Below are 144179 nucleotides of genomic sequence, written 5' to 3' on the forward strand. Positions count from 1 at the left end.
TATATGAGAGAGAGACTTCTGGGAGACTAATGGATAAGGGAACGGAGTTGAACATCAGAATATAGATTACAAAAGGGGACAGTTGAGGAAGGCTGATTCAGTTTGTTTAATTTCTGGTAATCTAAAGCAATTCAAAAGGGTTTGCACAATTAGGAAAAGTGATTGTTACTTTTCAAGAAGTCCCAAGGAATTGGAACTCCAAGAAGAGGCTTGTTAATTCAGCTGCTAAAGACATCATATTGGAGCAAATTTCCACTTTCTATTTTGCGTCCTGAGCATGTCACCTTTGTTCTCATGTTATTTCCTCTCAAGGTACTAGGTTAATTTGCTTGACCTCTCATAGCAAAGTACCGTTGACTAGGGACCAGATTCTTCACGATTCTAGATGGTAGAAGTCAAATAACAAGTTGTGCATAGGGTAAGACAGAACCTGCTCCTTGCTGCTCTCCTAGCATCTGGTGGTTTCCTGCCCATTTTGGTGTTCCTTGGCTTGTAGAAACACCAATTATACTGGAATATGAACCCACTCTACTCCAATATAGCCCCATTTTAACTAATTATATAACTGCAATGATTCTATTTCCAAATAAGGTCACAATCTGAAGTACTAGGGGTTAGGACTCCAACATATCTTTTGGGAATGGAATGCAATTTGATCCATAACAGTAGCAAAACAGTTGTTCCAGATATCACATTGAGATATAATGCTTCAAAGAAATAGTGGGTTTCTCTTCCTCACTCCTCTTAAGAATCTTCTCACACATACCGTCTTTGTCTTAGTGGTCAGAACAGTGTCATATGACTATTTCTAACCAGTCGCTGAGGATGGCTCCATTGGAGGGCATCAGCCTCCAGTGCTAAAAATAGCTTGGCATTCGAGCATCGATCTCAGACAGGGCTGCTGGGTGGATCCCAGGTGGAGTACACGTGAGTCTGTCTCACTATCTCCCTTCCCCTTACCCTCCCCCCCCAAATATTATTCACTGAAATCAAAGTCAAATAATCAGTTACTACTTCCTCGGTAAAGTATTGCCTGACTGGCTTTCACTCCAACCTAATGAGAATTCTCCCACTTTTGCCCAATTACTGTTTGTGTCTGTCTGTCTGTCTGCCTGACTGACAGACTGCCTGCTGGCTTGTGTCCTCTAACTTAACACCTCGGTTAGTTATCATTGGTTTTTCAAAGACAAGATCAACATCAGCTTCCTGTGGGCAGATATGAGCTCTGATTTGTTTTTGTATCTTGTAGGCCTGGCTTCAGTAAACATCAAATATATGTTTTATTGACCTAATTAATGAATTCATTCATTCATAGGACAACAAGCTTACACTTTTTTTCTCATTCCACTCAATGATCCCCTACAAAGATTTATCTTATTTTTTAAATTAAGTAAAGTTTGTATAGTTAATTTTTAAAGAATCACCTGGAAGAAAGTGAAATGTAATTATTCCAACACTAACCTGAATATTATGCTTAAGCATTAGTAAGATATGTGCCCAAAAAAGCCAAATGTCTATAAAAATCAAATAATAACTTGACAACCAGATGATGGTTGCTAAGAGACTGCATTTTCCTGTGAACACATGGTGTACGAAGTATGGCCTAGATAGATTCATATCCTACATAAAACATCTTCCTTGGAGTTATCTAAAAAGTTTGATTTGGTATAGTTTGTCAGGGCATATAAGCTACTCCCTTTACTATCTTGCTCCTGCTATTAAAAATCATTGGTCTATACATAGAAGATTATTACACCACCATTATCTGTTGAACCCCAGCTTGTTTAGAGTACAGACTGAAGCCCCTTTAGCTCCAAAGCATTTCAGTGGTGTTCTTAAATCACCCCTGAGGAGTAACCATCACTTATGATATACTAATAGAACTAAACAAAAATGTTAAATATCTACAATCTTTCTGTATTCCAAAGTGAAATAAGAATGAATTAAATAGAACCCTGGCTTGATAGCTCAGTTGGTTATAGCATCATCTCAAAGTACAGAGGCTGCCTGTTCAATCCCCAGTCAAGGCACATACAGGAACAGATCGATGTTCCTGTCTTTCTCCTACTCTCTCTCCCTTCCTCTCTAGCTAAAATCAATAAATAAAAATTTTAGCCCTGGCTGGTTGGCTCCGCAGTAGAGTATCTGCCCGGCATGTGGATGTCCCAGGTTCGATTCCTGTTCAGGGCACACAGGAGAAGTGCCCATCTGCTTCTCCATCCTTCCCCTCTCCTTTCTCTCTATCTCTCTCTTCTCCTCCTGCAGCCAAGGCTCCAAGGGAGCAAAAGTTGGTCTGGGCGCTGAGGATGGCCTCATGGCCTCGGTCCCAGGCACTAGAATGATTCTGGTTGCAATAGAGCAACGCCCCAGATGGGCTGAGCATTGCCCCCGGTTGGGCGCATGCAGGAGTCTCCCCCCTTTCTCATTTCAGAAAAATACACACACACACACACACACACAAATGTTAGGCTTTGGCCGGTCAGTTAAGAGCATCAAACTCAAACAACAAAGTTGTGGGTTCAATCCCCAGTCAGGGCACACACAGGAAGCTACCAAAAATGCATAACTAAGTGGAACAACAAATGTTTCCCTTCCCCCTTCCCTCTCTCTCCCTTCCTGTCTCTGCCTCTTTAAAAAGCAATAAAAAAATTAAGCCCTGGCAAATAGCTTGGCTGGTTGGAGCATGATCCCACAGCCCAGAGATTGCCGGTTTGATTTCCTAGTCAGCACATGCAGGAGCAGCTCGATGTTCCTGTGTCACTCCCCCACTGCCTTTCCGAAAAAAATAAAATAAAAAATAAATGAATTAGAGGTTTGCAAGTTTTGAAAGACTTGTTCACCATTAGTGGAACATAATGGAAATTTGTTATACTCTGCCCAAAATAGACAGTTAACCCAAAACTGGCAAATGGGAGATCCAAAAAATACTTAGGGATGGTGCAAACTTCAAAAGCTAGAGATTGTGTTTGAAATAAATGTCAATATTGAACTGCTGTGTTAGAAAGTTATTGCACGTAACAGAAACGCAAATCAAATTATCTAAGTCAAAAGAAGAAAGGACTTCCAGAGGCATTAGATTAACTTGAAAAACTCACGAAATTGAAGGAATTACAGAAAAATGAGAAACATACCAAGGATGTCAGAGGCTAGAACCACTGACAACTGAGTAAGTCTTTCTCCACTTTAGTCTCCAGCCATACTACCTACTTCTCTCTGAGCATCAGTCTCACTTCCTCAGCTTTCTCCTCGTGCCAGAGATGTGACTACCAGCAGCTCTGGAGTCATGGCCAAAAGGCAAAAACTCTGGCTTCTCACCTCCAATGTGGGAAGTTCAGTGGTAAGATTATGATTGGACCAGCCTGGGTGGCTTCTTCTGCTCACGGCACAGGGGTGGAGTCGGTGCTGTGGTTGACAGGCCCTCCGGAACCCCTGGAGGGGAGAGCGGCCAGTTGCATGAGGAAGACTGAGGCTGTTTTAAGAAGGGCAGAAGTCAAGATGAGCAGGAAAAATGAACAGAAGTCCATTTCTCCAACCGTAATTTTAATATCATTTTCATCAGTTTGTCACTGCAAAGTTATAGGGCCACCTAACCTCTATTCTATACAATATTCACTATCCTAAAAGATTTAAAATTTTTTCACCTTAAAATGCCAAGGGATTAGTATGACCATAAAGTTGGTTATCTTCACGTGTTCTATAAAATGCTTACACAAAATTCTGAGGTTTATTTTTCACAAACCAAAAGACACCATATCAAAAAACAGCAAAGGTAGAGAAAGGAGAAAGAAGCATAAGTTGTACTTTACCAATAGTTTCTAAGATGTCTAAAATCAGTGTTTCCAAGTAAATACTCCCTCATTTAATTCAAGAAGAACAATATTAAAGATAACAAATATTAAAACCCCCAAAGGAAAACCATTGTCTATTCACAGGTATCTACTGAAAATATGTGGAAATTCCCACTCTGTGGTTATAAGCTGGAGTCCCTGGTTTTCTCACTCTGGTCAGCCTCCTAATAATTCACAATGCATTTTAAATGAAGGAACATGACACATCTGCATGAAAAAAATTATCATAAGGCACAAGCTTTTTATTTGGTATCATTTATAGAGGTATAGTCACTCTTCCCCATCTAGAAATCTATGGTATGTCCTTATTTTAAAAGTGTGATGTTTAAGGAAGTGTTGTCTCACAGATAGTTGGAATTTTTTAATCTTTTCAAAAGATATGTATATGCCAGCAGTATAATAAGTAAATTTCATAGCTGGTCTCTCAAAACATCCTAGATACTCCTCTCTGTTTAAATTGTTACTCAAACACATTAATTTAACTCAGCGATTTTCAACCTTTTCCATCTCATGGCACACATAAATTAATTACTAAAATTATGCAGCACACCAAAAATATACTTTTTGCCTTTCTGACAAAAAAAAAATAAAGGCATAATTTTGATTTATTCATATCATACAGCTATTGTTGTGTTGGCTGTGATCATTATTTTTATTTGACAATCTAAGGGTAAAGAGGTCAGTTCCCCTGACTAAATAATCAGGTATTGTCCCTGACTAGTTGGCTCTGTAGTAGAGCATTGGCCCAGCATGTGGATGTCCCAGGACAGTCAGGGCACACAGCAGAAGTGACTGTCTACATCTCCACCCTTTCCCCCTTGCTTCTCTCCCTCTTTCTCTCTCTCTCTCTTCACCTCCCACAGCCATGGCTCAATTGGAGTGAGTTGGCCCTAAACTCTGAGGATGGCTCCATGGCCTCTGCTTAAGGCACTAAGAAGAGCTTGGTTGCTGAGCAGATGTACAAAGCCCCAGATGGACAAAGCATCGCCCCTAGTGGGCTTGCCAGGTGGATCCTGGTCAAGGCACATATAGGAGTCTGCCTCTGCCTCCTCTCCATCACTGAATATAAATAAATGAATAAATAAATAAATAAATAAATAAATAATCAGGTATTGCATGTTTTAAAAACTCATGCATTACACCAGTGTGCTATGGCACACTGGTTAAAAAAAAAATCACTAATTTAACCCAGTTTCATCATTTGAACCTAAGAACACTTTATGCATGCTTTCTAATCATCTTCAGACCCTGGCAACTTTTAGCTTCCTTTTTAAAATCATACTAACTCTACTTGCATTTAGCAACTGCAGTGTCTTATTATCTTCACAGTATTCACATATAGTCACCTTCTCTTCCAGAATAAATATTTACTGCTGATCAGTCACAGTCACCACTAATAACAAATGCCCCACTCGAACTAGGATGAGGTGAGGTAGGTTCATCTATTTACAATGGGTCTACAGTCATGTGCAGCCTAACAACATTTTGGTCAATGACAGCCTACATATATGACAGGGGTCTCCTAAGAATATAATGAAGCTGAAAAATTCCTTTCACCTAGTGACATCATAGCCATGATAACATGGTAGTGCCTGGCCCTTCTGATTTGTGCAAGTATCAGACGTCTAACCTTTCTAAACCAGGGTTACAAATGAACTGATGGCCCAGGTTAAAAATGAACCGATGACAATTGCAAGATGCCCTTTAGTAATAACCCTATTACAAAACTTTAAAGAAAAGAAAGTTTGTTTCTTTCAAGCCCTGGAACGTATATCAGGGGGCACACAGAAGGTCAAGAGAGAGAATGTGCAGGGGTTCTGCTTTTATTGGGGTCAAGGGTGGGGGCCTCAGATTTCAGGGGGGTCATTCTTTACTGTGAATTTAAAATGTACGAGTGAGAATTTAAAGTGTAGAAAGAATTAAAAACAAGTAGCCCAAAAGCTCAATTATCAAAATCAACCAAAATCTCTAAAACAAAGGAGTCTCAGTGGGAGAGGCGGCCTGGCTCTTATCTAGCCATGTGGCTGGCAATGTGTTTATGTGAGATAGCCAACTTTAAAGTGGACGCCTCTTTGAAGTGGATGTCATGGCAATCAAAACTTAAATCAGGCACCTGTATTACAAAAAAAAAAAAAAGCTGTCTACACTTACACTATGATTATTCATTTGTGTGTGGTGATGCTGGTGTAAACAAACCTACTGTGCTGCTAGTCCCATAAAAGAAGAGTACGCACAATTACAGGTGTAGGCTATACAATCTAGGTTTGTGTAAATGAACTCTATGACGTTCACACAAAAGTGAAATCACCTAACGTTGCATTTGTTAAAACATGCCCCAAATATTAAGTGAACATGACTGCAATTACAAATGTGCAAGTGGGACTTAGGGCAACCATAGTGTGAACCTAGGGCGAACAGCAGCAAAGCTGCACTAACCAGAACTGCCAGGGCTCAGACAGAGTGATTGCCAAAAGCCAGGGTGGGAACCCACAGACCTGGGCTGGTCTAGTGTTTCTTAGTTGAGCTAGATACAGAATTTGAGAGTAAGCATGAATAAAATTTAATAGCAATTGAACAGAATAATTGTATGTCTTGTATCTAATAATAAAAATGGTTTGGACTATCTGTGTCTTCATTTTTTTTATTTTTACTTCATTTTTTAATAATTCTTTTGCCTTCTATTTATGAAAGTACCCATCTGTGACAGATTGGAAATAAGAGAAACAAACTAGCCCTTCCCTGCAGGTGGTCTAAGATGCTCTGCTTGGAAAAGGCTTTCTGGGGAGGAGATGCCCTGTCCTTGTGCAGCACAGACAGCCCAGGGGGACCAGTGAGAAGACAGTGCAGTCAAGGAAACGGAGACCCTATCTTCCCTCTCCTCTCTCCTCCAGTCTCCTATTGAAGTTCCCCATTTGGGCCCTGGCCGGTTGGCTCAGCGGTAGAGCGTCAGCCTGGCATGTGGGGGACCCGGGTTCGATTCCCGGCCAGGGCACATAGGAGAAGCGCCCATTTGCTTCTCCACCCCCCCTCCTTCCTCTCTGTCTCTCTCTTCCCCTCCCGCAGCCAAGGCTCCATTGGAGCAAAGATGGCCCGGGCGCTGGGGATGGCTCCTTGGCCTCTGCCCCAGGCGCTAGAGTGGCTCTGGTCGTGGCAGAGCAACGCCCCGGAGGGGCAGAGCATCGCCCCCTGGTGGGCAGAGCATCGCCTCTGGTGGGCGTGCCGGGTGGATCCCGGCCCGGCGCATGCAGGAGTTTGTCTGACTGTCTCTCCCCGTTTCCAGCTTCAGAAAAACACACACACAAAAAAAAAGAAGTTCCCCATTTGGCTATAAACCCCTTGATGTCCTTACAGATCGGTCCTTCGGAACAAGGACCAGGAAACAGATGGGTGGAAAGTGGGCTTCTTTTCGGTACAATTGAAAAGCTCATGTCCCCAACATAGGAAATGCACAAAGTCCCATCATCACAGTCATGTCATTTTTTTGCTCATATTCCCTGTGCCCCTTATCACTTAATTGCCTCTCAGCTCCAGATTCACCTTCAACACACGCTCTGCCCCGACGAACAGGTTTCCATCAGCATCTCTCCGGTATAGTCAGCACCTTACTGAGCTTTCTCTGTACAGAGCCCTGGGAAACGCTGCAGGAGGGAGGGGCTCTGCTGCTGTTTGTGGCTGCTGCTTGGGCTCAACGGCGTTGGGGGAGGGACGTCAGTCATACTCTGCCCCGACCGCTCACCCAGAGCGTGTGCCTCTTTGCAAGCTCTCAGCCCAAGCCTGGCCTGGTTAGAAATAGAACCCACTTCACAGGGTTGTCTATATTGACATGCAGCTCTTACAAGGTGAACCCAAAATAATTTTGGTCTACCTCCTCACCTGCTTGGGACATGGGGACGGGGTAGCCCTTCACCCCCTGGATAAAACTTGGGCTGGCACAATGACTGTTCTGATTCTGACTCTGAGGGAACATAAAGTTTTACAATCACTTTAAGACAAACATAGGCTCGGGTCAATTATTGAAAGTATCCAGTCCAATATATTGATCAGTACTTCAATCTTTGTTCAAACATAAGACTTCTGGAAGGAATCCTTCTCTTTCATCTCTCTTATTGCTGCTGTTTGTTAACTGTGGTGGTAAGCCCCTCCAGGGTGAAGTGCTTGGATGGAGGAGGTAATAGAGAAAAGTTCTCACTTGACTGATACAGTCAAAATATGGCCTCACGCTGTCTGGCTGGCAGGCACTCAAAGCTAACTCTTTCCTTCATAGGGTATGTCAATGTCTAATCATTCTATGTTGTACACCTGAAATTAATATAATATTGTATGTTAACTCTAATTGGAAAATAAATTAATTTTTTAAAAGCTAATCCTTTCTTTTATGGACACTTTTAGGAGTTTTCAGGGGAGCTCCTTCCCAGTGGTGTAGTCTAATTCTCCAGTTTTCCCAGCTGACTCAGTACTTGGTTTTCCAGAAGTCCACTCAGTACTGACCTTCTCTGTCCTCAAGATCAAACCCCTTTTACACAGATTTTAAAATTGTTCCAGACCAGCTCTCTCGCCCCAACTGGCTCACACTAGGCCAAATATTCATGTATCCTTTGTCCCAAGAAACTCTAGGACAGAGGTGAAGCCAGACGCAGGAACCATTTTCTCATGCAACCTCCAAAGCCACTTGCCAGCATCCTCTTAGCCCCACTGTTTTCTGGGAGGAAGACCCGTCACTGTACCATCTGGATGACAGTGAGGCCCCTACCACACGCTGTATGGGCCACTGGTAGAGCTCGCCACAGGCTCAGAAGTGAGACAGGTTTTGTCAACTTCTCTCAGGAGGGAAGCATTTCTGATTTGAATTCTTTCGGAGAGACTTTCCCCTGTAACTGATAATTTTACATTTTTCTTTTTCTTTGCCATGACTCTTGATTAGACATTCCTTTAGTGACCACAAGCATGGTCATAAATTATCCACATGTTCCCTTAATGGTGTTTTACCAGATTGTCTAGATAGTTTTGGGGATAACACGCACACACTGAACTAAGAATTCAACTATTATATAAAAGTTGAAACATGCAAGCCCTACCCATTAAAATAGTTCTTTGGTAATCTTGTTGTGTGCATCCAGACTAAATGATGTTGATATTTGATGTCACCAGTAGTCACCATTTTAATTACATACAAAAACCAGATAACAATAACATTTCTGATTCACTTGCTTATGCTAAATAGCTGTAATGACCCATGACGGGGGAGAAAAAATAAGTTTTAAAATTTTATTTTTGACCCTGATCGGTTTGTTCAGTGCTAGAGCATCAGCCTGGCATATAGATATCCCAGGTTTGATTCCTGGTCAGGGCACACAGGAGAAGTGACCATCTGCTCTCCGTCCCTCCATTCTCTCACTTCTCTATCTCTCTCTCTCTCTCTTCCTCTCTCACAGCCATGGCTCCATTGGAGCGAGTTGGCCCAGGTCACTGAGGATGGCTCCATGGCCACACCTCAGAAGTTAAAATAAAATAGCTCAGTTGCTCAGTAGGGTAAAGGGCTTGCCAGGTGGATCCCTGTAGAGGTGCATGCAGGAGTCTGTCTCTCTGCCTCCCTGCTTCTCACTTAATTAAAAAAAATTTTATTATTATTTTTTTTGCCAATTTCTGATAGTTTCATAGTTCTGGATATAAGCTTGGTAATCAAAAGAGTTTTAAAGAGAAAGCTCAAAGTCCATGGAAAAAGAGGTTGGGTTTTGGGATTTTTTTCCTGCTTTCTTGAAAATTAGACAATTCTGTGAACCCACAGGATGTTTAAAAATGTATCATACAACAGAGAAAATACAAAGATAAGTATAACTTGTGTTGGTATGACTGGTTGTGTGGGCCAATCTAATTAAAATGGTCAAGGCAAAACAAAATTCAAGTAAAAAGAGTCATGAGAATTCCTAAAAGAAACAGTTCCCTGAACTGGCTGTGTCAGAACTATCTGGAATGATAATTCCCCCACGTGAGCCAGACATAAACCTGTCTATACCTGAGATGGCCACTGGCCTATGCAATGTCCATTCTTTGCTTCTTCTTATTAACAGAACACAGATTTTATTGGTGCAGTGCATTCAAATAAAATCAACATTTCTCAGCTTCTCTTGCAAGTTGATATGGCCATGTGACTAATTCTAGTCAGTGAATATAACTAGAAATATTGTATAATACTTCTGAGAAACCTCCTTTAAGAGGGATGAAGAAATGGGTGTGAAATTCTGGTTTTTCTAATGAATCCCCTTCCTTGTAATATGAATGACAAGGCTGGATCCCTCCAGCAAACATCTTAGAACATGAAGAAATCTTGAAGTCAAAAGCCACAGAGACATGTCAAAGGAGCCTGGGATCCCAATGACCATGAAACTGCCTGCCAGCCCTGCTCTGCTTCTGCCACACTTTTTTATAGGAAGGAAAGTAAATCTGACACGTTTAAGTGCTTGTTATTACACACCATCAAATCCTAAATACAGTGATACTGGCATTTTCTTGGCCTTCCCAGATTCCAACAGATTATTTTAATTTTCACACACCTCAACAATGCCACCTGGTTGCCAGTGATTGTAGCATGTCATTTAGAAATGTTAAAATGTGGGGGGAAATGCCTGTCTTAAAATGAATAAAACAGGTATTTGGAGTTTTGGGTTTATCATGCTGCCTTAGCTTCCCTAAAATTTTACTAGTAACATCACTGATTATGAAACATACAGAAGTTGAGAACCTCCAATACAGAAAGTTCAATGGCCATAGACAGTGCTTTGTGCATATTTGAAACAGGAAAGAAGTTAAGGAAAATCCAATTGTTGTAAGGTATCAAAAGTTACAGAATTAATATTAATATTTTAGGAAGCTTAAAGAACATTTTATTAATTTGGGCTAGGCATGCAGAGATTTTGAAAATGATCTTTGTACTTGTATGATTAGCATCAAAACCAAGATGTACCAGCTAGAAGCAGTGAACATTGGGACTTGGACGTGAGCTGCAAAGTATAGAATTGTGACAACAATTCCAGTGCCATGCGGACTTTTCCTGGATGTGGATTTTTTCTGGACTCCTGCACCTTATGATAGCTCCTAATGGACTGAACTGGGGTTGGGTTGCATTTGCAGGGATTTGGAATGATGTTGGTGCCAACTTGGACTTGGTGAACATGTTAAGGACACTACTCTTTTATGGATTCTTGTTGTATTGGCCAAGAGTTTGCTTAAAGGCTTTAATCACAGTAAATATATATATATCTAGATAAAGAAGATGTGGCACATATACACTATGGTATACTACTCAGCTATAAGAAATGATGACATCGGATCATCTACAACAAAATGGTGAGATCTTGATAACATTATACAGAGTGAAATAAGTAAATCAGAAAAAACCGAGAACTACATGATTCCATACATTGGTGGGACATAAAAATGAGACTAAGAGATATGGACAAGAGTGTGGTGGTTATGGGGGGGGGGGGGAGGAGAGAGAGAGGGAGGGGGAGGGGAGGAGCACAAAGAAAACTAGATAGAAGGTGACGGAGGACAATCTGACTTTGGGTGATGGGTATGTGACATAATTGAATGACAAGATAACCTGGACATATTTTCTTTGAATATATGTACCCTGATTTATTGATGTCACCCCATTAAAATTAATAAAACTTTATGTATAAAAATTAAAAAAATAATAAAAAAAAAACCACGATGGCCGATGGTATTGTATTGTAAATGCAGGGGGAAGGAGAGTTGGATTCTCTGACCTCCCCCCACGCCTGTGAGGAATACTAGCCAGGTGCAGGAAGAGAAAAGATTAAATTAAACCTTTTCTTATATTGATGGGCCATTTACAGGCCTTTGTCCCCATGGAAACTACCCTTCCCCTCCTGAAAGAGTGTAGTTAATGTATATATCTCTGAACAAAGGAATGGCAGGTGAACACTAGAAAATATAGGAATATCTTTTAATATTTTTACTAGTGACATTTTTACTATTGTGTTACCTTGTAAGTTTTAATGTGTAGAAACATTTTTATGAATCCTATAGACAAATGTTATGAACTTTCTAATGAATTGTGTTCCATCCCCCCCTTCATCCTTTTCCCAAACCTGTGTAGATAAAAACAAAGGTTATAAGCTTATGCCATGATGTCAGGCTTTTTCCCTGCCCATGTATAATTAAGGGTATATAACCAGCCCCTAGAATATTAATCAGACACACAATTTGGGAGTGCTGCCCCATGTAAGATATATGCAGCTGGCATATTTAATAAATTTCCTCCTTTAATAGAACTTTTCAAATTTTATCTGGACTTGATGTCTCTATGAAAACCGCGGAATTAAAGATTGGGTACTTTACAACATAATCTACCCAAGGTGTTTCCACCAACAGCTGGGAGACGGCAAGTTCAGTGAGACAGTAGGTATAGCAACATCAGTGTTAGAGAAATTATTTATTACAGGGTTAAAACCTCTTGTATACAATAAAACTTAACTAAACAACACATCTGGAAATCATGGTAGCCTATTGATAAAAATCAAAGACCCAAAGGATGACAATGCCCATCAGAGGATCAAAAAGAGATTGGCAGGTAATGTTCTCGGCACAGGCTATCAGTAATTGGCTCTGTTAAAACACCTGTGTTAATTATCTAATAATCTTATAACACAGTTTTGGTTGTTCTCAATTAATTACTTTTTAAAAAAATTTAAGCTCCTAGCCCTGGCTGGATGGTTTGGTTGATTGGAGCATTGTCCCGATATGCAAAAGTTATGGGTTCGATCCCCAGTCAGGGCACATACAAGAACAGATAGATTTTTCTCTCTCTCCGCCCCCCTTCCTCTCTCTCTAAAATCAACAAATAAACATTTTTTAAAAAATAAAAAATAAATTTAATCTCCTAAAGAGACTTCTTTAGATATTATAGGTTGAAAATACCCAATCCAGTAAGGCTTTACTAAACATCTAGAGATCATGATAAAACGCTATTTGGGAACTGTTATATCAGTGGACTCCCTTGTTGGCTACACTAAACAACTGCCACAGAAATGAACATTCTTTGGGGGCAGGGCCAGACTCACACACTGAGCAAACACAGATCATCCTGACTTAACTAGCAATGAACCAGTGTTGCAAACACACAGAGTAACTTATTATTATGTAGGTAATAATAAGTAATATAATAAGTAAAGAAAAGAAAATAATATTCTAATAAAAAGGAATCAGAATAAATATTTGAGTTAAAACAAGGAGGTGGTCCTGGAACCTTCTGATGAGTTATTATTGATATTAGATATTTTCTACCAGGAAAAATGAAATACTAGCTAGCTTATAGACATCATTTAAGGTAGACTGAAACCTTCTGTACTTCCTCACTCTTCCCTTGTATTAGAATTAGGCATCTATGCCCTTTGCCACATGACCTCGCAGGACCTCCTTCTACAGTGGCCCAGCTAGAAGACTCCCAGACTGAAGCTGACTCACCCAGCAAAAGCCTGGGTTACATTAGCTGAACTCTAGTCAACAGACCTGTGAGCATGAGAATAACCTGATATGAGTCTCCAATTCTTTAAGTAGTAATAGAGGTCTTTCATGTTCTGAATGCTTGTATTCCCCTAATCCATATGTTGAAATCCTAACCCCAAAGATGATGGTATTAGGTGGAGGCTTTGGAAAGTGCTTAGGTCATTAGGGTGGAGCCCTCATGAATAGGATTTAGTGGTCTTATAAAAGAGGAGCCAGAGAGCTCCCTTGAAACTTCCACCTGTGGGGACACAGCTAAAAGACATTGTCTCTGAACCAGAAAACAGGCTCGTACCTAGTGACTTGATCTTGAATTTGCACCCTCCTGAGCTGTGAGAAATGAATGTCTGTTGTTTATAAAGCTACTCAGTCTGTGGTATTTTCTTATAGCAGCCCGAACAGACTAAGAATAGATCTGATACACTACTCAAAAAATGCCAGCTATTACTAGGCATTTTAAGAAATTTTATAATGGAAAAATAAGTGTATAATCCAATATATAATGCATCATAATCATTTTTTGTTAGTCATAGCATCTTTAAAGTCTAAAGCTTTGAGAATGTTCAACTAGGATAAAAAGTGTTTCAGTATAAGTTATGTTAACTGATAGGGTTATACTTTGTCAAAGAGTTATCTAAGACAATACCAATTTAATTATGGCTTTCCATTTCTTTTTGTTTGGGGGGCCTTCATGCCATATTACCTATATTAACTCATAGTTGAGGAAAATGGCCAAAAGGTCAACACATAGAAAAATACCATGAAGCACCTAAAGAGTCCACATATACATACAATGACCTATGCCAAATGAAAGTTTATTTTAATATCATGTTGTAAATAGTTTCTTAACCCAGATATATAATCTATGCTTTAAAAAGGTAAAGATTATGTCTTAGAAACTGTGTAAACAGGTGACATTACAAAAATAGATTCTATGCTTACCGGTTTAAATGAGCAACTATTAATCTTTAGTTTTTTATTTGCTAAATATCCTTGAAAGAAACATATCACCAATTTCCTACTTATCTCTCTCCCCCATAATACCAAATAGATGAAAGTCACTCAAAAAGATACATGCTAAAATTAATAATAAATCATACAATACATGGTTTTGAAGGTGTTTTCTATTCAGTCAAACAATAATTTTTTAATTCTCAGTCATAAAGTGAAACGTACATTCACATACATGTTAAATATCCATCAGATCTGCATTATTGTTATGCAACACTATATTATACTCTGTGGGAAGTGTAATTCCTGAGATCATTAATGGCTTTTGTAAATCATTTCTTCATCCTCAAATCATCTTTCCGTAAGTAACTTAGGAGTGTGAACTGAGGTTAGGATGTTCAATTTCAGACCAACTTTCTACATCTGCTAAATGAGAAAACGGGTTCCATTTTTTTACAGAAGGTAGAATAATAATAACCATGGTGTGCAGAACTTTTTTTCCAAAGTATACCACACAGGAAAAATGTAGACCGTACACAAAGTAAGTCTTTTCTGAATGACTTTCAATCCCATAAGGGTCATCTATTTCCAGATAATCAGTCCTTGACTTACAGCAGTCCAGCTTTTGTTCTGCATTTATTTAAAATACCATTTGCTAAATAATTGTATTCATCTTCAGAATAAAATTACTTAAAATTACATTCAGTTTCTTGCTGCAAACCAACACAGTCTTCACCTTCACAAAGCAAACCCATTTTACACAAAAACTAAGTTGTCAGTCATCAACTTCACAGACTGGTCTGCCATTTATTTGCTACAACCACAACCTAAGTCTTACAAAGCAATTCCTACTTTTGGTGAAATCTGGTAGAGTTTACACTTAGCGATATAGTATCAGGTAAAGTCTAAACTTACTAGGACTAACAAAGCTTTATTGATTTCATAACTTTTATTGGACGGTTTTCCAAAAAATTCTAAAAATGCCTAGCTAAAATATAAAACAACAAAAGCTGTGAGCAATCTTTCTTTTCTGGGTTTATTAACGCTTTGAGTAGGACAAACGTTCATGTACGTCCTCACTGGAAAAGTTAACAAAAAAACTCACTATGCAAAGGGTTAAGGCCTTGGAATCACTGGTATCTGTGTCGGATACATTTTGATTCTCTTTTGCATTTTGATGTTCTTGCTGATGAAAGCACTAGAACAAATTAATTAAAAGAAAACCACTCTGAAACTACTTGAACTTTTGATCCTACCTTTGAGGTTTAAAAACTGATACAACCTCGCTTGTATTTTTCTCTGGGTTTTGGTGTCTAAGTGATTATAGACTGCATGTTTCTTGATTTGTGATGATTTTCTAATATGTATGATACTAGAAAAAGTGGATATGTACCAAAGATCTTGTCTATGAGGCTTTTCAGACTGGAGTGGATCCCATATTTTTGAAACATTTTTTAATAACAAATAATGGCCTACTTCACAGATCTGAAAGCAATAACCAGTTTTCTTGACCTACAGCTGAAAAAAAGAAAAAGATCTTTTAACTAAACAGGATCAGCTTAAAATCCCTTTGGAGATGTTTTTATTTATACATTGTTTTAAATGCTTTCATTAACAACACCATCTTATATTTCCTATTACTCCAAGTCAATTTCTCCTGCATACAGAGTAATGAGTAGAATGGCTGTGAATCCAGTTAGCATTCCAGCATTCTGAATCATGAAGAAGGTGAAATCCGTTTTCCTTCCAGTTACCTTTTCTCTCAGCATATCGTTCATCTCTGGAAACTAGAAGCAAGACAGATTGTTAGATAACTGTTGCCATCTTGTGGTGAAACGTAAAACAGTCATTTATAGATTTCTGTGGGGATAGTGGAATAAGTCATTTATTTCAGGTGTTTAAATGTTTTAGCATAGATGGTATAATAGGAATATCTAGCCCAATTAGATATCAACAAGAATTAAAGTACTAAAATAGTGTTCCTTAAGTGAGTTCATCAATGAAATGGAATTTACCTCATTTTATGTTCACTCTCTTTCCCTCCCCCTTTCTTCCTCTCTCTCTCTCTCTCTCTCTCTCTCTTTCTCTTCCATCCACACCAGGACCTCAAATGTATCCAACCTCCTTGCTTTCTCAAATCTTTACATCCACCAAAATTCTATCCGAACTCTTTTGCCTCCAATTTTTCAATGAGCTAAATCCTTCAGGTTTCAACTTAAATCCTATTTTCCTAGAAAGGCTTCTCTCAGGCCCCTCTAACTTACATTAGATTCTCTTAATTTAATCTCTTATTATATATATTTCTTTACCTTTTATTTCACAGATTTTTTTATTTGAAATCATTTAATCATGTGTGTGATTTTGTTTGTGTGCTGAATCCCACTCTTTGTAAACGGAAAGCCGGTGAATGAGGAGATTGTACCTCTTTTGTTCACTCCAGTGCCTTATCAGTTTCCAGGCCTGGTACAGAAATATCAATCCACGATAGCTAAATAAATAATTTTTCTTAGCAGCTGTACATTTAATTACTGTTCTTTCCTATTTGTGTCCTTCTGCTTGCTCTACCCCTAACAAAATTAGAAGGTTTTTAAATAAATTATGCACTGATCTAGGATTGAAGCCTATAACAGTCTCATTACAGTGAAAGCAATTAAAACCCCAAGTTCTGTACTTAAGGTCTACCCTTTCCCAGCAGGTAACTTCTACTGAAAAGGCTTCATGCGGGGATCTGCAAATGCCACCTTTAAAAACATATTCCAAAATGCTGCTGTGTATGCAGTGGTGCATTGTACCAGCACTCAAGAGGGCTCCACACTCAATCAAGTGCCTGATTTAAGAAAATTGTTACAAGGATAAAATGGGTGAAACCATTTTGAAAAGAGTGAAACTGCTGTAAGTATATGCAGCATCCTTTATCAGTATTATTTCTGCAAACTAATCACTCTAATAGATTCTGTTCTTGTATCAGAGAAAGGAGAAGTGATGATCTAGCATAAACAACAGAGTAGGAGACATTAATTTTGTAAAGAAAAATATAAATGCAGTGTTGGCTCTAACAGATAAAAATCCTTGCTCTTACAAGATTCTTCACAGCACAATGAACAGAGCTAGACAGTTATCATTTGGAGATAAGAATGCAGATGAAGGAAATTAAATTATTAAATTATGTCTGTCATACATATTCAGTTCCAAATGCAAAAGAAATAGTCCTTGACTTAGCACCTTTTCATTTTCTATAAAGCTGTCCATGATTCACTTGAAAATGCACAGGACCATTTGTATTCCCTCTCTTACAAACACATACGAATACATAGACACAGCCATAGACATAAACATAGTTATAAATATATACTAACCCAAGAACATACTGTCCAATTATAATTTACCAGTTTTAGTTTAACCCTAGACAGTAAGAAGCTCTTCCTGTTTAGAACTCTGAAATAACAAAATGCTATTTACAGAACAAGTTATTCCTCTTGTAATATGACATCTTCACAAAAGAGAAGGAAAAAGTCCTAAAGGACATATTATAATAAAGTACAAGGTTTATCCACCACAAGAAAATAATTTGGGAACTATCTCTACTTCAGCAAAAATAATTCATTTCCTCATCTATGAATAGATTAAAAATCAATGAGAATTGCTTTCAAATTACCATCAGTACAAACTACTCAAAAAGAGTTATCCATTAAACCAGGAATGTCTTCAATTACAACAAAAAGAACTTCCTTTTACTCTTAGAAAGATGGTAACCCAGATGTTTATCTATAAATTTTTACTAATACAAGATAAAACTTTTAAATTTCTTACCATATCCGCTAGAGAAATATAGAGGAACATGCCTCCAGCAAGTGCAAATATAATATTTGGAGCAAAGTTGTTGCCCACCAAAATACCAAAAGCTAGCCCAATGTAGCAGGAACATGCAGAAAGGAAATTGAATAACAAGGCTTGTCGAGTGCTCATTCCTGCGTTGAGTAGGATCACAAAGTCCCCTAAAAGAAGAAAAAAAATATCAAATGAAGTGTTTTTACAATTTTTGGATGAGATGAAAGATAACCATCAATGTCTGGCAAGGGCTTCTTTACTTTGATGCCATCAGCAGGATTTGTGTGTCACCTGAAATGTTTCACGCCACTGAAACTCAGACCTCAGTGACTTTCACAGTGTGAGTGGAGCCCCTTACCTAGCTCGTGAGGAAACTCTTCACACAGGATTGCTATAGAAGTGCTGAGTCCCTGCAGAAGCGACAAGGTGCAGGAAGCCCCAATCGCTAAGCCATCGATAAAATTGTGGAGGGCGTCACTCAGCGTTATCATCCAGGCAATTGTTCCTATTTCTGACAGTTTGGGCCCCTTCAAACAGGTACATGAGCTTGACTCCTTCTTTTCATTCTGTAAAATGGCAGAAAACCAATCACCAGAATAATCAACATTTCTTGAAAGTCTAAGAAATACAGAAAAATAAGAGATGTGTTATGTCTTATGGGAGATAAAGGTCACAACAGGAATTCTTGCACAGTGAATGGGACCCATAATCATACGTAACAGAGAAGAGAGAACATAGGGTAGGGAAAAAGCAAATAAATAGATCAACAGACCTTGAACAAGCCACGTAAAGACATTTTATTTTACTTTGATTTGTATGAACAAATTCCTACTACTGCCTTCCTGCAATGTAACAGGTATTAACCTACGAATTTGATTTATTCACCTACTTTAAAATAAATTAAAAAAACAAACATTTTTCAAAGACTAATTTTAAAGTCTTTTCTAGGTTACAATTTAAATGTGAAACCCATATTTAAGGCATGATGACATCAAAGAACATTTACTCTAGTCCTTCTGACGCCACTATGTGATTGTGAGCCAGTTATCTGGGCCTCAGTTTCTTCGACTATAAAATGAGGAGAATGTATTAAATGATTCATTTTTCCATGACTTATTAAATTTCCACAGTCTTCCAGGTGCTATGCTGGGTGCTTAGGCTGTAACAATGTGGTCCCACAGCTCTGATTTCAATGATTCTCTTAACAAATTTCATGAAGTGTGATTGAAGCAGGCTTGCCGTTACACTAACATTTCTTTCTATTTTCAAACAATAATCAAAATAAAAAATCTTACAATGGACCTTTGTAAGAATATAAATTTTCATGAAATTTATAAGATTGTATAACATCAAATGACAAACACCAACTCAAACATGTTCCAGAAACTGTAAAAAGAGAGAGAGAGAGAGAGAGAGAGAGAGATAATAAAATATAAATACATTTTTAAGTAAGAAACCAATTAACAATTAACTAGAGAACATTTTATTCCTAACCCCCCTCCCCTCAACTCTACCTCAGCAGCTAATCAACATATTTACTGAACATCTGCAATTTGTAAAATAGTATACTGATGTTATAGGAGATCCAGGGAAGCAGAAAACACAGCTTCTATTCTCAAGAATAGTGGCTCAGTTGGGTTGGCATGCAGATGTCCCATGTTCAATTTCTAGTCAGGGCACACAGGAGAGGCAACTATCTGCTTCTCTCCCCATCCCTCTCTCCCTTCTCTCTCTCTTCCTCTCCCATAGCCACTGGCTTGATTGGTTTGAGCATGGCCCTGGGTGCTGAAGATAGCTCAGTTGGTCCCAGTGTATCAGCCTCAGACACTAAAAAATAGCTTGGTACTCGAGCACTGGCCCCAGACAAGAGTTGCTGGGTAGATCCCAGCTAGAGCACATGTGCGAATCTACCTCACTATCTCCTCTCCTCTCCTCTCATGAAAGGAAGGAAGGAAGGAAGGAAGGAAGGAAGGAAGGAAGGAAGGAAGGAAGGAAGGAAGGAAGGAAGGAAGGAAGAAAGAAAGAAAGAAAGAAAGAAAGAAAGAAAGAAAGAAAGAAAGAAAGAAAGAAAGAAAGAAAGAAAGAAAGAAAGAAAGAAGGAAAGAGGGAAAGGGAAGAAGGGAAGAGGGAGAGAGAGAAAGGAAGAGAGAAAGAAAGAAAGAAAGAAAGAAAGAAAGGAGGGAGGGAGGGAGGGAGGGAGGAAGGGAGGGAGGGGAAATGTATTTACCTTAGATAAACAAGATGTAAAGGACATGACTGACTTTTTAGAAATGAGCACTATATATCCAGCTGAGAGGGGACTTCCTTCAGAGCGATCATCTGAGAGATTTCACATTTACTCCAACATCATTTCATTACTCAAAACACTTTGGGGACTGTTCTTTCCAAAATGACTTTAGATCTTACAATACATCTTTTCACTGTTTCATTAGTGGCAAATCTTCATCTTTGGGGGATAATTTTTGTTTGTGCACAACACCAGCAAAGTCATTTAGAGCCAATAAATTCTTAAATTTATATGGAAGGAGGGGAAATTGTTAGTGTTAATAATAGTAGAGATAGTAGTAGGAGTCATAACAGCAGTAGAAATAGTCATAACAAAGCCATATAGTCTTATTATATGATGAGCACTGTTCGAAGCACTTAGATATTTAATTCCTTTAGAACAATTTTATGAGTTAAGCACAACTGTTATCATCATTTTGTAGCTGAGAAAACTAAAACACAGAAAGGTTAGTTAACTTAACCTAGGGATACAAAGGAAGAAAGTGGGCTTTATTTTTAGTAACTATTTCACTACTCCAACAGTATGGTGGGCACAAGGCAGGAACCTATTGTTTGTAATAGGATCTGAAAGTAGTGCAAAGGAGAACACCTGCTCCCCTCAAAAACTCTTCTAGACACTTGAAGCAATATTGGAATTACATTAATCTGCTTTTGTTTTAAAAGGCAAATCTCACCAGCATAAAAATTCCATCTGGTCTTGAAATGTGGTCTTTTTACTTTATAGTGTTAAAAGATAAACTGAGACTAAACAAAAAATTTTCAAGAGTTTATTTGAGCAAAAATAGAATTAAATATGGCTGTGCCAAACAGGAAGTGGTTAGGAGCACTCCACCAGCAGGCGCTAGGGGAGAGACTTTTATAGAAGAGGCGAAAGTGAAGCAAAGAAATTATTGATTGACGATAGCTTAAGCCTACTTGACTGTTTGTGACTGATTGCTCCACAAACAGGAGCTCAGGGAGAGACTTTTTCTAGAGAATAGGCAAATCAAAGCAAGGAAATTATTGATTAGCGATAGCTTACAGCCTAGTTAGCTGTTTGTGACTGATTGCCCTTAGGTTTCTATTTTGTACCCTGTAGACATTTACAGCTTAGATTTGGGTTTGCTTCCATAGGCCACCATAACATTAGCACCACCTCAGCCAAATGGCCGCCTCTTTGTTTAATGAATTAAATCATTGATATATCTTAAATGCACGAAAATATAAACAATTATGAACTAGTATATGGCTTGGAATAAATACACCAGAGCAGGAAGAGATTATGGCCAACCCAAAAACAAAGGTGGTCATAAAAAAACCATAGAGACAGAGACCTTGGCTTTGTTAAAACTTATTGCCAAGATACACTTAATAAGACCAGTGGTTTTCATTTTCCAATTTGTTTTACCTTATCACATATTTAGAATTTTTTTGCTATTTTAATTATTTTCTTCTTTTTAATTATAGTTTGTAATTTCTTTATTTGCCTGTGAAGGTTTAGAAAAAAGATTAGAAAGCCAAGTCTTGACTACCTGATATTATATACTATATAAAAATTCTGTATACAAACTCCTTTAATTCTGAAAAGAAAATTAAATTAATATATCAGACACGATAATCTTAACTACAGTTATTATTGACTATTTATTATGCTTCTTTTTAGCTCTCTAAGCTCAAGTCTCGAGTGGCACTGTTGGGTAGGTAAAAAGTAATACATTTTTAATAGCTTTGGAACAAATAAAAGCAAGCACTCACAAAAAGTTTTTCTTAATTTGCCTGGAACTAAGTTACTGAGTAGAGAACAGTAAATTCAAGTACTTCTAATTATTATTATTCTTTTTCCCTTTCTTTTTATTTTTCTTTGCTGTTGTTATTGTTTGCTGCTTGCTTCTTTGTTTATCTTGTACAGTAAGCATGAGGCTATTATTAACCTCAACCATAATGAGGCAACTCAATCTAGTGAAAAAGACCATAGGTCTAAAATCCAGAACTGATTTCTAGCTTGGCTTGATGAAAATTACTGTGTAATCATTAGCAAAGCTCTTAACGTCCTCACCTTAGTTATTAATGAAAATGAAAGTCAAGGCAAACAACAGAACAATCAGAATGGGGAGAGAATACCATAAACCAAAGTTGTAAGCGTAGAGGAGAGACTAAGTAGAAAACTAACATAAGTATGGAGAGAGAAACAAAAAATGAAAGAAAGAGAAAGTACTAAGAAAAAAATGAAGAAAGCAAGTGAGCTTATTGCAGAACAGTTAACATTTACAAAAGAGGATGAAGATCAAAAAGAGAAAGAGGGCGTGAGGAGGAAGAGGAAAAAGTGGAGGACAGAAGAAGAGTGGCATGAGGTGAGAGGAGGAGGAAGAGAAATAGGAGATGGAGAAAGATTAAAAAGATGAAGAAAAATAGAATAAAAAGAAGAACATAGAGAAGAATGACAAGGAGGCAAGGAAGAGGAGGGAGAAGAAGACGAGGAAAGAAAAAGAAAGGCTGTGGCTATCCTTCAGTAGAATATAGATCATAGAAATGTGGCTTACACCTGCTATGAAATAGTAAGGGGACTAGTAGAGATTATGAATATCTATATATTTACATGTGTAAAGATATCTAAAAAATAGTGTTGAGGTTAAAATATCATAAAATAGCATGTCTATATGTTGGAGGAAAGCCAAAGCACCTCCTGTTGGGACTTTCTGATGGGACTTTCTGTTCCCATCATGAGGAAGTGAAGGTCAAGACCAAGCATATGTGACTGAAAGCAGTCGCGTCCAGGGAAGGCCCAAGGACATGGATGCTTGGCCCTGCTGGAGTTTTCTGCAGGTCAGGAATCAGACAGCAGCTGGTGTGGTGTTATGTCTCAGAAAAGACAAGAGAAATCTAATCATTTTTGCAAAACTAAATAATAAAATTGTACACTGTATTCTGTTTGTTAGTTTCTTACACATGATGTCATGTTTCTGCTAAATAAATTAGATAACTAATCTCCCTAAGACACCTCAATCCTAGAGAGATTGGGGTCCTCCACTTGCAGTATTGTTGCTGCCTCATTCCTCTGCGACTCCTTTTCATAAAACCTTGAATATTAACAACAAATGGTGCCTGAACAGTGATGTGAGGAGAAAATAAGTCTTCAAGACTGCTATTGGTTTTCAACCCAAGGAATAAGAGGGATTCGTGCAGACAGGTAAGTCCCTCCTCTGGGATAGTGGAGCAATGGGGAATTCTCCATCAAGTGACTACGAAGTCCATGCTTATTCGCAGTTGCTTAAGAGATTGTTACATAGTTCCAAAGTCAAAATTAAGAGAGAAACTTTAGAGGAACTATGGTATTTAGTTAGAAGGCATTGTTATTGGTTTACCCCCACAGGAAAAATATTTACTTAATTTACAACAGTGGAGATTAGTAATGAAGTCTCTCTGGAGAGCTCATCAGAGTGGAGAAATCATTCCTTTAAAAGGCTAGTCAAGTAAAGCAGAGGGAGTGGAGAAGGAACAAAGAAATCTGTAATTGGGCACTTTTTTGTAATAATAATTATTTTATAACTTCATAATGGTCTAAGTGAAAATATATTTGGAATGATACATACAAAAATGCTAAGCATGGTTCTCCCTGAGAGATAGTACTGTGGATAATTCTTGTATTTTTTTTTAATCTTTTATGAGTGTCCTGAATTTTTTCTGCACTAATTACATATTATTATAAAGCCTAATCAGAAAACAAGACATTAAAGTCATGGGGTGAGACCAGCAAGAGGAAAATGAATTTGTGATGACTCAGAAGTTTTTATCATCAACAGACAAGGTAAAGCTGGAGAAGCAAGCTTCCTGCAGGTTTGATCTGGATTGAAAATATAGTATCAGGTCTACCGGAAAGTTCTATCCGTTTCTATCACAAGTTTCGACATGTAAGCACATGTTTATTTGGCACATGTGTGCCTCTCTATTTTTATCACTTAATGTATACATACTGACGTAGCAAATTAACTAAAACAAAGTTGATTCATGTTAGTCTTATGTGTGAAGCCATAGTGTACCCATGGCTACTGATAAAGTTCATTTACGCCACTGTAATTTTTACGAATTTCAACAAGGAAGAAATGCTACAGAAGTATGTAGAAAGTGTTTGGTAAAGGTATAATACCGACTATCACTTGTTTTTGTCCTTACAAAATTTTTATTTATTTTTTTTGTATTTTTCTGAAGCTGGAAACGGAGAGACAGTCAGACTCCCACATGTGCCCGACCGGGATCTACCCAGCACACCCACCAGGGGCGATGCTCTGCCCACCAGGGGGCGATGCTCTGCCCCTCCGGGGCATCGCTCTGCCGTGACCAGAGCCACTCTAGCACCTGGGGCAGAGGCCAAGGAGCCATCCCCAGCGCCCGAGCCATCTTCGCTCCAATGGAGCCCTGGCTGAGGGAGGGGAAGAGAGAGACAGAGAGGAAGGAGGGGGGGGGGTGGAGAAGCAAATGGGCGCTTCTCCTATGTGCCCTGGCCGGGAATCGAACCCAGATCCCCCACATGCCAGGTCGACGCTCTACCACTGAGCCAACAGGCCAGGGCCACAAAATTTTTTGAAGGGCAAAAAATTCAAAAATGAAGAAGATATCAAACAAGCACTGGTTTAATTTTTCACATCAAAAGATAAAACTTTTTCAAAAATGGGATATACAAATTGCCCTCACGCTGGCAAGAAATCATTAATAATAATGGCAATTATATTATTTAATAAAGTTTATTGATGGTAAGAAAAATTTGTATTTTGTTTTATTCCAAAAACGGACAGAACTTTCCGGTAGACCTTATATATTGTCCCACTAAAATAAAATGTTTTGTAGGGTCAATTGCTGCATGAGCACAGTCAGACCTCATTCTGCATTGGGGAAGGGGAGGGCAAAGTGAGCCATGATTAATGAAAATGTTTTTATGCTTTACTGTCTATATCAGCGGTTCTCAACCTGTGGGTCGCGATCCCTAAAGCCATCAGAAAATACATAATGCATATCAGGTATTTACATTCCAAATCATAACTGTAGCAAAATTACAGTTATGAAGTAGCCACCAAAATTATTTTTTGGTTTGGGGTCACCGCAACATGAGGAACTGTATTGTGGGGTCATGGCATTAGAAAGTTTGAGAACCACTGGTCTATATGTTTTATCACTAAGATGGTAAAAAGCAAACAACCAAATACTAAATTCCAAACCCCATACTCCATGATGAAAGAATTTTGCAGAGTTAAGAGCTCTGAAAATGAGAAAACCAAGCCAAAAGTGAAAGTAGCAACCCACCAAAAAACACAATGAATATGGCAAGATGAAGTATAAATGACAACAAAAGATGAAAACTATATTCAAAAAACATGGTTAATGCTTGTAAAGGATAAATTTATGTAAAATAAATACAAATAATAAAATGTCATTTTAGAAGCTGAAAATGGATGAGATTTAATGAAAGGAGCACTGAGTGCAAGATAAGTTAATGATTAAAGGGCATGTATGTGCCTTGGCATCAAATGTGTGTGAGTTTGAGTATTGGTTCTTCTATTTAATAGCTCTATGTCTTTCAGAAGGTTACATGGGTCCTAGTTAATGCGCTAAGACAAGAAAAGGAAATAAAAGGTAATACATATTCGGAAGGAAGATATATAATAGCCTTTGTTGACAGATGACTACCTATGTAAAAAATCCAAAAGAATTGACAAAAAGAAAACAACAATATCTTGGAATCCATAAAAAATTATAGCAAGGTATGGGTATGGAATATTTCTTTAGATACTGTAACAAAGGCACACTCCGTGAAAAAAATAATTGGTCACCTGGACTTCATTAAAATTGAAAACTTCTGCTTTGTAAAATACAATGTCAACAGAATGAGAAAGCAAACACAGACTGGGAGAAAATATTTGCAAAAGGCACATCTGATAAAGGACTACTAAACAAAATATACCAAGAACTTATAAAGTTAAACAGTAAGAAAACAAGCTGATTAAAAAAGTAGGCCAAAAAAATTAACAGACACCTCACCAAAGAAGATATACAGATGACAAATAAGCATATGAAAATAAACTCCACGTTATATGTCATCAGGGAAATGCAAATTAAAACAATGTGATAATGCTATATACCAATTAGAATGGCTAAAATGAGGCACAGTGACAACACAAAATACTGGTGAGGACACGGAGCAACAGGAACTCTCATTAACCGCTGGTGGGGATGCAAAATGGTACAGACACTTTGAAAGACAGTTTGGCAATTTTTAAAATGTACTCTTACCATATGATCCAGGAATTATACTCTTTGGTATTAACCAAAGAAGTTGAAAACTTTTATGCACACAGATGCTTACAACAGCTTTATTCCTAATTGCCAAAATTTTGAAGAAACCAAGATATCTTTCAGTAGGTAAATAGATAAATAAATTCTGGTATAACCAGATAAAGGAATATTAACATCACCCCCCAAGAAAATAAGCAATCAAGCCATGAAAAAACATGGAGAAATCTTATGTGCATATTACTAAGTGAAAGAAACCAATCTGGAAAAGCTACAGACTGTGTGATTCCAAATATAAGACATGCTGAAAAGGGCAAAACTATGGAGAGACAGCAAATAGATCCAAGGTTTTGGAGACAGAAAGAGATAAAGAGGTGGAGCACAGAGAATTTTTAAGGTAGTAAAAATACTCAATATGACACTACAATGATGTATACATATCATTATAAATTTGGCCAACCCCGTATTATTTACAACACCAAGAATGAACTATAAAATATGGCCTTTGGGTGATTATGATGTGTCACTATAGGTTTAATAAATCTGACAAATATACTAACCTGGTGGAGGATGTTGATGGTGGGGGAGGATATTCATGTGTAGGAGCAGGAGGTGTGGGAAATCTTTCCTCTCAATTTTGCTGTGAACCTAAAATAAGGTTCTTTAAAAAAAAGTTACTTGGAATCTGACTTCAGATTCCTTATCTGGAGAATGGTGAAAATAATACTACCAACTTCAGAGAATTGTGATGATTAAATGAGATGTATATAAAATGTTAAGTGCTCCATGAATGATAACTACTGTATCATACAGATCATTTTATCTCACAAAGGACAGATGAACACAGCATTATTATAAGGAAGAAAAACAAAACTGCCTAAGAGAAGAGTATGCTAAACAAAAGATTTCTCATGTACAATTTTTTAATATATTCCAGAGCATACTGATTAAGATTACTGAAGAAAAAAAGGGAGGAAATAAAATCTACAGGAAAAAAAAAATTCAGAAACGTAAGAGTTTGCAAAGATTTGTTAAAAAGAGAACTTTTATCAAGGATTCTTGAGCTTGGGCATAAATGTGCTCTTAAAGAAAGCTATTGACTTTACTGAAGTTCAAGGTGGGTGAAAAGGCAGTGGACTAATTAGCCAGAAAATAAAGTGTGAAATTTGAGTTAATAAGTTTACTACATGAATGGGAAAGCTGAATGGATATAGGAGGGAAGAAAACTTAAAGATGTAAAGTGATATCTCTACACTCAGCACTTAGCATCTTCATTTTTTTTTTTTTTTTTTGACCTTTACAACATCCTCATAAGTAAAACAGAACAGATACCGGTATGTTAATTCTAGAGATAAGGAAGATGACAATCCAAGAATATAAATGAATGTAAATGATTTGCTCAAAGTTACACAGAAGGTGTGGGGATTAGGCTATTTGCTTACTGAGCACCTTTTTTATAGCAGGCAGAATCTGTGCAAAGAACTAACTAGAGAAGTATAAATAAAAGAAACCCTATCTTGTTGGAATTCACTGTCCAAAAGAAACATCGTGGATTCAAACTTCAGGCCTGTGAGAAATAGTTTTCATCTGCCTTTCCAGCACGACTCTCCACCTTCCCGCCCAGCTCTCTGGCCTGAGACTGCCCTGAATGGGGCACTGTTACAGGCTCCCTGTCCTCTGGTGTCCATTTGAGATTGACCACGGGGAGCCCTAGAGGAAGTTCAAGGGTAGAAAGGAGGGAGAAGTCATAGTATGTACTCCTCTGATACCCCTTTGTGTGGTCACCTCAGGTGCTGTCCATGACCTTCAGCTGAAAGGCCTGGCTCTTCTCGAGACAACTCCCTTCCTGGGTAGTGGTAACTGCTCTCTGCTCTCCACCTTTTGGGCCCAGTGGTGGTCACCACGTCTTCATACTGGTCCCTGGTTTGTGCGTTACCCTGTGGTTCTCTTACACCACACTCACATCTATAAACAAACCTTCCTGAAATTATTCTAATGTGAGTGTCCCATCTGTTTCCTATCAGGATGCCAACAGATATAGTCATTGGTGCTGGAAGTGGCCATAAGAAACAGATCCAAAAAATGGTATTGAATTAAGTTTTTCAGCCCTGGACAGATAGTTCCGTTGGCTGGAGTTTTGTCCTGAAGCTCAAAAGTTGTGGGTTCGATCCTCGGTCAGGGCACATACAGAAACAGCTCAATGTTCCTGTCTCACTGTCTCTCTCCCTGCTTCTCTCTTTAAAAGATAGATAGATAGATAGATAGATAGATAGATAGATAGATAGATAGATAGATAGATAGATAGATAGAATTAGGTTTTTCATATATTCAAAGTATAGGGAAATGGGAAATTGATTACCCGCAGGTGGGCTGTGTTTTTTAGTGAAGCCCAGAGTATGAAAGGGCGCTGCAAGGCGGAGGCTGCAGTGCTGGCTTTCCTGCTCTCGGTCCTTGTGACCCAGCAAACCCAGTGGAATCGGAAGAATCTGTGGCAGGCAGAGATGCTGAAAGGAACCTTCTGGCAATCCCCAAACAGAGAATCACAGTGCAGATCCTTTGGGTGTTAAGGTAAAGCCATGTTCTCTTTTGCCACTAACTGTTATTTTGCTCAAAAGCAGTTACTTGTTTCTGGGACCTTTTAAAGATTTATCTTGGGTCCATGAGACATGAAGTGGCTGTGAGGATTCATGCTCAACATGAATGGGATCTGATCCTGCAAGCCGTAAGATCAATGGTTCCCATCAGCATTCCATTATTAAATTGTATGTACGAGGATAGGCCACACACCGGTTTTGAAGACACAAACTGCAGCGGCAGGTGATGCAGACTCTCATGGTATCTAAACCTAATGTTTTATCTTTTTCTCCTGGAAACAACAAGGCTTCATGGGGAGCTCCCTGTAGCATTAGTGGGTAGATCTGAAAGGTGCCAGCACCAGCCAGCTAAACAATCTCACACCGAACTTAAAATATATTGATGAAGAAAAATCCACTAACAGGAAAATAATAATTTTCAGAAACCTTGAAAATTGTTTCTTTTCACTCCATCCCTTCTGTGGAGTGTAAGTGAAATTGTCTTGGTCTTTAGGAGTTGAAATGATTGCCTTTCATTTTCAGTTTCAGAACATATCATTTTTACTGCCTTGCAAAAGGTAGTTTAGGTGAAATCTGATGGGTTTTCAAGAAATAGGCTACTGTTATGTCAATGGGATTTAAAGTGTATACCAATTAAGTATTTACAGTTCTCTCAATAGATTGTTCACATCACTCAGAAAGGTTTCCCGACTGTTACTACAGATGAGGATAGCTTTAACAACCTGCTACATTTGGGAACCACGGTATCATTTCTTATTAAAAACCTGTATAAAATATTCCCCAGCCCACACAACACTCATTGTTACAGAGAAGCCTGAAAGGGCGTCCGGAGGAATCAGAAGATTGGTTAAGTCTTAAGGTAAACCATAGAAATGTTTCCTAGGCTCCTGGAAAGCCTTCCCAGAATACAGGAATCTCTGCCCTGCTGAGAGGGCAAGTGGTGAGGATTCCGGCGAGGGTGCTGGTGAGGATGTTGGTGAGGAAGCGGGGCATGGTAGGGTGGGGTGGGATGGGGCGGGGCGGGGTAGGGTGGGGCGGGGCAGCGGAGGAGCCTACACATGTAGCAGCTGCTGCTGTGCACTTACCACTTGACATGAATTGTGTCAAAAGCACTGAAATACAGAAAATCCTACTCAATGTACTACAAATGATTGATTAACTAGCTCTGCAAGAGATGAGGGAGTACTCATTGCTCGGCAGAGAAGAAGACCTGGAAGTGCAAGCCTCCTAAGCTTGGGGAAAGTAGTAACAGGCTAGGAATGATAGATGGATGACAAAGGATGAAAGTGCTAACTGCAGTCCCGGTGACAGAACAGGCAATTAGGACCATAGTGGAGTGTAAAGAAATAGGCAACTTCCGGTAGAAGAAAAAAAATGAGCTACAGAATGTTAGAAATAAAAATAAATAAATAAAAAGGCTCTTCTCTGTGAGAGAGCAACCAACACCCTGGGCTATACCTCACTAGTTCAGAAAAACAGACCATCTCTACTTTGTATGCTGAGAGTGAGGGGTGGGACCTACACAGGGGATACGAGCACCAGGACCTCACTGCCTCTTCAACATGTCAGTGTGACACTCTGACGATCTGATGACCAATTTAAGAGAAGAAGTTCTAGAGTGGGGAATTGAGTATCAGGGATACAGGATACACTTGTTAAGCACAGAACAGTAATAGTGACAATATTTGAAGAACAACTCATTTACAAGTCATTTAATCTTCCCAACAACCCTGTGTGATCATTATTCCCATTTTATAGATGAGGGAATGCAGGTAGAAAAAGGTTTGAGTAACTTGCTCAAAGCCATACCTCTAGAAAGGAGCAGAAACAGGATTTGAACCTCTATGCCAAACAAACTACACCTGTGATCTCTAGACGATGTGGAATTTAATTATCTTCACTCCTCACTGCTGTTCACCCAGCATCTAGCACTGCAGGCACTCAGAAAATTTGTTGTCTGGATAAACAAAGGTGAAGTAATAGTAAAAGCACATTTTTCTCTCATGACAAATTCACAAATTATTGTCACATGAAGCATCTATTCTAATCTTTTCAAAGAGAAAATATATAAACATTTAAATACAATGTGGGAAGGGTGTGCATAGACAAATGGTCATTAATCAATTCCAAATTGGTTGTTCAATATTAAAAACACCCCAAAAGTGCTTTTGCTGTTCTTTGTTTTCTTGAAAATTCTTTGTGACTAAAAGTCAATGGAGCCAAATCAAAAGCTCCTAGAGCACAAGAAAATAATTTTCCCATTTCAGCCCAGAACTTAACATTAGTAGGTGTTCATAAAATTTTTTTAAATAAGTGATGAGGAGAGGAGCTTGCTCTGCTGAACTGACTGGAGAAGTGAATGCCAAATTGCATTCTCATCAGCACATTTCAGAGAGCATCAACCTCTAGCCCAGTGGCCACTAAAGGTCAGGTTTTTATCAGCAGCCATCTTGGATCTTATTTAATGAGGCTGACATGTTTTGCAGAAGACTGTTGAAGGAGGAGGGCATAAAAATAAGAATAGAAACAACAAAGGCATCAAGCACTGCTGAGTGCTTATTGTTTGCAAAGTATTCTCCTAAATGCCATGACGATGTTTCCAACATCAGAATCACAGATGAAGTACTGAGGACACTAGAAGTAAGAACTTTACCATAACTACTCAGCTAGAAACAGAAGAGCCAGGACTTGAACCCAGATGATTTGCTCCTTAAGTCCATGCAATAATAAAAGGCAGAGAGACTACACTAAAGAACTGTGTTGTGGGTAAGAGATGCTGAGTTTGGCCCTGGCTGGTTGGCTCAGCAGTAGAGTGATGATCAGTGTGTGAAAGTCCTGGGTTCAACTCCCAGTCTGGGTACACAGGAGAAGCAACCATCTGCTTCTCCACGCTTCCCCCTTCTGTCTCTCTCTCTCTCTCTCTCTCTCTCTCTCTCTCTCTCTCTCTCTCTCCCTCCTGCAGCTATGGTTACGTTTGAGCAAGTTGGCCCCAGGTACTGAGGATGGCTCCATGGCTTCTCTTCAGGCACTAAAATTGCTCATTGCAATGGAGCAGTGGTCCCAGATGGGCAGAGCATTGCCCTTAGGGGGCTTGCTGGGTGGATCCAGGTTGGAGTGCATACAGGAGTCTGTCTCTGCCTCCTCTCCTCTCTCACTTAATAAAAAAAAGAAAGAAAGAAATGCTGAGTTCAGTATTTTATTGCTATAATAATGGACGATTTTATTGCTGTTGTCAGCCTCCATCCTGGAAGGCACCAAAGATTGAAGCACTTCTGTTTTGAGTAGAATACACTAAGTTGATATCCTGAGGTTTTCTAAAATAAGGAAATCTTACCCTTTTCGATAGCATGGCTGGACCTGGAGAGCATTATGCTAAGTGAAGTAAGCCAGTTAGAGAAAGACAAGCACCATATGATTTCACCTTAAATGTGGATCTAGTTAACAAAATAAAATAACTAACAAATAGAAACAGACTTAGAGATAGAAACCAGAGTGACAGCTGTCCAGAGGGAGGAGAGGTGAGACGGTGGGTGAAAAAGGTAAAAAGATTACTTCAAAAAATGTTTAAACTAATAGACATAGACAACATTATGGTGATGACCAGAGGGAAAGGGGGTGGGGGAAGTAGAATACCAGAGGGTAAAAGGGGGGTGAATGGTGATGTAAGGGCACTTGACTGGAATAACAACACACTATACAATACACAGATGATGTATTATAGAATTGTATACCTGAAACCTATATAACTGTATTAACCAATGTCACCTCAATAAATTCAAATTTAAATTGTAAAAATAGTACTTCTAATTATTGAGAAGGAAAAAAAACCATTTGGGGGCTTTCAAATCTACTCCATATAATCTGTTGTTTATAGCCCACAGCATTAATAGAAGAATAAGTTGTTGCTGGCATGTCCCATCACAGGCCTGCTGAGTCCATGCCAGGGGATGGAACTGCCCTTGAAACAGGGGCCAAAGTGAGCCTAGAGCTGGGTAGTCCCTGGACCAGTTTATATACCCTGTCCTAACAGGGGAGAAATGCATGTGTCCATCCTGATCTGTCTCCATCTGGGAATGCCATCCAATAGCTTCAGCAGTACCCAGGGCCGGACTGAGACTGACCGGAGTTCTGAATCAGACCTGGGCCCCAGCAGTGTGCAGACTTCTCTGCTGGGATGGTAGCTAACTCACTAATCTCCATCTGCCCTCCCATAATACTAATAGAACTATCTGTGACAACACACAAAGCCTGCAAAGGTATAGCAGCACTGGAAATTAAGAAAACCAATCAAGTAGTTATCAGTCTCTGAAGAATTATCCCCATATCTGACCCTTAGGGCCTCAGGCAGGACTGCTGACCCCAGATCCTGCTTTCAGGAGGTGGGGGATACAGTTCCCTCCATCCACACAGTCAGGCTGGCCTAAGCACCGCTCTGCGCAGATGCCCACAAGACCGCTGCACCCAGGAATGTAGGCTGTCAGGGGCCGATGGGCCTCAGGACATAGAGCCAACAGAATACAGTGGCAAAAACAAGAAAAAAGACAGGGAGCAGCAAGAGAAAATGCTGGCTCAGCTCAAGATCCACCATCCCAGCCCACTCCAGAGCCATACAAAGCAAAAGAAAAAAGAAAAGAAAAAGAAAAATATAGTTGTTTTCTTCACTGCCCCTTCATGCCTTTCTTACATTAAAGAAAATGTAACCCTAGAACCACAGACTTATTTGAGATTATTGATACTACTTAAGTGTTAGAACACAGTAACACTAATTTTGAGGGAAGAGTTCTATCTCCAATGTCATTTTATACCAGCATCCATTGTGCCCAACCTAGGCTGACTTTCTTCTCTCCTAAAAACCCACCAAAGTCTCTCCCACCCTAGAGACTCTGCACTGGCTCTCTCCTCAGCCATGACCTTCCTATCTGGTCTCTGCTTGGATAGTTGCTTCTTACAGTCCAGATCTTAGCTTAAATGTGTCCCCAACCACGCAAACTAAAGTAGCCACCCAGACATCATCACATCACACTTTAATTCCCTGCACAGCACTTATTCCCCTGTGGTGTTGAACTGTGTGTCCCACCAGAATGCAGAAAGTCTCAGAAAGCAGGAACTTCTTCTGTCTAATTTGCCACAGTATTCCCAGGGCATAGAACAGGACACATGACAAGTGGATGAATGACAGAATGAATAACTGAAACCATCCGCCTGCCCTTTACTGTAGCTTCACTGATTTGACCTATAAGCCAGAATGTCATTCAGAACATGAAATGTTACCAGAAAAGAAGACCCAATTTAAGATTGCCATTACTGTTTTACTATACAAGTTGCATAACTCTGAAATTTGATCAAAGTCACAAAAACTACAAAGAATCCAGAGACAATGTAATCTGTTTTGGCAAACGTGATTGATGCCTTCCCAGTAAAGAATTTTGGTGATGTACTTCCCAGACATAAAACAACCTTTAAATTTGGGTGGAGTTTTTTTGCAACCTAGAAAACTATTAATGATGATCTCTCACTTCAGTTTCTCTGATATATATTTTTATAACCTGGTAATAAATGAACTAGAAAGCAGCAGACCAGAGATCTGCTGATTTATTGACTTCCAAAGGTAATTTTTATTGGTGCTTTCACAGCTATTGAATTTCTTTTACTTTAATCTGCCTTCACTGAGTTGCTATAAACATTTAATAAAGTCATGTTCATTAAGCAACTTGGTATTCCTAAGTTGAAATTCAATAACAAAATGAGGTTTGTTCTTTTTTTACTTTTAATGCTCTGATACATGATAACAGAAATAAAAGCAATGATATCCCACCACTTTAAAAAATAATTAGGCTCTCTCTTTTCTGATAAGAATTCAAAATTTACAGTACATCTGAATAAATTGGGCCACTGGTTAACATAATAAACAAGTTAAAGATAGAAGAAATTCATCACTTAATTAAAATAAATAGTCATTAACTTAATTAGATTGAGATTCTCGGAAAGGGGTTGAAATCCCTTATCTAAAAAGCATGCATATAGTAAAATCAAATGCCACCACCCAATCAGTGGTCTGACGCTAGCCTAATGGTACACTTATTAACCGTGAGCACTTAATTTGGTCTTCAAACACCTTCAACTACTTTTTTATTTACTAAGATTATCAGTGAAATGTTGATAGTTATACTAGTAATGTTTGTGATCTGGACATTTGCCTCAGACAGAAAACTGAATAGATATGGATATAGAGACAGATGAATGGCTATAGATAAATGTGTGCGTGTCACATGACCTGCTAAAACTCTCCTACATACTACAGTAGTGTCAAACTCAAAAAGCATTTTAACAAGACCACAATTCATTTGCAAGATGCTTTAGCCTTGTGATCTTTCTAATTTAGGATCCGTATTTTGAAATATAATGAATAAACAGAACATGGAATACCAGAATATAGTATAAATTCTGCCTCCTCAAAGGCTTCTCCTGGGGATATAAAATTCATTTATTAAAATAAAACACTTCATGCTTTGGTAATTTTCCATCATGCGATATACTGAGTAAAAATTACTCACCAGGTCTTGAACCAGTATTCCCAAGCTGCAAGATGTAGCATGTAAAAAGTATAGCACCATATAAATATTTTCAAGTTAGTAAATGACAGAAATTTTTTAAAAGTCCAATATTTATGACATGGACATCCTTTATAATGCAACCTTTAAAAAAACTTTGAAAAAGCTGCTGTTAAAGAAAGAATATGAATATGAATATTCTGTCCAACACTCGAATATGTATTTAAATTTCTCCATTGTTTATGCTGGTTTGCTACTGGGCTTTCCACATAATAGAATTAAACAACTCTTTCTGATGCTCAGAATAATTTGCTTGACCCACTTAAATTTTTTCCTTATTCATCAAAGAAAAATGTGTTGGCATTCATTCTCAATTTTTTTTTATCAATCAGCATGCATGACAGAGCAACACAGCAATGCTTCATTATACTAATGGAGGGGATTAATTTGACAAAGAACGTAATTGAGTAAAATCTCACTAATTCCTCTAAATAGGGATAAGTCCTACTTGATTAGTGAAAGTAATTTGGTATAGAACATGTTTAGATAAATACACTTTTATTGCTTTTCCGAACTCACACTAACAAAGGGCTTCTGCAGCCAGGGTAAGGTATGGTAGAGGTCCTTAAGAAAACCTTCCACATTCCATAGACAAGATTGATGTAGCATATCAATTATGTAATAGCAACTTGGTGTTTCTTTAGATAACTTTAAAACTTTAGGTGCGTCTTGCCTACAATTTGCTTCAAAGCAAATAAAAAGATGCTTCTGAGATACTCTGCAGTCTAGCCTATAAGCAACATATGACAAATTGTAATTTATCAGCTATGACTGATTTAAAAAGTCAAAACTAACAAGGTTTCACTATGTAGGCAATCCTCAACTAAACTACAAGTTATATTTCAAAAGTTCACTTGTAAGTTAATTGTTAGAAATCAGAACTGATTAGAGCAATGCTCCCATTAGGAAGTGAGTATCCTGTATATGAAAAGAACTTGGGCTTGGGATGCAAGACCCCAGAAGGGGATCTCATCGTAGCTTTGCCATTTATTACCTGTGTGAACTTGAATGAGTTACTTAACTTAATGGGGTCTTAATTTACTATTATTACCCCTGGGCATTTATTTTCTTTTTTCAAGTTATCTCTCTACATCAGAAAGTATCATCTGGGAGATTGCAGAGGTGCTTCTGTGGGATCATAAATCCCTTTAAACAGTATGCAATAATTGGTGGGTCTGTATATCTTGTTGCAAAAACCAATGAGATTCATCAAACAGCTTCCTAAAGGGAGTAATGAAGAACTGGTGCTCTACAGGGCAATGTCCCAAAATTTCTCAAAATTAGAATAGTCCAAATGTTTAAAAGTAATCATTGGAATTATCCTCTGCACCTCGGTTAACATTCATTCAACATTAATTATCTAGCAATCCTTCAAGATGAGTTCAAACATCACCTCCTGAGGACAGCACCTGTGTCCACCTCACTTGCATCTCTTCCAACCCCAGTGTGTGCCACATCTTTCTCAACCCAGCAACATGTGTCTGCCTCTACTCTAAGTACTCTTCACACTATACAATTTTTACGTGTCTATAGGTACCTTTAAGGAATACCAAGTATATAGTAAATGCCTGTCAAGTAGATAAGAATTTTTTCCTCACAAAAAAAAAAAATGTACTTATGTTTGAATTTCATTCAAAGTGGCCATGTAAGTTGATGAGAAGCATACAAATCAGGAACCAACTTATCTTTGTTTTAATAATAAAACTTTGAGTAGACTGATCTAAATTTAAATAAATCCTAACCTCTCACTTTTCACACCTGTGAAATAAAGATAATCACACCTCCAATCAAGGTTGTACATGAATAATACTGAAAAGTACTGAGTATATATTCCCTGCACATAATAGGTTCCATCACCACACATCATCAACTACCACCATGACTACCGTTGCTATTAATTATTCAGACGTGACTGGTAATAGAAATATGACATGCTTATTAATGGGTTCCTGTACCTGGCACTGAGTATGGTTCAGAGACTAGAGAAAAGAAAATCTGTGCAGAGATAGCGTTCCAGGAGGTGGAATGAAAACAATGTTTCTAGAACTTCTCACATAGAAGCAGGCTACTTTCATATGTGACTACCTGGATTTCTGAACCCCCCAAAGTTTGCAGTCCTGCAAGTGTGGGACTTTGCCCAGATGGACTGTCACTCTCTATATCTGACATCTGTGCAGAACAGTGCCCAAATCTGTGAGCTCTAGGCTGCAAAAGTCAACATTCCACCCCTGAAAGTAAGAATACAGGCTTAGGGCTGAGAATTCTGCCCATTTAATAAGCTGATCTATTATTTTCATTCCTTACCCTGTGTTGGGGCAATGCCAACAAAGATATCTTATCAAAGAGGGTCCACTACACACTGAAGCCACAGAGTTTCCTCTACTCACAGCTCAAAACATGGCCCCATCCCATCCAATCCCATCCCATCCTATTCCCTGGCCATTTCTTCTTCTGTTCCTCTCTAATGCTCCTGAAGATGGCATTGCCAAGGGCATGGGACTTTGTCCCCCAAATCTCTTCTCATGAACCTTGGCACCAGGAAATTTGTTCTGAAGGGAAAGCAACTCAATATAAAAATTCAATCCAATTACCTTCATATCCTTTATTCACCCTTGCTGTTTGGTTTTATTCTCTGCAGACTAGCATGAAAGCCCTGTTCCCCTCATCTATTTTGGAAACCTTTAGTAATATAACTCTTGGCTCTACATTGCTTCTGCGCTGAAGTAATCCATCTATTTTTGAATCTTCAAAATATTTCCCACCATATCTTCATAGAAAACCCACTGCATAAAATGCTTTCCTCTTTCCAGTTGATGTGCTTATAAACTTGATTTATAATCCCACAGCTTGGTACTAAGTCTGCTACTCTCTCATGAGCTGCTCGACATGCTGCCATTGAAATAAAAAACTTGTGGCTTAGTCTCCAAACAGTGTTGGCCACTGTTACTCTCACGTAATCCCCACTGCTTTTCAGCAGTGTGTTACTGTTTGATAGTGTGGTAGTGATAGTAATCAGATTTAATTTTTACTGCATACCTATGCTTATTCATTGTTGTTGAAAGATTTTATTTAATCTAGTAGTAATCCTGACTGCTAGACATTTTTTGCCAATTCACAGATACATAAAACGAGTTTTAGGAATGTAAAGTAACCTGATTAGTTGTCAGAGTCAGAATTTAAACTAAGATCCATGACCCACGTTCTTTTGAAAAAGCAAAGTTCTCTGATTTCCATGTTACTAATCAATTAATGAATCTAATAAATAACACTGTAGTTCAGAAATGATGCAATTTTTGTGAGATAATATAATTATTTTTAATTTAGTTTCTCACCCTATTTTAAGACTCCCCAGTTGTGAGAAGTAGAAAAATCCATACCCGGCAAGAGGAAGAAAAAGAAAAAAAAAGACCAATAAAATTCAAAACCAAAGAAAACACTTAGTAAATTCTGAATAATAAAGAAACTTTCTTATTTAATTAACAGTATCATTTTTTATAAAGAATACTGAAGCAAGCAATCTACTACACTTAGAAACATCCCCATCAAAGTCAGAAATGTGACAAAATGTGGGCCATCCATTACCTTATGAGTCCTTGTCAGTGTAATGAGAGAAGAAAAATAAAGTTATAGCAATGGGAGGAGAAGAAAAAAATGTGCTTATTTGCTCTTTGATGTCTATATATATAAAATCCAAAAGACTAAGCAAATAAAATACTAGAAGTATTAGGAGAGTTCATCAATACCACAGGATACAAAATCAATATACTAAAATTTGTGAACTCCTACATATCAGTAATAACCAATTAGAAAATATAGTAGGAAAAAGATACCATTTAGAATACCTGGAAAGCTACAGAGTAATTAGGACTAGAGGAAACAGAACAGTTTAAAGACATTTTTATGGAAAATTACCAAAAAAAATAAAAGAAAATCTGAAATATTATAAAGATGTCAGCTATCCCTCAATTGATCTGTAAAGTCAATGCAATGTCAGTAAAACCCCCCAAAATAATACTTATATGGAAGAACAAAAATAATTTTCAATTATAATAAAAGTAAGAAGCCTTGTCTTAGGAGTTCAATGCTTACTAAAAATGATAATCATTAAGATAGTGTGGTTTAGAATAAGAATTTTTGTGCTACAGGGCAGGAAGAGAATAGGAAGCCTGATACACACACACATACACACACAAATTGATATACAGAAACTTGATATATGGCAGAGATGAATGATCTATATAATAAAAGAAACTAGGATAACTGGTTATCTATACAGAAAAAAAAAAAACCTGGATCTTTTTCTTATACTAAAAAATAATTCCATGTGGGAAATAAAACTTTAATTTTTTAATAAAATAGTATCTTCTCTACTTTGACAAAGGAAAGATTTTTTAAATACTCTCAGAGAGTAGAAAGCCTGAAGAAAAGTATTGATATATTGACTACATTAAAACTAAAACTTTTTAAAAATAAAATATATTATGATATAAACTAAGTGAAAAAAGAAGTCACAAACTCCAAGAATATGTTTTAATCCATTTCAAGAATCCTCCCTACCCTTGATGTCTCCTCTTCATAACTTTTGATCCACCGAGCTCCTCACTCTACTTACTATCCATAAATCCTCAATGGTCATTGATGTATTCTGACTTGAGTCCAACCTCTGTCTTTTGTAGTTATAGTCACATTGTTATAGTGTTCAGAAAGGTCTTCCTTACCATTTTAACAAGTGTCAGAATAACTTTTCTTTAATACAAATCAATTTTAAAAGGCAAACAACTAAAAATAATGTGAAATGAATGAAACGTAATCACAAAAATAAACTTCTGACAATTAAGCATATTGAGATGCTAAAGTTTGCTAGTAATCAGAAATATATAAAGACAAAACACAAAAAGATACCATTTCAAACTCATTAAAGTTGCAATAAGTTTTTAAAGTCTGAAATTTTCAAGTGTTGTCAAAGATGTAGAGGAAATGTAAATTTTGCTGTTGATGGAAGTGTGACCAAACATAACAGGGGGAGAGCAATTTATTGTTATTCAGTAAAATCACACATGTGCAGACTTTGTAATTTATTTCTTACAAGTCTAGCTATATAGCCCAACCTTTCTCACAGATTCTGCAAGACAAATCTTAATGCCTTAAGGTATCCATTATATATAGTAAATTAATTTATCTTTTGTGCACACAGAATGCACTATGCATTTTGTACCATCTTTGGAAAGAGTAAGAGAAAATAGTCACTTAAATTGTTTTCTGTGGGGCTTACTTGTCTCACAAAAATCCAGCTGAGAAAAGATCAATGGTTCTGAATCTGAAACAACCTACTTGCCACCCTCAGGCATTTAGAAATGTGAGGGTAATGGGAGTTATTTTTTGATTGTCATTAATGACCGCAGTGCTGCTAGTGACAAATAATACCCTGGGAGCAAGAAATGCTTAATAGACTACAATACAAAGGAAACTTTCATACAGAGAATTGTTCTGCTCAAAATGCCATTAGCGTCCACCTCAGCCCTAGACAAACTCTCATATACAGGTACAACTAGGCATAGATAAGAATGTACATTGCAACATTGTTACAGCAAAAAGCTGGAAAGAAAAAATTATCATTGGCAGAGTAAATGAATAAACTGGTAGTAGGATCATACAGTTAAAATGAATGAAATAGAAATAAAAGTATTCAAATCAAGTTGGAAACCAAGAAGTTTTTGGTGTCTTATCCTGATAATCCACAAAAGGTTTCTGTCCACTATGAGTATGACTTCTTTGAGTGGATATTTTTAAAGGTTCTTTGGCAAGCAGTATGTGGGAAAGGAAATTAAGATTTCTCTCCAATTTGTAGGGAGATTGAGAGGACATTTCTTGGAATGTTTTGTCTTTGAATCCTTTTCTTTCTTTTCTTTTTTACTTCAAGATATTCATTTATTCAACAGAAATTAGATTGGAGGAGAGGGCTATATAGAGAGGGAAAAGAAAACCCTATCTCAGTGTAATGAGATAAGAAAAATAAAGTTATAGCAATTGGAGGAGAAGAAAAAATGTGCTTATTTGCTCTTTGATGTCTATATATATAAAATCCAAAAGACTAAGCAAATAAAATACAAGAAGTATTAGGAGAATTCATCAATACCACAGGATACAAAATCAATATACTAAAATTTGTGTACTCCTACATATCAGTAATAACCAATTAGAAAATATAGTCTGGAATTTACACCCAGAAATTAAATTTAATAACATTTTAATTATGTTTGCATGAACCTGAGACAACATATCAATGGATTAAAATGATAAACTCTACAAAAATATTAGCCATTTAAATTAATCATTAGGCAATGAACTAAAATGTTCTCTTTTCATTTGGATATCAGAGACATCCCTTACTGACCCTTACTCAATACTTAATAAATTAAATAATACAGATTTGGGTACCTTTCAAAGAACTTTTATATACATTATCTTATTTGATTTTCCCAGCTAGCTTAGTAGTTGGTAGTAAGATATTTTTTCTTTATGAATTCTCATTGTCAGTGATGATGCTACCATCTCTGTGTGAGATCAGGAATGTCAGCCAGCCAAATGACTGGCTAATTTAATCCTCTGACTAGTGAGTTTTCCATGCTTGCTGACCCCCCGGAGTGAGTTTCTTTTCAAAAAATGTAATTAGTTCTAGTTACAGTTTTATTAACTTAAAATCATGTTTGTTTGATAGCCAAATTTTGGAAACAAGAACATACATTTGCCTTCTTTTAATGTTACCTTACACTTTTTTTATAACAAGAATATTTTTTAATTTTTTATTAATTTTAATTTATTGTGTTAACATGGATTCAAGTGTCCCACTGAATATAACACCCTCACCCCCGTGTCCCTATTTACACCCCTTTTGCTCCCCTCCCCCAACTCCTTCTCCCCTTCACTCTGGGATTTGCAATCCTGTTATCTGTATCGCTGTGTTATGCATATAAAATTTCACTAATCCCTTCACCTTCTCTGATCCCATCCCTTCATCCCCTTCCCTCTGACAGTTGTCCCTCTGCTCCCTGTGACCCCACTTGTGCCTCTATTCTGTTCCTCAGTTTGCTTTGTTCACTAGATTCCACATATAAGTAAAATCATGTATTTGTCTTTCTCTTCTTGCCTTATTTCACTTAGCATAATAGTCTCCAGGTCCATCCATGCTGTCACAAAAGGCAAGATTTCCTTCTTTTTCACGACTGCATAGTATTCCACTGTGTATATATACTGCTGCTTTTTAATCCACTCATCCACTGATGGACACTTGGGCTGTTTCCAGATCTTGGCTTATTGTAAACAATGCTGCAATAAACATGGGGGTGCATATCTTCTTTTGAATCAGTGATTTGGTATTCTTAGGATAAATTCCTAATAGTGGGATAGCTGGGTCAAAAGGCAAATCCATTTTTAGTTTTTTAAGAAAACGCCATACTGTTTTCCACAGTGGCTGCACAAGTCTGCATTCCCACCAGCAGTGCACGAGGGTTCCCTTTTCTCCACACCCTCGCCAGCACTTATTGTGTGTTGATTTGTTAATGAGCGCCATTCTGACAGATGTAAAGTGGTGTCTCATTTGGGGTTTTAATTTTCATTTCTCTGATGATTAGTGATATTGAACATTTTTTCATCTGCCTATTGGCCATCTGTATGTCCTCTTTGGAGAAGTGTCTATGCAGTTCTTTTGCACACTTTTTAATGGAATTGTTTACCTTCCTGGTGTTAAGTTTTAGAAATCCTTTATAAATTTTGGTTATTAATCCCTTATCAGACATATTGGTGAATATGTTCTCCAATTGCGTGGGTTGTCTTTTTATTTTGTTAATGGTGTCTTTTGCAATACAAAAGCTTTTTAGCTTGACATAGTCCCATTTGTTTATTTTGTCCTTTATTTCACTTGCCCGTGGAGTTATATCAGCAAAAATATTGTTAAAAGATATTGGAGAGTTTATTGCCTATGTTTCCTTCCAAGATGTTTATGGTTTCGCAACTTACATTTAAGTCTTTTATCCATTTTGAGTTTATTATTTATTGTAAATGGTGTAGTTGGTGGTCTAGTTTCATTTTTTTTGCATGTACCTGTCCAATTTTTCCAACACCATTTATTAAAGAGACTGTCTTTCCTCCATTGTATGCTCTCACCTCCTTTGTTGAATATCAATTGACCATAAAGGCGTGGGTTTATTTCTGGGTTCTCTGTTCTGTTCCATTGATCTGTATGCCTGTTCTTATACCAGTACCAAGCTATTTTGAGTACAATGGCCTTGTAGTATAACTTGATATTAGGAAGTGTGATACCTCCCACTTTATTCTTCATTTTCAAGATTGCTGAGGCTATTTGTGTTCTTTTTTGGTTCTGTATAAATTTTTGGAATATTTGTACTATATCTTTGAAGTATGCCATTGGTATTTTAATTGGTATTGCATTGAATTTATAAATTGCTTTGGGTAATATAGACATTTTAATGATGTTTATTCTTCCTATCCATGAACACGGTATATGCTTCCACATGTTTGTATCTTCTTTCATTTCTTTTATTAACGTTTTATAATTTTCTGAGTACAAGTTTTTTACCTCCTTGGTTAAATTCACTCCTAGGTACTTTTTTTTTTGTTGTTGTTGCAATAGTGAAGGGGATTGTTTCCCTGATTTCTCTTTCAGACTGTTTATTGTTGGTGTATAAAAATGTCACTGGTTTCTGAATATTGATTTTATATTCTGCCACCTTGCTGAATGCATTTATCAGGTCTAGTAGTTTTTTGACTGAGAATTTAGGGTTTTCCATGTACAGTATCATGTCATCAGCAAATAATGATAGTTTTACTTCTTCTTTTCCAACTCGGATGCTTTTAATTTCTTCTTGTTGTGTGATTATTGTGCCTAGGATTTCCAGAACTATGTTGATTAAGAGTGGTGAAAGGGGGCACCCCTATCTTGTTCCTGATCTTAAGGGGATTGCTTTTAATTTTTGTACATTGAATATGATATTGGCTGTGGGTTTTTCATAGATGACCTTTATTATGTTGAGTATGCTCCCTGTATTCCCACTTCACCCAGTTTTTTTGTTTGTTTGTTTTGGGTTTCTTTTTACATGAATTATTTTATTAGTAGAGTGCAGAAACAACTTTGAGAACTGGCTTAAAATCTCAACAATGGTTTATGCAGTAATCCCTGAGCTATTTGCTAAATATTTGAGCAAACAGAGCATTGTTTATTTACTTTTTTTTAATAGTGTTATTTAGACAATTAATTTTAATGGGGTGACATTGGTCAACTAGACCACACAGATTTAGAGAAAACATCTCCAGATCATTTTAACATTTGATTATGTTATATACCTACCGCCCAAAGTCAAATCATCCTCTGTCACCCTTCATATGGTTTTCTTTATGCCCCTCCCCTCCCACCACCCACTCCTTCACCTCCATTCCCCTCCCCCTGGTAACCACTGCACTCTTATCTATGTCCATGTTGCTCAGAGTTTTGATTATAAATGGATGCTGGATTTTATTAAATGCTTTTTAAGCATCTATTGATATAATCATGTGATTTTTATCCTTCCTTTTGTTTATGTGATGAATCACATTAATTGATTTGTGAATATTGTACCAGCCTTGCCTCCCCAGAATAAATCCCACTTGATCATGATGCATGATTTTTTTTTTCATGTATTGCTGGATCCAGTTTGCTAATATTTTGTTGAGAATTTTAGCATCTAAGTTCATCAAGGATATTGGCCTATAGTTTTTTTTTCTTTGTAGTGTCTTTACCACCTGGTTTTGGAATGAGGATAATGTTTGCCTCATAAAAGCAGCTTAGAAGTCATCCCTCCTCTTGAATTTCTTGAAATAGCTTGAGAAGGATAGGTTTTAGTTCCTCTTTGAATGTTTGCTAAAATTTGCCTCTGAAGCCATCCAGTCCAGGACTTTTGTTTGCTGAGAGTTTTTTGATAACTGTTTCAATTTCATTTGTTGTAATTTGTTTAGGTTTTCTGATTCTTCCAGATTGAGTTTTGGAAGATTGTATGTTTCTAAGAATTTATCCATTTCATGTAGGTTGTCCAATTTTTTGGCATATAGATCTTCAGAGTATTTTCTTACTATCCTTTGTATTTCTGCTGTGTCAGTTTTTACTTCTCCACTTTCATTTCTAATTTTATTTATTTGAGTCCTCTCTCTTTTTTTCTTTGTGAGTCTGGTTAAAGGTTCATCAATCTTGTTTACCTTTTCAAAGAACCAGCGCTTGGTTTCATTGATCTTCTGTATTGGTTTGTTGTTTTTTTTTAGCCTCTATATCAGCGGTTCTCAACCTGTGGGTCGCGACCCCAGTGGGGTCGCCTAAAGCCATCGGAAAATACATAATGCATATCAGGTATTTACATTCCGAATCATAACTGTAGCAAAATTACAGTTAAGAAGTAGCCACCAAAATTATTTTTTGGTTTGGGGTCACCGCAACATGAGGAACTGTATTGCGAGGTCACAGCATTAGAAAGGTTGAGAACCACTGCTCTATATCATTTATTTCTGCTCTGATTTTTCCTTCCTTTTACTTCCACTGGGCTTTATTTGTTGTTCTTTTTCTAGTTTTTTTAGATGCAGGGTTAAGTTATTTATTTGAGCTTTTTCTTGCTTCTTAAGGTAGGCTTGTAATGCTATGAACTTCCCTCTCAGGATTGTTTTTGCTGTGTCCCATAAATTTTGACTTCTTGTTTGTTCATTTTCATTTGTTTCAAGGAAATTTTTTATTTCTTCCTTGATCTTGTTGTTAACCCATTTGTTATTTAATAACCTGATATTTAGCCTCCAAGTGTTTGAATGTTTTTCAGTTTTCTATTGTAGCCAATTTCTAGTTTCGTGTCATTGTGATCAGAAAAGATGCTTGATATAATTTCAATCTTTTTAAATTTATTGAGACTTGTTTTATTTCCAAACATGTTGTCTATCCTAGAAAACGTGCCATGAGCCCTTGAAAAGAAAGCATATTCTGCTGCTTTGGGGTAAAAAGTTCTGAAGATGTCAATTAAATCCAGTTGATCTAGCATGTCATTTAAGGCTGCTGTTTCTTTGTTAATTTTCTGTCTGTAGGATCTATCCATTGATATTAGTGGGGTATTGAAATTCCCTACTATTATAGTATTGCTGTTGATCTCGCCCTTTATGTCCATCAAAATCTGCTTTATATATTTAGGTGTTCCTATATCAGGTGCATAGATATTTACAAGATTATATCCTTCCTTTATCATGATGTAGTGACTTTCTTTATCCCTTATTATAGCCTTTGTTTTAAAGGCTATTTTGTCAGATATAAGTATTGCTACCCCAGCTTTTTTTTTCATTTCCATTTGCGTGAAATATTTTTTTCCTTCCCTTCACTTTCAGTCTATGTATCTTTTGTTTTGAGGTGTGTCTCTTGTAGACAGCATATGTAAGGGTCCTGTTTTCTTATCCATGCAGCTACCCTATGTTTTTTGACTGGAGCATTTAATCCATTTACATTTAAGGTTATTATTGACAATGTACTTATTTATTGCCATTTTATTCTTTAAATCTACATTTTTCTTTTTCTCTATTTCTTTTTTTTTTTCCTTTGCTCTTTTTACAGCAGGCTCCTTAATATTCCTGGCAGTACTGTGTCTGGTTGTAATGAATTCTTTGAGTCTCTTTTTGTCTGGAAAGTGTTTTATTTCCCCTTCAGTTTTAAATGATAGCCTTGCTGAATAAAGTAGTCTTGGTTGTAGGTTCTTGTTTTGCATCACTTTGAGTATTTCTTGCCAATTCCTTCTGGCCTAAAGTGTTTCTGTTGAGAAATCAGATGTCATCTTTATGGGGGCTCCTCCTTAGGTAATTAACTGCTTTTCTCTTGCAGCTTTTAGTTTTTTTTTTGTTTGTTTGTTTTTTTTGTCTCTTAACTTTGGCATTTTAATTATGATGTGTCTTGGTGTAGGCCTCCTAGAGTTCCTCTTTAATGGGACTCTCTGTGCTTCTTGAACTTGTATGACTTTTTCCTTCATCAATTTAGGGAAATTTTCAGCTATAATTTCTTCAGACAGGTTCTCTATCCCTGTTTATTCTCTTCTCCTTCAGGAATCCCTATGATGCAGATGTCATTTCTCTTCGTGTTGCCATAGAGCTCTCTTAGAGTTTCCTCAGTATTTTTGAGCCTCTATTTATGTTTTTCTGTGCTTATGTTTATCTTGTCTTCTGAATCACTGATTCAATCCATTCAATCCTCTGCTTCATCCAGCCTACTGTCAATTCCTTCTAGTGCAGTCTTCCTTTCTGATACTGTATTTGTCGTTTCTGACTGGTTATTTTTTATGATTTCAATGTCCTTTTTGATGCTTGCTATCTCTTTATTTAGGTGCTCATTATATCCATAGATTGTTGCTCTAAGATCCTTGAGCATCCTAAAATCCTTATTTTAAACTCCACATCTGGTAGTTTGATTACTTCCATTTCATACAGTTCTTTTTCTGAGGATTTCTTGTTGATTCATTTAGGTTGTATTTCTTTGTCTACTCATTTTGTCTCTGTATAGACTCCTCCTTTGGGCATGCTGCTTGTGTAGCTAGCTGAGTCAAGGGTTGGTGCTCTCCGCTATGAGCTACCAGTTGTGTTGGCTCTAGATCTTCTTGGGTTGGCATTAGCTGTTGTTTGTAACCCGCTGTGGGTTTCTTGTCTACAGCTATTGTTCTTTTTTCTGTTTGTGTCTGCATTTTCTGTGGGTAGTATGGGTGGGGCTAAATTGTGTATAAGGATCAGCTTCCTCCTGCTTAGACCTGACAGCTGTTCTGTAAAAGTCCCAACCTCTGTAAGATTTGCCTCCACTTTTCAGCTGCTCCACCTCCCCTTGAAGCTGCCTGGTCTTCCCAGAGTCTTCTGTAGAAAGACTGTAGTATGGGCCCAGACTATCCTCACCCAACCAACCCCTTTACAGGTTGCAAGCTTGTTGGGTTAGGGCAGCTAAGGTTGGGAATACAATGTTAGTGGGACCCCCTACGTCAGGGGTCTCTTTAGTAGTAGCTTAGTACAGGGATTGTGGCCCCTACTCCAGAGCCTAATCCCTCAGCCACTGCTGGATACTCAAATTTTATTTCTCCCCAACAAGGTAAAAAGCAGGTTCAGATTGAGTGGGGCTGACAGTCCCTTCTGCAGAAGTTCTTACAGCTCATGAGATCCTGGTCTCAAGGAGGAAGACTGCAACAGTCTTCTCCTGGGGCTGACTGTGCCTCCCAGAAAGTGGTTAAGCCCCTCAACCAGATCCAACAATAGGTTCACAGGGACTCACACTTTGAATATCCATGCTCCAAGCCTCTCTCCCTTCCCCTTTTGGATTCTATCCCAGAAAGGTAGGATATCCATCACCCAGGCCAGCTGAATATCCAATGCACATGAGCCACTGTGCCGGGGCTGAACTCAGAGAGCAGAACTGACCTCAGCTGGGCTAGGTGTAAAGAGCCCTTCCTTAGGATACCACTCTAGCAAGGGTGGTTAGGTCCTCTCTGTAGCTGGCCACTGGATGTGCCAGCCCTGGCCTCCCTGGCAGGAATGTAGCACAGACCAGTGAGAGGCACTGCCTATGTCTGACCCTCAGCAACCTTCTTGGAGCTACAAGCAATCCAGAGTTTGTGACTGCCTCTGCTGGGACCAGATGCACATGATACCAGCTACACACCTAGGCTTGCTTTTGCCCACTCTGGGCCTGGGGGAAGGTCCACTTAAAATGAGTCCTTCCTTCTGAAGCCTCTGTCTGCTGGCTGCTTATTGGGCTCAGCTGCTGAAAAAAACCTCTGCTAGAGTCTAGGGCCTACAGCAGTGGTAGTCAACCCGGTCCCTACTGCCCACTAGTGGACATTCCAGCTTTCATGGTGGGCAGTAGCAGAGCAAACAAAGTATAAATAAAAAGATATATTTAAATATAGTAAGTTGTTTTATAAAGATTTATTCTGCCAAACAGTGAAAATCTGACATAAAGTACTTGGTAAGTAATTATTATTATATGCTTTAACTTGCTGTAACTCTGCTTTATAAATTTTATAAAGTAAAGTTATTTCCCTACTTTATAAATCACCATTACTGTGGAACCAGTGGGTGGTTAGAAAATTTTACTACTAACAGAGATACAAAAATGGGTGGTAGCTATAAAAGAGTTGACTACCCCGGCCTACAGTAATTCAGGGATTAGGATGGGTGGTGGGTGTGGCTCTGCCCCTAGGCCCCAGGTGTCAGTCTGTCCTGACATTTTTCCACAGACATCAGCAGGAAGACCAGAGGTGTGGTCTGTCTGCCCTCTGGACAATATCAATTGAGCCTCCCTCTAAGACTGGTGTAAGGACCAGTCTTAGACTCAGGAGCGTGGGGCTGAGTAGCTCCATTCTCAACACCAGAAAACTGAGTCACTGACTCACCCCCTGCTTCCTAGCTTCTCAGAATGACCCTTTTCCCTGACTGGAGCAGGAAAGACTCCCAAGGGTGGAGCAGTTGCACTTCCCCAGGCTGATGCCACTCTGAGGAGACTGCTTCAATCAAGAATGATGGCGACTGCAGTACTGGAGAATGACTCAGCACAGGGGTTCTGGTGGCCATCCCCTACAGTGTCTCTCTCTGGGTCTCCAACTTTACACTCTCCTCACATAACTCTATGCCTCTCAGCTCTCCCTCCTCTGGAGCCCCTGGTAAGTGGCTATGAATGAGATTTTTTTGTACGGGCCCTTTAAGACAGGGCCTATGTCTCCAAGAGTTCTGTCACTCTTCCAGAGAAACCCGGCTCTTTTCCCTTCCAAATGCTGTGTGGGAGCCTCTTCTAGGCTCTGGGGCTCTAGGCTGGGGCTTCAGGCCTGGGGCTTAGGACACTCCCCTCTCAGGGATACCCTCCCCTCAGTGAAAGTCCCTCCAGACCCTTAGCCACCCCTTGCTCCTGGGAGCAAGGCAGCCGTTTCCACGCCTCCACCCTTCCTGCCAATCTCAGTGTGGCTTCTTCTGTGGTCCTTGGTTATAGACTCCTCTTTGTTCAGTCCAAAGTTGGTTTTTCAAGATGATTGTTCTTAAATTAAATTGTAATCCAGTTTGGTCCTGGGAGGTGGCCATTGGAACATCTGCCTACTCTATTACCATCTTGCAATCCTCCACTGCCTTACATATTTTTAAAATAAAAATTTTTGTACAGTCGTACCCTAGATGGTCAGTAGGCATAAGGATGTACATGAACGTTCATACTACTCAAAGGGTTAAGGAGTTACAACAGATAACCCTAAGTCCTTGCTCACATTGGTTCTCAACTAAAATAGTTTTGCCAAATTTACATACCTGGGACATGATTTGATCTGTGAAATGGAGGATTTCCCTTTTTGGCAAGTTGCTCTATTTCAAATCACTCCATTTAAAATCTAATTTAATTTAGATTGCATATACTATCTCTATTAGTGACTTTGCACACTGGTACTCTATCTCATCTTTCATATGAGATTTCTTACATTTCTATTACTAAATTTTTCATCTTTATAATTAATCTATATAAAATTTCTATATCTAGATTTAAAAATTAATAGCACTAAGTAAAACCCTTAATTCAATTTTAAAAAATTTTACGCACCCCTATTTTCATAATATGACAATCAAATATCTTTCATACATAATTAATGTGTCATTATTTTAATAGCTTTTCAAATGAACCGAATGTATCAGAGTGTGACAGATAGGACTGGACTTATAAGTGCATAGCTGAACAACTTTGAGAGAGAATCTGCAGGAGAAAAATAAATGATATCATTCAAATGGAAAATTAAATTGGATTTGAACGTTTCATTCTATCAAGTGAGAGCAAATGTTTCAAGTTCCCTTGGTCTCTCTAAAAAAAGTCAATGGCAGGCTTGCAAGCATGGACCTTCAGAAGGGTGTCTTTATTACCAAATGGCCTTCAAGTTTTAAAAATCCTAGGAGCCTGACCAGGCAGTGGCACAGTGGATAAAGCATTGGACTGGGACACAGAGGACACAGGTTTGAAACCCCGAGGTCACCAGCTTGAGTACAAGTTCATCTGGTTTTAGCAAGGCTCACCAGCTTGGGCCCAGGGTCACTGGCTTGAGCAAGGGGTCACTCGGTCTGCTGTAGCCCTCCAGTCAAGGCACATATAAGAAAGCAATCAATGTACAACTGAGGTGCCGCAACAAAGAATTGATGCTTCTCATCTCTCTCCCTTCCTGTCTGTCTGTCCCTCTTTCTGTCCTTTCCACCAAAAAAAGAAAGAAAAAAAATCCTAGGAAAAGTACTCAAACTGTAAGAAAGATAAATAACAAAGATAAGAATGCATGGAATTTTGTAATAAATAATTTCATTTTTAAAATAAAATTATTTTTAATAAAATACTTAAAAATAAAGAATTAGAAGTTATTCCTAGGGTAATGAAAGTTAAAGTGACATGATTTGGTGGATTACTTTTATCAGAAACTAAGAAAAGAGAAGAAAATAATTGGTGAACAGAAGAGGGAGGGAAATATATAATTATCACATGCATACAATATGTCAGACACATCATTACATAGTTGACCCATAATAAATTATTTTAATTTTTATAAAAGTGCATTCATTAAAGATTTTTCCTTATCATTTAACAGATGAACAAACAAAGGTGCAGAGATGTTCATTCTCCCCACATCACACAACAAAAATTTTATTGCTAAACTGCAAACTCCCAAAACTCCAAAGCCTTTGCTTCCTCCTCTACTCTCAATTGCCCTGCAAAAAAGCACGCGTACACGCATGAGAGAGAGAGAGAGAGAGAGAGAGAGAGGGATTCTGAGAAAGCACCAGTAAACTAAAATGGCAGTGGAAGAAAGATAGTACTGCATCACAGAAACAAACTAATGAGCAATTCCAAGAGGGAGAGAGTGGCTCCCAGTGAAAAATTTGCCTTTATAGTCCTACTATTTAGTCAATAATATAAACTCAAGTATGTTCTATTCCAGTGATTTTCACCTGGTGTACTGCAAGAGTTTTTAAAACCTGAAATACCTAACTATTTCATCAAGGACACTGACCTCTTTTCTCTTAGATTATCAAACTTTTTAAAAACAGCCAACACAATAATAGCCATCCAGTGTGAAAAAATCAAAATTATACCTACTGTTTTAGTCAGATCAGCAAAATATACATTTTTTGGTGTGCCACAGAATTTTAGTAATTAGTTTATGAATGCCATGAGATGAAAAAGGTTAAAATATTATGTTTTGTACTACAGGAATGGCTCAGGGGGAAAAAATGAGTGTTAAGAATAGAGTATGCTGCTTAGATCAAAATTAATTTTATAAAATTGGTAGTTTTTTTTCAATTATACAAAATTTAATATTTGAGTATATGGTGAAGAAGAGAAAGGAGCACATAAATATCTACTCTTCAGCAAGTGGAAATAACAGGCAGTGTATTGCAGGGTAATAGTTAACCACATGGACATTGGAACCAGGATTTCTGAGTTTAAATCTTAACTCGGTACCTGTGTGACCTTGGCTAAGTTACTTAACCTCTCCATCCATCAATTTCCATACCTTTTAGATGGAGACAATAATTGGATTTACCTCATCTGCTTGTTATAGGAGTAAATGAGTTAATATATGTAAAGCAATTAAGACAATGTCTGACACATTGTCTTATTTCAGGATTAGCTAGTCTTTTAAGAGGTTGGACAGTAAACAGAATGTAGAGAAGGAGAAGGTATGAGAAATCTTGGAGAGTAACAATGGCAAGAAAACAAAAGAATAAGGCAGAAAAGACTAGAGCATGTTTGTAGATATGAGAGGAGAGATTCTGGAAAGATAAATGAAAACAGGATGAGGTCATGGGAAAGATGAGCACATTTGGAGGAACTGGCCTTAAACAAAAGAGCAGAGATGCAAGTTCTGGCCCAAAGGGGAAACTGGAGAGCAGATGAGGGCGCAGAACAGTTTTTCAGGAAATAATAGATGAAGTAAGACTCAAAGTGCCAATTCCAAATAATGATGTCAGTCTCTTCATCAGAGGAAGAAAGGTAGAAGTGAGACTTTTAGGGAGTAACAAACAATTTTTAGAAAAGTTATTCTTGAATATATGAGCTTGACCAGGTAGTAGCACAGTGCATAGAGCATCAGACTGGGACACGGAGGACCCTGGTTCAAGACCCCAAAGTCATTGGCTTGAGTGTGGGCTCATCCAGCTTGAGTGCAGGGTCGCTGGTTTGAGCATGGGACCATAGACATGACCCTGTGGTCACTGGGTTGAGCCCCAGGTCGCTGCCTTGAAGCCCAAGGTCGCTGGCTTGAGCCCAAGGTCGCTGGCTTGAGCAAGGGGTCACTCACTGTGCTGTAGCCCCAGGTCAAAGCATATATGAGAAAGCAATCAATGAACAACTAAGGAGACTAAGGGAGCCACAACGAAGAATTTTGATGCTTCTCATCTCTCTCCCTTCCTGCTTGTCTGTCCCTATCTGTCCCTCTCTGTCTCTGTCACACAAAAAAAGAAAAGAAAGAAAATATGAAACAATAGTCACTCACTAACGATGAATAAAAATGCAGCTAATTATCAGTGAAGTGCAGGCTAATTCAAGTGGACTCAAGTACTAATTTTTATGACTTTTACATCATATAGACTAGAGCCAGATTTTTATGACCTATGGCATGCAAGGAAGCATAGAGATGGATCTGATGAGAGCAAATTTCAATGCCAACCAAGCCATACCCAGAATTCTTCCTCCTGATTGTCTAGGGACATCACCTCTAATTCAACACGCTTTTCTGTAAGCAGTAGTCAAGCAAAACCAATGAAAACCATTTCTTATATCACTCTACTTTCTATTTAGTTTTCAATTTTAACTAATTGTTAATATAACCACATATAGGAAAGTAACTAATTTCTGTTTTTAAATATTGTGATGTTAAAAAAAAATCTATGTGATTTAAAATAGTAAATAGGTTTTTGGTGAAATATGGCAAACTGGCCATGCATATTTTCCCTAGCCTCCTGAAACTCCCTAAAATAAAAAACTAAGAAAGCCATAAAGTCCCAAGGACAGAAAGAATGGAAGATAAAACTATAGCACTGAGATATTTGTTTTGAAAGATGAAAAGAGGAGGGTGAATTCTTACTGACTTCACAGAGTTAAAAAAAATCAACAAGAAGCAAAGTGATGCTGGGCCAGAACTGCACACACATTGCAGTACCGAAGGTGCCAAGTCCCTCTGAAGCTGGCAGCTAAAGAGTGAAACTAAAATTGAGAATAGTTGTAAGTTTATTTAGAGAGAAATTAGAACCCAACATATTGCTCCCAAGCCAATGCAGCAAGGCAACCACTCCAACTGATAACTAGAGATTTACCCTGTGAGGACACTGACCTAGAGAGTCCCTCAACTCAAGGATAGAAAGCACAAATGAAGGTTGGAGTGAAGCGCCGACTGAAGCTTACGTCAGGGCTTATGTCAGATGTTCACCATGTTCCAGTCCTCTTCTCCTCCATTCCTACATCCCTGTGTGGGCAGCCAGGAACATCACCCCTCCCGCCTCCAGGCAGGAATAAAAGGAAACCAACTACCCAAGAGCAAAGACTGACGGGCAAGTGCCACACAAATATACAGGGCTTCTGATCAGTGTTTTGTATCTCATACTCTTAAAAAAAAAAGAGGAGGGGCTTTCCACTTTTCAATACAATTTTATATAACATTTCACTTTTATTATAGAAGACAAAAAGTCTGCTTGTTTTGTCCCATTAATGCATTCTTAGTACTTAGATAGTGCCAAGTATACATTATATACTCAGTAAATATTTGATGAAAGAATTAAATGTATTTAAAATCTGTTGGACTCTCATAGAGATCCAAGAACATCAAAAATGTTATGTTTATATCTGTAAAGTTTCTCTTCCAGTTATTGAAGTTACGTCTCCCTAACATCACCATACTTTGCAGGTCAATTCCTCAAGTTTAAACATAAAACTTTACAGTAGTCAATTTCTTAAAATGATTGATATTAATTACCCTTCTATTAAAGAAAATAGGTTTTTCATAACACTTTATATTTATTGGCATCTATTCTTAAATGAAAGCAGAAGAGGTTCTCCCAAAGAAATTCTCTCTAAAGAAAATAAAACAGATTAGAGTCCAGGAGAAATGATCCATGTGCGCCCTCAAGTGGCCACGTAGAGCTAACACTCCCCAAATACCTAACATTCCTAAGGACTCAACAACTAACAAGTACTTACAGGAGGAATATAAAAAACAAAACAAACAGAATAGAAACAGACTCATAGATGTCGTTGGGGGGCTGGGTGAAAAGGGTGAAGGGATTAAGAAATACAAATTGGCAGTTACAAAATTGTCATGGGGATGTAAAGTACAGCATAAGAAATGCAGTCGATAATATTGTAGTAACTAGTTATGATGCCAGGTGGGTACTTGAAATATCAGGGAACATTTTATAAAGTATATGATATGTCTAACCACTATGCTGAACACCTGAAACTAGTGTAAAATAACATTAAATGTTAAATTTAATTGAAAAAAACTTTTTAAAATAAACACAGTCCTTCCAAAACTGTAGATTTAGGGAAAGACACATCTGGCTGCACAGATACCGAAATGACTTCTCCACATGACTGTACAGCAGTTGGAGAAAGAAGTGAACAGAGCAGCAAGTGTCACAGGGTGAGATGTGAAGCATTACCTAGTGGCAACGACTGAGGGACAGGTGGAACAGAACCCTGTGCTCCCTTCTTTCCTCACAACTACCTTCATATTATCCCCCTGGTACCTCCACCTTCCCTGAAAATGTGCGTGTTCCTGCGTGCACATGCCACACACCGTGTGGACTGCAGTGCCTGACATTAATGTGTTTAGAGAAAGCGTTATAAGGAAGTTGCACATCACTTGTATATATATTTAGAAGTTATACTCAAGCTAACAAATTGTTAAATGAAATACCTCCTATCATCTTACTGTGATAAATATGCTTCTATGACAACAAAGTTTTTTAAAATTTGTATGAAGCTATAATTTTTATATGACTGGATATAAACAAAATACGACAGGCAACTAAATGTGAATATTATTGCATATCTGAGTGTTCTGTGATGAGCCAGAATTGCTTGGATGAATATGAATAGTGACATCCCTAAGTCATGCCTTTTCATTATTCTGTAACATTTCTTTTGTTCTTACATTCTAGCAAAATCAAGAATCATGCTGTTATAATCTAGATTGTGACACAATTTGTGTTCTTTTGAAAGTAATGTCAAATCAGACTACTTTTAATAAGTCACTCTTAGTTTCTAGTTATCTTCTTTTTTTAATTTTTTATTGAATTTATTGAGGTGACATTGGTTAATAAAATTATATCGGTTTCAGGTGCTCAATTCTACTACACGTCATCTGTACACTGCATCATGTGCTCACCACCCCAAGTCAAGTCTCCTTCCATCACCATTTACCCCCTCTACCCCCTCGCCCTCCCCCACTCCCCCTGCCTCCTGCAACCCCACACTGATGTCTGTGTCTGTGAGCTTTCTTCTTTGTTTGATTCCTTCACCTTTTCACCCAGCTCCCCAATCATCTCCTCTGACAGCTGTCGGTCTGTTTTGCATATCTATGAGTTTGTTTCTTTTTTTTTTTTTTTATTTTGTTCATTAGATTCCACATAGAAGTGAAATAATACACTTCTCCGTAAAAACTTAATCACATTGAAACATTAGCAAAAGGAATTGTCAACAAAAATCTTAAGGCAATTAGACTCAGAAATAAACCATAAATTTTATGTCATGTTCGATCATTGTAATCGGATCACCTAGGTTAAATTATTTATATCATATAAAACATTAAAAAATATTTTAATTTTATTACTAAAATTGCTATCACTTATATTATAATACAGACTGCCCCTTAGAGTGATAATCTAGACCTTTATGGTATTTCTTAAGTTCTATTTCTTTCCATTTCTTAATGCAATATAAAGAAAAAAACTGAAACTAACAGTATTTTGCTCAGTTTGCTTAAATCTCTCTTCATTCAAAACTATAGCTTCAACCAAAATGGCCAGAAATTAATTCCCCTAACGAATTAGTGTCAGGACTATTTACGTGGCTCAGGTCAAGGCCTGGTACATGGTCATTCTGAAACCCACATTATGTGCCTTCAGTTGGACTTCTTATTCTTAGAAATATATTTCCAAAATCCAAGCTTCATTCTACTCTCTGACTACATTGGTAGCTTACCTATGTATACAATTCCATAGTTGTTTCTATTCAGAATATTAAAGAAATTGTGCCACTGGACTCCAACATTGATGTCAGGAGGTTCAATGCCATTTAGCTTCCAACTCCTTTATATGTGACCCACTTGATTATCCTCAAAGCCTTTAGACCATTCTTTCCCCAGATATTTGCATGGCTGGCACTACTTTTTCATCATTCAGTTCTTCACTGCCTCTTAAGGGACCTTTCTTGAATAGTCAATTAAAGAAGCTCCCACATGTCACTCCCACATCACCAAGTTTTATTTTCATCAAAGTATTTATTGCTACCATGTATTTTCTTGTTTTACATTTTTCTATATAGTCTCTTTTTGCTAAATAAACTATAAATTCCAAAAGAATTTGTTTCCAAATCCCCAGTGGCTAGGATAGTGGGCAGGGATCAATAAATGTTTACTGAATCAATTAATGAAAGCCTGTACATTAGCTCTGTTACCAGAAGTAGAGAAAGAATGGCCTTTTGAGGGGTATTTCTAAATTATATAAAATAGGGTTAGGTCTAGGACCCCAACTCTGTCAAGGTGCTTATATTTACTACACACATGTTTTCTGGCCATAGTGAATCATAAACCAAGAACCCTAGGACTTTAAAGCTAAAATCATACTGAAGGCCTGACCTGTGGTGGCGCAGTGGATTAAGTGTCGACCTGGAACACTGAGGTCGCCAGTTCAAAACCCTGGGCTTGGCTGGTCAAGGCACATATGGGAGTTGATGCTTCCTGTTCATCCCACTTCTCTCTCTCCCTCTCTCTCCTCTCTCTCTAAAATTGAATTTAAAAATTTAAAAAAAGAATCATACTGAAAATATCAAAGGTAACACTATGTAAAGTATTTGATTGTCTAACCACTAAACTGTACACGTGAAACCAACACAAAATATAACTGAAAGAAAAAAAGGAAATTTTAAAAAATGAAATGACAAAAAAAAACCCTAAAATCAAACTTAAACAATTCATTTGTCCTCAGAAAACAATGCCTTTGGGCAAAATTATCTTCTTTCCCCTAAAAAATATTAACACTTATTAAGCTAAGAGTTAACATCATCATCTTGATTCTAGTAGAGCAGTGAAAGAAGAATGCAATTTGGCAAAGTATATAAGAGCTCTACCTTCAGCATCAGAGAGCCTCCATCTGAATCCAAGCTTCACCATGTAGGATCTGTGTGTCCTAACCTCCCTAAGCCACCGACTTAATTATGACACCTCTTGTCTCCTTGGCTATCCTGAGGATCAAATGAGATCATTCATCTAAAGTTTAGGTGTAGTCCTTGAGCAATTTATAAATGTTAGCTGCAATTATTATAAGAAATTACCTATGTGAACATTTCCATATGCTTCACAAAATCTTGGCTGAAAGCATCATTCATTACATTGCATGAAATAATTTCCCCTCTTGGCTTGCAGCAAACACACACTGCCTCTTCAAATGCACTTGGGATTTCCCTTTATGTGTTGGAGAAGTATTTAATCAACCATGTTTTCTTTTTTGAGGAAAATTCAGGTCATCTTCCATAATAACCTTTTCTAGATACCTTTTTTCTACCTTTTTTTTTCCCTTGGCTGGCTGTCTTTTTTATTGTATTTTGAGTTGTCCTCTTTTATATTGCTTTTAATTTTGTATTTTATGAATCTGTCATTTATGAGCTGAATGACCCTGGAGAGTTTATTAACATCTAGAGCTCCACTTTCTTATCTATCAAATGAGATTTGTTGTGGATACCAATGACACTATCATTCCAGCACCTTTTTTAATACTACTAACACTATCAGATCCATACTCCCTTGGGGTCATAAAAGAGGCCCAGCCTTCTAAGCAATTAGATTAGTCTAGAAGTGGACATCTAATTCAAGCTGGACCAAGAAGACCCTTACCAGGAATTCTGGATTTAAGACTGAAAAGATCAGGTCAATGTCCTTTCGTAGCTGAAATTATAAGCATAAATCTCAGGAGTTTCTAGTATCTACATTTCCCGCTTATCTAAGAATTGGCACTCAGTAAAGAAAAGAATGTAAGGAGGAGAAGATGGGGTCCTCATGGTTCTAATGGACCCTACATCCTTGCTTTTTCTGTAACTTAACTGGCCCATTAGACATTTGATGATTTTTCCAATAAATTCTCCTTTTCACATATATAATTTGCATTTAATTTCTATCACTTGAAACTGAAATATTTCTAATACAAAGAAAACAAACCTTACTTTAATAATTGTTATAAAAAGTAAATGAGATAAAATACTTAAGTGCCTAGCATGTAACCTGGCATATGATACTTGCTCAAGCAATGATACCTATTAACATTATTTAGAAGATGGTAATGCAAATTCTAAGTCAATTAATTAATGAACATAATTTTAATTGCTACAAATCTTTTTTCTTACAGTTGCAAAATTAGTCAAAAGAATTATTTAGTTTTGAATTGTGAAATAATTGCAAAATAAGAGAAATGCTCTGATTAATTTTGCTACATATTATTGTATAAAATCTAAATGACTCATATAGTTAAGAATCTGAGAGAATAGTGAAGCCTGAGACACAGTAACCTACAATTTCTTGCTTGCTCACTTGTTTAAAGTAACCATAGTGAAGGAAAGAGAAAAACAAATGCAGACTATATTATACTTATCCCACACATACAGGAGGAATAAGTCTGACCCATTTACAGTATTTTTCGCTCCATAAGACGCACTTTTTTCCCCCCAAAAGTGGAGGGGAAAATGCCAGTGCGTCTTATGGAGCAAAAAATACGGTATTTTATTAAATATTTTAACACACATTTTGGTTCAGAATATCTTTTTCTTATTTTCCTCCTTAAAACCCTAGGTGTGTCTTATAGTCAGGTGCATCTTATGGAGCGAAAAATACAGTAAATGTATAAAATACTGACTTGGTTGTATTCATAGCAATCTTCACATAGTGTAAAGAATGAAGTTAGTGAAATAGAATTAACATACCTGTAGAGATACCACACTGACACTATCAAAATGGATATGTCCATTAGGCTCTGTGACTGCTGGATTTGCATAGCATGTCACACCGTTGATGGCAGGTAACGTTTTAGGTTGAGTTTTTTCTTGAGAAGGACCAAAGTCATCATTTCTAAAGTGGGTATGATCATTCTACATGGAAAAATTAAAAAAGTAAAATGGGGTTATAAAAAGAAAAAACAATGACTCATACAGATAGGAAAATAGAGTTTAGTGCTTTTTATCTATGAAAGAAAAATGGTATTATGTCTATTCTGTGTGTGCTCTAATCTATTAAGATTTAGAAAATTTCTCTCCTTTTAAATGTATCTTCATTTGTTAGAGTCTGTTGTGTCTATTTTTTCATATTAGGGTACATATACCTTCATATTTTGTTAGATGTGAATGGGATATATCTGTTATTCAATGTTAAATTGTTATTACCTACACCAAAGTCTACAATATAAATCAAGTATTTTTCTTATACTTATCAGTATATTGACTCTTTTCTTTGTCTTCACATTCATGAATCTAATATATGTATAGTTCATGAAATTCTAAGAATAAAATTCCTCCCTTTATTTCCCTATATAAAGTAGCTTCAGCAAGTAAAATAGCAAGTTTTCAATAAAGTCCATTTACCTGACCATATGTCTTTAATAACATCTTAAGCATTCTTTCAAAAAAGAAAAATATGTAAAAGCCACCAAACACAGCAATCGCCTTCTCAACATAGTTATCAACTTTGGGATTGAATCCAAATGCCTGAAAATGAAAAAAAAAAAAAGGCAATTCAGTTAAAACCAAGTAATATAACTTGATTTCTAGAAAATAATACCAAAATTTCTCAGTATACGATTTTCACCCAAATTCTATATTCATCTTCACATCTAGGTAATATTGAGAACTCACCTGCCAAAATCACAAAACAAAAACTCTGAAATTCAAGTAATAAAACTGTAAAAGTTGTCTCAGATATCTCATAACCAGAGGATTCCCTGGTAAAAAAAAAAAAAAAAAAAAAAAAATCCCAGGTACCCTACTGGTTCCTACCTACAACACCTGCAGCAATCTATGCTCTAAAAGAAGAAACTTTAGTAGTAAAGAAGCAGCACTGAATCTCACATTTGTAAGATAATATTAGATCTAGGTAATGCAGATAAGTGAGACCATTTACTTTCTCTAAAAGTAATATATTTGCCTATTTTAACCATAGATAAATTTTTAAAGCAAATATGTCAAGCCATTTGGATTACTATTTTCCCAGGAGAGATCCTCTTAAATCTAGAGGATCTTGATAAATCCTACAGAGATTAAATACATGAAGAACTGGACCCAAGGATAAAGAAGATTTAAGATACCAGGCAGACTCACACAAAAATGAGAATTCATTGTTTAGAAGACATAGGATGTAGGACAAGAGCTGGAATATGAAATTATAAAAAATAAGAATATTCCTAACAAACAAGAAACACAAACTTAAAATAAAATAAGAGGAAAAAAGCAATATAGTATCCTAGCCATTGTAAATCTTCCCTCTGAACAGAATCCTAGACTAGAAGATGCCTGAGTTCTTGTTTTATGTCTGCCTCTAGGTAGTCATGGCCACAACTTGATTTGTAACTTTTCTATGCTTATATATACAGTGCAAAAATAGCACAAAAATACTTTAGATATGGCCTGACGAGGTGGTGGTACAGTGGATAGAGCATCAGACTGGGATGTGGAGGACCCAGGTTCGAGACCCCAAAGTCGCCAGCTGGAGCACGGGCTCCTCTGGTTTGAGCAAAAGCTTACCAGCTTAGACCCAAGGTTGCTGGCTTGAGCAAGGGGTTACTCAGTCTGCTGAAGGCCCACGGTCAAGGCACATATGAGAAAGCAATCAATGAACAACTAAGGTGTCACAACAAAAAACTAATGATTGATGCTTTTCATCTCTCTCTGTTCCTGTCTATCTGTCCCTATCTATCCCTCTCTCTGACTCTCTCTCTCTCTCTCTCTCTCTGTCTCTGTAAAAAAACAAAAAACAAAACAACAACAACAACAAAAACCCTTTATATATGTAACACAGAGGTCATGAAAATAAAATAAAGTAATAAAAGAGAGAATTTTGCCAAAAAAAGAAATAACTATCTATGGAAATTTGAGGTAATATTGCAAAATTGCAAAAGCAGATTCTTCAGTGGTCACGTAATTCTCTGATCACATCCATAATGCCTTAAATTACAGATAGGCAAAAGAACATTCACAAATGTTGAAGAAGTTTCTTATTTTTGTAAGTCATTTCTTATCTATTACTACATTTTGAATAAAATAGAAAACCTCAAAATCATAAATGAGGAATCCCCAATCCAAACACAATATCAGTTTTTTAAATTTAATTTCTCCCACTAATGAAATGATTTAATATATACAAATATATTAAATATATTAACATATATAATATTTCATATAAAATATTTTAATCAGAAAAGCTATAATATAATCCTAGTTTTGTTACTAGCTAATTGGGTGGCTATAATCAAGTCAATTAATCCCCCTGTATTTTTATTTTTTTCATCTCTACAATTGAGATGACCTTCCTAGTTCCTTTCTAGATATAATGATCATGATAAAAATAAATCTACAACTCTAAGAAGTAATATCCCCAATTTCATATATAGCTAAGCTTTAGTTATAATTTTCTAACAATTATGAGATGAGGGTAATACCCTGAACCACTATAGCTTGGGGCTCACTCGCCACCTTTACATGTGTACTGGGGGGTAGAGGGTTCGATACAGTCCATCTCTACAGATTTCCTCAGCTCTCCTTTGTGGCTTCCTCCTATTAAATCTCTTTCTCTCCTCCCCTCCCTTTTTTTCTCTCAATTATTCCTCTCTCTCTCTCTCTCTCTCTCTCTCTTCCTAATCTGGCCATAATACAGATTTTTAAATTAAACATATATATTATTTGTTGATTAACTGAAAAGCTCACTATGATCAATGTCAGACCAATCATACAGTTTATAAAAGGAAAAAAATCAAGATGCTGTTTCTTCATTGGCCTTCAATTGATTTTTCCACAGTCAAAAAATAAAAATACACCATGCCCTGATTTATCCTCCAGCCTTCAATAGGTGTAGTAAACTATATATATAAGGAAATCTTGTGGTACATCTTCAATGTAGCTGACATTGCATGTACCTTTAGAAAATAAATAAATAATAAAGGTATATAGAGAAATTAAACTTTCCAAGTGCAAGACAGAATAAAACTTTAAGGCCCTCAGAGGTGTCCCAGAGCTGTCTGAGCACGTCCCGTTGGCTGGCCTCCTGGAATATTAATTTCATCTCAGACACTGACATTCCTTGAAGCTTGAGACAAGCTTTTTCACTTGCTGTGATTCAGCACTCTCTTATCTAAAACACGTTACACCAGACCATAAAATTCTGTGAAAATCATGGAGTTTAAAAATGTACAAAGTGCTAAAACATTTTAAAAAAAACAATTATTCACAGAAACAGCCCTCTTACCTCTGGAATAAGTTGGAAAATTGCATTTGAAAATAGAGTCCCAATAGCCAGCCCCACAAAATAAGTCAAAATCTTGGGGAAATAAGATTTCTTTATCAACGGAGTCAAAATCAATCCGAGGAGAGATGCCAGATTAATAATTGTCACTGACAGTAATCCATATCCCCAAACTGTGAATCAGAAGAAGAGGAGAAATTAATCAGAGGAAAGGAGCCAAATGAAGTCATGCTCTACATTAAACTTGAAACAAACTTCTTATTTAAACTCTCTTGATAAAGATATCTTCTATTAAAAAACAAAATCATCTCAATGAAAATCATATAAGAAACTGAGACCACATAGCATAGTAAACATTAATAGAAGCACTGATTATACTTTCATCAGTCCTAAGTCATCATTACTGGACCAAAAATCTGTATAGCTTACAGAGAATTTGGATAATATCTAGAACAGTGACATGACAATCTGAGGCCCACAGGCTCCAAGCCACCTAGTTTTATCTATTGGTTCATGACCAAGTAAAACCTAGCCTTTCAGAGAAATGTAGCAGCAGTGTGAGTTTCAGGGAAAGGGTATGACAGACGGGTAGTGGTGGGTTAACTCCAAGGTGACTGTAGCTGCTGATGTTGAGCTTGTCATAATCACTTGTCTCCAAGTGCCTGTGGAGAGCACCTCCCTGGGGAAGACAGTACCTCAGCCCTCCAGCAGAGGTCTCAGCTGGGCTCAGCCCATTGCGGGAAGTGAACACACGGAGGGAGGAAGGAGCAGCTGCATTGCACTACTCAATCTCTCCGGCACAAACTGTGGCAAGAATGTCCTATACAGTAGAGACCCTAGTGGCAGAAGGAGGTGCTGCATCTCTCATCTCTCTATACTCAGGGCCTGGAACCCAATAGATGCTTTATAAATATTGCTTAGAATGAAAAGGATGAATGTTATCCTAAGGTCTACAGCTTAATGGCATGTGTGACCTATTGTCTTTGGGTCTCAATTTTCTCCAGTTATACTAAAGGGGTTAGTTTTTAAAGACACATGGGCATGCAAGTGAAACATACTGTTAGCCTAGGACAGTGGCAATGACAGTGCAAGCTGAATATGAATGGCTTCTGAACTGTGCGACACACAGCTTTGCCTGTGGCCCCCACGCACTGGGCACAAAGACAGCGTGAAAGATTAGAAAGCTGCCTCTATATCGCCACTTCTTTGTCCAGAAAACATTTTTAAATATTGGGCTACTTTTCTCATGGACACTGCCAGTGAGTACTGTAGTAACATTTCATGTTTAGTGAGTGACTTCATGAGGCACTGTGCTGAGTGGCTAAAATGTATGAGTTCATTAGATCCTCACAAAACCCTGCGCGGTAAGTACCATTGTTATCTCCTTCATACAGCTGAGGAACCCAAAGCATATAATTCAAATGAGCTGCCCAAGTCACACAGATTTCAAACCGAGACAGTCTGTCTCCGGGGCCCACATTTTTTACCAATATGCTTCATTACTGCTGTAGAGGTCATTTAATTTTTAAAAAGCCCATGGGACTCAATAAAACTAAACATTTTAGAATATGCTTTATGAATACAAGACTGTTTGCCATTATTCAAGTTCAAGTGATCCTATCTACAAATAAACAATTTTAGCAGATGTTTATGGAGCCTAGGATGTGAACCATGATTCCTGCCAACAAGCAGCTTGGATCTTTTGCTTGGGAAGCTGAGAAATGTGAGGACACACCCAAATACAAAGCAATGTAAGGTAGCTTGTACTGAGAACCAAACAAAAGGAACAAATAATAAATGTTACTATGTGTGTTGACACAAGAATCATCACAGCATTAATCATGACTTTATTTTTTTCACTTCCCTATCAGTTCAAGACTCTTGACCATGCTCTACAAAGTCATCTCATTGGATCTACAAAGGTCCATCTCATTCCACTTAGTATTTTGTCACCTAAAACACTACTTACTCTCCTCAGACTTTCCAAGTAAAGAAAGTTCTTAATCCCACATTTTCCTCCATGATATATACACATATTATATATCATATAGTTTCTCTTAAAATAACCTTCTATCCCATCACTAGCCTGCATGCATTTATTCATTCAACCAATATTTATAATCTCATTGGGTAGACAGGATGCATACAGATTAAAACTAAAATAAAAATGCAAAGAAGTTTTTGAATAACAAAGAGGAAAATCACATACACATATTAAACTCATCACCTTTCCCTGAGAAATCCTGCTCCACTATCCTTGTTCATGATCTCCATAAATAGCAGAAATATTAGGATCAATTTCAATTGCTCACTCTCCGCCAGTTGATTCCATACATGACTGGTGACCAAACTCTATCAATTCTGCTTGAGATATCTCTCACTCCAGCTTCCCCATCATCATTACCTATGCCTTGAGTTCAGGCCCTCACCATCTCTCACTCCCCCATCCATTACACTACGACAGTTTTCCATCTGGCCTTCCAACCCACCCCCCGACTTGACATAGCTACCAGACTTATTATTCCAAAACACAACTCTGATCATCTCATGCCCCCACTTGAAATTTCCCTTCATCAACTGACTTCCATATGGTCTCATCAGTGTAATTTACCCCCTCCTCAACATGGCCTTTGTGCAGACACAATGTTTTCCAAATACAGAATTACTTTTATTTGTGGTTTCTGTCTGGGAATATACTGTTGTCTTTATTGCCCGAGAAAGCACTCACACATGGGTCTATATGCCAACTCACAGACCTCCTCCAGGAAGCTTCCCTAATCCTTCCAGGCAGCTGTCCCTCACATGTCAAGCTTCCCATAACTTTTTGATTGAAGGTAATTGGACCAGTTACCATATCTTGTGTGCTACAGTAACTTTATCACTTCTATATTTGTCTATATAATATATATACACACATATTATGTGATGTTTTCAGGAGAGGTCTATGTTATATTCATCTTCAGTGCCTAGGATGTTGCTTAACAAGTAGCACACCTTCTTTGATGAATGAATTAATGAAGGCTATATTTCAAAGTACAGCCCAGAACTCCATCAAAAAAATGTTCAGCCCTGGCCAGTTGGCTCAGTGGTAGAGCATCGGCCTAGCGTGCAGGAGTCCCGGGCTCGATTCCCAGCCAGGGCACACAGGAGAAGCGCCCATCTGCTTCTCCACCCCTCCCCCTCTCCTTCCTCTCTGTCTCTCTCTCTTCCCCTCCCCCAGCCCGGGAGCAAAGTTGGCCCGGGCACTGAGGATGGCTCTATGGCCTCTGCCTCAGGCGCTAGAATGGCTCTGGTTGCAACAGAGGAATGCCCCAGATGGGCAGAGCATCGCCTCCTGGAGGGCATGCTGAGTGGATCCCAGTTGGGCGCATGCGGGAGTCTGTCTGACTGCCTCCTCGTTTCCAACTTCAGAAAAATACAAAAAAAAAAAATCTAGAAAGATTCACATAGGTGTCAACAACTGGTTACCGAATGTTGGGCTAATTAGGTGAAATGATTTTTCTATTTATTTGTATATTCACTAAAAATGTGTTAAATGCCTAATTAAGTCAAAACATTACTCAGATCATTTTCCCCCTAAACCTTACAGAATAAAAGAGAAACATGGGTAAAACACACACACACAAAAAAATGCCAATTCATCTGTTTATCCAATCCTTCTAACTATCCTTAATATTATCCATATTTATCAGAACGACTTGGGAAACTTTTGAAAGTGTGAATCATCACTCTTCTAGGCACACTGTTTGATTCCCCTTCTTTCATTGTTATGACACTGTTCGGGGAGGGGAGAGGGCATCCACCATCCTCTCACTCAACGGGAACACCAAAAAATGAATTAATATAAAAATATCCCTTGGACATTTCCATAAACAGACAGGACTTCCTCTCATGATCTGTTTCAGACTTTCTACTTCTTAGTGAACTTGGAAATTTTTAAATACATTTCCAAGGAACACTAGTAATGATACTTAACATTTATTGAACATTAACTATGCATGAAAATTCTTCTATAAATCTCACCTATATTAAGTTATTTAATTCTCCTATCTCAGTTTTTTTTTTATAGGAATAACATAAAAGCAGTTAACACAGTCCCTGGAATATATTTGTCTTCAATAAATATTATCATTATCTTCAAAAAGAATTAGTAAGTACACCATCATATAAACTTTAGCTCATTTACAGCATTGTTATATAGTGAAAGAACAACGAACTAGGAGTTAGGAGCTCTGGGCTTTTATCTTTCCGCAGGTATTATACCTAGAGAAAGCCATTTATCCTCTCTGGAGATTAAGACGTATGTCATCAGTTGTACTGTGGAGTTGGACTATGTAATATCCAAGGATGTTACAAGTAAAATTCTATTATTCTTACCTATTATTTGAATGAATGAAAAAATATTTTGTGACCACATTAAAAAAATAAGGGAATTTTATACCATTAAATTATTGCTAAAACTTAATTAATTTATCCCCTAGAGAATTTAATTTACCATCTGTTTACTGCACTCATCAATATGAGTTTATTAAAGCACCTGAAAGGCAATTTTAAAATCACAAAACATAGTTTTTGATCAATAAAATTGATATTTGACCACTGAAACATCAGTGCAAATGTGTTCGTAAAATCCTTGGATTACATTTATTCTGATTTTTCGTTCCTTTGAATGAACTCAGAATTGACTCTATATTAAATGAACAGTTATATTGAGTCCAGCGCATTTCAATAAATAATAATTTATTTTTGTTGGAAAAGAATGGGCTTACACAGGCCATGGAGTGATGTGGATCTTTAAAAACATGTATAAAAAGAGCAAAGACATATTTTTCCTACTCTGTGCAGGCACCGTTCTAGGCACTTGCATATGTAAACTTTTTCAATACCCCCCAACAGTTCTATAAGAAAGGCACTATTATTTTATAGATGCTGTAACTGAGGCACAAAGATATTAAATAAGCTGTTCAACTTCAACAGCTACACTAAAATAAAAACAATTAAGATATTATACCAAAAAGGCAATATATTATCAAATGAAGCATCCTATATTAGTAATAACAAGTACTCTACTAGTTCCCCTGATTCTCCAGAAATGTTTTTATGTCTCCTCCCACCCACCCCACCCATGCTAGCCCCATTTCAACTCCTAAGATAATGTGCACCCTCGGAGGTATCTTTCTCTTCGGGGGTCCTCTGATATTTGGGGCTTTTTGATCTCACAAATTAGAAGTATTGATTTTTTTCATTTTATGACTTTGCAGTGTTAACTGCAGAATTCTCTCACTTCCTGATTCCACTTGCCTGTTCCTACTTCCTGGTTCCTGAGATAAAATAAACCTAAGAATTGAAGTTAAACACACTTCTGAATATCAGTAATTAACCTGCACAGAGTACAGAATCAGCTTTTTCTGATGCCTTACATCCTGTACTCAGATTTATGTATGTTATATATATTTTATTTAATATATATATCACTTAACCACATGCAAGATGATTTTCCAAATGCTTTGCCAATATTAAGTTATTTAATTCTCATAGCAACCCTAGGAGAAAACTACTATTTCAGACAAGAAAACTGAGGCAGGAAGGCATAAAGTCAGTGCCCACCATAGCTAGAAAATTACAGAGCTGGGATTCGAGTCCAGGTGGGCTGACTTCACAATCTGTGTTTTTACTATGCTGTATTATTAGTAAATGTTGTATATAAGGAATTTATTGAATTCACTTTTAAATGTAAAATGCTAACTTTATTAGTTTTTTCTTTGTTTATTGTTTTTGTTTTTGTTTTCACAGAGACAGAGAGAGTCAGAGAGAGGGATAAATAGGGACAAACAGACAAGAACAGAGAAAGATGAGAAGCACCAATCATTAGTTTTTCGTTGCAACACCTTAGTTGTTCATTGATTGCTTTCTCATATGTGCCTTGACCATGGGGCTACAGCAGACCGAGTAATCCCTTGCTCAAGCCAGCGACCTTGGGTCCAAGCTGGTGAGCTTTGCTCAAACCAGATGAGCCCACACTCATGCTGGCAACCTCGGGGTCTCGAACCTGGGTCTTCCACATCCCAGTCCAACGCTCTATCCACTGCACCACTTCCTGAAGAGGCTAACTTTATTAGTTAACCAGACTTGTGGAAATACAAACATGCACCCAGGTTCGAAAACCCGAGGTCGCCTGCTTGAGCACAGGCTCACCACCTTGAGCATGGGGTTGCTGGCTTGAGCTTGGCATCATAAACATGATCCCATGGTCACTGGCTTAAGCATGGGGTCCATGGCTCAGCTGGAGCCCTCCAGTCAAGGCACATATGAGAAGTATTCAATGAACAACTAAGGTGCCACAACTATAAGTTAATACCTCTCATCTCTCTCCTTTCCTCTCTCATTCTCTCTCTGTCTCTCTTTTCCTTTTAAGAGAGATAGAGAGAGAGAGAGAACATGGGTTCTGAAGCCAAGACAGGTTTGAATCTGGTTTTATTATGTACAAGTTGTGTACTTCTGAGCAAATGACTTTAAAGTCTCTGTGCCTCAGTTTCCTTAACTATAGAAAAGCAGCTCTTACATTATGTGGTTGTATGAAGATTAAATTAGTTAACATGCATAAAGTATTTAGAACAACATAGTAAGTGCTACATAAGAGTTGACTTTTATCATTACTTTTGTCATTGTTATTGTTATTTTTGCTGTTCACAGGTAGGGATTGAGGTATCCATGTGTACAAGAGGAATCCAAAAGTAAGTGAAACAGGTGCTTCCTTTGTCAAGGCTTCCCTTTTACTCTCTATCTTTACCCTCCCTCTTTATTTTTTCTATTACACTCATGTTTTATATGTTCACTCAGACCAGTGGCTTCAACTGCTGTCTTAAAACAACGTACCTCCAGCCTCGCCCTATTCTCTGACCTCCAAATATGTGTATGCCACTGCCTACTGGACATCCCTGCTGACTGGTCTATATCAATGTCTCAAACTGCCCATGGCAAAATCATTCTCTTGATTCTCACTACTGACTTCCTCTAACAACAAACTGCTTCTCCCCCGTATTCTCTATACCAGGAAATGGCAGCAATCTATCCACATTCAAGGACTCAGCCCTTCACTCATTGTCTCCACCCCCACATCCAAACCAGAGGCAAACCGTCTTAGCATGATCTCTGAAGTCCATCCTGAATCTCATCACTTCTCCTCGCTCCTACTTCCCCCACCTTAGTTGAGTCTCCATCATCCTGAACACCAACCCCTGCAACAGCCTCTTGACCAATCATCTTCATGCTCCTATTTTCCCCTATTGCCATCTGTCCTTCAAACAGCAGGCAGAATCACCTTTTACAAATCCAAATAAAATCATGGCATTCTCCCGTTTAGAACTCTACAGTATCTTCATACCACAATCAGGACAAATTCCAATCAATTTACTGTACACTACAGGTTCCTGGCTCCCTTGCAATGTCACCTCCTTCCTTCCTTCCTCCTGCTCACTATGCTCCAGGCACACAGGCATCCTTGCTGCTCCTCACACAGTCCAAGCAATTCCCAAGCCTTTGCTGACTGTTCCCTCGGCTGGTAAAACTCTTCCTCCAGGAGATCTTGCCATGGTTCCTCCCCCATCCTTCGTCAGGGCTCTGTTCATGTAATCTCATCAGAAAGGCCTCCCTTTATCCATCTAAATTTACACTCACCCACCATCTTCTTCTATTATAACCTACTTTATTTGCTTATTTTTATAAATGTTTATCATATTTCTTTTCCACTATGTCATAAACCCTAAGAAGGCAGGAAGTTTTTCTTCTTGTTCTTGACTGAATCCTCAATACACAAAATAGTGCTTGGCATTATCATTCAGTGAAAAACAAATAGACAAAACAATGAGAATTAAAATACCATGTGAGGCAGAATAACAATTTGGGACCAAGAAATGGCACATAGCTAGCAAATAGCTATGTATCTGAATTGGTGTATCTCATTTGTGAAAGAACTCTTCATGTTTAAGTATGTGAACTATATTACATAGTAAGCAGGCACTTGTTTTCTTCTATTTTAAAATGTCTTTGCCGCAGATTATTTCTATAAAATAAAGTATCTATAGCAATACTAGCACTTAACACAGTCGCTTGCACTTTCTTTCATTTATAAAAATTTCAGTGGTAATAACTTAGTACCTTAAGATCTAATCTAGAGACACACTAGCTCTCTTATCCCTTTATTGACAATTACAGATAAACTAACAGTTTTTAAATAACATTATAAGCACAATGTAATGGAAATTAACTGATCAATTTTGAGCCAGATAGTTAATATGAATCTAATGTACATTGCCTAAAACACGTTTAAAATCAATAACTGGATTTTATAAAGTTTTTAAGTGGTACCAAGTGTAATTTTGAATTCACAAATAAAGGAGTATGACTTACGAAGCTTATAAGAGTTCTAATTATTCTTCTTCTAAGTACTTCTAGAATATAAGTACTTTACCAGGGGATTCTATGTAGATTAATAAAAGCAGTAAAGCAGAAAAAGAAGCATGCTAACTTCATTTCAGACTAGTCCATAGATTTTTTTTCCTATAATGGGAGAATAAGCTTCCAACATACCTTCAGAAAGACTTGGTTTTGTTTTGTGTTTGGACTGCTCTTCACAAGGGTGAAAGTTCAGTTGCTGCAAGACTGCTGGGCAGATGACAGAAAAGTTGAAGCTGTTTATCTGGGTAACATTTGAAAAGCCATGAAGAGAAAAGATCTCTTCAGCGGACAAACACTGAAATAGAAGAAACAAAGTAAACATACATGTGTTAATATCGTAAAAGCACTCAAGCAAAGACATTATAAAGAGACATGGAATATTTCACCTAAAAACTCAGCACTAACTCTTTTTAACAAAAACTCACTAAAAAAATGTGTAGACTCTTTAAACTGTAAAACAACTTACACCTCTTTAAACCTAGAAACTAAAAAAATAGCAAAAAACATTCTTGATCAACAGTCTGTCTATAGCAGTGGTAGTCAACCTGGTCCCTACCGCCCACTAGTGGGCATTCCAGCTTTCATGGTGGGCGGTAGCAGAGCAACCAAAGTATAAATAAAAAGATAGATTTAACTATAGTAAGTTGTTTTATAAAGATTTATTCTGCCAAACTTAGTGAAAATCCAACATAAAGTACTTGGTAATTATTATTATATGCTTTAACTTGCTATAACTCTGCTTTATAAATATTATGAAGTAAAGTTACTTCCCTACTTTATAAATTACCATTACTGTGGAACCGGCAGGTGGTTAGAAAATTTTACTACTAACAGAGATACAAAAGTGGGCGGTAGGTATAAAAAGATTGACTACCCCTAATCTATAGCAACCTAAAAGGTAAGGACTGGTCTGATGATTTCCAAGAACTTTAAAATAAAAGGGCTATAAGATGATTCAATATTCTCAATCTTCTCTCTCTGTTTTTATTTAATTTGAATCGATATTTTGTGTGAAATATTGGAGAGGCTTTTTATAACATTTGTTATAGACAAAAATACATATATATTATAGTTTCTAAAAGAGATCCATCCATTCTCCTAGACAGCAGTAATAATCCAACATGTCAAAGTTGTTTTAAAATATGTCTTTAGAACAAATAGTTATTTGCTAAAACATGTATTATGCTCAGTGATGGTAGGTAGCTTTTCTATATTATATAAAATTTTGAAATAGTGATGTGCTATTTAGAAATTCATTAACTATTAATGAGAAATATAATCCTCACAGAAAAGAGTTCTTTGCAAAACAAACAACTTTTTAAAGGTATCATTTTACTCTTGGGAAAAATTTAACTGTAAATTATTTTCTACATATTCACATTATAAAGAAGAATATAAAAGAAATTAAATGTGTTACTATTGCTAATGAATTTTATAAAAATTATAGAGTGTGAAAAACATCTATTCATTCAGATAGACAAGTCTGTCTTTAATAAGTACAATTGAGAACATTTCTTTGCATACTTCAGCCAATATTTAAACCCCACTGAGATCTTGCTTTGTGCAATGTATTGGGTCCACCTAAAATTCATATACTGAAGCCCCAACCCACAATGTGATGTTTTTTGAAGATGGAGCCTTTGGGAAATAATTAGGGTTAGATAAAGTCATGAGGTTGGAGCCTTGCTCCAATCAGCTTAGTGGACCTAAATGAAGAGACACCAGAAAACTTGCTTGAGCTCTCTCTCTCTCTCTCCACCATGTAAGGACAAAACAAGAAGACAGTCGTCTCCAATCCAAGGAGAGAGCTCTAACCAGATACCAACCATTGCCACCTCTACCAGTCTCCAGAACTGTGAGAAAAGAAACTTCTGTTGTTTAAGCTACCCAGTGTATAGTATTGTTATAGCAACCTATGCTGACTAATATGCTATGAATGATATTGAGAACTCAAAGTTTTTGTTGTTTGACCATAAGTGCTATAATTTTCTTCACAACAGAAACAATGAAACTAAAAATGTAAGATTTTTATAAAAGGAGATGACTACTGATTTTAAAGATGAAAAAAACATCTAATACACCAAGATGTGGGGTGTTGTCAAAAGCTAAATGTTCAATTGCTTTAACGAAAATACACATTTAGACCTCTTTTACTAAACACCTAAGTATGGTCTACAGTTGTTTCTTATTCAACTATGCTTTCCTTTCAGTTCAAGACAATGACAGCTGTGTGCCATCCCTAGAAGAGGAGACAGTACACTCAAAGCTTTGAACAGTCTTCCCTTTAGTGAGAATAGGGGATAATAAACTAATGAAGGAAGAAAATAGCTTTATAACCCACTGGGGGAGAGAAAGTAGATATAGTTTATTCATTACCATGAAACCACTCAGAAGCATAATTGCTAGGCTCAAAAATTACAGGGATCTTGTGGTCTCACTGCCCACTGCATGCTTCCCAGAATAAATGGGTGTGGAAGTACAAACACAAAGCAGCACTGTGCCCCAGCAAGGAAGTCTTAACCTACTTGGACTTCAGGTTCCTCCAACTGTAAAATAAGAGGAAAGAGGGAAGCTACTTCCTCTTTCCAAAAGCCTTCACAGAATTAATAATCTAAGATGTCCTAAAACTTGAGGACAGTTAAGCAATTCTTTTCAGACTCTAATTGTGACCTGTTAGTGCATCAGGAAGTCTACTTACAGTCAGCATTTTGTAAGAAAGTTAAAAATAATGTAATAGAAACTATAGAGTGTATCACACATAACTAAAATAAGTATTACTGAATCAAATTTTACTTTAGCTACACATTTACATACTATGCACAAGTGTTAGACATGGGATCACAATGCAAAATTTATTTTTTACAAGCTGGGTGAAAAGAGTGAAGGGATTAAGAAGTGCAAATTGGCAGTTACAAAATAGTCCTAAGAATGAGTGTAAAGTACAGTATAGGGAATATAGTCAATAATATCTTCATAACTATGTATGGTTTGGGGGTACTAGACTTATTAGGGGATCACTTTATAAATTATGTAAACGTCTAACCACTCTGCTGTACACCTGAACCTAACATACTATTGAATGTCAACTGTTAAGTGGAAATATTTTTAAATTTTTTTAATTTCAAAAAAACATTTTTTACTGTAAATGGCAGTCAGATGTTTGAAAGTCACTACCCTTAAGGATACCCAAATTGCCTATTGCACATCCTTAAAGTCACTCTCCTACATATAGTTAGGGAAAAAAAAGATGAAAAAATAAGTAATCAATATTATAAGATAGCTTAGAGTCTTGATCTGTGCAGCATCTGTGTAGAAATTTTGGTTGGGCAGGTACTCATAAATCATAAAATTTTGACAGCGGCAACTGCTCAATCTCAAGAAAGAGTAAGTAGGTGGAGAAATGACAAAACTTTAGACCTTGCCTTATGATACAAAAATGAGGATAGAATATTAAGAGAATACTAACAGTGTGACAAAACAAAAATAATGGCAGGCCTGATTTATTTTAAGAAGCTATCTACCAGCAAGTACAATGAAAGTAATTTTATACAGCAACCTAATTTGGTTTAATTTTATTTCATTTTATTTTATTCTTTTTATATTTTGAGTTCCTTCACCTATTTCTCCCATTCTTTACTCCCCACCTCTGGCAACCACCGATCTGCTCTTGTATCTAGGAGCTTGGGTTTGTTTTGTTTAATATTCTACATATAAGAAATATCATATGGTATTTGACTTTTTCTGTCTTATTTCACTGAGCATATTGCAGTCAAGATCCATCCATGATATCACAAATGATAAGACTTCAGTTTATTTATGGCTGAGTAATGATCCATTGTATGTATATATCACATATTCTTTATCCATTCATCCATCATTGGACACTTAGGTTGCTTCCATATCTTGTCTATTGTAAATAATACTACAATGAACATAGGGATGTTATATATCTTTAGAGTTAGCGTTTTTGTTTTCTTCAGATGAATATCCAGAAGTGGAATTCCTGGATGATATGCTAGTTATTTTTTCTTTTTTGAGGAATCTCCATACTGTTTTCATAGTGGCTGCATCAATTTACAGTTACATCAACAGTGTACAGTTTCCCTTTCATCCACATCTTCAGCAATGCTTTTATTTCTTGTTTTTGATAAAAAGCCATTACGTGAGGTATTTCATTGTGGTTTTGATTTGTATTTCCTGGTGATTAATGATTTGAACATCTTTTCATGTACCTGTTAGTCATCTGTATATCTTCTTTGGCGAATATCTATTCAAATCTTCTATCCATTTTTTAATTGGACTTTTTGGTTCTTTTTGCTGTTGAGTTGTATGGGTTTTTCCACCATTGAGTGAGTTGCCTTTTCATTTTGTTGATGGTTTCCTTTGCTATCCAGAAGCTGTTTGATTTGATAGTCCCTTTTTTTTGCTCATGTTACTTTTGCTTTTGATGTCCAATTTAAAAAATTATTGCCAAGACCTATGTCAAGGAGTTTTATGGTTTCAGCTCTTAATGTTCAAATATTTAATCCACTTTGAGTTAATATTTGTGTATGGTGTAAGACAGTGGTCAAATTTTACTTGTTTCCATGTAGCATTCCAGTTTTCCCAACACCATTTATTAAAGAACATTCTCCATTGTATATTCTTTTCCCATTGTATATTCTTGGCTCCTTTATCATAAGTTTATTGGCCATACAAATGTGAGTTTATTTCTGGGTTCTCTATTCTGTTTCATTGATCTATGTGCCTGTTTTTATGCCAGTACCATACTATTTTATTACTACAGCTTTGTAATACAGTCTGAAGTCAAGATACATTATGCCTCCAGCTATGTTCTGTTTTCTCAAAATTGCTTTGGCTGGTCAAGATTTTCTGTGGTGCTATACAAATTTTGGATGTTTTAAAATATTTCTGTGAAAATGCATTGGAATTTTAATAAGGAGTGCTTTAAATCTGTAGATTGCTTTGGGTAGTATGAACATTTTAACAATATTTATACTTCCAATTCATATGTAAGAAATATCTTTGTATTTATTTGTGTTTCCTTCAATTTCTTGCATTAATATCTGTAGTTTCCAATATATAGGTCTTTCACCTCCCTGGTTAAATTTATTCTTGGGTATTTTCTTCTTTTCGATGCAATTGTAAATAGAATTGTTATCTTAATTTCTCTGATAATTTGTTATTAGTGTGTAGAAATGCAACAGATTTTTGTGTACTGATTTTTATTACGCTTTGATTTAACAAAGTTGAACCTGTAACAAAGAAAGCAGTTGTCTAAGAAAGGGCAGAGTTTGTCCCAGAGCAGGGACAAACAGGATGAAAGCCTGAGTTGTAAGGGCAACAACAAAACCAGTAGAACCACTAAGGAAATTCAAACATCCTCTCAAGCACACACCTTCACCTCCAAAACAAACAATGAATTCATTTTTAAACTAGTAGGATCCACAGGACTCCTCAGAAAACAACTCCGGGTGATTAGCCAGAATAGTATGTGCCTTAAAAATAACATCATGAGCTTTCAACATCTCCTTCAAACCCACAGACAGAGCTTTTCTTCTATCTGTTTCCACAACACTGCTATTCTCAAGAGTGTTCCTTGATGTTTGCTGTGGCCTCTTGAGCTTTGTGCCATCAGAGGCAAACTCCAGCCTGCAGATGCCCTGGTGTTCAGTAGGTTGATGTAAAGCCAGTAGTTGCAGCCATCACAGCCGCCTGGCCCATGCAGGTTCCCATTTAATTTGGACAGATGGTAACGAATCAACAGCGCCAAGAACTGGTGGGCCATCCTTTATTCTAGACTCGTACCGGCCAACGAGTAAAAAACAAACACACGGGGCACCAAAACCCACTCACATGTTCTCCTGTTCCACAACCAGGAGAATCTTTCTGGTTTTCCCTAGAATCAAAAGCTCCCATCTCACTAGTTCAGTGGAGCTTATAAAACCCCTCACCTCTGTTCCCCTTCAGTTCCCCACCATCTTGCTTGCTTCCTCTCTGCCACCATGTGGCCTCTCTCCCTGCAACAATATGGTCTTCTCTCTGCCAAAATGGCCTCCTTTTAAAACTTTTAGCCTGCTTCTTGGCTATAAGTCCTTACTCGTCCTTGCTGTATTCAGAATTGAGCCCAGTTCTATACTGAGGTCCTTTCCCCCTTATTGCAATCGTTCTTGAACAAAATTTGGGTGTTTTTGTTTTTTTTTTGCTTTAACTACTGTTAGGCTCTGGTTTTCTTTAACAATACCAAGTATAATACCTCCTCCAGCACACATTAGCATAACCAAGCCCCTTCCCAAGCAGGAAGGTAATCAGCCGTGTCACATGGGCAGTGGCCATCTTTAACAATAAAAGTGAGAAAAACCAAATAACACAAATTTTACAAACGTATTTGCCCAACAGTTGACTTCTTCCTAAAGACGTTTTCTCTATTTTAAGTTACACTACTATTGGTTAGTCTCTTGCCACATTAATGTGATCTCAAATGGGCCTTATGTACACAACAAACCAAAGTAGATAGTAGAAGAGGTAAGGAGGTTTAAATGCTTATCATAAACAAGATCTCAAATTATATTCAAACTCATTTTAGCAAGTAGTTCCCTACACTTTACCTCTTCTGCTCTCCCTACTCCTTTTTCCTCACGTGTAATGACTAATCAAAGTTTTAAGATTTGGGATTGTTTTGTCTTTCTGTTTGTTTGTTATTGTTCTTTTTTATGCAGTCACATTTTTGTGGGAATGATGGAGGCTGGTAGAGGGAGAGGGAGCAGAGGTGAAGATTGAATGATTAAGGCAAGTTCCTCACTCAACATTTTACACAGTTGAAATCTACTTAAAATAAATGCCAAGCAGTTAAGCAAGGTTTAAAATTACATAGCTTAGATAACAACACAGACTCTCCCTACCTGAATAAACTTTAGTCAGGCTCTCTAAATCCTCTAAGCTTCAGCCTTGTCTGTGTCCTCGTGGGGCCTACATTGCCCAATTTTAACAAAAATCTTGCTAAGTCAGTTAAGAGAGAATCCCCCATCCTTGTTATCTGATCAGGCTGGACTGCCTTCAGCAAAAATCCTGTTCGGTCTGTTTAACCAAACCCCCCAAACTCTGATGTTTTCTCTTAGTTATTTTCCATGCACTGCCCCCACCCAGCTTCTTGGCTATAAATCTTTACTCGTCCTTGCTGTATTCAGAATTGATCCCAATTCTATACTGAGGTCCTTTTTCCCTTATTGCAATCGTTCTTAAATAAAATGTTTTTATTGCTTTAACTACTTTTAGGCTCTGGTTTTCTTTAACAATACCAAGTATAATAACCATGTAATTATATTACATATCAGATAAGTTCTTTCCTTCAACAACAACAAAAAAATCTTTTTTATTAATTGATTTTAGAGAGAGGAAAGGAGAGAGGGAGACAGAAATATCGATATGCTCCTGTATGTGCCCTGACCAGGAATCAAACCAGCAACCTCTGTGCTTCAGGACAATGCTCTAACCAACTGAGCTATCTGGCCACATATCAACAAATACTTATTGAATCATAAAAGTCAGGGTATAGTATTGGTGGGAGAAGTGGAAAGTGGCAGAAGCTGGAAAGCTGGAGGATGACAGCAAGAAAGAAATACAGTGATCCTCCCTTATCCACAGGTGGATACAGTCCAAGACCCACTATGGATGCCTGGAATCTCACACAATACCCAACATTATGGATACTATATTTTTCCCATACATGCACACCCATGACAAAATTTAATTTATAAACGAAGCACAGTAAGAGATTAACAACTAATAATAAAATAGAACAATTAATAACAGTAAACTACAATAAAAAATATGGGCATGTGGTCTCTTTCAGCAAACCAGCACAATTTTCTTTTTCCTTCTTCACAATTTCACAGATAGAAGATTTATATCTATAGATTTAAGCAACCTCAGCGTACAGTTTTTTTTCTTCCCTGGTTAAGTCAGAAACGTTTACCTTCTCATTTCAAGGAAGCACTTTACAGGTTTTCTCAGCACATCTGAAATGCCAGCATCATTATTACACTTGCACTTTGGGGCCTCTATTAAGTAAAACAAAAGTTACTTGAACACAGGCACTTTGATACCATAACAGTTGATGTCATAACCGAGAAGGCTAGTAAGTGACTAATGGTCAAGGAGTGTATACAGCATAGATATGCTGGACAAAATGAAGAGAACCCAAGTTTGCCACCCTCAAAACTGTGCCTTTTGGCACACTGATTTTAAACTGGTTATTAAGAAACAGAAGACTCAGAAAAAACATTTGACCCTTCCTTTTTCCTGCCAAAGAGATTCAGCTAGAAAGGCCTGCTCCAGTGAAGAAATCTTGGGATGTTCACCTTAGCCTAAACTAACTGAGCATGCCCCAGGGGGTGGGGTGGAAGGGACTGAGGAGGGCCTGATGGCTGGATAAGCCCGCATGTCCCGCTGTTTCTGGATTGCCAGGCAGGAATTTACCTACTACATGTTGCCAGACAGGAATTTGCCTACTACGTGTGCTCTGTACTTCCTCAATTACCTGCAAATCAACCCTTCCACTTTTATAATCTATGATCTAGTTCCTCTTTTTTCTCTTTGTCCAAAATGACATATATACCCAATTTTTCCTGTCCTTGGAATCTTATGCTTATGTGCATTCCCCATGGGTACACATTAAAAATTTATTTTCTCCTGTTAATCTGCTTTCTGTTGTTTGCATTATTAGCCCAGCTAGATGAAAGTAGAAGGTGGGAGCACAAGAATGCTTTTAGCATCCCCACAAAAGGGATGATTCATGTCCTGGGCGTGATGGAGTGGGATGGTGGCAATTTCATCACGCTACTCGGGATGGTGCCCAATCCAAAACTTATAAATTGTTTTTTTCTGGAATTTCCCATTTAATATTTTTGGACTACAGTTGACCATGGGTAACTGCCTCTGCAGATAAAGCAGGGACTACTGTAGTACAAAGATAAACATGTCATAATACCTTCCATCAAGAAACCTAAGTAACTGTGGCAGAAATAAATCGAATACACCAATATCTATAAAACCAGGGAGAAAGTGATAAATTTACAAGAGGCATAATGATAAAGAACTATGAGAGCTCGTATAACATGCAGAGGAAAGAATCAAAAACTACTCTGAGGCTAGAACTCTGGGAAAGTGGGAAGAGGATGTCATTACTGGTGTGACTATGGAACCCGGGAAGAAAAACACACAGAGGATGGTGGTCAGTTTGGCTTTAGACATTTTAAGGTGCAACATCTGTGAGAGACCAAATGGGAATGATGAGTGGCTTTCTGAGAAAGGCAGAGGCCGGACATAAAGACATGGCTCTAAACACTGTCTTATTTTCAGGGAAATAGGGTAGATTGTTGTACATGGAAACAGAGTCACAAGAAAGTCTTGATTTAATTCAGAGTTTGGCTGGTTATGCTGATGTTTGTGATGACATGACTACAGTGTGTTAATAAATGTTCATTTTTTGTTCAACAATAAATGTGAATTTTTGTTCATGGAAAAATAAGACATCCCCTGAAAATAAGACCTAGTGCATCTTTAGGAGCAAAAATTAATATAAGACACTATCTTATTTTTGAGGAAACACAGTAGTTACTTGAGCCAATGAATTCCCTTTTTTGACTTAAGCTAATTGATTAAAATTGTTTCTTTCACTTTCAAATGAAAGAATCCTGATTGATATACAATATAAAGTGATTATTTAAAAGATATTTTTTATATCTAATGAATGAATAGAACATCCAGAACCTATGAGAAAACAAAAAGATAAGTTTTCCTAATGTTTAAACCTTCTCCATTCTGCTTCCTTTTCTCAACACATAGGTTGTTTTCTCTAATTGGCTGTCTTGTCAAATGGCACCCATTAAATAATACAAAACAATAAGGCCATCTGATCCTGTGCCCATTATGCCAACACCTTCACACCACACCAGAAATGAAATATCATCCCATTCAAAAGTCACCCCAGAAGTGGTTTCAGATTCTGCTCTGCCATACACTGTGCTTCTGTGGAAGCCGAGCAGTTCATATTCCCAACAAGGACACTGCTGGGTGTGGTTATGTTCTCTCTTGTTGAGGGAAAGGTAAGGAGCAAATGCATCCCATAAAGCAGTTAGACTTGGTGACAAATGCATCCCATAAAGCAGTTAGACTTGGTGACAGTCAAAGTGAAATATAAGACCAAGTTCAGTCAGTTTTCTAGGCCATCAAGTAAATGAGCCACACACTTTAAATTATATTATAAAGCCTCTCGGTAGAGGTAGAAATAGGGTTTGAATCCAAGTCAGAAAGAGCCCATCCACCCTCTTTTCTTTAGTGACTTCTACCCTGCTCTGTCACAGCTGTTGTTTTTCAGCAAGAACTATAACTATCTTCTGGAATTTGCCATCCTCCCCCACTCCTCAGGTGAATGACAGGCCTCCCGTTCTTTGAAGACGAATCCATCCAAAGTCTTCATTATTTTGCTGTCATAGAAGCCTGTTCCGCTTCTCCTCACTCTCATTCATTTGTTCATTCAACAAACGCAGATTGTTCACATCTTTTCTGAGCTAGATATTCTGCGAGGTGCTGAGACTAAGACATGGTTCCATCTTTAATAAGTTCACCATTCAATAGATAAAACATAGAGAAACAAAACAGATCATTATAATGCAATTTAGTAAGAAAAATAATAAAGATATGTGCAAGGTATTGTGAGGGAAGAGGAAAAAAGGGAAGGCTTCCTAGAGGAGATACATGTGCTGAGTCTAAAATGTTGGCACAGTGCTTCTGATGGCTAGAGAGATAAGACATGAGCCACAGGAACCTAAGGCAGAAAATAGTAATGCAAGTAAGTATGTGATTAGTTGACAAATGGATTTTATAAACAGAAGTTATAAGAAGTGTTAGGGAAAACACATAAGAGCTATATCCTTAACATATAGAATTTCTTTAAATTCTCACATCAACCACTAAAGTAGGTTTTAGGAAAAATTGGGGATGAAGAAATCATGTCTTAGAAAGGTAAACTGTTCAAGATTAAACAACTTGTAAGTATTAAAGGCAGAATTCAAACCAGTGTCTTCTTACATCATCTGACTTCTAAGCCAATACTCTTGCTGCAATACTCCTACATTTTGGTAGGTTGAACAATGAGAGGAACACAAATAGTGAAAGAAGGAACCATTTAGACCCTGGCAAGGAATGTGTTTGTTACCCCTGATAGAAATTGAGTCATACAGTTAAAATACTCGTGGACCGTATTTATGATCCCATCCAAAGAGAAACCACAAAAACAATCAGACATCAGCCAATTCAAACAATTCAAATATCAGGCAAGTTTTCTCACCATGGTGACAATTAAAAAAATGCAAGATGACTCAATAAGCCCTTCTGTCCATCACCCAAATAGAAATATTGGGCTGACACAATAACCACATTCAAGCAGCAGACAGCCTGGCACAACCTTGCACAGCACCCTCTGCCATGTGCCCTTGGCTGCTGACATTGCCATAAAGTACCTCTGTAACAGGATCATCAAACCTAGAATAGCCTGGTGTGAGCCAGCTTGAATGCTTCGCTTCACTAATAGTGTTTTAAACCGAATATGCTTGAAGCTCAAGCAGAAAAGCCATCCTGTTGATTCACTCACCTGTGGTAGCATCACATAACCATACGACCATGAGACGAATACGACTGGTCATAGATTGTTAGGAATGTATTAAGAGTTCATGTATATATGTGGGAATGCATGTAAAAGGTAAAAATCCACAATAATGATTTAATGGGAAAGAAACCTCTGGAATCCTAGAGATCATACCTACCTTAGAAGTTACTAATGCTAATACTAATAACATAATACTGTGTGCCTGGCACACAGTAAGACTGAGTAAATACTTGTTAAGTGAATGAATGAGTAAATGAATAAATGAACCCCTCACTTGTCTTGAAAGTATTTTTCAAAATCAATTGCAAAGCCAGTTTAAGCTCATAGTAGTAACCTAAACAGATTTATATTTTTAAAAAAACACAAAAGAAGAGCAAAAAGTGAAGTACGTACACATAAGAGTGTTTCAAATATGAAATTGACCAAAGATCACAAGAGAACAACTTAAATATTTACATTTTAAAATGGTAGTTTGAGTTTAATAATTGGAGGCCACTTCTGGCCCTGAAACAAGTGAATAGTCCCATTTATTTATCGCTTCAGGGGTGAGTGTACAGTGTCATGAAGCTGGTGATTTAAATGCTTCGCACTTGCCACGGAGTATCCAAAGCAGGAGTGACTGAGGACTTCACTCCGAAATTGTTCTTCATACAAAATGAAACCACTTAACCTTAGGCACATGGAATAAAGAGTACAACTCCCAAATCTCCTTCACATTACGTACATATCTGTGCACTGAATCACCCTCTAACAAACTTCTTTTGAACTTTTTCCCTCTTAATTTCCTCTTCAAAGTTTACTCATTATTATTTTATAAGATAAAACATAATTTTACCAACCTCCTGCTGGAAAATAGGTAAGGTCAAAATTTTCATAATAATACTAAGGCTGCATTTTCCATTTTCACTCTCATCCATTTCTGAGTTAACTATGGATTTTTCCAGAAGCTACATGACATAAATCACAATAGATTAAATGCAAAAGCATATATGAGACCTTGTTTTCTACTAAGACACATATTAAAGGGGTTTTCAAAAATGTAAAACAATGCTATTTTTCTCACTAATTATTTTATCATGGAAAATGGTTTTTTTTCTTTTTAAAAAATGTTAACATGGCATAAGTTTATTAATGTTATGTTTAATAAATAAATATTTTTAAGTTTTCTCAGCATTAATTTTTATAATTATAAATATCAATAGATTTAAACAATATACACTAAGCCGGTTTGTGTCCTCAACAATTTTTTTTTGACAGAGACAGAAAGAGTCAGAGACAAAGACAGATAGGGAGACAAACAGGAAGGGAGAGAGATGAGAAGCATCAACTCTTTGTAGCGGCACCTCAGTTGTTCTTTGATTGCTTGTTCATTGATTGCTCTCTCCTATGTGCCCTGACCAGGGGGCTACAGCAGAGTGAATGACCTCCTGCTCAAGCCAGCAACCTTGGGCTTAAGCCAGCGACCTTAGGCTTCAAACCAGCGATCTTTGGGCTCAAGCCAGCAACCATGGGGTCATGTCTATGATCCCACACTCAAGCCAGCAATCCCGCATTCAAGCTGATGAGTCCGAGCTCAGTCAGGATGAGCCCACGCTCAAGCCGGCCACCTCTAAGAGTAAATACAAAAGGATTCTGAATCCCAAAGGTTTGGTCTAACACATAAGAATGACACACAAACGAGCCCTGTATACCACCTAACTGACAAGTTGGGAGCTCCAAATCAATCTAATTCACATCTCATCTAATTTATCATAGACACCCACAGGACTGGTTCTACAGAGACACTGCCATTGTCACTCTTACACTCAAATTGTGCACATGTGCACGCATACACACACAAACACACGCATTCTGCCAAGAGTGTAAATCCTAACACTGAAGAACCTTAATTATCTGTCTTCCCTTTACCATCCTCCAAAGCAGGGGTTGGGAACCTATGGCTCGCGAGCCAGATGTGGCTCTTTTGATGGCTGCATTTGGCTCGCAGACAAATCTTTAATAAAAAAATAATAATATTAAAAATATAAAACATTCTCATGTATAACAATCCATTCATTTCCTACCGCTCATGTTCATGGTTGCAGGTGGCTGGAGCCAACCACAGCTGTCCTCCAGGACAACACCAAATTTTTATTGGATAATGCGTAACATACACGGGTCATTGTACGGCTCTCATGGAATTACATCTTAAAATATGTGGTGTTCATGGCTCTCTCAGCCAAAAAGGTTCCTGACCCCTGCTCCAAAGCATACTTGAATTATCTTAACCAAACAATTCCAATAAGTCTTGTGTTTCACATTCACTGTAACTTTGCATGACCCTGACCATGACCCCGACCTAGAGTTCTGATGTGCTTCTCCTTAGTTTCCAGCTCCTATCTGTCATACATGGGCCCACACCTCCTATGCTTCCTGATACTATGTTCACCCCTTCCCCTCCAGACTCCTACACCAATAGTATTTACTTGTTTAGCACTTACTGGGTGCCTTCATGCAGTATCATCTGTTCATAAAAATGGATACCTTTTTATTACGATCAAGAACACCTAGAGCCTGACCAGGTGGTGGCGCAGTGGATAGAGCATCAGACTGGTATGCAGAGGACCCAAGTTCGAGACCGCGAGGTCACCAGCTTAAGCACGGGCTCATCTGGGTTGAGCAAAGCTCACCAGCTTGGACCCAAGGTCTGGCGCATATGAGAAAGCAATGAACAACTAAGGTGTCGCAACAAAAAACTAATGATTGATGCTTCTCATCTCTCTCTGTTCCTGTCTGTCTGTCCCTATCTATCCCTCTCTCTGACTCTCTCTCTGTCTCTGCAACAAAAAAAAAGCACCTAGAAAGGACGACATATTTTCTTTAAATCTTCCTGAATCTTTGGCAAAGCTTCAAACAGGATTACCAGGTTTTGATGGAGAAAGGATGGAGTTGATAAGTTTCGTTTGGGTCTGGTTTAGACCTGTTGAGTTGGGGAAAGAAGAGAATCAGACATCAACAGGCAATGGAATGTGTAAAGCTGAACCTCACAAGAGAAATCTGAGCCAAGCCAACCTATTTGGAAAACATCTACAGGGAGATGATAACTGCAGCCATAGGAGTGACCGGAGTTGTACACACAGAGTGTGTAAAATTAAAAGAAATAGGGCATGAGGTAGAACCCTAAAAAAATACCAATATTTGAAGGATGGGCAAAGGACCTTGAAACTGAGAAGCAGCAGCAGAGAGGTAAGAAAAACAAAGTAGTCACAGTTACAGGCAAGAAAACGGTGTTTTAAGTAGTATGTGTCCAACCATCAAAATTAACAGAGAGGTAAGTAAGGCCTTACAAATGCCCATTGTAGTTAGCAATATGTAGGGTTGGGGTGATGTCCTGTAGAGTAACTTCAAGGAAGTCTTGGGGACAGAGTCACACCATAATATGTCCAGAAGTGATTGGAAGGTGAGGAAATGTAATAAGAATTCATAAATTTCCACTTTCCCATTATATATAGAAAATGCAGGATACAGACCATGAGATATTCAGCAGATTTATAGTACAGGGACCCCACAGCCTCTGCCCAACATTAGCACAATGGAGAAGAACTGGGCATTCAAAACTGGAACCCCTGCTATCCTGGACAAGTGACTTTTGCCAAATGACTTAGGGTATTTATGCCTCAGTGTTTGTAGAAACTGGAATGTCCTAATGCTCTCATAATACTGTTCTGAATATCAAGTATCAATAATCAGGAAGTAACATTGTAAAGCTGAAAAATAATATAGGTATTTGAGCTAGCCCTCACTATTGCAGAGACAGCTTCAGCAGGGAAAATACCACTAATAATTTCGTCTTGTTTTATTGAAACAACAGGAACATAAGCAGAAGACATCTTCCTGCTTTAAATGATGGTACAGTTTTAGTGGCTTCAAGAAACTGGCATCAGTGCCTGACCAGGCAGTGACACAGTGAATAGAACGTTGGCCTGGGACACTGAGGACCCAGATTCAAAACCTTGAGGTCACCAGCTTGAGCGCAGGTTTGCCGGCTTGAGTATGGGATCATATGATCCCATGGTCCCTGGCTTGAGCCCCAGGTCACTAGCTTGAGCAAGGAAGGGGTCACTGGCTCAGCTGGAGCTCCAAGTCAGGGCAGATATGAGAAAGCAATCAATGAACAACTAAGGAGATACAACTATGAGTTGATGCTTCCCAACTCTCTCCATTCTTGTCTGTTCCTGTCTGTCCTTCTATCTCTCTCTTAAAAAAAAAGAAACTGGCATCAGTTCTACCTTGACATGTGGGCACTTGGACAACATAGGAGGCATTTGACTTTTTGGAAAATACACCAGCCCCTCCATGGGATGACAGTCTTCAGCATGAGCAGCAACAGTAGAAAGATAATAGGTTTAGTTTGGTTTGATTATTAAAATTTTTTTTATTAAATTTAATGCAGTGACATTGATAAATCAGGGTACATATGTTGAGAGAAAATATCTCTAGATTATTTTGACATTTGATTGTGCTGTATACCCCTCCCCCAAAGTTAAATTGTCTTCTGTCACCTTCTATCTGGTTTTCTTTGTGCCCCTCCCCTCCCCTAACCCCTCTCTCCTTCATCACCCCCTCCCCCCTCCCCCAACCTCCCGCCCCTGTTGCCATCACATTCTTGTTCATGTCTCTGAGTCTCATTTTTATGTCCCTTCTATGTATGGATTCATCTTAGTTTTTTTTTTTCTGATTTACTGATTTCACTCCGTATAATGTTGTCAAGGTCCATCCATGTTATTGTAAATGATCCAATGTCATCATTTCTTATGGCTGAGTAGTATTCCATAGTATATATGTACCAAAGCTTTTTAATCCACTCGTCCTCTGGCGGACACTTGGGCTGTTTCCAGATCTTCGCTATTGTGAACAATGCTGCCACAAACATGCGGGTGCATTTCTCCTTTTCGAGCCGTTCTATGGTGTCCTTGGGGTATATTCCTAAAAGTGGGATAGCTGGGTCAAAAGGCAGTTCGATTTTCAGATTTTTGAGGAATCTCCCTACTGTTTTCCACAGTGGCTGCACTAGTCTGCATTCCCACCAGCAGTGCAGGAGGGTTCCCTTTTCTCCACATCCTCGCCAGCACTTATTCTGTGTTGTTTTGTTGATAAGCGCCATTCTGACTGGTGTGAGGTGATATCTCATTGTGGTTTTAATTTGCATTTCTCTAATGATTAGTGATGTTGAGCATTTTTTCATATGCCTATTGGTCATCTGTATGTCCTCTTTGGAGAAGTGTCTATTCATCTCTTTTGCCCATTTTTGGATTGGGTTGTTTGTCTTCCTGGTGTTGAGTATAAAAAATTTATAAAGAACTTGATTATTTAAATTTTTTTAATTTTATATTTCAATTACAATTTACATTCAATGTTATTTTGTATTAGTTGCAGGTGCAGGTGTACAGCATAGAGGTTAAACAATCATATACTTTCCATGTGTTCCCCCTGCCAGTACCCACCTGACATTGTACATAGTTATAACAATATTATTGATTATATTCCCTGTGCTATACTTTACAACTCCATCAATATTTTGTAATTATCAATTTGTACTTCTTAATCCCTTCACCTTTTTCTCCCGGACCCTATGCCTCCTCCCCTCTGACAACCATTATTCTATTCTCTGTATCTATGAGTTTGTTTCTATTTTGTTTGTTCACTTGTTTTGGGTTGAAGGCTCCAGACTCAAGCCCTGCTCTCTCGAAAAGAGCATAGGTTTTGAAGTCCATCACTCTCGAGTGGGATCCTCACTCCGCTGCTTCGAAGCTATGACTTTGCATGAGGTACATAACCTCGCTGAGACTGGGTTTCCCCTTGGGAGTATGTAGAGCAGTGGTCCCCAACCCCCCGGGGCCATGGACCGGTACCGGTCCGCAGAGAAAGAATAAATAACTTACATTATTTCTGTTTTATTTATATTTATATTTAAGTCTGAACGATGTTTTATTTTTTAAAAATGACCAGATTCCCTCTGTTACATCCGTCTAAGACTCACTCTTGACGCTTGTCTCGGTCATGTGATACATTTATCCATCCCACCCTAAAAACCGGTCCGTGAAAATATTTTCTGACATTAAACTGGTCCGTGGCCCAAAAAAGGTTGGGGACCACTGATGTAGAGGACTTAGGCTGTGAGGCGAGAAGGGTTAAAGGAGTGGTTTGTAAGAAAGCACTGAGCACAATGCCTGGCACATGATCAGAACACCATAAACGTTAGCTATCATTTTTGTTAGAACAGGACCTGCTTCCTCTATGAGCGTGAAGGCCCTACCCAGAACATTTACTTAAATGGCATTCATCCCAAGATGGGAAACAGAGCCAGTGTCTATCTTTTCTCATTATTATGTGTAGGAATCAGATATACCTAGATTTTGAGACACCTGCTCCTACAGAAAACTGTAGCATGACATGATTTGATATACAAACTCAATTACCAGGTATCAGTAACACACACCCATTAACAAACAGGTCTGTGTGTTTTCTAGCATGTGTTTTTACATATAAATAAAGCAAGATCTGTTACTCAACTCCTAATTTGCCTACTGATTTTACCATCCTCTTTCAGCTGACATGTGGGTAATTTTCTCTTTCATGGTCCCTGAAGAGGACGGCTCACTTCCCCCAGTGCAACCAACGTGGCTCCTGTTCTCTTACCTACTTTACCAATAACCAGGTCAGCTGAACGTGGAGTCCCCTGGATTCTTTCAGCTTGTGAAACCCATACAGAGGTCCTGATATAAATCTACATTTAAAATCACAATTATATGAATTTCCAGAAGTGTAACATGGAACCTCAGCCATTCACATTTCAATAGTGATCTAAATTTTGGAAAGAAATAGAGCCAATTCCTAAATACAGCCTCAGAAGTCCTATTGAAAGAGAAAGAATACTCATAATTTTAACATATATTGAAATATTCAAATTATTTCATTACTCTTTACATCTAAGGTTTACATTTTCAAAATATATCATTCTTGTTTGATGAAAAGGAAGTAGAAGCAAACATAAAAGCCTTTCTCAAGGTGAGAGTTGCCGTGAAAATTAACACTGAAAACGAAGTCATTAGGCTGACATAGTTCTCTCTGAACTTTTCATTTTTTTAGCATTAGCTGTCTTTTTATAAGTTGACTGTCCCTAAAACGCTCAAACCTTAGACAATTTTGTTAAGGATAGTATAGTTATATCAAGTATTGTCTTTTTTTATTTATTATTTATTACTTGAAGTAATATAAGTAATGCAAAATTATCTTACTTGTTTGAGTTACTAAATGTAATGCACTAAATATGTAAGTGCCTAAAATATTGTAAATGCTCAGTAAATGTTATTATGGTTCTTATTTTTTAGTTCAAACTACCATCCTATCAGTAAGGTTTATTTTTTCAATTCACAGATATAAAAATTCAGGATTAAGGAGGTTGCCATTTGCCTGTGATTCCCCAGCTGTAAGTGACTGAATTGCAACCCAGGCCTGTTTGACTCCAGAAGCCAAACTGTTCATCAGTTAGAGACCCAAGAAGCTCACCAAATAAACTAATGATAACTCTGAGTTATTTCTGAATTAGGTTCATAGAACTAAACATGTAGGAGCCTTATGAATCTTACTTTGGTCCCCCCCTTCCCCAATCAGTTAGTTATGAAGAAGTCAGGTATTAAATATTTAGATTTGGAAAGCATAATACTACTTTTCAGGTGAACACTTTTGATCTGGGCTCACAGATTTTTTGTTTTGTTATTAAATTTCAGGTCAAGAAAGACAACAAGGACCTTTGGATCTTTGGAAGGAGACAGAAATAAATTCTGAAGATTTTCTATGCTCCCAAATCTAATCATCACAAAAGTAATTCAATGATAGTTTCATTTTCTTTATAAAATAAACTTCAAGACTCAGTGAACCAATTTGGCTCCCGAAGCAAACAACAGGGAGAATAAGTTTGAGAATAAGTGAACTAGTGTCCATTACAAACAGGAATCTACAATTATCTGTACCTTGAAATGGGAAAACTCCCTTAAAACTACATAATTTCTGGGGCTGTCTAGAGTTTGGTAACATTCTTTTAAATAAATGGTATTGTAAATGATCCTAATATTGTTTGCATTTGGTAATACGAAAGTCCCTTGAGGAAATGCCCCTTTGAATACAAGTAATTCACACACTGTTACTACCAACAACATTAAGTTGCCTTCGTTGTGGACTGATTTTTTTTCCTGAGGAATGTCAGGTCTTTCTCAACTTCAGGCTTTAATTTGTGTTCCTGTTTATATTTCTACTTTTCTCCCTCAACTCCTACTGATAATTGATAACATAGAGCAGTGGTCCCCAAACTTTTTTGGGTCACAGACCGGTTTAATATCAGAAAATATTTTCACAGACCGGCCTTTAGGGTGGGACAGATAAATGTATCACATGACTGAGACAAGCATCAAGAGTGAGTCTTAGACGGATGTAACAGAGAGAATCTGGCCATTTTTAAAAAATAAAACATCGTTCAGACTTAAATATAAATAAAATGGAAATAATGTAAGTTATTTATTCTTTCTCTGCGGACCGGTACCAAATGTCCCACGGACCAGTACTGGTCCACAGCCCGGGGGGTGGGGACCTCTGACATAGAGGACACAAATGTACATTAAATTTAAATTTAAAAAACCTTTAAACTACAGTAACAGTTAAAGTGCAATGGGTTTTACCATGGGGAAATGAAGCCCCCGCCCCTCACCCTCTTCCAAAATAGAAACCGGTATATGGGGTGAACCATGGGAAGCAGAAACACTGCAAGTCTTCCACCCAGCTGCTCTACGTGGATCATCCCTAGAGAGAAAGAAAGGCCCAATTAAGGAGAAAAGCATACTTCCTTTTCAGTAATTGTGTGAGAGCTCAAACTCCCACCTAGCAGCAATGGCTTGCCACGGTTAGTGTTTCTGTGGGAACACTCTGCTCACCTACTCCTCCCTCACCCCCACAGCGCATTCCCTGTCACCCAGGCACAGACCCCTTTCTCCACAGTTACTCAGTCAGCAATGCAGTTGCTTCACAGGCATGATGAAGGAGGGTTCGCACACTACACTGCCCAAAGACAGTGAATTCATTGGCAGAATCCTTCTAGAATAAGAGCGAGAGGAGGACTGAATGTTTTAATACTAGATGTAGGTGTTTCTCTCATATCTGAAGTCTATCCATAGAAGAAAGAACAAGTTGATTAATATGCCTTTCTCCAGGAAAACTTTAGGAACTCAGAACTAGGAAAACTATTGTTGCCAAAATACTTTCTCTAAAATAAATTTACTATATACAAGAAAAAATAAAAGGAAATTGAATTCTGTAAAAGAGAATTCATGTCATTGACATGAAAATCCATCATGTGATTAATAGTAAAAACACATTTGATACAGGCAGATATTTAATCAATAAAAATTTTAAAAACCAAACCAGATAAACAGAATTCTCCAAAAGTAGAAATGACTGATTTGTAGCTCTTCCATGAAGCTTTCCCAAAACGATCCTGTACTTCTGAACTAGTAGCACCTGCTATCAACAGTCTTCATTGAACAAATTATCACATACAGCTTTATGATACATCTTACCATATTTTTTTGTGATTACTCAACTACAGTAGTTTCACCTTGCATACTTTCCTTGTTTCCATCTTATTTCTTAATTAAATTATAAGCTCTCTGAGCAAAAGGACCTGGCATCATCCACGTAGTTTCTGTAGTCAGCATTGTTCTCTTAATGTGACTAAACAATGGGGCTAGATAAGCAGTTATAATTAGTAACTTCTACCCATAGTTCAAAATCTGAGGTAATAATTGTTCTGGTTTCAGAGAGTGTAATTTTCAAGCCTATAATTTAAAAAATCCACTATAGCACATTTTTAAGATTGCCTGAGGTTCTACCACTTGTGTGACATTAGTCTAGTTACTTAACCTCTCTCTTCCTCATTTTTCTTATGTGTAAAATGAAGATAATAATGGTACGTTTATCTTAAGATTGTTGTATGAAATATGATAATACAAATAAACTGGTTAAAAGAGTCATGTCACATAGAAAAAGACCAATAATTCCTTGCTATAATTTTTTATGTTATGTACGAAGAGCCCATGGGATTCCTAGGTAGTGGGTAAGGGTGCTAGCTTAGGAGTTAGATATGAAAAGAATTCAGGACATTTTCTGATAAAGACCCCAGTCATACCTGACATGGAGACAAACTGAGCTCCAGAGATCTGTACAGATATAGATTGGGAACAAAACCAACTCTATATTTCTGGGTTGAAGATTTCATTTCATTTTTAGGTTTTATGCTGTGACCTTTGACCAGCCTCATTATTGCTAACAAGCATATGAAAGCTTTCTAGTTCATGATGTTCTGTGTTTCTTAAAAATGTAGCCATAAATATTTCTGTTAGTAACAGCTGTAATGGTATGACAACTGAAATAAATACCAAACTGGTAATAGTATCAATTATAAGCAGTTATCTATCATAAGACTACCAGGAGGTATGGCCCCTGGTGCTATAGTCTTTGTCCCTTTGTCCTGTCAATCATTACTTTCTGAGTTATACTACTTAAAAAAGTACCATAGCAGGCATCTGTTAGCAAAGAATAATCTACACAGACAGCTGGGTCACCTTTTCCACTCCAACCCAATCTTCCCCTAAGTAAATTGCCCTATAATAAAGTCTGTTATATTCTAAAGAGTTGCCTGCTTTATTTTTTTATCTGAAGATAGTTTCTTCTTACAGTGGCTGTTACACCTTTGCTCCCCTGTCGGACAATTATCAAAATCAAATGACTTATGAGTATCCCTCATTTTCCCAAAACCTCTTGGAAACAATGATTGTACTATTTATATAAATAGTATACTTAAATGAGAGTGATATAATACATCAGAACAGGTTCATTGTTTTAAAGAGAAAGGACCAGAGACCTAAGTACAATCTCACCCTCGCGTCCCATCTTTCTGTCCCACTGTTGGGCAAACAAGTGTGTTAGGCTTGTTCGCTTGCTTCGCTTGCACTTTGCCTGATTGGTGCATGACCAAAGGGCAACACCTTGTGTGTACAGTCTATGGAAAGCTGCAGATGCTTGCCCTCAGGGAGGTAGATTGTAGATTGTGGACTGCCTACCACCACTGGGAGGGACCAGTTTTGCTATTGTGTGCGGGAGAAGGGGTCCTCGCACCACCTGTTTGTGAGTCAACTGAGAGGAAAACAGTTTTCCCTGCCTGCTTGCTTGTCTGCCATTGCAAGACTCTAATAAATGGAATGCCCCACCATCCTCGGGCTCCAAAATTCCTTTACCATTTGCCCAAATTCAGTATGAATCTGCATGGCCACATCCACCGGCCTTACACCCATCCTTCCCGATTCTCACCTGAGCAAGCAGTCTGGCAGGCATTTCTAGAAGATTTACCCCCACCATTTCTCAGATCATAAAGGTTAAAAAAGACTAGATGCTCTTTCTCTGCTTGTCCATGATTGATCAGTGATTCCCAGAACATCCCTCATCTCATCCGCCATTATCCCCACCCTACAGTAGATGACAGTAATCTGTGTATACATGTATGTGTAATGACCCCCCCCCCAAATACAGACACACACATTCTTCACATACACATACCAGCTTCCATTTGCTACATACCAGCAGCCTGGCCATCCACGGAAACAAACCAAGAGCTACCCTACTGCCTTTCCGTCTGCTGTCATCAGACAAGAAGTTAATGAAGAAAAAAATTCTAAGAATACTGAAATGACTACAGCAAACAAAAGACTGAAGCAGAAAATATTTATCTTGGGGCTCTTTCTCCTACTCTTAAGCAATGTCTGCTCTTCCAGACCAAGACAGAGCCTATGTGCTACCTACTGGCTGTCTCCATGTTCAAGCAAATATTACATTACATGCAAACACTGTAGTTTCCTCCTCAGCTCCCACCCTGACCCACTCCAACACTTTGCACACTCTCACACAGATGAATTTTCCAACAACACAGATCTGATCCTATTCCACTTTAGTTTGTATTTCTTTAATTCGATGTATGATTCAATCGTACATTATAGTTATGTATGCATGTGTCATACTTCCCCCAATAAACTGTAAAGTCATGTGAAGGCCCAAATTATCTTATTCATATTAAGCAATCTTCAGTCATTCATTCAAAAAATACATAATGAATACATGCAATGTACTAAGCACTACAGTAGCCCTTACAGAGAAAAGTTAGGTCATTCCTTTCAATTTGTTTAAAATCATAGAGGAGATAAAGAAGTGGGGTGGTTGCAATCATATATACAGAAAATTATAATACATACTAAATTATTTACATATTATAATATAATTACAACATATAATATGTTAGCACTGCACAGGCATTAATTTATATAGGATCACATACAAGGGATCCTACTAAACTCCTGAGCAGACCAAGAAAGGCTTCTCAAAAAAAGTAATGTCTAAACCAATAGCAGAAGCTAAAGTAGGTGTTTATGGAAAACCAAAAACTATAGTATAAGCAGTTCACTCAGATTGGAATTGTAGGAAAGGATAAGGTTTGAGGACAAAATGATAGAAGGGCCTAAGCCACATTAAAGTGCTTAAAGTTTATCTTAAAAGAGTTTAATTATTTTTCTAAAAGGAGTGTTATGATCAGATTTTTACTCTAAAATGACCACTCTAATTAGAGTACAGTAGTCATTCAAAATATTTTTTGAACACATGAATACAGGGGATCCTCGGGTTATGACAGTCTCGACATGTGATGCTTTGAGTTTATGACACTCTGATAAATCTTGAAAATATTGAGACGTGTTATGCCTTATGCCGTTAGCATCATACTTACAGACTATGTGGGCGAACTATGTGAGCTGTTATGGATGCCTTGCAATGCTACAGGCAGATTTTGGAAAAGAAGAAGTCATCAACCTTCCAGACTAGCCTGGAACAATTCTTTAAGAAGGTAGAGAGGCCTGTAACAGATCCTGTACCCTCTACTTCAGCTGCTTCTCGAGATGAAACACCTGTAGTACAGGTAGAATCATCTCCGGCATCTCCTGCATGTTCCTTAAGCAATCCTGATTCACCTGACCCAGTATCTCCAGCACCTTCTGCAGGTTCTCCTGCCTCTCCAGCCTCCTCCTCCCAATAGGTCACTCTCTCCCACCTTGCAATGCCCCTTCCAGTGTGCAAATCAACCACAGAAATAAAGGTAAGGAATTTTTTCTTACACTCATTTTTTCTCATTTTTTCTGTTATTACAGTACAGTGCACAGTACAGTATATTTATGTCCTTTTCATTTTTCTGTGGCTTAGTTGTGTTTTTATGGTCTAGATTATGATTTTATAACTGTGTTAGGATAGGTAAGTGACTTAGGCCAGGGTGTGTTTGACTTACACCAAAATTCAAGTTACATCACTATTATAGGAACATAGGACACAGGGAACTGTGTTGTCATAGTAACCAGAGGACTCCTTGTAGTTATGTATTAGCATAATAAAAAATATTTCAGTTATTCAAAAAGAGAGAAAGAACAGCATACTACAGCTAGCTGTGATAGCCTGAAAAGGTTTTATAGAGGAGTATGGGAAAGGATCTCTGGACAATTAAAAACATAGGATTTTGACAGGGTAATTCAAGGAACAGAAGGGCATTCAAGTTGGAAACAGGAAGGGTACAAGGAAGATAATAAGCTAAGAAGTGGTTAAGCAAAATATAAGGTGAATTCCCAGAAGAGTAAATAGTCTTGTTGAGTGAATGCTAGGTCAGAAGAGGTGGTTGACTTCTCAAGGCCAACCTTAAGGTACAGCAGAGCTTTGAATGCCAGGCTCTAGATAGGGACTTCACCAGCAGAGTTTTGAAAGATAGGCATATTCTAAGTATTGCTTTCAGGAGATTGAATATGAATTGAAAGAGGTCTACAAACAAGGTCAGACATGTGGTAGGCATGTGAAAAGGAAAAACAAGATGCAGGAGCTATGCTGCAAGATATGTATTAAAAGGAAAAAGAATTAAAAGTACGAAGCCAGATGTGAGGTTGAGTGATGGTGTGAAACAGAAGTTGCCTCACAGGCCCACCTACCACACCCAGTCCTACACCTCCAGCACCCCCAATAAGCCTCACTAAGAGACTTATTTATTTGAATCAGCTTAGTATGATCATTTAGAGAATGAAGATACTCTTTTCTATCAATCTATTTAATCAGTATGTACAACAAGAACTTGGAGATGAGGTGTTTTGAAGAGGAAATGAAGAGAAAAGAACATTTAGAAATTGAGAAAGGGTCATCTGAATAAACAAGCACTGAGCCCATTTCTAAATCCCATAAATTAATTATCCAAAGCATGCATTGAGTTGGGACTCCCCGGTGTATTCTAGGAACTCCCTGACATAGATCAGACTTGAACCCCATCACCACCTAGACCCACTGAACTAAAAGAGTTCCCCCCTCGCTGTTTGGGTCGCTTCCTCCACCTGCTCTTTGTGCCCTCAGTAACCACGAAGCAAAACAACAAACTCAATTGTTCTATAGTCACCAGTTTGAACTTAGGTCACTTTGGTCTTCCAAAGCAGCAAACTAATTTAACTGTACTTAAGAATACTGAAAAAAATATTAGAAAACCTTCTAAATTGTCTAACAAACCTCCAGAGTACTGTCATCTATGGCCTAAGAAAAGCTGACTTAAGAAATATCACAGCCCTCATCTGAAGGAACAATGTCATTTGTAAATAGATCTCATACAAAACTCAATAGATTCCTGATCCATAGAAATAAATTCTATTTTACTGACCCTTTGCAAAGTTAGAAAATCAAGCTTCTCACAATAGGCCCATACACTATTTATTCTACTTTGTGACAAGTGAGGAGACTCAAGTTCATTCTTTAAGGTATGCAGGTTTTAATGGCCCTAAATTTTGCTCCAAATTGGATGGTTTCCTGCTGGAGAAAATATGAATGCCAGCAAATTAACAGATTTTTCTGGAATCTATTTCATTTGTCCTCATTTTGTTTGTTGACTGTTGTTTTCATTATGACATTTTAGAATATCTACTGGTTGTTAGGCTTGATTAAATGATAACTTTTCCTTGGCTTCCCTTTGTTTCCCAAGAAATTATAAATGTCTTCCTGGCTCTTTTTGATGTCCACAGAGGCCATAATGAGAGCAGTTACATATGCAAATGTGAGAATAAGAAACATTTATCTATTGAGATATCCCACTTACTCACAAACTGGAAATCATATTGCTAATAAACTTAACCAATTTTTAAAAATAATTTAGACATGTTTTCAGCATCTTTGTCAAGAGGTGGCTTAAGGGTCTTTTGTCTCTTTACAATTCATCAAAACCACCAGACAGTGTGAGATAAGGAGATACTTTAAGTCAAACAATGTGTGGGTGACAGATATGCAGCTGCAAGTCAAGTCCCCAAGCTTCTTTCCAAGCATATGACCACTCCTACTCCTACCTAGAAATACTTTAGTCATCTCAGCTCTTTCCCCTACTTGAAGAGACTGCAGCTCCACAGAAAATACTTAGAAAGTTGTTTGCTTTGTTTTCTTTTCCAAAATATCAATATAATATGTGGAGATTTGTTTTGCCAACATATTTCTTGGACATTACATCAAATGTTTTATTAAAGCATGCCAGAGCTAGCACTATAGTTTATTAAAGAGAATAAGTGAACCACAAAACCCTTCTATTTCAAAGAAAGCTCATTCTGCTACCCCCTGGAATAAGAAAGTTCTTCTTGTTGTGTATTGGGTATTTTCATTGAGGTGAGATTTTTTTTTTAACAAGAAGAATGTGCATCTATCTATAATGTTCTTTGCAAGGAGTACATCTAATTATAGTTTCCCTAACTGTAATCCAAGGTCAGCTACATTAGAAAATGCTAAATTTCCAAAAGTTGTTTATGTATAATAGGCAGCATTTCCCAAACACCTTGTAATGCAAACTAACATGGGCCAGAAGTGACGAACAATATGGAAAATACTGCACATTGCTATTCGTCATCAGTTCTTCCTGGAACAAGAGTAGAAGGTGAAATAATTAAAGCACTGAATTAATACTTTTAAAAGGTAGGGGGGCCCTGGCAGAGTAGCTCAGTTGGTTAGAGCCTAGTTCCAATAAGCCAAAGTTGTGAGTGGTTCCCTAATCAGAGCACATATAAGAGTCAACCGGTGAATGTGTAGTTGGGTGAAACAACAAGCAATCTCTCCCCCCCCCCAAAAAAAAAAGTCAATAAATATTAATAAATAAAAAGTGGGGAGGATGCAAAAAGCACACTTTGCCTTTTTCACAATTTTAAGAAAAAGTATATAAAATATGCATTATGTAAATAACTAACAATCTATAATATCCGTTTTGAAATTTACTAACAAGTATAATCTCAATTGCTCTCTATACAATGTAAATTCCTTCAGGTCTAAAAGCCTCGTGTAACGTGCTTAGGGAAGGCTGATCTACTTACGATAGGTACATCGTATCTCGTCGGCAGTTGTTAGCCACCAAGCAACTGCTATCGAGGGCTGCCTGTGAGCCGCGGTCTCTGCTGGGAAGAGTTAAGTACGCCATTCCCACCTAGAAAGCATCTCTCACGGTGCTTCCCCCCTTCGACTACTTCATAAACTTTTCTATAAAATCGCTCAGCTCGTCAGGGATAAAGCTGCAATTTCTGGATCCCTCACCCCACCGGGCCGTTAACCTGGCTAAGAAGCCTGATCTGGTGAAAATCAAGTGTCCCCAGTCACTGTCACGCACTTGAAAAGCCTAAGGAGACTGTTCCTCCCGCACATTTCCCACAGAAATAGCGCTTCTTGCGCAGACGGACGGGCACGCACAGCCCCAGCACGCAGAGCCGCCGGCCGGCGCTTACCTGGTTGAAGTGCAGCTGCGCGGGCTGCAGGGCGCCCTCGGCCGGGGCGGCGCCCAGCTGCTGGAGCAGGCGCCCGAGCTGCGCCACCGACAGGCTCTGATTCGCGCCGAACACGCTCAGCACATCCTCGCTGAAGGTGAGCCCGGGCCCGGCCGCCGACCCTCCGAGGCCCGCCGCCGCCAGCAGCAGGAGCCCGGCCACCGCCTGGCCCGGGGCCATCCTGGCCGGGGCTGCCCCTCGCGGGCCCAAAGCGGGCTGGAGCGCACGGGGACGCGCCGGGCGCACCGGCGTCAGTGCCCAAGGGCGCGCGGGTCAGAACTCGTAGCCGGTCCGAGTCAGCGGTGGCACGGGGTACCCCTGGTCCTCCGCCGCCTTCGAAAGAGCAGCAGCCGACGACCTGCGGGGCATTGAAGTGGCGGTGCAGCCGGGGGCGGGGAGCGATAGGCAGAGTGGGCCCCTGGTTCTCCTGGAGAGCCTGAGATAAAGAGGACAAAGGGGGACAGAGATAAAGGCCACCGGGCCACCCGCTGACCGGCCCCAGGAGCACTGCCTGGCCGGAGCCCTCGAACGCTTGGTCGGGCATTGGGCCAATTGCCCTGCAGCCGGGTTTGCAAACGTCCCCGAGTTTGCTTACAGTGCGGTGACACTGGCTCCTCCCGAATATAAAGCCCCAAACCACCGCGAGTTAAGAACTAAAACCGCACTCGCTGTGGAACCCCACCTCCTCTTCCTGTCTTTCTGCTGAAGTCCCTCAGAACAAACTTAAAAGGGATGAGAAGTGCAGTCCCTTTCGGAGTCCTGGGGTTTGAGCGTCAAAACGGGATCACCCTCCCCCAGGATTTGCTCTTGGCAAGCTGGTAGGAAGGACTAGGTTAGCCTGCTAACCTCTCACCTCGCCTGTCTGCCTGTTTGTTTCAGTCCCGCCCTGCACCCTTTCAGATAAGAGGAGGATGACCCTGTCCCCGCCTCTGCAGCACGTGGTGATACACTCCCCCAGCCTGAACTCCCGCGTGCGTCCGCGCCGGGGCGCCCGGCCACTGGCCTTTCCTCTTCTCTGGTTTTGTGCTGTCCCACCTCAGCCCAGCCGGCTCCCCACTTACCCCGCCTCCCTGGGGGTTACCTTAATAATACCTCTGTGTCGGTGACCCCTAGACTTCTTTCTGCTCTCTGTGGTTTCTTTGTTACCTTGATGAAACCAGCTTCCTGGAATAGAGTCTGGAACCCCTTGCATTGTCTAAGATAGTAGCAGGAATTGCTTTTTTGTCTCACTTCTTAAACTCAGAAGAGAAAAAGGAAACAAAATCTGGAGCATGGTGGCAGACTCACTGAGCCAGCACTGCCAAGCCGGCCCTTCCTGACGCCGCACGGGATATCCGCAGATTAAAATGAATGTTTGTTCAGATGAGAGTTCAAGAAAAGCTGACTTAGGTAGGAGGTCAGATTGCGCAAAGTGAATGCGGTGTTTGGGGACAAAGGTTGTCACTGGTGGATATAATTGTCCAGAAATAAAGTGAAACCATGATTCGCTGTTACATGGCTAAGAACAGTAATAATTCAAAGTGGTGTTGCCTTTCACGGGTTAATAAATTCACAGCCTCCTAAAACAGACACAAAATCCAGACAAGGTCAAGGTGATGGGGAAGAGGAAAGAATCTATTTTCCCAGGAGAACTTAGCTAATAAACCCTGGAAGAAAGGGAAAGGGAAAGAAAATTCGAGAAAGATGATCTAGGTGGACAGAACTGAAGGGCTGTCCTATGGAGAGGGTTTAATTGCATTCTAACTACGAAGTACAGAAGGCAGCAGTAACAGTAAAGTTACCAAAGGAAAGGTTTGTGCAGAATATCAGGCACCACTGCTTTGGGAAGTAGTGGTTTCCCATGACTGAAGGTGGTTCAAACCCAGGCATATGTGATAGAACGATTCCTGCCGTGGAGGGAGAGCAGCAAAATGATCTTGATAATGTGTCCCTTCCAATTATAAAATCTGTATATCTGTTAATTTATAGAATTACACTGGTGCAAAAAAGGCAATTATTTCACTCAAGGGCCAGAAGTTCATGTCACCATTAAGTTCTTAAATTACACAGATTTTTATTAGAAATATTGTAATAACAATAGATCAGGGGTCGGGAACTTTTGTGGCTGAGAGAGCCATGAACGCCACATATTTTAAAATGTAATTCCGTGAGAGCCATACAACAACCCGTGTATGTTACACATTATCCAATAAAAATTTGGTGTTGTCCCGGAGGACAGCTGTGATTGGCTCCAGCCACCCGCAACCATGAACATGAGCTGTAGGAAATGAATGGATTGTAATACGTGAGAATGTTTTATATTTTTAACATTATTTTTTTATTAAAGATTTGTCTGCGAGCCAGATGCAGCCATCAAAAGAGCCACATCTGGCTCGCGAGCCATAGGTTCCCGACCCCTGCAATAGATGGTACCAGATGGGTATTTGAAACATTGGGGGAACACTTTGTAAAGTATCCGATTATCTCACCACTATGCTGTACACCTGAAATCAAAATAAAATAATATTGACTGTAAACTCTAATTGAAAAATAAAAATAATAAAAAGGTTATCTTTCAAATTAATTGCCAAAAAATAAAGTTTGGAAAGCGGCACACTGTATTGCTCACTTAGCAACACATAAGCAAAGCAGCGTATTAGGAACTCTGAGAAGTCCTGCAACAATAAATTCTCCTTTCTTTAATCCAGAACCTTAAATTTTTGTTTTCAGGAATAAAGCCAGAAAATCTGATGTTTGTTGAGCAAACTGGTGAGGGCAGAACTGCTTCGGCAACATGATGATGGAGGCAAAGCCCATGTTCAGTATCACCATGAGCAAAGATGGATCACTTTCTCAAAACCATAACAAGGGTAGAGGGCTTTGACCCTGCAGTGTCTGTGTTCAGAACCGGAAGCATACAAAAGAGGATTTATGAAACATGAAAAAGAAAACTGAGATATTGACAGTATATTCTTTGTTTTTTAATGAGAAGTGTTTGATATTATTTATGTCATAATTTACAAAAAATGAGCTTATTTAATACATAGTAAACTACTTTTTGATTTTCAAAAAAGATTTAGTGGATTCTTAAATATAGTTTGTTTATTTTTTCTTTTGATCTCAGTGACTCAAGGTGATTCTTGGAAATTAATGAAAGCTCTAGAGCAGTGATTTTCAACCTTTTTCATTTCATGGCACACATAAATTAATTACTAAAATTATTGAACACACCCAAAAATATATTTTTTTCTGAAAGGACAAAAAGAAATAGGTATAATTTTGGTTCATTCACACCAGATGGCTATTGTTGTGTTGGCTGTTGTCGTTTTCTAAATTTGACAATCTAGGGGCAAAGAAGTCAAAGCCCCTGACTAATCCCTGGTCAGGGATTGCATGTTTAAAAAATTCTGTGGCACACCAGTTGAAAATTGCTGCTGTAGATGGTCCATCTGCACCCAACAAGTTGTTTGTTCCCAGCTTGATTAGCAACATTGAGAACATGTTTGATTTTCCACAAATATATTATAAATGGGTTTTAAATAATACAAATTTTATATCATGGATATTTGAAAATAAAATTTTATTTATCAACCACTCACGTCTATGTACTGTCTATGTACGCACATTTTGCCAATCCACTACCCCACAAAACAATAAAGAGGAAAATAAATAATAATCAAATAATTAACATAATGAAAACATACAATTAAGAGAGAGTATTCAAAACAATAATTACTAATGTCGACGTAAGAAACATCCAAACCAATAAATAATTTTTTCAAGAGGTTATTTGAGCCGAAACTGAAGACAATTCCCGGGAAGCAAGATCTTAGTTGCTCTGAAGAGTAACGGTTTTGCAGTTTCTTTTATGCATTTGAAATTAAGAAGGGACTGTTAAGTAAGATTACAAAAAGGTGGGAGAAAGCAAGGTGGGAATGGGATTTCACAATAGTTAAGATTATGCACACTCTTGAGGATAGTAGTGCTTTAGAGGGAGGAATCTAAAAAAAGAGGCATTAACACACTCAAAGGTGTGTTAATATAAATACACAGAAACAATAGACAGGACTTGTTTAAAGAAAAAAAGCTTTTTGCTAAAGAAATTATAGGTCTGAGGCCCTGGCCAGGTAACTCAGTTGGTTAGAGCAGTGGTTCTCAAACTTTTTGAAGTCGGGATACATTTAAAATCCTACAAACAATTGTAGGCGCACTATATGCAAATTTCTGAGAAATATGTTATAAAAATTAAGTCAAATATTAAAGAAAAAATATATAAAGTTCAAGCGTGCTTTTATGGTAATTAAATGAAATAAGTATCACAATTAAATCTATTCTGACATTAAAAAACATCTTTATGTTACATTTTTTGAGTTATGCTTTTTAGAATTTATAAAAAAGAGGGGTTAAAAAATAAAAAAATTTAAAAAGTTATCTTTTTATATATATAGATACAGTCTTAGTAAGATTTAGTAAATTCGGCAGGTCCTGGTGCAAATGTGTTAAGTTTTTTCATTCTTGTGTTTATGAGAAACATGAGCCTGATGTGTCCTAGCAATTTCTTCAATGTTTGGGCATATATTTGAAAGGCAAACTCTCATTTCCTCGTCAATACATTAAAGAATTCCTCTCTTTTTACTCTTAATTGTGTTGAGGGTAGAAAATTCTAATTCCCATAAATAGGATGTTGAAAATTGTAGTAAAATGTTCAAAACTTTTTTAGATATTGCCACATATTCTTTTATAGAATCCAAAAGGCTTCAAGAGACAATTCCTTATGTTTAATCATCAATCCACGATCAGTGGATATAGATAGCAGTTCTTCTGTTAATGTTAAACCAAAATCATTTGAAGCTTCCATGAATGGGTTTCTAATCCATTCGTATTATTCAGTGTTAAGTGATAGAATTTAAGAACCTAATTTTTCTTCTAAATTTATTAAATGTTTAACTATTATTGAAAGTGTTTCATTTAAGCAATAGTCATTATACTTTTAAAAGAATTTGCTGCTTTTGTTCGCTGTTCAGACAAACTCTTGAAAAAACTTACAGATTTATGTTGTAAATTAGAGTGTATAGTTTTAAAATGTTTACTCAATGGTAAAAGCAAGTGTTATTTACCAATGGAAACATTTTCAAATTACCATCAACAGCTTTTCTTTTCCAAATCTGTAGTTTTCTCTGAAACTTTCATTTTGTCAGTGGATGTGAGAATATTTTCTTCTTTCCCTTGCATGTTAGGATTAAAAATATTGAGCTGCTGAAATATATCAGCCAAATACTATAACCTGGCAATCCAAAATTTGCACCAAAGGAGGTTACAAAATGTAACTGTTTCATCTCTTCAAAAAACACAAGAAGCTCTTGTCATAGCTTTTGTACCGGTAAGTACTTTTCCCCTTGACAACCACCTCATCTCAGTGTGTAAAAGCAGCCATCTGTGTTGTGAATCCATATCGATACAAAGCTTTTTGAGTTAACACGATTTGACAGGTCTTGTTTTAATAAAGTTTACCATCTGAACAACTTGATCTAAAACTTCTCTTAATTTTCCTCCCAATGTTTTTGCCATCAAGGCCTCCCTGTGAAGAAAGCAGTGAGTTATGATAACATTCTCATTTTGTATTTTTACGAAAAATGTAAGACCCTTAACACAGCCTACCATGGAAGGGATGCTATCTGTACAAATGCCTACACATGACTTCCATGTTAACTGCCATTTATCAAGATAGTTACTTAAAATGTTAAAAACATCTACACCTTTTGTAGACACACCTAATTCTTTGCAAAAAAGAAAGTGATTTACTATTTGATCTTCATTAATAAAACGGACAAATGCTAAGAATTGTGCCATGTTGGTAATGTCTATTCACTCATCAACTTGCAATGCAAAATTTGAATACTGAAGCTTATTGCTGCATACATTTTTCTCAATATCAGAAGACATTTCTATAATACGCCTGTTAACTGTACCGTTGGACAGAGGAATCTTGCTTATTTTCATTGCTGCTTCATTTCCTAGCATTGTCATGACCATTTTTTTTTTTTTTTTTGCATGCAGGCAAAATAAGTGACTCATCTAAAGTATGAGCTTTCATATTTTTTGCTATCAGTTCTGAGACTTAATAAGAAGCGATTTGAGCTTTATCAAAAATAGTCATTATACTTTTAAAAGAATTTGCTGCTTTTGTTTGCTGTTCAGACAAACTCTTGAAAAAGCTTACAGATTTATCTTGTAAATTAGAGTGTATAGTTTTAAAATGTTTACTCAATTTACTAGAAAGCAATGATTCATTTGCCATTTTGCATCCACATACTAAACATAGCGGTAAAGGATGATCTTCACTTTAGGTCCAAGTGAAACCAAAACTTAAATAACTTTCATTATATTTGCGAGTAGGCCGCGATTTTGCTTTCTTCCTTGCACTTAACTTTTGCTCACTTCCAGAATCAGATTCTTCAATATCACGCTTCTTTTTGAGAAATCTATCCATTTTATTTGGGTGTATTTATCTAAAAATAATATAATGATGTGTTAATAATAACTATAATAATGATGTGTTAACAAAAAGCAGTATTTCCATAATGAAATGGTATAATAGAGTAACTATATTTATTTTTATATCTAGGCACATGCTGCGAACCAGCGCAGCTAGTAATTCCAGGTCCCGAGTGGGAACGGTGCAGAATTAAGAAAATACAGGATCAGGAAGGCCATGTAATTGCTACTGGCAAGAACAAAGCATGCCCAAAAACCGCATCTTGCTTTATTTAAAGGCAAAGTCAGGCCATTAGCAAATCTTAACTTTACACCAAAGAATAGAAAAAACTTGCCTCCAGTTTTTCCAGGGAACATGAGGAGTAGTGTAAACAATCCAGCACCACAGCTTAACAGCCTTTTGCAACCTAATCAGGCAAGTGAGGTGGGGGGTTGGGCAGACTGTCAGTTTACAGCCAATTCCCTACATCTCTGTCCCTCAAAAATTTAAACTCCAAAAACCCTGTTGGTTTTTTGGTCCCCAACAGGCACATATTTCTCTGGAATACCAGAGGGCAAACCTGGAAATCTTCTAGGGTACACCAGTGCACCCTGGTGCACACTTTGAGAACCACTGGGTTAGAGCATCAATCATGTACACCAAGGTTACAGGTTCAATCCCCAGTCAGGGTACATACAAGAATCAACCAATGAATGCATAAATAAGTGGAACAACAATGTTTTTTTCTCTCTTTCTTTGCCCTTTCTTACTCTATAAAATCAATCAATAAATAAAAATTAGCCTGATCAAGAGGTGGCACAGTGACTAGAGCATAGGACTGGGATGCGAAGGACCCAGGTTCAAAACTCCGAGAACCCTGGCTTGAGCACAGGCTCACCAGCTTGAGCATGGGGGTGCTGTCTTGAACATGGGATCATAGACCCTAACTCCATGGTTGCTGACTTGAGCCCAAAGGACACTGGCTTGAAGCCCAAGGTCACTGGATTGAGCCCAAGGTCTTCTGGCTTGAGCAAGGGGTCACTTGCTTTGCTGTAGCCCCCCAGCCAAAGCACATATGAGAAAGCAATCAGTGAACAACTAAGAAGCTGCAATGAAGAATTGATGCTTCTCATCTCTCTCCCTTCCTGTCTCTCTGTCCCTATCTATCCCTCTCTCTGACTCTCTATCTCTCTCTGTCTCTGTCAAAAAAAAATTAAAAGAAGTTATAGGCCTGAGGACCAGACTACTCACCATGACCTGACCAGTTAGGAATTTATAATCTTCCATAAAAAAAAACCTTTTTTATCCACACTAACTACTAAATTATCATTGTTATTAACTACCAAATTGGTGAGGTTAATTTCTAGATACACCACACTAATGAAATGTGATCAGCAAAGTACTACTCAGATAATGTTTTAGGGTACAAAATAGGACATTCTATCAGCAATATCATTACTAAAGGGAAAGGATTTCCACTTTAAAACATAAGGTATAAATGTATTAGCTCTATTTTTTTCTCAGAAATTCATCTTAAAGGTCAAATAATTTTAAATGATAATAATGAAGAGAACACTGGCCAGGATGTTGAAAAATATCCTTTCTCTTCCTGACTATGTCCCCTGGGAAACCTGGAAAAGTCACTTGTATTAACCATAATGCAATTCCCTCATCGATGAAAGCAGAAATTGGATGAGAAAAACAATTATGCATTCCAGCCTTTTTATTTATAAATGTCTAATTTGGTAGTAATCAATCGGAACAAAACATGAAACGCCGGAAGAGAAATGAAAGTTCAGTTCTCAAATGGAAAGGGCATTCAATGTCAAATGTTACTTCTTCTAATAGTTTCAAATGTTTCACAGCCCAAATCTTTTGTTACTATTGCAAATAATGAGCAAATTGGCCTTTTTTAAAACATTGTCATGCATTCATTTCCTTGTAGAAGGACTAATAAGCAAATCTGAGATATGTCAGGTCCCATGCTTTCTTCCCCTTTCTTTCTCTTTTTCTCCCTTCCAGTCCTAAAGCCATTAGGTAGAGCATAGCACAATGAATGCATTTGTGCAGTGGCACAGTGACCCAGTGAGGGGTATTGATGCCTGAACCAGGGGAGAAGGTTGTCCAAGTAAGAGGGAAACAGTCTGAGCAGTTATGAGGCAGGAGAGTAAGAAGCTAGGAAAATTCCTTGGCCAGTGGATTAGAGAAACTGAAACAGAGAGCTGAATATCCTGGCCAAACAATTTACAGCCAAATACAGAAGGTCACCAAGGCAGAAAGCCCCAGGTATCTACCAACAGATAAAACTGGTGCCCAGAATGGCTTTTCCTCTCCTGGCATATCGCTGACCATGTGGCTTAGACCCCCTGGACATTTCCTCCTTAGAGATAACATTTAGATATCAGGTATATTCCAGCTCCAGGCCCAGAAAAGCAGCAAAACCAGGTGGGCAGCACCAGGATTAGCTCTGATGACTAATGAACCCCTGCCCTGGCCTGACCATTCAGGGGAGACCAGAACCCTGAAAGGATACACCTGGAAAAGCAGATGAATATTTTATAGAGATCCCTCCCTAAGATCTCCCCAAAACTCCCAGCCTTTAAAGCCCTCAAGACAAAGGACCCAACATATGCATGCCTTACCCTCACAGGTGTGCATCTTCTAAACTCTAAGGAACCCCCTGAGACTTGCTACCTGGGATGCAGTAGGCAGTGGCAGCTCCTCCTAGGCTAACCCCCTGAACCTGTCTCCAAGTTCCCCCTTTTCTCTGACTCTTCAATGAGCTGACTGCAGCCTCGCCTTGGCTCACTTCTCTCTCATAATATTCCTAAAAAGACAAAGTATCCCTGCCTAGGCTGTCTCCTGTTGCTTCTTCTATCTTATAGGCCTTTCTTTGTTTCACCATCCCAGAGCGATTTTATTTTATTTTATTTTATTTTATTTTATTTTATTTTATTAAGAAAGGAAAGAGATAGCCTTATCTGTGGTGGTGCAGTGGATGAAGCATCCACCTGGAATGCTGAGGTGGCTGGTTCAAAACCCTGGGCTTGCCTGGTCAAGGCACATATGGGAGTTGATGTTTCCTGCTCCTTCCCCCCTCTCTCTCTTTTTCTCTCTCTAAAAATGAATAAATGCAATCTAAAAAAATAAATAAAAGAGTCAGAGAGAAAGAAAGAAATAAACATCAACTTGTTCTGCTCATTTATGCATTCATTGGTTATTCTTGTGTGTGCTCTAACCGCAGATTGAACTCACAACTTTGGAGTTACAGGATATCACTCTAACCAACTGAGCTCACTGTTCTCAGCTTTAATAAATTTATTCTCAAAATCACTTGGACTCATGTTTTGAAAGAACCTACACACAGAGCAGGGCTGCTCCAGGCCAGGTCTCCCTTCAGGTAACAGAGCCCAAGCAGGGTGACAAACGTTTCAGATTGTGAGAAGGAATGTGAAAAATCACCTTCACATCCCTAATGAGCATTCACCCCAGCACCGCCTGTCATCACCCAAGTGTGACAACAAAAGCATACTTTTCCACATGGTTTGTTAGAGCCCACACTGGAGGAGGAGGGTGTTCATACAAAGCAATGGTAGAGCAAAGGCTGGAGGGCATCCATGAGTCTGGAGTGAAGAAAGAGAGCCTGGTGTGGAAAATCAGAGCCTGGGTGGGTGAGGAATCACCCTTGCTGGGTGGTGGCCCTGCCCAGAATGTCAGAAATGAATAGTGGTGAGGCAGGGAAGTCTGTACAGTGAGGTAGACATTTGACATGGAGCTGTGATGGTGTGATTTAAATAGGAAATACCCTCACACTTGGTCTTCATTCAGTTCTGGCATACCGCTAAAACCCTCAAAATTTCCTAAGTGACAAAGAGTTCAAATGGTGTCTCTTGTTATACTAATAATGAGGTGACTTTTGGACCTCGTGAGTTGGGAAGCTCATTGCCAGGAAACCCAACCACTTCATTAAAGGGTTGGAAATTTTTATCACACTATCCCACTTTCGCACCCCACCCACACCTCTCTACCTCTGACCTCTGAAAGAAAAGAGGGATTGGAAGTTAAGTTATTCACCAATGACAAATGATTTAATCAACCATGCCTATGTGACAAAGCCTCCATAAAACCCCAAAAGGACTGGGTTCAAAGGACTTCTGGATTGGTGGACACACAGAGCTTCATGGAGAGCAGTCAGAGAAAGCATGGACACTTCACACCATTTCCTCACACTTTGACCAGGGCACTTCTTCCATATGGCTGTTCCACGGTTATATCCTGTTGGTCAAATAAATTTGTGAATATGATATATATGTTTGCTCGCTTATAGTTTGCATTGAGTGTAGGGGACAAGCTGTAAGCAGGCAGGGTCATTATAGCCTAAGGCTTAGTTTTAAGACTAAGCCTGTAGTAAGGTACCAAAAAGCTGCAAAATTAATATTGATATTCTAGGAGGAAAGGTCAGGCTTTCCTGTCCTGTCCTTTGGTTGGGGAGGGGAGGGAGAATGTAGAAGTTTCTGGCTTGCAAAGACAATGGGTAATTTAGTTCTAACTATAGAATAAAGGTTAACTGAGGAACTTCTTTTACCTTTCAATAAGAGATAGAATTTAAATACCTCCTTTCCTCGAATCTTGAGAGTAATATATTTCTAGCCAAAGGAAAGGAGATGAACCCTGAAAGACTGTAAATATCTTTGATTGTATTACCTTGAAAGTCTTAATGTTTTTGTGTATCCCCTAAACAAATGTTGTAAGCTTGTGCCATGATGTCATGCTTCTCCCAGCCTATGTGTGTGATCAAGGGTATATAACCAGCTCCTGAGATGTATTTTGCACACACAATTTGGGTCTGCAAATGCCCCATGTCAGCCATATAGGGCCAGCATATTTAATAAATCTCCTCCTTTAATAAAACCCTTCAAAACTCATCTGGACTTGGTGTCTCTACATAAACCCATGGAAGTGAGGTACAGTACTTTTCAGCATCTGGGGTATGGTACTTTACAATAAACCTTTACCACCCTTTTTATACTAAGGTCTTTTCAAAACTAAGATTTTCCCCATGTCCTTGACTGTTGCATGATATGGGGTGGTGCACTCTCATGAGGAATCCCATTATGCCTCAGATAAGTAACTTTGTATCAGAGACTTCCTTGTTTGTATATTAGATTAAAGGTTTTGATTTCTACACTATAAAATGGGGCAGAGAAGCTCATGCTGGAGGAGAGCAGAGAAAGGCCACATGGAGAAGAGGAAAAGCAGCCAAGATGGTGGAGTGCTGAAGAAGAAACTAGTTTGTGCAGAGTTTGTGCAGAGAGAAGGAGATGAGGAACAGAGTTGAATAGGCTGGTGAGGTAGAAACTTTTGATTCTAGGAAACTCGGATAAGTCAGTGGCTTTGGGAGCCCTGAATGGAAAGGGAAGTGTTTTCCTACTGTGTGTATTTCTTGCCCACTGGGTGAAATCTAGGATTAAAGCTAATAGCCCATTAGTTTTTGGCTCCACTGTTTCATTACTGTCTGTCCAAATCAAATGTGAACCTGCATGGGCCAGGCGGCTGTGATGGTGGCCACGGCTACTGGCTTTACATAACCCTTTATAATAAACCAGGGATCTATTGTAGTAAGTAAAGTGTTTCTCTTGAGTTCTGTGAGTCATTGGAATCTCCAATCTAAAGCCAGTCAGTCAGAAGTGTAAGTAACAACTGTGACTTTGTGACTGGGGTTTGAAGAGAGAGGCAATTTTTCTTAGGGGGCTGAGCCCTTAAACTGGGATCTGATGCTATCTCTAGGTAAGTAGTGTCAGAATTGAGCCCAATTGTAGGACACTCAGCTGGTGTGTGAGGTTGGCTTTATGCATGTGGAAAAAACTCACATATTGAAAAATGGGTGCAGAATAATAGAGTATCTGAAACCAAGGCGAAGAAAAAGGGGAATCAGGGCAGAAGGATAGGACATTATGTAGTAAGGTACACAAAAAGCTGAAAAATTAATATTGATATTCTAGGAAGAAAGGTCAGGCTTTCCTGTCCCATCCTTCCTTTGGGGAGGGGAGGGAGAAGAATGTAGACGTTTCTGGCTTGCAAGAACAATGGGTCATTTAGTTTTAAATCTAAAATAAACGTTAACGGAGAAACTTCTTCTCTTTCAGTGGGAGACAGAATTTACATACCACCCTGTCAGAAGCCATTCAACAGCTGTTGGTTGACACAGTCACAGCAAAGAAGATCAACTGCTGGTTGACACAGTCACAGCAAAGAAAAGGCGCAACGATACTTCCCCCTTTAACTTTTTGAATTAATTTGGCTTGTTATTCCCCCTTTTTCTGGGTGTGTGTGTTATCATTTATGGCACAGGAATATTAGCACCGTGCTTTCCCTGCAGATTCGTAATAATTTCTTTGAAAATGAGACAGAGGGTGTGAGTTCCACAGAAAAGCCTGTAAGCCCCTTTGCCTGGGCTCATAGACATAAGAGGCTGGCTATGATATCCCTCAAAAAGGGTTAAGTTTGTAGGAGAATTCCTTCCTATTAATCATGTTAGAAAAAATAGATAGTGACTTATGAATAGGTAGGAAATAGTGACTATACACAGAAGCACCTTTCAGCCTTCACTTAATTCATTACTTTACCTCCTTAGCATTTTCATGTGGTAGAGTAGAGAAACTTTCCTTTCTTCTTGCATACCTGACCTGCAGGTGGTAGAACACTTTGAGAAAAATAAAGTTAGAACTTAACTAGTATATGAATATAGTAGGCAAATAAAATTTGACTAGACAATAGGACATTAGGTAAGGTAGAGTTATTAATCAATACTGACATTTTAGAAGTTTGCACCAATATTGTTGTTGCTGCTCAAGTTATTGTATAACTACACTTAGAATGACTTACCACCTGATTTATAGCTTATAGAAATGAATTAACTGTTGCCTAGAAATATGTAACCAGAGTGAAACAAAAACAATTATTAATCAATGTATTCTGAATACCATGTGATTGTAACTTAGTGTGTGTGTGTAAAAATAAATCTAGACTAGCCATTGGCAGAGATGCCTGGCAGTGAATGCTAAAAGAATTCAGCTCTCTCACTCGTTTCACACCAACTCCGTCTCTTCCTGTGGGACCCCTGGATTCCCCCTGAGCCTGGACCCTGGCACCACCCTGCATTGATTGTAGTTCCTCTCCCTTCCTGGAATCTTGAGAGTAACATACCTCTAGGCAAAGGAGGGAAGATGAACCCTAAAAGATTTGTAAACATCTTTGATTGTGTTACCTTGAAAGCCTTAATGTTTCTGCATATCCCTAAACAAATGTTGTAAGCTTATGCCATGATGTCATGCTTTCTCCTGCCCATGTGTGATCAAGAGTATATAATCAGGCCCTGAGATATTTTTGGACGTACATGATTTGGGTTTGCAATTGCCCCATGTCAGCCATATGCAACCAGCCTATTTAGTAAATCTTCTCCTTTAATAAAACGCTTAAAAATTCATCTGGACTTGGTGTCTCTATGTGAACCCACAGAAGTGAGGTACAGTACTTTTCAGTATCTGGGGTATGGTACTTTACAACATTTGGCACAATGTTTCGCATCAATGGGTAGAAGGGCTGTGATGTTTTGCTGCGGTCACCGGGTAGAGACACCCGGAATTGAATGGTCTGTCCAGGGAGCTGCCTGACCCCACTTGAATCTCAAGGAGAGGCACCACCTGAAACGTTTTCAGGGCTTCCAGTTTCCTGTTGGGTCGAGAAAGTTCCTCAGTAGATGCCTCCCGGTTCCCACATTCAACAATTTGGACAGTTTGGCAAAGAAATCAAGGAGGTAGGTAAGGCAACTCTTTTGCTTTACTGAATTCTGGCTTTCCTCTGAATTCTTGCTTTTGCTTTTCTGTTTGGGACTGGTACTGGTCAAATTTGTTTGGAACTAGGTTTTAGGTAGGGTAGATTTGTGGCTTTGCTGATTTGTAAGTCTGGAGATTTTAACTCCGATATGTATGTAGGGCCTTCAGAGCTACTTTGCTGCATTGAAACTAGTCTGTCTGTCTGGACTAGACTCTCCAAAAACCAAGACGTTGGTGGAGAGTTTGGGGTCCTGCCTTGGGCTTTGCTGGGAGACATCTGGTTATACTCTGGAAGGATGATTAGTGAGGATTAGGTCCTGCCTCGGACTCTCAGAAATATCTGCTCGTACTCTAGGAAGACATTAGTGGGAACTGAGTTGACCAGGTCCACCAGTTCTGCTTCGGGCCTTCAGAGACATCGGTTTCCCTAGAGAGACATTAGTGAGTACTTCATCCTGCCCAGAACTTCCAGAGGTATCTAGTTGTGCTCTCAGTAAAAGACATTAGTGAGGACAATTGTTTGTGCTCAAGGGAGACATTAGTGGAGATTGAGTCTGTCCAGGATTAGTCGGTCTCACATTGCACTGAATCAGTGGAGACTGAGCTAACCTGGATTGATTAATTTCACCTTGGACTTCCAGAGACTTCTCTGTGTTTGTCAAGATCTCAGTCTTTGCTTTTATTGTTTCTATCTGAAACCCCTGAGTTTAAGTCTAAAGTCCTTCCAGGGACGCAGCCTGCGTGCACCTGAGAGGTCATAAGGGGGAGCCCTTCCCTTGTAAGTGAGGTATGGTACCTTTCAGCATCTGTGGTATGGTACTTTCCACTGGAGGGAACCCCCCCCCCCTTGTCTATGGTGTTTTATCTTTGTTTGTCAAAAAAATATCCGGTATAATTTTAATTGAAATAAAGCGCGCTCATTATTTGTGTGTGTATAAGTCTTTGTTTAATGTCTAAATGTGTCTGTTTTTAAGGCCTGGCTTGCGTTTTTGTGTCAAAAATTGGAAGTTTCTGACTAGAAGGCAATCTTAAATGACGAATTGTTTATTCTCTTCTTTCTTGAATTCAAGAGCTTCAGGGCGCTCTGATTTCCCCCCTGAAGAAATTATTCTCTTCTGTTGGCTTCTTCTTGTTTTGTGTAATAATTAATACCTCTATAGTCAAACACCCTTTATTCTGGGTGCTAGTTAATTATCTGTCTTATCTCTCTTGCTTTTATTAGTGTGCTAATTCCTGTATTTTCCAGGACAAGTTTCAATTAAAAAAAAAAAAAAAGGCAGTCCTAGGGCCAGGAGGGGGACCAATGGAGGAAGGAAAAGATTCGAGAAAGAATAAGACTCTGCTAGGAAAAAATCAGTGTGCCTATTGCAAGAGAGAAAGGCATTGGAAAAATAAATGTCCCAGGTTACAAGCAGCCAAGGGAGTGAGAGAAAAGCAAGGCCAGGAGTGCTGTGGGTGGAGCAACAGGGAAAGGGCATTAGAATAAAATGACAGGGACAACTAAGGGTGAAGTGACTAAAGAAAATATAGAGTAGAAACTAGTTTCAGATATCCACCTACTGACCAGAAAAGGTTTTGCCTATTTGGAAAATACAGAGTAGGAATAGTATTAAAAATTAAAACTTTGCTTTAAAAAAAATCTTAAAGAAAAAGAATTAGAACTTAACAAACCATGGGTGTGGACCTTGCTAGTTAATTATCGGTTCCTTGACATAAATTGCAGCTCCAGAAGGAGTAATAGAAACATGAGTGATAGGATTATAGAAAATAGGAATTATCAGAGATAGGCCCTCCAGCTGTATCTTTCCTTCCCCTACCTAGGACATGGGGGTCGTGTGAGCCCTCCATGGCTTGGGGATGGTGGTTTGTGGCCCCCCACTGGTGTAAAAAATTAGAGAAAGATTCCAACACTCTCCCGCAGGGCCAAGGCAGGTGTTGGGTCCTCTCCAAGTCTCCCAATTCCTTAGTGTGGCATAATTGTTATCTGATGAGGGGGGTGTGGAGTTCATGGGGAAGACCCACTGCATTAGCCATAATAATAAAAATTGTAAAAAGTATTTTCAGGGAATAACAGAGAAATTGGAAACCTCATGTAGGCTAAAACAACCGACTATTGGGAAAGTAATTTTATAAAATTTGTATTTTAATTAGCTGCTTGTTGGGCAGATAAAATATATTATGCTCACTTTGTTAAAGATGGCGCTGCCCACATGGAAGCCTGTAGCCCAGGTGATATTAATGTGTGGTGGGGGCAGGCTGTGGCCAGGCAGGATCCTTGTAGCCTGGGGCTTGGTTTTAGGACTAAGCCTTTCCTACCCTTTTTGATGTGGGGTGGTACAATCCCATCATGCCTCAGATAAGTGACTTTGTATTAGAGACTTCCCTATTTTGTATATTGGATTAAAGGTTTTTATGTCTGCACTATAAAGTGGGGCAGACCGGAAGCTTGCTCTCTTGGTTTTTGAGATTAGCATTAGAGGAGAGAGCAGGTTGGAGAGCAGAGTAAGGCCACATGGAGAAGAGAGGCAGCCAAGATGGTGAAGTGCTGAAAGAGAAGCCAGTTTGTTGGGCAGATAAAATATATTATGCTCACTTTGTTAAAGATGACGCTGCCCACATGGAAGCCGTTGCCCAGGTGATATTAATGTGTGTTGGGGGTGGGCTAAAGGCAGGCAGAATCCTTGTAGCCTGGGGCTTGGTTTTGGGATTAAGCCTTTCCCACCCTTTTTGATGTGAGGTGGTACAATCCCATCATGCCCCAGATAAGTGACTTTGTATTAGAGACTTCCCTATTTTGTATATTGGATTAAAGTTTTGGATTTCTACACTATAAAATAGGGAATAGCGGGAGCTTGCTCTCTTGGTTCCTGAGATTAATATTAGAGGAGAGAGCAGAGAGCAGAGAAAGGCCACGTGGAAGAGGCCAGGAGAAGCAGCCAAGATGGCGGAGTGTTGAGTGAGAAGCCAGTTAGTGCAGAGTTTGTGCAGGGAGAAGGAAGGAGATGGGGAACAGAGGTGAATAAGTCTGGTGAGCTAGAAACCTTTGATTCTAGAAGAACTCAGATTAAGTCAGTAGCTTTGTGAGCACTGAATGTGAGTGGGTTTTGGAGCCCAGTGCGTGTTTTTACTTGCCCGCTGGGTGCAAGCTAGGATTAAAGTTGTTGGCCCATCAGTTTTTGGCTCCGTTGTTTCTTTACCGACTGTCCGAATCCAATGTGAACCTGCATGGGTCAGGCTGCTGTGATGGTGGCCCTGGCTTCTGGCTTTACACAGTTAGTGCAGAGTTTATGTAGAGAGAAGGAGATGGGGAACAAAGGAGAATTAGGCTAGTGAGCTAGAAACCTTTGATTCTAGGAAACTCGGTGTAAAGCCAGTAGCCACGGCCAGGGCCACCATCACAGCAGCCCGGCTCATGCAGGTTTGCATTGGATTCGGACAGTTGGTAAAGAAACAACGGAGCCAAAAACTGATGGGCCATCTTCTTTAATCCTAGCTTGCACCCGGCGGGCAAGTAAAAACACACACTGGGCTCCAAAACCCACTCACATTCAGTGCTCACAAAGCTACTGACTTATCCAAGTTTCCTAGAATCAAAGGTTTCTAGCTCACCAGACTTATTCACCTCTGTTCCCCATCTCCTTCCTTCTCCCTGCACAAACTCTGCACTAACTGGCTTCTCACTCAACACTCCGCCATCTTGGCTGCTTCGCCTGCCCTCCTCCACGTGGCCTTTCTCTGTAATCCTCTCTGCTCTCTTCTCTAATGCTAATCTCAGGAACCAAGAGCAAGCTCCTATTCTGCCCCTATTTTATAGTGTAGAAATCCAAACCTTTAATCCAATATACACAATAGGGAAGTCTCTAATACAAAGTCACCTATCTGAGTCAAGATGGGATTATACCACCCCACATCAAAAAGAGTGGGATAGGCTTAGTCCTAAAACCAAGCCCCAGGCTTCAAGGATCCTGCCTGCCCACAGCCCGCCCCCAACACACATTAATATCACTTGGGCGAAGGCTTCTGTGTGGGCAGCGCCATCTTTAACAAAGTGAGCATGATATATTTTATCTGCCCAACACTAGGAAAAGTCAGTAGCTTGTGAGCGCTGAATAAGTGAGTTCTGGAGCCCAGTGTGTGTTTTTACTTGCCCACTAGATGCAAGCTAGGATTAAAGATAATGGCCCACCTGTTCGTTGCTCTGTTGTTTCATTACCGTCTGTCTGAAACCAATGTGAACCTGCATGGGCCAGGTGGCTGTGATGAAGGCTGCGGCAACTGGCATTACACTGCTCAAAGCAAGGCAGTTAGTTACAAGTAATGGATTGGATTATGCAGGACAAATGGCAGAGAAAAAAAAAGGTAAAAGAAGCAGGCTCCAAGTCTCCCAGTTCTGGTAGTCCGCTTCAACCTTAGACATCCTACCCCTCATGTTGACTTAATAGTGTAAATTACTGTGGGTCAAAAGAGTTACTATCTCTTTGCCAGCTGGGTAGTTTGTACCAAGGATTTCTTATTGTGTAAAAGGTATTTTTCATGTTAAAAATGTATATATTATTTCAAAGGCCTTTTGTTAATTCTCCTTTTTATTTGTTGTTTTATAGCCCTATAATATTGAAATCTTAGTTTAAATATTAGAAAATATGTAATAATTGTTAATAATATCTTTTTATATAATGTATAGTTTATTATCATTTTGAAACAATATTGCTCAATGCTAAATAATATAAGTAAGGAAGTCATATCCTGGAACTCCTGCAAATCTATTTTTATCATGCTCTTTGCTTAAAATTTCTTTTTAATGCTAATGTACTGTGTTGTTCAGCAGCGCAGACTCTGGAATCCTGAAGGAGATGCCAAACGTCTTTCTCTTGCAAACCTCTACCCTCTTTTATTTGATCCAGCTAATAACACTGTGTTGGTCAATTAAGTTTTTAAATATGATATATATGTTATCTCCCTTATAGTTTGTAATGGGTGTGGGGGACAGGCTGTAAGCAGGCTGGGTTGTTATAGCCTAAGGCTTAGTTTTAAAACTAAGCTTTTCCCCACACCCTTGACTGATTGCATGATGTGGGGTGGTGCACTCTCATGAGGAATCCCATTGTGCCTCAGATAAGTGGCTTTGTATCAGAGACTTACTTGTTTGTATATTGGATTAAAGGTTTTGATTTCTACACTATAAAATGAGGGCAGACCAGGAGCTTGCTCTCTCTTGGTTCCAGAGATTAGCATTAGAGAGGACAGCAGAGAAAGGCCACGTGGAGAAGGTCAGGAGAAGCAGCCAAGATGGTGGAGTGCTGAAGGAGAAGCTAGTTTGTGCAGAGAGAAGGAGATGAAAAACAGAGGGGAATAAGGCTGATGAGCTAGAAACTTTTGATTCTAGGAAACTCGGATAAATCAGTAGCTTTGTGAGCACTGAATGAGTGACTTTTGGAGCCCACTGTGTGTATTTCTTGCCTGCTGGGTGCAAGCTAGGATTAAAGATGATGGCCTACCAGTTCTTGGCTCCATTGTTTCATTACCATCTGTCCGAATCCAATGTGAACCTGCATGGGCCAGGCGGCTGTGATGGTGACCATGGATACTGGCTTTACATACTGTTTTTGTCTTTTCCCAAGAGTTTATATAGACAGAAAAGAGCCCTCAAGCCCCTCAGCGAGATCTTCTGAGCATGGCTTTTAAGGTCTATAATGACCAAGAAAGGGACAGAAAAAGCAAATAGAGCCCAAAAGAGATCAGGAAAATACTAGCTCTTGATATACACCCTTAAAGGCTCCAACCCCCTGAAGGGGATTCATAGGATTCCATCAGGGCCCTGCTTCAAGAGTGGAAAGAAAGATTATTGAGCTAAAGCCTGCCAGGCTTCTCAGTCCCCACCAGAAGACATACCTTTGCTGTGGGAAAATGGGACATGAGAAGGTAAGCTGCCGTCTCACTCCTCTAAGGGAGGGTTCAGTCTCTTCCAGCCCTGCTCAAGCTACCTGTGACCTGACCTTGCCTAGCCTGCTGGGACTTGCCACTGAAAAATAAAGTGCCCAGGGCCATTGACCTCATCTCACGACACTGTGGACCAGCTTAGGGTATTTCTTCCAAGTAGCAGGTAAACTGATCTCATTTCTTGTAAGCACAAGGGCCACTTACTATACCTTGCCTAATGTTCGAGTTTTATTTATCCCTCGAAGATCTCTATTGTAGGTATTGATAGTCTTATTTCTGTTGCTTTTTTAATATATAGTGTCTCCTTTATTCCTCTTGTCTCAATGCCCCATGCCTATTTTAGGCTGGGAACCACTCTTAATTCCAGCTAGAAATATTGGTCATTAGGATTTGGATTCTAGCTGTAGAGTGTGGAGTGTGACCACAACACCAGTGCCTTGTAGACTTTTCCTAAATATATGTGACTCCTGCTTTTTGGGACAATTCTCAGACTGAACTGGGAATTAGGTTACATTTGCAAATAATATAAAGCAGTAATTGTGTCAACATAAACTTAGTAAAATTACGTTAACATATTAAGGGCACTTAAGACTGTAAGAACTTTATTTTAAATCTGGTTATATTGGTTAAACTTTGTTTGATAATCTAGTAGGCTTTGGTCACATTATTATATTAGAACATTTGTTATAGTATTTATTAACATTAGCTGTTGTAGTTTTGTTATGTATTTTCAAAATCGGAACATAGAAATTTGAAATTCAAATGAATCGAAAGATGCCATTCAAAACCAGTGGGGTTTGGGGACCCTTATTGCCAAAGGTTTATTCAAAACCAAATTAGAAAAAGATTTTGCCAACAGGAAAGGAATAATTAGAAAAGCCAGACTTAGAATCTATTACAGAAGACATAATATCTAAGTATTTAGTTTGCGTCCAAGTGAATACTAAGCAAAATAAGAAAATTATAGAAAGAAACATAGAGAGAGGAATTTTCCCAGGTAAATATTTAGAAATAAACTTTAATAAAATAATTAACAATTGTTAAGAAATTGCTATATAGAATTCTTTCCAGGTTTAGCTTACCCAGTCTAGTATTGGGCCTGCATTTATATCCAAAATCTCACAGTTAGTAAAAAAGGAACCCAATATTAATTAGAAACTAATTTGAAGTTACATTGTGCCCACAGGCCCCAAAAGGTTCAGGGAAAGTAAAATACATGAATCAAATCGTAAAGGAAACGTAACCACCCCTTCCTTAAGTACTTGCAGGATTTACAGGTTACACAGCAAACTGTTCAAAGACTGTTCAAGAGGCACTTTCAGCATTTCCAAGAGATCCAGTACATCCTTTTCAACCTAGAGACTCAGTCTGGGTAAAGAAATACATTACCCAAGGACTGACTACCACGTGGATGGGTCCACACACCATAATCCTGACCACTCCCACAGCTGCCAAGGTAGAAGGTATGCCCGCTGGGGTCCACCATAGCTGGTTGAAGCCTGCAGTCCCAGCAGAGGCACCTTCAAAAATAGTGGAGACTTACCCCCACTAACCCTTGTAAGTTAACCCTGAGAAGAATGGCATGCCCTACTCCAACCACAAACCAGAAGCTAGTTGGTCTACATACGGCGAATGCATGAAGAACTCACTAAGGACTTCTTTTTATTCAGACTTTGAGGAAAAGAGAAACTAGGGTAAAACAAAAGCCACTTAATTGTCACAAGGTTAAAGGTTTTAAAATTAAGAATTCTTACTAAAAATAAATTATTATAAAAGCCAGTTAGTTTTATGTTAGTTACAAAAGATTTGTACAGTATATAGAAAATTAATCAGTGATATTTCTTTTTTCATTTGTTTTTTTGTTCTGTTTTGTTTTTTGTATTTTTCTGAAGTTGGAAATGGGAAGGCAGTCAGACACACTCCCACATGCGCCCAACCGGGATCCACCCAGCATGCCCACCAGGGGGCGATGCTCTGCCCATCTGGGGCATTGCTCTGTTGCAACCAGAGCCATTCTAGCACCTGAGGCAGAGGCCATAGAGCCATCCTCAACACCCAGGCCAACTTTGCTCCAATGGAGCCTTGGCTGCAGGAGGGGAAGAGAGAGACAGAGAGGAAGGAGAGAGGGAGGGGTGGAGAGGCAGATGGGCACTTCTCCTGTGTGCCCTGGCCAGGAATCAAACCTGGGACTCCTGCACGCCAGGCCGATGCTCTACCACTGAGCCAACCAGCCAGGGCGACATTTGTTTCTTTAGTGAACTGTATTGCTATTAATGCTGTCTGTTAAATAGTTGTTAAATGTTATAAGTTAATATAACACAACAGCCTCATGCTCTTCAGTAAATTAAGTCAAGGATTTGACTTAGGAAATAAAACCAGTGGTAAGGTACCAAAAAGCTGAAAAATTAATATTGATATTCTAGGAGGAAAGGTTAGGCTTTCCTGTCCCATCCTTCCTTTGAGGAGGGGAGGGAGAAAAATGTGGAAGTTTTTGGCTTGCAAAAAACTAAATGGGTCATTTAGTTTTAAATCTAAAATAAAGGTTAACTGAGAAACTTTTTCTCTTTCAATAGGAAACAGAATTTACATACCAGCCTTTATTGATTGTAGTTCTTCCCCCTTCCTGGAATCTTGAGAGTAACATACCTCTAGGCAGAGGAGGAAAGATGAACACTAAAAAATTTGTAAACACCTTTGATTGTGTTACCTTGAAAGTCTTAATGTTTCTGTGTATCTCCTAAACAAATGTTGTAAGCTTGTGCCATGATGTCATGCTCTCCCCCACCCATGTGTGATTAAGAGTATAACCAGCCCCTGAGATATTTTTGGGTGCACATGATTTGGGCTTGCATTTGCCCCATGTCAGCTGTTGGTCAAATAAGTTTGTAAATAGGATATATAGGTTTGTTTACTTATAGTTTGCATTGGGTGTGGGGGACAGGCTGTAAGCAGTCAGGGTTGTTATAAGGCTTAGTTTTAAGACTAAGCCTTTCCCACCCTAAGTGACTTTGTATCAGAGACTTCCTTGTTTGTATATTGGATTAAAGGTTTTGATTTCTATACTATAAAATGGGGCAGACTAGGAGCTTGCTCTCTCTCAGTTCCTAAGATTAGCATTAGAGAGGAGAGCAGAGAAAGGCCATGTGGAGAAGAGGAGAAGCAGCCAAGGTGGTAGAGTGCTGAAGGAGAAGCCAGTTTGTGCAGAGTTTGTGCAGACAGAAGGAGATGGAGAACAGAGGTGAATAAGGCTGGTAAGGTAGAGAACCCTTTGATTCTAGGAAACTCGGATAAGTCAGAGGCTTTGGGAGCCCTGAATGGAAAGGGAAGTGTTTTTCCACTGTGTGTATTTCTTTCCTGCTGGGTGCAAGCTAGGATTAAAGCTAATGACCCACCAGTTCTTGCTTCTGTTGCTTTATTACCATCTGTTCGAATCAAATGCGAACCTGCACTGGCCAGGCAGCTGTGATGGTGGCTGTGGATACTGGCTTTACATCAGCCATATGTGCCCACATATTTAATAAATCTCCTCCTTTAATAAAACCCTTAAAAATTCATCAGGACTTGGTGTCTTTATGTGAACCCATAGAAGTCAGGTACAGTTCTTTTCAGCATCTGGGATACGGTACTTTATAACAATCAAAAACAAAAGATGAGTTATACATAAGGGATTTATTAAATAAGTAAATATATTATAGGTAATAGTGGTCAGGTTTCTGTCTCTCGGGGAAGTAAGTTGCAAACATGGAGAGGGAGAAAACTAGAAATAAATTAGAAAACTAAAATGAATTCACAATGGTAGGTTTGAATCGGAGCTATCATTGTAAATTTATAGGTTTCTGTATATAAACAGATAAAAATATAGTTGTAAATAATCCCCTGCATGTCCACTGGGAGGTCCTGGGAACAGAGACTCCCTAACACCAATGAGCATAGGTAGGGCCCTGAGGTAGGCTTCTACAAACTATTCTCCACTACTAAGAACCAGGGCTCCTTAGAGAAAGGGTTGATTCCAGGACTGGACAAAAAACAAGATGAACCTGAAACTAACTCTTATGCCTGAAAGCAAGAAAGTGGTCAAAGAATGCAAAAGTACATACTAAAGTGTTGGGCAAATAAGTTTGTAAAATGTGTTTTTTAGGTTTGCTCGCTTATATTTTACATTGGCCTGAGAAGCACCATGTGTATGTAGTCTGTGGAAGGCTGCGGTGCTTGCCCTCAGGGTAGCAGATTGCAAACTGTGGATTACCTTCCTGCTTGGGAGGGGCCATTCTTTTGCTAATGTTTGCTGAAGAAGGGGTTTTTGTTGCTCCAACCTGTTTTGCAGGGAGGAGGAGTGCAGATGTAGAACCTGAACTGAGGGGCTTTGTGAGCTCCACTGAGGCTGGTGAGGCCTTTGATTCCAGGAGGAACTGGAGAAGATTTTTTGGGTTGTGGAACCGAAAAACATGACAGAGTTTTGGGAACTCTGAATGAGAGGGAAGCAGTCTTCCCTGACTGTTTGTTTGTCTGCCAGTACGAGACTTTAATAAAAGGAATGGGGCCCTGTCTGGTTGGTTCAGTGGTAGAGCGTCAGCCTGGTGTGTGAAAGTCCCGGGTTCGAATCATGGGCAGGGCACACAGGAAAAGTGTCCATCTGTTTCTCCACCCTTCCCCCTCTCTTTTCTATCTATCTCTCTCTTCCCTTTCCATAGCCAAGGCTCCATTGGAGCAAAGTTGGCCCAGGCACTGAGATGGCTCCATGGCCTCCCCCTCAGGTACTAGAATGGCTCCGATTGCAGTGAAGCAATGCCCCAGAGGGGCTGAGCATTTCCTCCTGGTGAGTATGCTGGGTGAATCCTGGTCAGGCACATGTGGGAATCTGTCTGTCTGTCTCCCCCTCCCCCACTTCTCACTTTGGAAAAATACAAAAAATATATATAGAAAGAAAAAGAAAGAAAGAAAGAAAGAAAGAAAGAAAGAAAGAAAGAAAGAAAGAAAGAAAGAAAGAAAGAAAGAAAGAAAGAAAGAAAAGGAATGCCCCCCCCCCCCCATTTTTTGGCTCCACTGTTTCTTTACAATCTGCCCAAATCCAAAGAGAACCTACATGGCCACACAGTGGTGGCCACTGGTAATATATCTGGTGCAGTCAGCAGGGGACCAATCAGATTGGTATGAAGCTTCAGACACCTTTGAGGGATGGGGTAGAGGACTGGTTGTTGTTTGTTGTTATGGTTCCCCATAGCTGTCATTTTGGGAACCATGGGCTGGCTGTATTTTTACAGCCCTGCCATAGGAAATCAAGAGCTTTGTGGAAGAGGCTGCCCTAGGTCTGCAAACTGAGTAGCAGCAACAGCAGGAGCTGGAATGGTCATGGGAGAAAGAGCTGAAGATCCTGGAACTGGAGCGAGCACTGGAAAAAGAGGCCAATTGGGTTTGTGAGTTACAGACACAGGCTGACCACCTATGGCACCTGAAACTGTAACAAGCTCTGGAGAAGGAGGCCTCATGGTTTTGTGAGTTGCAGTTTGCTTTGGAAGTTGAACATTGGTAGTAGCAGTTGTTGGAGAAACAACTGTGAGTTCAGTTTCAGGCCGTGAGCTGGCAGTCACAGGAGCCTAAGATGGAGCCACTCAGGCAGCGTGGCTCTGAGTCGCTGGGAGCAGGAGTTTCCAGCTCCTCTTCTGAGGATGAGGAGTCTCAGGCTGAAGCTGCCATCACAGATTCCAGAAGGTGAAAGCCCAGCAGCAAAGGGTGCCTACTAAGCCCTGGGTAAGTTTGCTGCAATTGTGGGACATATGGAGAGATGACATCATGCTCTCTGGAGCAGAGGTAGAGAGGTTGGCTACTTTTGCCATGCACTTCTTTTTGGGGCAGCATCTTCAGAGCTGCCATGACTACAGGGATGAGGGGGGAGGCCTGAGGCCCTATGTAAACCTAGTTGCCTGGTGATTTGTACAGACAGCTGGGTTGTCTATCATGACTGACTCTTGGATTGTGACCAGAGAGGGGCACTGGCTCCCTTGTTGGATGGACATACTGCTTTTGAACAGTATGAGAGAAACTGATGGGGGGGGGGGGAGCACCTCTGTTGGAGGCCCTCCTGCACCAGAATGCACCAAGGACACTGGTAAGGTTTCCAAGGGCACAACCCTGAGGCCCTCCCACCTACTGTGGAGTAGGGAGCTAGAGATGGGCCTCCAGTTCGTTCTTTGGGCAAGTGCTCAGAGAGACATTGTGAAAGGCACCTTTGTAATTGTTGAAATTGTATAACTTATGCTATTACTATAGTTTGTTTATGTAGTGTGCCTCATTTCTTGCACAGGAATACCTATGGTATAGATTGTAAAGAAAGCAAAAGGGGTGTAATGTTGGGCAAATAAGTTTGTAAAATGTGTTTTTTAGGCTTGTTCACTTATATTTTGCATTGGTCTGGGCAGCACCATGTGTATATACTCTGTGAAAAGCTGTGGTGCTTGCCCTCAGGGAAAGCTGACTGCAAATTGCAGATTACCTTCCTGCTTGGGAGGGGCCATTGTTTTGGTAGTGTTTGCTGGAGAAGGGGTTTTTGTTGCCCCAGCCTGTTTTGCAGGGAGGAGAAGGAGTACAGATGTAGAACCAGAGCAGAGGGGCTTTGTGAGCTCCGCTGAGGCGGAGGGGCCTTTGATTCCAAAAGGAACTGGAGAAGATTTTCTGGGTTGTGGAACCAGAGATGCATCAGGGTTTTGGGAGCTCTGAATGAGAGGGAAGTGGTCTTCTGTAAGGTCGTGGCCGCGGCCACCATCACAGCAGCCTGACCCATGCAGGTTCGCATTGGATTCGGACAGTTGGTAATGAAACAACGAAGCCAAGAACTGGTGGGCCATCTTCTTTAATCCTAGCTTGTACCCGGAGGGCAAGTTAAAACACACACTGGGCTCCAAAACCCACTCACTCAGTGCCCACAAAGCTACTGACTTAGCTGAGTTTCCTAGAATCAAAGATTTCTAGCTCACCAGATTCATTCACCTCTGTTCCCCTTCTCCTTCCTTCTCCCTGCACAAACTCTGTACAAACTGCCTTTTCTTTCAGCATTCTGCCATCTTGGCTGCTTCTCCTGGCCTCCTCCATGTGGCCTTTCTCTGCTCTCCTCTCTAATGCTAATCTCAGGAACCGAGAGAGCAAGCTCCTGTTCTGCCCCCCCCCCCCATTTTATAGTGTAGAAATCAAAATCTTTAATCCAATATACCAAATAGGGAAGTCTCTAATACAAAGTCACTTATCTGAGACATGATGGGATTGCACCACCCCATATCAAAAAGGGTGGGAAAGGCTTAGTCCTAATACCAAGCCCCAGGCTACAAGGATCCAGTTTGCCCACAGCCCACCCCCAACACACATTAATATCACCTGGGCAACAGGCTTCCACGTGGGAAGCACCATCTTTAACAAAGTGAGCATAATATATTTTATCTGCCTAACATCTTCCCTGCCTGTTTGCTCATTTGCTGGTGTGAGACTTTAATAAAGGAATGGCCCACCATTTTTTGGCTCTGCTGTTTTTTTACTGTCTGCCCGAATCCAGTGAGAACCTGCATGGCCATGCTGGTGGCAGCCATTGGCCATATATAAAGTATTCCAAGATGATAGGTGTTGGCCAAATAAGTTTGTAAATATGATATATATGTTTGCTCACTTGTGATTTATATTGGGTGTGGGGGACGGGCTATAAGCAGGCAGGGTCATTGTAGCCTAAGGTTTAGTTTTAAGACTAAACTTTTCCCCACACCCTTGACTGATTGTATGATCTGGGTGGTGCACTCTCATGAGGAATCCAATTATGCCTCAGATAAGTGACTTTGTATCAGAGACTTCTGTAAAGCCAGCAGCCGTGGCCAGGGCCACTATCACAGCAGCCCGGCCCATGCAGGTTCGCATTGGATTCGGACAGCCGGTAAAGAAACAGCGGAGCCAAAAACTGATGGGCCATAGCCTTTAATCCTACCTTGCACCCGGCAGGCAAGTAAAAATACACACTGGGCTCCAAAACCCAGTCACACTCAGTGCTCACAAAGCCACTGACTTATCTGAGTTTCCTAGAATCAAAAGTTTCTAGCTCACCAGCCTTCTTCTCCTCAGTTCCCCATCTCCTTCCTTATCCCAGATACAAACTCTACACAAACTGGCATCTCACTCAGCACTCCGCCATCTTGGCTGCTTCTCCTGGCCTCCTCCACGTGGCCTTTCTCTGTTCTCCTCTGCTCTCTCTTGCTAATCTCAGGAACCAAGAGCCAAGTCCCGCCCTGCCCCCATTTCACAGTGTAGCTTCACAACCTTTAATCCAATATACAAAGTAGGGAAGTCTCCAACCCAAAGTCACCTTCTGAGGCATGATTGGATTGCACCACCCCACATCAAAAAGGGTAGGAAAGGCTCAATCCCAAAACCAAGCCCCAGGGTACAAGGATTCCGCCTGCCTTTAGCCCACCCCAACACACATTAATATCACCTGGGCGACGGCTCCCTCGTGTTATCTTTAACAAAGTGAGCATAATACACTTTATCTGCCCAACAATCCACCCCTATGCTCACTTTACTACCCACAATCTATACCACCGGCATCCCTGTGCAAGGAAATTAGAACATTACACAAATTACAACAGCAAAAATAATACAGTTTCAACAATTACAAAGGTACACTTCACCAGTCTCTGAGCACTTTGCCCAAAGCGCAAAATGTCCTCGGCCTATGGGAAAAGCTTCCCGGGGCAGGAGAGTACTTCCAGCAAAGCCGCCCCCCAACCCCATCAGGGTATTTCACATTGTCCAAAATCCGTAATCCATAAATCCATCCAACAAAGGAGCCAATGCCCACTCCGGTCGTAGTCCAGAAAATCAGTCCACACACATGAGGCTTCAACCACCCCCCTCATTCCTGCCGTCCTGGCAGGTCTTACACTGTCCCAAAGAGGGGCACGTGGCAATGGCAGTCAGCATTTCCATCTTGGCTCTGGAGAGCATGATAGCGTCCATCCTATGTCCCCAAAATCGCAGACCTACCAGGGCTGTAGTAGGTGCTCCTTCCAGCTGGGCTTCCATCTTCTGGAGACTGCAGATCACAACTCCAGTCCAATTCTCTTCATCCTCCAAAGAGGAACTGAAAACACCAGCTCCCGCTGCCGGTCTCGAGCCCCGGGCTGCCGCAGCCTTCTGCTCCGCAGACCTTGCAGCTCCGGGCCCGGCCTCAGCTTCAGCCTCAGCCTCAGCCCTGGCCTCCTGCCGCTGCTGGCTCTCCGCAACATCCAGGGCAAGCTGCAACTCACGAACCTCTGAATCCTCCTCCAGCGTTTGCTCCATTTCCAGGCGAATCTCGAACACCTGGTTGGCCTCCTCCTCCAGCATTTCCTCCAGCTCCAGGGTCAGCATCGGTTTCTCCTGCGTTTGCTCCATCTCCTTCCACTGCTTGGTAGGCAGGTCCTGGGCAGCCTCTTTCACAGAGCTCTCAGTTTCCTCATGCATGGCTGTAAAAGTCAGCCAGCCTACAATCCCCAAAAGGACAGCCATGGGGAACCCTAACACTAGCCAGTCCTCTACTCCACCACTCAAAAGCTCCTTGCCGATCTGTATCGAATCCTGCCACAGACTACGCCAAATGTAAAGCCAGCAGCCGTGGCCAGGGCCACTATCACAGCAGCCCGGCCCATGCAGGTTCGCATTGGATTCGGACAGCCGGTAAAGAAACAGCGGAGCCAAAAACTGATGGGCCATAGCCTTTAATCCTACCTTGCACCCGGCGGGCAAGTAAAAATACACACTGGGCTCCAAAACCCAGTCACACTCAGTGCTCACAAAGCCACTGACTTATCTGAGTTTCCTAGAATCAAAGGTTTCTAGCTCACCAGCCTTCTTCTCCTCAGTTCCCCATCTCCTTCCTTATCCCAGATACAAACTCTACACAAACTGGCATCTCACTCAGCACTCCGCCATCTTGGCTGCTTCTCCTGGCCTCCTCCACGTGGCCTTTCTCTGTTCTCCTCTGCTCTCTCTTGCTAATCTCAGGAACCAAGAGCCAAGTCCCGCCCTGCCCCCATTTCACAGTGTAGCTTCACAACCTTTAATCCAATATACAAAGTAGGGAAGTCTCCAACCCAAAGTCACCTTCTGAGGCATGATTGGATTGCACCACCCCACATCAAAAAGGGTAGGAAAGGCTCAATCCCAAAACCAAGCCCCAGGGTACAAGGATTCCGCCTGCCTTTAGCCCACCCCAACACACATTAATATCACCTGGGCGACGGCTCCCTCGTGTTATCTTTAACAAAGTGAGCATAATACACTTTATCTGCCCAACAACTTCCTTATTTGTATATTGGATTAAGGGTTTTTGGTTTTCTACACTATAAAATGGGACAGACCAGGAGCTGGCTTACACAGTTCCTGCTATCACGATTACAGGGGCTTCCCTGATCCCTTGCCCTTCATGGGAAAAGCTGGCTTTCTGCTTTTCCCTTGTCTTCTTTTGTGGTTTGCCTGTCTTGGTGAGACACCAATAAATAGGATGGTCCACCATCCTCCGACTCTGCCATTTCTTAATCGTCTGCCCGAATCTAATGGGAACCTGCATGTGAATGGCCACGATGGCGGCTCCTGGCCTTACAATAGGGCATCAGAGCCACAACTTACCCTCAAATAGTTCAAAGGAAAGGGCTTTGTACTGTGCATTTCACCATTAAGGATCTTGTAGTTGACAGAAGTGAGATGGTTGCTATAGTAGAGATTTTAAAGGTTGCAGTGGAGAGAGATAGGAGCACCTATGTCCACAGAAAATGCTGAGCAAATAATTGACAGAGCAGGTAACCCTTGAGCTTGAAGAATAAATAGAAGTTTGACAGAAAGACTGGGAAAGTAAACACATTCCAGGATGAAGAAATGCAAAATAAAAAACCTGGGACACCTGAACAATGGAGAACTACAAGAAGGTCTTTGGAACCAGAGAGCCTGGAGCTGAAAAGCAGAAGGTGATACAATCAGGAAAAATCTCAAAGTTCCACTGGGTCAAAGATGTCTTTATACAGTGATGCTACACAAGATTCTTATGGTCATCTGCGACAAAAATCTACTTGGTAAATTTAAACCTCCTTTTACCTGTATTATAAATATCAAATAATATTCAACCCTTATTATTACAAACATGCCACACATAAAATTCTCAAATAAGAGCAAAATGGTGACTTTATCCACATCACCTATGTCTATTTAGCCATCAACACTGCCTGCAGACAATGTCAGAAGAAATCAAATTTGTGCAAGTACACACTGAACTTAATTTCTAATCTATAAAATGAGGATTAAAGTACTATCTGCTCAATCTATGTCACTGAATACCTGATAAGGTGTATGAACACTCTTTATAATCTGTAAAACAGAAGAACAGTATTATAAGCTAAAACGGGAGGGTAATGCGACCTGTGTAATCAGCCCAGAGAAATCCCATTGAGAAATGGGCAAGAACAGCCAAGACTACCCTGGAACAAAGACGACTTTATACCTAACAACATTCTTGAGGTTGTTTTCCAGGAAATCAAAGTGCTAATCAGAAATGGAAAGAACTAAAGCTATCATCGAGTCTAATCTAGTCGTTTTTGAGTAAGAGGAGGGAAGTTCAGGGGAGTTAAGTGACAGGGTAAACTACACAGTCAGACGGCAACATAGGCTCAAATCTGCCTCTTTCCATTATACCACCCAAAATAATAACCCGTCAATGTTTTGAGAATGATATCGTATTTTAATTGGATTGAGAAGGATTAGCGATATTCTTTCAAGGTCTTTTTCCTCCTTTCTCCTTAGTTCTTTGTTAATAGACCCACATCCCCAGGACTTTTGCTCCTGTTCTATTTTTAAAAAAAATTTTTTTTAATTGATTGTAAAGAGATAGGAGGTGTTGGGCAGATAAAATGTATTATGCTCACTTTGTTAAAGATGACGCTGCCCACGTGGAGGCCGTTGCCCAGGTGATATTAATGTGTGTTGGGGGTGGGCTGTGGACAGGCAGGATCCTTGTAGTCTGGGGCTTGGTTTTAGGACTAAGCCTTTCCCACCCTTTTTGATGTGAGGTGGTACAATCCTATCATGCCTCAGAAAGTGACTTTGTATTAGAGACTTCCCTATTTTGTATATTGGGTTAAAGGTTTGGATTTCTACACTATAAAATAGGGGCAGAATGGGAGCTTGTGCTCTTGGTTCCTGAGATTATCATTAGAGGAGAGAGCAGAGCAGAGAGCAGAGAGAGGCCACATGGAGGAGGCCAGGAGAAGCAGCCAAGATGGTGGAGTGTTGAGTGAGAGGCCAGTTTGTGCAGAGTTTGCGCAGGGAGAAGGAAGGAGATAGGGAACAGAGGTGAATAAGTCTGGTGAGCTAGAAACCTTTGATTCTAGAAAACTCGGATAAGTCAGTAGCTTTGTGAGCACTGAATGTGAGTGGGTTTTGGAACCCAGTGTGTTTTTTACTTGCCCGCCGGGTGCAAGCTAGAATTAAAGATGGTGGCCCATCAGTTTTTGGCTCCGTTGTTTCTTTACCGACTGTCCGAATCCAATGCGAACCTGCTTGTGCCAGGCTGCTATGATGGTGGCCCTGGCCGTGGCTTCTGGCTTTACAGGAGGGAAAAGAGAGAGAAGTTTTTTAAAAATCGGCCCTGGCCGGTTGGCTCAGTGGTAGAGTGTCGGCCTGGCGTGTGGAGGTCCCGTGTTCAATTCCCAGTCAGGGCACACAGGAGAAGCGCCCATATGCTTCTCCACCCCTCCCCCTCTCCTTCTTCTCTGTCTCTCTTTTCCCCTCCCGCAGCCAAGGTTCCATTGAAGCAAAGATGGCCCGTGAGCTGGGGATGGCTTTGTGGCCTCTGCCTCAGGCGCTAGAATGGCTCTGGTCACAACAGAGCAACCCCCCGGATTGGCAGAGCATCGCCCCCTTGTGGGCGTGCCGGGTGGATCCCGGTCGGGCACATGCGGGAGTCTGTCTGACTGCCTCCTGTTTCCAGCTTCAGAAAAATGCAAAAAAAAAAAAAAATCAATACATTGTTTCACATATTTATGCATTCATTGGTTGATTCCGGTATATGCTCTGACTGGATGGAACTCACAATTTGGTGTCTCAAGTTGGTGCTCTAACCACCTGAACTACCCTGCCAGGGCTATATTTTTCTTTATAAATTTCTTTGGCATTTGATTTTTCAAAAGGTTTGTCTTACTTTTATAATTAAAAGAATAAAAAGTTATCAAAATATGGATGGTGCCCTGACCGAATAGCTCGGTTGGTTGGAACATCATCTGGAAGCATAGGAGTTGCCAGTTCGATCCCTGGTAAGGGAACATATGGGAACAAATTGATGTTCCTGTCTCTCTCTCTCTCTCTCTCTCTCTCTCTCTCTTTCTCTCAACCTTCCTTTCTCTCTGAAATCAATTAAGAAAATTTTTAAATGTGAATAGTAGTAGAAGTCTGGGTGGCCCTAAAATGGGAGTTGGAATCAGTCTGTAGGTATTTATATGACCATTTCTCCGAGGCTCCTGGTGAAATAATGAAGCCCTGTTTGAAAGAGCTGCCAGGTCTCTAAGTAAGGCACCATAGACTACTACAAACCAAGGTCTCCTGGCAGTACAGTGCAGAGTAAAGAACAATGGAATAAGAATCAGAGGACTTGAGCTCTGGCTGGTTGGCTCAGCGGTAGAGCGTCTGCCTGGCGTGCGGGGGACCCGGGTTCGATTCCCGGCCAGGGCACATAGGAGAAGCGCCCATTTGCTTCTCCACCCCCCCCTACTTCCTCTCTGTCTCTCTCTTCCCCTCCTGCAGCCAAGGCTCCATTGGAGCAAAGATGGCCCGGGCACTAGAGTGGCTCTGGTCGCGGCAGAGCGACGCCCCGGAGGGGCAGAGCATCGCCCCCTGGTGGGCAGAGCGCCCCCCCTGGTGGGCGTGCTGGGTGGATTTTGGTCGGGCGCATGCGGGAGTCTGTCTGACTGTCTCTCCCCGTTTCCAGCTTCAGAAAAATACAAAAAAAAAAAAAAAAAAAAGAATCAGAAGACTTGAGTTTTCATTCCAGCTGAAACCATGTAAACGGTTTTGTAGCCTTTGTAGTTTCATTCCCTTAACCCTCTGTGTATCTCACAGGGTTATGAGATAACACAAATTAAAGCATTTCCTAAACTACAAAGCCAAAAAAAACTACAACTTCAAACTAGTCAAACCAGATCGAGATGTCATTTGGAGCACAGTTTACAGCCTTGTGACACTACTTGTCTGTCAAACACATAACATCAAAGAGGTGAGGTAGCCAGACCAGAAAATAACTTCCCTGTTGGGCTGAGCATGGTCCAGAGACCTCACTTTTGTAAATGCCTCATTCTTTCTTTCCTTTTATTTTTCATTTGCATGAAATTCTTCATTTTGTAGAAACTTTAACATATTGTAGTTCTATTTCTTGTTTTCATGCCTTTGTTTGGTATGTTTCAGAAGGAGAAAAAAATATTCTTGGCACACACACGAAAACCAAGCATTGGTACCTGTGCCTTTACACATAAATAAGATCCTTTGTACTATGAAAGTTTAATGTAGATAAATGTACTTGAAATAAAATATGACATACAGAAATATTTAAAAGCAGTATAAATATTACAGTGAAAGAAAATAATTTGAATACATAAGAAACTTATTTCCCCAAAACATATGTCTAATACCCTAAGAACTGTAAGGAAGAGTTCAACTTGTATTTGTGATAGAAGAAAAATTCCTTAGACATAAAGTCTGATGCCACTGAGAAAATAACAGATTTACACATGTCCAGTGTTTTTTATGATCCAAGCACAATCTCTAGAAATGCCTCATCTAATGGATGTGTATTTCTTAAAGTTTGTGGAAGACTGATGGCCCTTGGGTATCTTTTAAGAACCCCACAACTTAGTTCTCAATTCAGGTTATCCAAAACATGTTGGTTCTTTTTTGCAAGTGAAAAATATATTTTCCACTGCAGTTTGGGAAATAAATTAGATATGGGGTATGGGGGTAGGGCTAATCATGTTAAAAGAAGCTCAAAGATTTACTCAGACAAAAGCACAATGGATTTTTTCAAGGTTAATGCAAGCAGGAAAGCATAGGTGATATATTCCAAAGTCCCATAACCATCACCTATATTTCTCTTATCTGAAAGAAGAAAGAATTGCTATAATAAAATTAATCCCAGGAAAACATTGAATACAAATGAATTCCTTTTTAATTTGTATTATCATTTGTGAATTTGGGGGGAAGAAAAAGGAAAAAAGAGGGAAGAAGGAAATGGTCTTTAGTGATATGAGTTTAATAATATGTTTCATATATCAAGTTATTTCCTTATTAACATTTTAATTAGTTTTATTTTTTAAATTTTATTTATTGATTTTAGAGAGAGGAGAGAGAGAGAAAGGGGTGGGGAGTAGTGGGAAACATCAACCTGCAGTAGTTGTTTCTCATCTGTGCCCTGAATGAGCAAGCCTAGGATTTCAAACAGTGATTCCAGCTTTATCCACTGCACAATGCAGGTCGAATTGGCTTTATTATTTAAAATGGAATCAAATCTCTAAACTGTAATTTCCAAATTGTTTTAATTTTTTGTTTGTTTGTTTGTTTTACAGGGACAGAGAGAGAATCACAGAGAGGGATAGTTAGGGACAGACAGACAGGAATGGAGAGAGATGAGAAGCATCAATTATCAGTCTTTCGTTGCGACACCTTAGTTGTTCACTGATTGCTTTCTCATATGTGCCTTGACCGGGAGCCTTCAGCAAACCCAGTAACTCCTTGCTAGAGCTAGCGACCTTGGGTCCAAGCCAGCGAGCTTTTTGCTCAAGCCAGATGAGCCTGCGCTCAAGCTGGTGACCTCAGGGTCTCGATCCTGGGTCCTTCCGCATCCCAGTCCGACGCTCCATCCACTGCACCACCGCCTGGTCAGGCTTGCTTTACTTTTAAACTAATGTGTTTGCAGGGAAAAATGGCTCAAGGCCAGAATTTTTATGCTTCATGAAACTTTCCAGCTGCAATTGTATCTTCTCACACATAAAGGAAAAGGCGGACTAAACTCTTTAAATCAAAATGATTAAAATATAATAAATGGTCCAATAAATTCTGGGTAGTTACCAGTTTGCAAGCTTTCATCTAAAATATTGCATAGAAATAATTACTTCAGAGAGTTTTAATGTAAAATATGACTAATTATCTAAATAAATATCACTAAACATCTAAATAAAACTAAAAATTTAACCTAAAATAAAAGAATCTAAAATATTTAAAATAAGAATACATGTACCTTCAATTTGTTTCTTCCTACTAACCCACTAAAATTTAACACAAAGCAAATTTTTACCAATATTATTGTTCAAGTTTTTGATCTTTATAACACAAAGTTGTAAAGAAAGTTGAAGCTGATAAGCCTTAGTGTCCTTTTTGCTCTTTTATCTTGAAAAGAAATTCTTAATGCTTCATTTTGGCCAAGTCTGGAGAGTAAGATTAAGCAAAATGACTGGATTAGTACAGGAAGAGGTATGCATAGTATTAGCATCTACATGCACTGTGCCTGGGCTCTGCTATAGCTATGCACCCAATGGGGTTGAGTGCCTTCAGAATCCAGATTATATCAAACACTTTTCTGGAGAAGGTTCATAGATGCCTAACTTTTAAGATAATTGAAGAATATTTAGATTACTGCCATTATTTATTCATCTATGATCTTGCTGACACTGTAGAATTCAATGTTTATGACTCTATCTCTAATTTCATCATCAAAAATTATGTTTGTAATTACTCTCTTTAATCTACAGTTAGTATGAAGACATAATCACTCTGGGACAATTGGTCTATGGAACAGGTCTGGTTGCAGCCTACAGTGAAGATGACCATGTTTTAACTATATCATTCAGATTAATGTGTAGTTGACAAAATACCATCATTTCCTTACAGATGTTTATTTTTTCCTTGTATAACCTTTGCTTGAATTACTATCTGACATTTCAATTCTAGTGTATGAACATTTGTAAAATTAGCTCAGCTCTTAACCAAACAAGAATGCTTCATATATTATTTATTAAATTTTAGAAGTGAATTTAAATCAATAAGTAAATAGCCTAAATACAGAAAAGTAAATTGGTTTTAAATGTTGACTTATTAGAAAAAAGACCAATATTAAAGAGCAGTATGCATTTCAAGCTCATAATCTCCTTTTGGTATAATTATTTTTTTTGTTTGTTTAAATGTTTATTGATTTTAATTTCTTGTGTTTACATAGATTCAAGTGTCCCACCGAATATTCCCCCCCACCCCTGTGTTCCCATTGACATTTTCCTTGTCCCCTCCCCCCAACGCCTTCACTTCAGGATTTGCTGTCCTTCTCTCTATAATGCTGTGTTATGTATAATTTCACTAATTTCTTTCCCTTCTCTGATTCCATCCACTCAACCCCTTTCCCTCTGTTCACTTTCCCTCTGGTTCCTTTGATCCCACCTCTGACTCTAATCCATTCCTCAGTTTACACTGTTCATTAGATTCCTCAAATGAGTGAGGTCATATGATATTTTTCTTTTTCTCTGCCTGGCTTATTTCACTTAGCATAATAGTTTCCAGGTCCATCCATGTTGTTGCAAAAAGTAAGATTTCCTTCTTTTTCACGGTTGCATAGTATTACATTGTGTATATGTACCATCGCTTTTTAATCCACTCATACACTGACCGACACTTGCACTGTTTTCAGATCTTGGCAATTGTAAACAATGCTGCAATAAACATGGGGGACCATTTCTTCTTTTGAATTAGTGATTTGGTATTCTTAGGATATATTCTTAAAAGTGGGATAGCTAGGTCAAAAGGCAGTTTGATTTTTAATTTTTTGAGGAATCTCCATACTGTTTTCCACAATGGCTGCACCACTCTGCATTCCCACCAGCAGTGCAGAAAGGTTCCCTTTTCTCCACATCCTCGCCAGCACTTATTATGTGTTGTTTTGTTAATGAGCACCATTCTGAGAGGTGCGAGGTTGTATATGATTGTGGTTTTAATTTGCATTTCTCTGGTGATTAGTGATGTTGAACATTTTTTCATCTGCCTATTGGCCATCAGAATATCCTCTTTGGAGAAGAGACTATTCATTTCTTTTGCCCATTTTTAGATTGGATTACTTATCTTTCTGGTGTTGAGTTTTACAGGTTCTTTATAAATTTTGGTTATTAACCCTTTATCAGACATATTGTCAAATATGTTCTCCCATGGTGTGGTTTGCCTTTTTATTTTGTTCATATTGTCTTTAGCTGTGCAAAAGTTTTTTAGTTTGATATAGTCCCATTTGTTCATCCTGTCCTTTATTTCACTTGCCCATGAAGATAAATCAGCAAATATATTGCTGCGAGAGATGTCGGAGAGCTTACTGCCTATGTTTTCTTCCAAGAAAATTATGGTTTCACCACTTACATTTAAGTCTTTTATCCATTTTGACTTCATTTTTATGAATAGTGTAAGTTGGTGGTCTAGTTTCATGTCTTTGCATATACTTGTTCAATTTCCCCAGCACCATTTGTTGAAGAGACTGTCTTTACTTCACTGTATGCTCTCACCTCCTTTGTCAAATATCAATTGTTCATAAAGGTTTGAGTTTATTTCTGGATCCTCTGTTCTGTTCCATTGATCTATATGCCTGTTCTTAGGCCACTACCAAGCTGTTTTGAGTGCAATGGCCTTGTAGTATAACTTCATATCAGGAAATGTGATACCACCCACTTTATTCTTCTTTTTCAAGATTGCTGAGACTATTCATGTTCTTTATGGTTCCATATAAATTTTTGAACTATTTGTTGTATATCTTTGAAGTATGACATTTGTATTTTAATAAGAATTGCATTGAATTTATAAATTGCTTTGAGTAATATAGACATTTTAATGATGTTTATTCTTCCTAACCATGAACACAGTATATGCTTTTACTTGTTTGTATCTTCCTTGATTTCTTTTATCAATGCTTTATAATTTTCTGAGTAAAAGCCTTTAACCCCTTTGGTTAAATTTACTCCTAGGTACTTTATTTTTTTGGTTGCAATAGTGAAGGGGATTTTTTCCTTAATTTCTCTTTCTGACAGTTCATTATTGGTGTATAAAAATGCCTCTGATTTATGTGTATTAACTTTGTATCCTGCCACCTTGCTGAATTCATTTATCAGGTCTAGTAGTTTTTTTACTAGACTTTAAGGTTTTCTATGTACAGTATCATATCATCAGCAAATAATGATAATTTTAGTTCTTCTTTTCCAATTTGGATGCCTTTTATTTCTTCTTTTTGTCTGATTGCTGTGGCTAGGACTTCCAGAACTATGTTGAATAAGAGTGTTGAAAGGGGGCACCCCTGCCTTGTTCCTGATCTTAAGGTGATTGATTTTAATTTGTGCCCATTGATTATTATGTTGTTCATGGATTTGTCATAGATGGCTGTTATCATGTTCAGGTATGTTCCCTGTATTTTCACTTGGCTGAGAGTGTTGATCATAAATCAGTGCTGGATTTTATCAAATACTTTTTCTGCATCTATTGATATTATCATGTGATATTTATCCTTCCTTTTGTTTATATGATGAATCACATTGATTGATTTGCAAATATTGTACCAGCCATGTCTCCCCAGAATAAACCCCACTTGATCATAATTTATGATTTTTTTCTTACATTGCTGTATCCGGTTTGCTAATATTTCGTTGAGAATTTTAGCATCTAAATTCATCAGAGATATTGGTCTATACTTTTCTTTCTTCATAGTGTCTTTGCCTGGTTTAGGAATGAGGATTATGTGTGCCTATTTAAAGGAGCTTGGAAGTCTTCTCTCCTCTTGAATTTTTGAAATAGCTTGAGAAGGATAGGAGTGAGTTCTTCTTTGAATATTTGGTAGAATTCACCTGTGAAGCCATCTGGCCCAAGGCTTTTGTTTGTTGGGAGTTTTTTTATAACTGTTTTAATCTCATTTCTTGTAATCGGTCTGTTTAGGTTTTCTGATTCTAACAGATTGACTTTTGAAAGATTATATGTTTCAAGAAATTTGTCCATTTCACCTAGGTTGTCTAATTTTTTGGCATACAGTTCTTTATAGTATTTTCTTACAATCCTTTTATTTCTGCTGTATCAATTATTACTTCTCCAGTCTCATTTCTAATTTTATTTATTTGAATCTTCTCTCTGTTTTTCTTGGTGAGTCTGGTTAAAGGTTCATCAATCTTTTTTACTTTTTCAAAGAACCAGCTCCTAGTTTCATTGATTATCTGTATTTTATTTTTAGCCTCTATATCATTTATTTCTGCTTTGATCTTTATTATTTCCTTCCTTCTACTTCATCTGGGTTTTACTTGCTGTTCTTTCTCTAGTTCTTTTAGATGCAGAGTTAAGTTGTTTACTTGAGCTTTTTCTTGCTTCTTTATTATGCCAGTATGCTATGAACTTCCCTCTCAAGATGCTTTTGCTGTGTCCTATAAATTTTGAGTTGTTGTATGTTAATTTTTATTTGTTTCAAAGAAATTTTTTATTTCTTCCTTGATCTCATTGTTAACATATTCATTATTTAATAACATGCTATTTAGTCTTCAAGTGTTTGCGTGTTTTTCAGTTTTTCTATTGTAGCTGATTTCTAGTTTTATGCCATTGTGATTCGAGAAGATGCTTGATATGATTTCAATAGTCTTAAATTTATTGAGACTCGTTTTATGTCCTAACATGTGATCTGTCCTAGAGAATGTACTATATGCACTTGAAAAGAGTGCATATTCTGTTGCTTTAGGGTGAAAAGTTCTGAAGATATCTATTAAATCCAGTTAATCTAGTGTGTCTTTTAAGGCTGCTGTTTCTTTGCTAATTTGCTAATTTTCTTTCTTGAGGATCTATCCATTGATGATAGTGGGAATTGAAATCCCCTAATATTATAGTATTTCTGTTGATCTCGCCCTTTATGTTCATCAAAATCTGCTTTATATATTTAGGTGTTCCTATATTTGGCACCTAGATATTTATAATGGTTATATCTTCCTGTTGGATTGCTCCCTTTATCATTATGTAGTGACCCTCTTTATCCCTTACTATAGCCTTTGTTTTAAAGTCTATTTTGTCAAATATAAATATTGCTACCTCAGCTTTTTTTTCATTTCCATTTGCACGAAATATTTTTTTTATATCCCTTCACTTTCAGTCTATGTGCAAGTTTTGTTTTGAGGTGAGTCTCTTGTAGATAGCATATGTAAGGGTCTTTTTTCTTATCCATGCAACTACCCAAAGTCTTTTGATTGGAGCATTTAATCCATTTACATTTAAGGTTATTATTGATATGTAGTTGTTTATTGCCATTTTATTCTTTAAATCTACATTCCTCTTTTTCTAGATATTTTCCCCTTTGTTCTGTTTACAACAGTCCCCTTAACATTTCTTGCAGCTTTAGTTTGGTTGTAATAAGCTCCTTGAGTTTTTTTTCTTTTTCTTTTTTTTGTCTGGGAAGCTTTTTATTTCTCCTTCAATTTTAAATGATAGCTTTGCTGGACAAAGAAGTCTTGGTTGTACAGGCTTTTGTTTTGCATTACATTGAATATTTCTTGCCATTCACTTCTGACCTCAGGTGTTTCCAATGAAAATTCAGATGTCATCCTATGGAAGCTCCTTTGTAGGTGATTGATTTCTGATGCAGCTTTTAGTATTCTTTCTTTATTCTTTAACTTTGGTATTTTAATTATGATGTGTCTTGGTGTAGATCTCTTTGGGTTCCTCTTTAATGTATTGTAATTCTCTGTGCTTCTTGAACTTGTGTGACTTTTTCCTGCATCAATTTAGGGAAGTTTTCAACTGATTTTTTTCAATCAGGTTCTCTATCCCTTCTTCTCTATCTTCTCCTTCAGGAACCCCTATGATGCAGATGTTGTTTCTCTTCATGTTGTCACAGTGCTCTCTTAGTTTCCTCAGTCTTTTTGATCCTCTTTTCTTTTTGCTGTTCTCCTTCTGTGCTTTTGTTTGTCTTGTCCTCTAAATTGCTGATTCGATCCTCTGCTTCATCCAGCCTGCTTTTAATTTCTTCTAGTGTAGTCTTCATTTCTGATATTTTATTTGTCATTTCTGTCTCATTCTTTTTTATGATTTCAATGTCCTTTTTGATACTTGCTATCTCTTTATTTAGGTGCTCATTATGTCCATCCATTGTTGCTCTAAGATCCTTAAGCATCCTAACAATCATTATTTTAAACTCTGTATTCGGTGTCTTGG

At 38.7% G+C, this 144179-nt stretch overlaps 1 protein-coding gene across 2 annotated transcripts; it reads right to left on the bottom strand.

The window, feature by feature from the left end:
* Positions 1-14172: 14172 nt before the first annotated feature.
* SLC39A8 (solute carrier family 39 member 8) lies at positions 14173-102675 on the bottom strand. 2 transcript variants are annotated; one of them, XM_066384894.1, is made up of 9 exons: positions 102574-102675; positions 101682-102156; positions 73254-73416; positions 64668-64837; positions 61796-61918; positions 61142-61306; positions 18511-18718; positions 18135-18319; positions 14173-16111 (listed from the first exon to the last, which is right to left on the bottom strand). In XM_066384894.1, exons 2-9 carry the CDS (start codon positions 101898-101900, stop codon positions 15962-15964), a joined length of 1383 nt encoding a protein of 460 aa, XP_066240991.1. In that variant the 5' UTR covers positions 101901-102156; positions 102574-102675; the 3' UTR covers positions 14173-15961. The 2 variants fall into 2 exon arrangements, with proteins under 2 accessions (XP_066240991.1, XP_066240990.1); XM_066384893.1 differs by lacking the exon at positions 102574-102675 and adding an exon at positions 102403-102546.
* Positions 102676-144179: the final 41504 nt, after the last annotated feature.

The sequence above is a fragment of the Saccopteryx leptura genome, chromosome 5 (assembly GCF_036850995.1).
Source record: "Saccopteryx leptura isolate mSacLep1 chromosome 5, mSacLep1_pri_phased_curated, whole genome shotgun sequence".
Lineage (NCBI taxonomy): Eukaryota > Metazoa > Chordata > Mammalia > Chiroptera > Emballonuridae > Saccopteryx > Saccopteryx leptura.

Excerpts from the sequence above, each read along its gene's own strand:
- SLC39A8 (XM_066384894.1), bottom strand. The coding sequence starts at position 101,900 with ATGGCCCCGGGCCAGGCGGTGGCCGGGCTCCTGCTGCTGGCGGCGGCG. Across the intron at positions 18,719-61,141 it reads TCAGTGTGGTATCTCTACAG|AATGAAAAGAAGGAGTCAAG; the intron begins GTATGTTAATTC and ends GCCATTTTACAG. Across the intron at positions 18,320-18,510 it reads AGAGTTTCCTCACGAGCTAG|GGGACTTTGTGATCCTACTC; the intron begins GTAAGGGGCTCC and ends TTCTTCTTTTAG.